The sequence below is a fragment of the Lontra canadensis genome, unplaced genomic scaffold (genome assembly GCF_010015895.1).
Source record: "Lontra canadensis isolate GAN:19392208 unplaced genomic scaffold, GSC_riverotter_1.0 scaffold1, whole genome shotgun sequence".
Lineage (NCBI taxonomy): Eukaryota > Metazoa > Chordata > Mammalia > Carnivora > Mustelidae > Lontra > Lontra canadensis.
This window is the reverse complement of record NW_022630995.1, coordinates 131715892-131860070: the sequence shown is the minus strand read 5'-3', so window position 1 is coordinate 131860070 and position 144179 is coordinate 131715892. Positions and strand designations below refer to the sequence as shown.

General features: G+C 41.5%; 4 protein-coding genes and 1 pseudogene across 5 annotated transcripts; 3 read left to right on the top strand and 2 right to left on the bottom strand.

Annotated features, from left to right (window-relative positions):
• Nucleotides 1–36837: 36837 nt before the first annotated feature.
• Nucleotides 36838–63156, top strand: TMEM192 (transmembrane protein 192). 2 transcript variants are annotated; one of them, XM_032863754.1, is made up of 6 exons: nt 36838–36976; nt 43461–43607; nt 51022–51286; nt 55507–55641; nt 62364–62466; nt 62776–63156. In XM_032863754.1, exons 1-6 carry the CDS (start codon nt 36950–36952, stop codon nt 62912–62914), a joined length of 816 nt encoding a protein of 271 aa, XP_032719645.1. In that variant the 5' UTR covers nt 36838–36949; the 3' UTR covers nt 62915–63156. The 2 variants fall into 2 exon arrangements, with proteins under 2 accessions (XP_032719645.1, XP_032719654.1); XM_032863763.1 differs by lacking the exon at nt 55507–55641.
• Nucleotides 63157–78058: 14902 nt separating this feature from the next.
• Nucleotides 78059–79507, bottom strand: LOC116871193 (putative tripartite motif-containing protein 75). The gene has a single exon (XM_032863741.1). It carries the CDS (start codon nt 79468–79470, stop codon nt 78061–78063), a length of 1410 nt encoding a protein of 469 aa, XP_032719632.1. The 5' UTR covers nt 79471–79507; the 3' UTR covers nt 78059–78060.
• Nucleotides 79508–93770: 14263 nt separating this feature from the next.
• On the bottom strand, nt 93771–95228 carry LOC116869532 (putative tripartite motif-containing protein 75). The gene has a single exon (XM_032860892.1). It carries the CDS (start codon nt 95154–95156, stop codon nt 93771–93773), a length of 1386 nt encoding a protein of 461 aa, XP_032716783.1. The 5' UTR covers nt 95157–95228.
• Nucleotides 95229–124698: 29470 nt separating this feature from the next.
• On the top strand, nt 124699–126114 carry LOC116871185 (tripartite motif-containing protein 60-like). Its single transcript, XM_032863728.1, has one exon. It carries the CDS (start codon nt 124699–124701, stop codon nt 126112–126114), a length of 1416 nt encoding a protein of 471 aa, XP_032719619.1.
• Nucleotides 126115–128898: 2784 nt separating this feature from the next.
• Nucleotides 128899–129541, top strand: LOC116869473 (annotated as a pseudogene).
• Nucleotides 129542–144179: the final 14638 nt, after the last annotated feature.

The window sequence follows — 144179 nt, the reverse complement described above, 5'->3', positions numbered from 1 at the left end:
CTCAATTTACTTACCGTTGACTCCTCTCCTACTTGACATTTTAATTTTTTTCTTCTTTTTGATCTCTGTTATTGAAACAATATCATAAGGAACATCTTTGTACATATTTTTGTGTGCTTTAAGATCGAATCCTTTAAAACAAAAACTTTAAAATAAACCCAAGCACTTGATACAGAAAGCCAATTTAGCTTTAAAAGTTTGTGTCCATTTTCACCCATCAACAGAAACTGACAGTGCCCATTTTAACACATGCTCATCAATAATGAATAATGAGGGGCACCTGGGTGGCTCAGTGGGTTAAAGCCTCTGCCTTCGGCTCAGGTCATGATCCCAGGGTCCTGGGATCGAGCCACGCATCGGGCTCTCTGCTCAGCAGGAAGCCTGCTTCCTCCTTTCTCTCTCTCTGCCTGCCTCTCTGCCTACTTGTGATCTCTGTCTGTTAAATAAATAAATAAAATCTCAAAAAAAATAATGAACAATGATTGTTTCATAAATTCATTGCAACTTGCTGTTCAAACTAATGGTTTTTGCTTTTTCTCTTTATTGTTTTATTAACAAGAGGTTGCACACATAAATTTTTATTGGTGATTTACTTTTCATAGGATATTTCTTAAAACCCCTCATAAGGCAAAATATGACAATCACAGGAGCCTATTTTTAAGTCCTATTTCTAGAACCTCAGAAATAAATTTTTTTGCACAGTTCACAAAGGTCTTTGTTCTGTTTTCTTCTATCTTACAACTGTAGACAGAAGCATTTGGCTTCAACTCCCAATAGCTCTTCATTATTTAAAGGATGGGATGGAAAACTCTAGAGGATATCTGAGACTATGTCAGTAACGGAGCCTTTGTTATCTTCTCCTGAGTGCTGTTTCCTCTTTAGACTTCGTTGTGGTACATTAAAGGGTGAGGTTGAACAGACTCCATGTTGTATATTTTTCTGCCATGTATAATTAAGCTCTACTATTCTCTTGATGGGAATCAATCGTCAAACAAAGCAGTGGATGTATTTCTTTTCTCGTGACTAGTGATGGTAAGGGTAGGCAACTGCAGGAATTTCAAACCATAACAATCTTATTTCGTCTGATGGATGAGACCACAAAGATTGCTACAGTGAAATATGATTGTCCAAAATTTCTATGATTCTGGGAACTCATTCCTCTTCTTCTCACCCCTGAAGTTTATCTAAATGATCACCAACAGGATGATTCGGCTATGGACAATTGTCAGAAACTAGGCCAGTCTCAACCCTTGGGAACTGGAAAATTTTCTCACCGGATGGTTGGACCTTAGGCTACTAAAAATCTGGTACATTCGGCAGGTAGGTTTTCTGCCATGTGGCTTGTGAAACAGGTTGGTCAGAGAGTAGAAAGTAGGTAGTGGATGAGAAATAGTACACAATACTTCCTTGGTTCATTATAAAACCACAGTTCAGTCCACGGGCATGTGTCCCTGCCTATATCTTTATAATAAATTCTCTCAAATCCATTCTAAGTCTATCTTCTTAGTGCTGTCTAGGGTTGATTTCTACTGCTTGCAGACAAGAGAATTCTAAATGATACAACTGCCCAAATCTCTTTTCCTATGACCTTACCTGTAAGTAAAGAACATGTTGATTATTTTAAACTGTTGAGGAAAGGATATACCTTCTCCCCACTGCCTTTATCTCATCTGCTTCCTTTTCCCTAACAGCAAAATACTTGCAAAACATTTATTATCATATTCTTATAAATGTAATCAACTTCATTGTAAATGTGATCAATTCAATTAGTAAATGTAATCAGTCCAATTGTAAGAAGACATTATTGTGTGATTGCCTTGGATATTCCTCTTACTCAAAAGAATTTTAAATCTTCTAAAGGGCATCCCAATTATTTCTTTTTCTAAGCACAGTCTTAGATAGTAAAGTAGGCATGTTTTGAGACATACTATTGAAAGATTTTCTTATTCAAAAATATTTCCCACTTGGGATGATGAAAACATTCTGGAATTAGATAGTGGTGATGTTGCAAAACCTGATAAACATATTTTTAAAAACCACAGAATTGTACATTTTAATGGTGAATTTTATGGCACGTAAATTAAATCAAATATAAATTAATAAAACCAAAACCAAACAGCACCAACAAAAACCTGGCCATAGTAATACATATTTAAATTTTAAAATGATGTAATAAAATTAAATTTACTGATAATATAATACAGAAAAAAGAAATCTGTCACCAACTGCCATGCCACAATATCTCTAACTCTGTTACTGGAGAAACTGGTCCCTTAGTTAAATCACTGCCACTCCTGGAAACTCCCATTAAGAAGCAAATAAAATTTTCAAGATCATATTAAGAACCACTATGGGCCATTCACCCCTTTGGTTAGCTTATCTACTGAGCAGTAATCACTTATCAAGATGTGAAGAAAGAAAATATGATGGAAAAGTATAGGTTCCTTTCGATGTGGTTCCTTTCAATGTTTTCCTTTCAGCTGACAGCATAGTGTGAGAAACTGGGCAGTAGTCGAAGAATGGACTATGTATCATGCTAGGTCCTGGACAGTGAGAAGATAGCATTAGAGTTTGGGGTCTATACAGAGTATTAGGAAGTTACATTGTGGAGTAGGGAAAAAGAAGAGGAAAGATGAGTGTCGAAAAGAACAGAAGTCCCCAAGGGTGGAAGAAAGTACTTAAGCCACACTTGACCTCCCTTACAATTGACACAGAGTGGATCCAGCCCATTATCCTCCTTCTAGAATCCTGAGCTTTCCATGGAAATTGCAAAGACAAATCTTAGACTAAAACTAAATTATTAATGGTCCTTAAACAAAATGGCCTTTTTATCTGACAACACACTTGTTCTCATTGCTTGCTAACTGCTGATCACACAGCTTACATTTTCCCTTGTTCTCCAAGTGGTACATGAACTTTATGAATTCTTGCCGTATTACAGAATGACAGGATGGGATTTCTTCAATGAGGTGTGATGGTAAATCCAAGTTACACAGGCAGCCAAGTACTAAGTTTTCACTAAGTCTGTTCCTATTCTAAACAAAGACTCTTAGGAAAGCACAATGAAAATGAATTCTTTAGAAATAATATTCACTAACCTTAAAAAAATAATAATTAGAACTCCTAGTACTATGTTGAACAATAGTGGGGAGAGTGGGCATCCCTTTCATGTTCCTGATCTCAGGAGAAAGGCTCTCCGCTTTTCTCCCATTGAGAATGATATTCGCTGTGGGTTTTTCCACAGACGGATTTTACGAAATTGAGGAATATTCCCTCTATCCCTATACTTTGAAGAGTTTTAATCAGGAAAGGATGCTGTATTTTGTCAAATACTTTTCCTGCATCAATTGAGACCACCATGCAGTTCTCTCTTCTCTTATTAGTTTGTTCTATCACATTGATTTGCAACTGTTGAACCATCCTTGCATCTCAGGGATAAATCCCATCTGGTCGTGGTGGATAATCCTTTTAAATGCACTGTTGGATCTTATTAGCTAGGATCTTGTTGAGAATTGCGGCATCCATATTCATCAGGGATATTGGTCTGAAATTCTCCTTTTTGATGGGGGTCTTTGTCTGGTTTTAGGATCAGGGTAATTTTTTAGCTTCATAGAAAGAGTCTGGAAGTTTTCCTTCTGATTCTATTTTTTGAAACAGTTTCAGGAGAATAGGTATTATTTCTTCTTTTAATGTTTGGTAAAATTCACCAGGGAACCCATCAGGTCCTGGACTCTTGTTTTTTGGGAGATTTTTGGTCGCTGCTTCAATCTTGTTACTGATTATTGGCCTATACATGTTGTCAACTTCTTCCTGTTTCAGTCTTGGAGGTTTATGCATTTCTAGGAATGCATCCATTTCTTCTAGATTGCTTAGCTTATTGGCATATAACTGTTAATAATAATTTCTAATGATTATTTCTATTTCCTTGGTATCAGTCATGATCTCTCCCCTTTCATTCATAATTTTGTTAATTTGGGACCTCTCTCTTTTCTTTTGGATTAGTTTGGCCAATGGTTTGTTGATCTTATTGATTTTTTCAAAAAACTAGCTTCTAGTTTCATTGATGTGTTCTACTGTATGTCTAGTTTCTATCTCATTGATCTCTGCTCTAATCTTAATTATTTCCCTTCTTGTGCATGGGGTAGGCATAATTTGTTGTTGATTCTCCAGTTCTTTAAGGTGTAAAGATAGCTTGTGTATTCAGGATTTTTCTTTTTTTTACTTTTTCTTTCTTTCTTTCTTTCTGTCTTTTTTTTTTTTTTTTTTTTTTTTTGAGTGAGGCGTAGATGTCAATGTATTTCCCCCTTAGGACCACCTTTGCCATATCCCATATCCCACAGGTTTTGGACTGATGTATTTTTGTTCTCATTGGTTTCCATGAATTGTTTAAGTTCTTCTTTAATTTCTTGGTTGACTCAAACTTTCTTGAGCAGGATGGTCTTTAGCTTCCAAATGTTTGAATTTCTTCCAAACTTTTCCTTGTGATTGAATTCCAGTTTCAAAGCATTGTGGTCTGAGAATATGCAGGGAATCATCTCAGTCTTTTGGTATTGGTTGAGACCTGATTTGTGACCCAGTATGTGGTCTCTTCTGGTGAAAGTTCCATGTGTGCTCAAGAAGAATGAATATTCTGTTGTTTTAGGGTGGAATGTTCTGTGTATATCTATGAGGTCCATCTGGTCCAGTGAGTTATTCAAAGCTCTTGTTTCTTTGTTGATCTTCTGCTTAGATGATCTGTCTATTGCTGACAACAATCAGACAACAAAAAGAAATAAAAGGTATTCAAATTAGCAAAGAAGAAGTCAAACTCTCTCTCTTTGCAGATGACACGATACTTTATGTGGAAAACTCAAAAGACTCCACCCCCAAATTACTAGAATTCATACAGCAATTCAGTAATGTGGCAGGATACAAAACTAATGCACAGAAACCAGTTGCTTTCTTATACCTTAACAATGAAACTGTAGGAAGAGAAATTAGAGAATTGATTCCATTCACAGTAGCACCAAAAAACATAAGATACCTTAGAATAAACCTAACCAAAGAGGTAAAGGATCTATACTCTAGGAACTACAGAACACCCATGAAAGAAATCGAAGAAGAAACAAAAAGATGGAAAAACATTCCGTGCTCATGGATTGGAAGAATAAACATTGTTTAAATGTCTATGCTGCCCAGAGCAATCTACTTCCAATCCTATCCTGATCAAAATATCATTGACATTTTTCAAAGTGCTGGAACAGACAATCCTAAATTTTGTGTGGAACCAGAAAAGATCCTGAATTGCCAAGGATATGTTGAAAGAGCAAAATGAAGCTAGGAGCATCATGTTGCCTGATTTCAAACTATATTACAAAGTTGTGATCACCAAGACAGCATGGTACTGGCACAAAAACAGACACATAGACCATTGGAACAGAGTAGAGAGCCAAGATATGGATCCTCAACTCTATAGTCAAATTATCTTTGACAAAGCAGGAAAAAATATCCAAAGAAAAAAAGGCAGTCTCTTCAATAAACCGTGCTGGAAAAATTAGACAGCTATATATAGAAGAATAAAACTTGACCACTCCCTTACACCATACACAAAGATAAACTCTAAATGGATGAAAGACCTCAATGTGAGAGAGCAACTCATCAAAATCCTAGAGGAGAACCTAACCTCTTCAACATCAGCCACAGCAACTTCTTTCAAGACATGTCTCCAAAAGCAAGGGAAACAAAAGTGAAAATGAACTTTTGGGACTTAGATCAAAAGCTTCTGCACAGCAAAGGAAACAATCAACAAAACAAAGAGGCTACAAAGAATGGTAGAAAGTATTTGCAAATGACACTACAGACAAAGGGCTGATATATAAGGTCTATAAAGAACTTCTCAAACTCAACACACACAAAACAGATAATCACGTCAAAAAATGGGCAGAAGATATGAACAGACACTTCTCCAAAGAAGACATACAAATGGCTAACAGACACATGAAAAAATGTTCATCATCATTAGTCATCAGGGAGATTCAAATCAAAACCACATTGAGATACCACCTTACACCAGTTAGAATGGCAAAAATTGACAAGATAAGAAACAAAAAATGTTGGAGAGGCTGTGGAGAAAGGGGAATTCTTGGGGCCCCTGGGTGGCTCAGTGGGCTAAGCCTCTGCCTTCAGCTCAGGTCATGATCTCAGAGTCCTGAGATTGAGCCCCACATTGGGTTCTCTGCTCGGCAGGGAGCCTGCTTCCCCCTCTCTCTCTGTCTGCCTCTCTGCCTACTTGTGATCTCTGTCAAATAAATAAATAAAATATTTTTTAAAAATTAAAAAAAAAAAAGAAAAGGGAATGCTCTTACACTGTTGGTGGGAATGCAAGTTGGTACAGCCACTTTAGAAAATAGTGTGGAAGTTCATCAAAAAATTAAAAATAGGGGTACCTCGGTGGCTCAGTGGGTTAAGGCCTCTGCCTTCGGCTCAGGTCATGATCCCAGCATCCTGGGATTGAGCCCCGCATGGGGTTCTCTGCTCAGTGGGGAGCTTGCTTCCCCCCTCTCTCTCTCTGCCTGCCTCTCTGCCTACTTGTGATCTCTGTCAAATAAATAAATAAAATCTTTTTAAAAAATTAAAAATAGAGCTACCCGGGATGCCTGGGTGGCTCAGTCGGTTGGGCCACTGCCTTTGGCTCGGGCCATGATCCCAGAGTCCTGGGATCGAGTCCTGCATCAGGCTACTTGCTCCGCAGGGAGCCTGCTTCTCTCTCCGCCTCTGCCTGCCACTGTGCCTGCTTGTGTGTGCACTCTCTCTCTCTTTCTCTCTCTGTTTGACAAATAAATAAATAAATAAATAAAATCTTTAAAAAAAAATAGAGCTACCCTATGACCCAGCAATTGCACTACTGGGTATTTACTCCAAAGATACAGATATAGTGAAAAGAAAGGCCATATATGCACCCCAATGTTCATAGCAGCAATGCCCACAATAGCCAAACTGGAAAGAGTAGAGGTATCTTCAACAGATGAATGGATAAAGAAGATGTGGTCCATATATACAATGGAGTATTATGCCTCCATCAGAAAGGATGAATACCCAGCTTTTGTATCAACATGGATGGGACTGGAGGACACTATGCTGAGTGGAATAAGTCAACCTGAGAAAGTCAACTATCATATGGTTTCAGTTATTTGTGGAACATAAGGAATAGCATGGAGGACATTAAGAGAAGGAAGGGAAAAATGAAGGGGGGAAATTGGAGGGGGAGATGAACCATGAAAGATTATGAACTCTGAGAAACAACTGAGGGTTTTAGAGGGAAGGGATATGGGGGATGGGTGAGTCTGGTGATGGGTATTAAGGAGGCCACATATTGCATGGAGTACTGGGTGTTATACACAAACAATGAATCATGGAACACTACAACAAAAACTAATGATGTACTGTATGGTGACTAACATAATGTAATAAAAAATTAAAGATTAAAAATAAATACTTACATACCTATTCGTTGCAAAGAACCCTCAAAAAAAAAATTAAAATTGTATCAATATTCCCATCCAAAATCAAAGTGAACTTATAGGTACAGGAGTAAGTAATGACTTTGTAACCCAATAAGTACCTAGAGAGTTTAGGTAATGTTACTTTCCCATCAAAATGTTTTAGGATAAATTTGACCTAAACTTTATCTTTCTTCTTCTTTTTTTTTTAATATGAGAGAGAGAGAGAGAGAGAGAGTGCACAAGCACGGGGAGCTGTAGAGGGAGAGGGAGAAAGCAAGCTCCCTGCTGAGTGGAGAGTCCAAGGTGGGGCTTGATCCCAGGACCCTGAGATCATGACGTAAGTGAGCCAAAGGCAGATGCCTAACCAACTGAGCCACCCAGGTTCCCGTGACCTAGCTTTTATCTTTGCCCATGTAAACAAATGCCTATGAGCCATGGATAAGTAAATGAAATTAGCAACTGCTTGACAGAAGACCAACGAATGCAGTCGTTATGATTAGGTACTAAGATAGAATTGTTCTAAACAGCCAAACTTTACTGAGTACTAACTATGTACCAGGATTGTTCTAAGCATTTTATACATGCTTATTTAAAGTTTGCCACAACCCTATGAGATAGGTAATGTTAGTATCTCCATTTACAAAATGAGGAAATGAGGAAAAACTGAGAGCTTTCTCCCTAAAGTCAGGAACAAGACAAGGATGTCCACTCTCACCATTTGTATTCAACATAGTACTGCAAGTCCTAGCCACAGCAATTAGACAACAACAACAACAAAAGTCAGATTGGTAAGGAAGAAGTAAAACTTTCACTATTTGCAGATGACAAGATACTCTATAAAGAAAATCCCAAAGACTTCACCAAAAGACTAGTGAAACTGATAAATGAACTTAGTAAAGTCACAGGATACAAAACTAATGTCCAGAACTCCGTTGTCTTTCTGTACACTAATAATGAAGCAGCAAATAGGGAAATTAAGAAAGCAATCTCATTTATAAACAAATTGTACCTCAAATTATAAGATACCTAGGAATAAAATCAAAGAGGTCCAAGACCTACTCTGAAAATTGTAAAACATCAATGAAAGAAATTGAAAGACACTCCATGCTCCTGGATCAGAAGAACAAATATTGTTTAAAAGTCTATACTATCCAAAGCAATCTACACATTTAATACAATCCCTACCAAAATACCTGCAGCATTTTTCACAGAGCTAGAACAAATTATGCTACAATTTATATGGAACCACGTAAGACCCAAAATAGCCAAAGCAGCTTTTAAAAAGAAAAGCATAGTTGGAGGCATCGCAATTCTAGACTTCAAGTTACATTACAAAGCTGTAGTAATCAAAACAGTATGGTACTGGCACAAAAATAGACATATAGGTCAATGGAATGGAATAGAAAACCCAGAAATGAACCCACAATTATATGGTCAATTACTCTTCAACAAAGCAAGAAATAATATCCAAAGGGAAAAAGATGGTCTCTTCAATAAACAGTGCTGGAGAAACTGGACAGCCAAATGCAAAAGAATGAAACAGGACCACTATGTTATATTTTGTATACACAAAAATAAACTCAAAATGGGTTAAAAACCTAAATGTGAGATGTGAAACCATAAAAATCCTAGAAACAGTAATGTCTGCACAGGCAGTAATGTCTCTGACATTGGCCATAGCAACTTTTTTCTAAACAGGTCTCCTCAGGCAAGGGAAACAAAAGCAAAAATAAACTATTAGGACTACAGCAAAATAAAAAACCTTCTGCACAATGAAGAAAACAATCAACAAAACTAAAAGGCAACCTACAAAATGGGAGAAGGTATTTGCAAATGACATATCCAATAAAGAGCTAGTATCCAAAAATAGATAAAGAATTTATAAAACTCAACAACAAAATAAAGCAAATAATTCAATTTTTAAAAATGGGCAGAGGACATGAAAGGACATTTCTCCAAAGAAGATACCCAGATGTCCAGAAGACACATGAGAAGATGCTCATCATCACTGATCAACAGGGACATGCAAATCAAAACTCCAATGAGAGATCACCTTCCATCTGTCTAGAATCAACAACAAAAGAAACAATAGGTGTTGGCGTGGATGTGGAGAGAAAGGAACCCTCTCAAACTCTTGGTGGGAATGCAAACTGGTGCAACCACTCTGGAAAACAGTACTGGAGGTTCCTCAAAAAATAAAAATAGAACTACCCCACAATCCAGCTATTGCACCCCTGGGTATTTATTCAGAGAATACAAAAACACTAATTGGAAAGGATATATGCACCCCTATGTCTATTGCAGCATTATTTACAATATTCAAATTACGGAAGAAGTCCAAGCATCCACTGATAGATAAATAGATAAAAAGCGGTGGTATATATACACAATGGAATGTTACTCAGCCATTAAAAGAATGAAATCTTTGCAACAACATGGATGGATCTAGAAAATATAATACTAAGTGAAATAAGTCAGTCAGAAAAAGACAAATACCAAATGACTTGATTAATATATGGAATTTAAGAAACAAAGAAAGGGACAAATGAAAAAAAAAACACTCTTAAATATAGAAAACAAACCAGTTGTCATCAGAGGGGAGATGGGTGTAGAGTTGGTTGAAATAAGGGAAGGGTGTTAAGAGTACATCTATCGTAATGAGCACTGACTAATGCATAGATGGTTGAATTATATTGTACACTTGAACTTTTAAATTCTTTTTTTTTATTTTTTAGGTTTTATTTATTTATTTGCCAGAGAGAGAGAGAGAGAGCACACAAGGATCAGCAGGAGGATCAGCAGGCAGAGGGAGAAGCAGACTCCCCACTGAGCAGGGAGCCTGACATGTGGCTTGATCCCAGGACCCTGGAATCATGACCTGAGCTAAAGGCAGACGCTTAACTGACTGAGCCACCCAGGCACCCCTTTATACTTGAATCTAATATAACACTGTATGTTACTTATATTTGAATTTAAAAACAAGAAAAAAAAAAAGAATGAAATCTTGCCATTTCCCATGACATGAACAGAGCTAGAGAGTAAAATGCTAAGTGAAATAAGTCAGTCAGAGAAAGACATTGATATGATTTCACTCATATGTGGAATTTAAGAAACAAAACAAACAAGCAAAGGGGAAAAAAGGAGAGAGAGAGAGAGAGAGAGAGGTAATCCAAGAAACAGACTCTCAGCTATAGAGAACACACTGATGGTCGCCAGAGGGGAGGTGGGGGGTTTGGGGGAAATAGGTGACGGGGATGAAGGAGGGGACTTGCTGTGATGAGCACTGGGCATTGCATGGAAGTGTCAAATCACGACATCGTACACCTGAAACTAATATAACACTGTGTGCTAACCATACTGGAATTAAAATACATTCTTTTTTAAATGGGAAACAAAGGTACCAGCCTGGTAGTGACAGGAGTAAAACAAATAGCAGGGAGATCCCAAATTTAAAGTAAAAATCAAGAAGGCAAATGGGTTTGGTTAGTTCTCCCCTCTCTTAGAAATTCTCCTTCTGATGCTAAAATTAGAAGGTTCTGGGTGTTGTCTCATTATGTCAATTCTAAGGTATGTGACCTTTAATGCCTTGCCCAAATCCCCTAGGATTGTTATGATTCTGTATGAACTCTGTGGATATAGATCTAGAACCTCCTTCATGAACTTAGATGCTTTGTGCTTGTTACCGAAGAGCCATGGTAAGGACTTCTGACTTTACTCAGGGTGAGATGGCAAGCCATTTGAGCATTCTGAACAGAGGACTGTCATGATTTTTTGTTTTTCACAGATCACTCTGGCTGGATGTGTAGAAAATAGATTGGGATGAGGACAAAGATTGAAACAGAGAAACTAATAAGAAAGCCATTGAGATAGTCCAGGTGAGAAGTAATTATGGTCTAGATTAGGAAGGGGTAAAGGAGGTAGTGGGAAATAGATTTTTAAATATATTTTGAATGTAAAGCCAGTAGGGTTTGCTTATGGCTTAATCATGGGCTATCTCTAAGTTTATTGGCCTTAACAACAGATTGAAAGGAGTCTTTCTAGTCAATAATATGGAGAAACCCATGAAGAAGGATAGAAAATTAAGAATTCACTTTTTGATGGGCGCCTGGGTGGCTCAGTAGGTTAAAGCCTCTGCCTTCGTCTCAGGTCACGATCCCGGAGTCCTGGAATCGAGGCCCGCGTCGGGCTCTCTGCTCAGCGGGGAGCCTGCTCCCCACCCCTCTCTCTCTGTCTGCCTCTCTGCCTACTTGTGATCTCTGTCAAATGAATAAGTAAAATCTTAAAAAAAAAGAATTCACTTTTTTAGATTTTAAGTGCGAGATGCCCTTTAGACATTCAACTGACAGCATTTAATAGGCTTTGAAATACGTGAGTCTGTTCTGTAGAAGAGAGGTACCTTTGTTTTTTTCCTCCTCCTCCCACCATGTTCTCAAGCAAAGATTTAACTCATATCAAGCTACAAATTAAGATGGAAATTTTACACATTCTCCTTTTAGAAATAGTTTAATTTCAATAAGGGACAAAATGTTATGCCATTTTCTGGTGGCAAAATTTCAGACATTCATATTACTGCAACTGGGGCCAATAAAAAGGGCATGCTAAGTGATGCCTGGGCCATACCACAGAAGTAGAGATGTACCATACATTACTGCCAATCCTCAGGATTATCTCAGTGTTCAAGAAGCGGACATCCTTAGAGAAATGTCAATGAGTATCTTGACACTTTACCACTTTGCGAAAGAAATTTCTTGGGTTAAGTATGTTCTTAGATTAAACAGATACTTGGTAAAATTGTGCTTAAAATAAATTCACTCCCCTTTGCTCACTGAATGGTTTTAAAATATGGATGAAGAGGGAGCGGTAGGTAATGTTTTCACAAGCTGCAATTTTATCAGGAAATACATGGAGACACTGAAATCACAGCACCCTATCAGAACGTGTGAAAAAAATACAGTATACATGAAATGGTTTGAAGTCAGACCTTTTTATATGCAAAAAAGACGCACATTTTCCTTAGAAAATACGCTTAAAGTTAACTGCATTTCTCAATACTAAATTTTATTTCTATAATTGGATGTACAGTTGAAAAAAAAGGAACATTCCCTTAAATGGTCCAACAGAAAACACTGCCAAAACCACTGTTACTTTATTTTATTTATTTATTTTAAAGATTTTATTTATTTATTTACTTGAGAGAGAGAGAGAGAAATAGAGAGCACGAGCAGGGGGAGGAGCAAAGGGTGAAAAATCTCAAGCCGAAAAAAAAAAAAATCTCAAGCCGACTGCTGTGTGCTGAGCATGGAGCCTGACACAGGGTTCCATCCCATGACCCTGAGATCATAACCTGAGCCAAAACCAAGGGCCAAACACTTAACTGACTGAGCCACCCAGGTGCCCCATATTTTATTTCTATGTTATTGTTTGTTATTCCCAAATGTTCTTCAAAATAAAAACCCTTATCTTCTTATATCTCGCACTAAATTTAGAGTGCTGTGTTTAACATATCTAACACACAATACTTTACAAAATAAACATACATTGTATTTATCTGGTTGATCTGTACAGCAATACTTTGGAACAATGTTATTAATATCCCCATTTTGCAAAGGAGAAAATCTGAGGCTCAAAAAAAGGTTAAATGATATGCCTAAATTTATATAATCAATTGATGGTTTTAAACTAGGATATAGTTTGGTTCTTCAGATTCCGTATCTTGCTGCTGCTTTGCATTTCCCCTCCTCCCAATTTCATCCATTTTCCTCTTCCTTGAGACCATAACTTTTCTATTAATAGAGTCTTTTTCGAGAAAATACACACCACCCTTGCCAAGATACTTACCCTTGCCCAGACTGAAAGAACAATCAAATGTTTTCTGTGAGCCTGACAGAGGAAGGGAAGAGCTTGTCTGACTATGCCATTTGTCCCTCTTTCTCCCTGACTTCCTTCTCTTACCTTACAAATCCCATCCAGATCTAGGTTAACAGTTGCTTTAAAGTTTTTTTAGGTGCCCCTGAATGGCTCAGTCTGTTAAGCGTCTGCTTCTGCTCAGGTCATGGTCTCAGGGTCCAAGGATCGAGCCCCGCGTTGGGCAGGGAGCCTACTTCTCCCTCTCTCTCTCTGTCTCTCATGAATAAATAAATAACATATTTTTAAAGATTTTTATCTATTTATTGACACAGAGAGAGAGAGAGATCACAAGTAGGCAGAGAGGCAGGCAGAGAGAGAGGGGGAAGCAGGCTCCCTGCTGAGCAGAGAGCCTCATGCAGGGCTCGATCCCAGAACCCTGAGATCACGTCCTGAGCCGAAGGCAGAGGCTTAACCCACTGAACCAACCAGGCACCCCAATAAATAAAATAATTTAAAACATAAATAAGGGGCACCTGGGTGGCTCAGTCATTAAGCATCTGCTTTTGGCTCAGGTCATGATCCCAGGGTCCTGGGATCAATCCCCACATCAGGCCCCCCCCCTCACTGGAAAGCCTGCCTCTCACTCTCCCACTGCCCCTGCTTGTGTTCCCTCTCTTGTTGTGTGTCTCTCTGTCAAATAACTAAATAAAATAAATAAGTAAACAAATGGAAAATGAAAAAATAAAGTCCTTTTAATTCCAACATCTGAGTCATGTCATAGTTGACCTCTATGGATTGCCTTTCCCTTGAGAGTGACTGACTGTTTTCTGGTACTTTGTATGTCACGTAATTTTAGATTGTATGCTGGAGATTGTTGTAGAATGTTGCAGAGACTCTGGATTTTATTATATTTCTCTTAACAATATTGTCAGTTTTATTGTAGCCGGTAATGAATTTGGTTAGACTCAAACTGCAAACTCTGTCTCACCTGTGGTGAGTGGCAGCTCAAGTCGTAGTTCTATTCTGTTCTTTTATCTTTAGCTGTACTGCTTGCAGTCTGATACCTTGCATACTTTGGGAGTCAGCCAGAGTCTTGGGCGAAATTTATATGCAAAAGTTGGGGCTCTGTTCTCTAGCTCTTCCTTTTCTGGGATTCCTCCCTCATGCTCTGTGTCCCCCCTATTTGCCTCACACTTATTCTTCACATCAGAAAGATGGCTAGCTTTCTATTGGTGTTTTAGCTGCTATCTGCCCTGAAATGACTGTGACCTGAACTCAGTCAGGGAGAAGCTGCAAGGAAATAGGAAACTCATGCTGACACAGTCTCTTCCTTCAAGTTTTTTTGTTTTTTTTTTTTTAAGATTTTATTTATTTGTCAGAGAGAGAGAGAGAGAGAGAGAGCACAGCAGGGGGAGCAGCAGGCAGAGGGAGAGGGAGAAGTAGACTCCCTGGTGATCAGGGAGCCCGATGCAGGACCTGATTCCAGGACCCCGTGATCATAACCTGAGCCAAAGGCAGATGCTTAATCGACTGAGCCACCCAGGCACCCCTCAAGTTTCAACTCTTATCAAAAACATACTGCTTGGGCACCTGGGTGGCTCAGTGGGTGAAAGCCTCTGCCTTCGGCTCAGGTCATGATCTTAGGGTCCTGGGATCAAGCCCCGCATGGGGCTCTCTGCTCAGCAGGGAGCCTGCCTCCCCCTCTCTCTCTGCCTGCCTCTCTGCCTACTTGTGATCTCTGTCTGTCAAATAAATAAATAAAATCTTTAAAAAAAATACTGCCTTTGTCCGCTCTTTACAGGTAGGTTTTGTTGTTTTGGGGTTTTATTTTTTTTATTTTTTTTATTTTTTTTGTATTTCTTTCCAGACTTCATAATTGTTGTCTGCAGGAGGTTTGGTGTATTAGTTTGCTATACCAGAAGCATAATCTCGCATATAGATCTCCATTTCAGTTGTCTGTTGCATCAACCTAAAATTTGGTGGCTTAAAAAAACAACTATTTGTTTATTACTGTTGTTGTTTTAAAGATTTTATGTATTTGACAGAGAGAGAGAGAGAGAGACAGCGAAAGAGGGAACACAAGCCAGGGGAGTGGGAGAGGGAGGAGCAGACCTCCTGCCAAGCAAGGAGCTTGATGTGGGGCTTGATCCCAGGACCCTGGGATCATGACCTGAGCCGGAGGCAGGTGCTTAAAGGCTGAGCCACCCAGGTGCCCCAAAATAACAACTATTTGCTCACAATTCTGCAACTTGGGCTGGACTTCACTGAGTACTTCTTCTCCATGCAGTGTTGGATGCAGCCATCTGGAGGTTTGAATGGGACTGAAAATCCAAAATAGCTCCACTCACATGCCCGACACCTCAGATGGAATGGCTAGAACAGCTTGGGGGCTGATCAGATGGCTCTCTTTCTGCTTTCTTTCTAGCAAGATAGCTGGACTTCTTTATGTTATGGCTTAATGTTTCAAATGGAAGTATTCCAAGAACAGAAGCCCCAATATACAAATATTTATAAAGCCTCCATTTGCATCGCACTTGTTAATGTACCACTGGCCAAAACAAATCACATATCTAAGCTAAGAGTCAGTGTAGGAAGGGACTACACAAGAGTGGTATGGCCCACTGAAGTCACCAATGTAACAGTCTAGCATAATCTCTTAGGCACCTTTCCTACGTTTAAGTTACAGGTTGCCTCTCCCCACTTTTTTTTAACCTCGAGGATCTTTCTCTATCATTTGTCCCTCCATTTCCTATATCCTCAGCCTCTTTCTCTCTATTGATTCTTCCCCTACCTTCCTCTTAAAATAACACAGAACTTGACTTAACCCTAGCACCCTATCTCTCTATTGTCCCTCAAAATCAGACTTCTTAAAGCAGTTGTCCCATTCGTCTGTTTCCAATTCTCCATCTTGTGATTATTTGACACCGTAAGTGATATGGCTTCACTCACACAACTAATGCTCTTGCCAATGTCACTCACACCTTTTTGTTGCTAAACAGAATAGATGTGGCATGGTTCTTTGAATTAACTCTCAGTAGCATTGAGCCATGTAGACAAATCCCTTCTTAAAACACTGTCTTACGTGGACTCAGCTTACTTTATCTTACTCTCTCGACAGCACAGTTCCTGGCTGCTCCATTTATTCCATGTCCATTTTTTTAAGTGTTGTCATTCCTAAGCTTTTATCTTGTACCTTTTTTCATTCCAAACATTCTTTCTTGTCATCTCCTCTTTTTCAATACCTTTAGTTACCCTCTGTATGCTGACAACTCCTGAATGTAAATCTTTGGCCCAGATCTCTCTCCTTTAGCTTCAGAAGTACACATCCAATTACATACTCAACACTTCTGCTTGCTTACCCCATAGGGATAATGAAGTCATCTCCCCTCTCCCCAAAACTATTTCTCTTCTTACGATCCCTCTCTTCATGATCGACACCATCAATGGCTCTAGCCAGATGCCTGATTATCCTTTTACCCACTGCCCCCCCTATCCAAAATAGTGTTCTATCCCCAAGTTGATCAACCACCAATTATCTCATTTGGATTTCTGACAGACTCTTATCTAATTTCCCTGAATACACTGTCAGGCTTGCTGCCATACCCCATTCACATCCCAGTCCCCCATGCACACATATACAAAAGCTATTTATCACAGAAAATCCAGAATGATCTTTCTATATGAAATTTTTCACTTATTTTAAATCCTCCAGTGGGTCTCCAACACCTGTAGAATAAAATCTCAACTCCTTACTTGGGTGACAAGGTCCTTACGGATCCAGCACCTACTGCTCAAAGCTCCTTTTTTAGCTCTCTTCAACTCCTCTCAAATCTCACCCTTTACTCATTTTCCCTTTGCTGCTTTTCCAGTGACACACAACCTCACCCAACCTGGCACCAGAAATTCAACATGCTATCTCTGAAGTTAGACTAATTGGCTGTTCTGTCACTCACTTAGATGTGTGACCTTGAGCAATTTACATGACCTCTCTGTGCTTCGGTTTCTTATCTATAACATCAGAATAGGAATAGTACCTAGTTCATAAAGCTGTTGAGAGAATAAACTTAGGTAATGTATGCAAACTCCTTTGCATAGTGCCTAGCATGTAACAAACACTGAATTAGCACTATGACTTTTAGGGGTGCCTGGGTGGCTCAGTCAATTAAGTGTCTGCCTTTGGCTCAGGTCATGATCCCAGAGTCCTGGGATTGAGCCCCACATTGGGCTCCCTGCTCAGTGGAGAGCCTGCTTCTCCCTCTCTCTCTGCCTGCTGCTCTAACTGTGCTCTCTCTCTGTCTCTGTCAAATAAATAAATAAGATCTTTTAAAAAAACACTGTAGCTTTTATTCTTTTTCTCCAGCCACACTACTACTTTTAGTTGTTAAAACTGTCTATTCTTTTCCTTCCTTCTGAGCCATTTGTGGGCTGTTCTCTCAGCCTAGAACATTCTCCTTCCCCACAACATTCTGCTGACAACCTCCCCCTCCACCACCGCCATCCTCTAACTACCCTTTGCCTGGCCAGCCCTTACTCATACTTCAAGTGTTAGTTTGGATATCACTTTCCACTAGAAGACTCACTTCCAAATCACTGTATTTCTTTCTGTTATAGTATTTTTCACACTGAATCATCATCTCCTGTTTATTTCTTTGCATCTCACTAGATTGGAAATTCTGTGAGTATTTTTTCTTTCTCACTTTCTTCCTGTAATGAGCTGAATCATGTGCCCCCCAAAATACATATGAAGTCCTAACTCTCAATACCTCAGAATGTAGTTGTATTTAAAGATAAGTTCTTTTTTAAAAAAGGTGATTGGGGGACACCCGGGTGGCTCAGTGGGTTAAGCCTTCAGTTCCTTGATACCAGGGTCCTGGGATCAAGCCCCACATCAGGTTCCCTGCTTCTCCAGGGAGCCTGCTTCTCCTTCTTTGTCTGCTCCTCCCCCCCACCTCCCGTTCATGCTCTCTCTCTCTCAAAATAAATAAAATATTGAAAAGAAAAGATTTTATTTATAAACTTATTTGAGAAAGAGAAAAGGCAGGGGGAAGGAATAGAGGGAGAGAATCCCCAGCAGACTCAATGCTGGAAGCAGAAACCCATGCAGGGCTTGACCTAATGACCCTGAGATCATGACTTGAGCTGAAACCAGGAGTCGGATGCCTGACCCACTGAGCCACCCAGGGGCCCCACAATGAAATAGTTTTGTATTGCATTTAGTTTAAAACCCTCAATCATCTAAGATTTCTATAAAGGCAACATTGAAAAAAATGGTTTAAAAAAATAAAGAATGGGGGCTGGGTGGCTCAGTGGGTTAAAGCCTCTGCCTTCCGCTCAGGTCACGATCCCGGGATCCTGGGATCGAGCTCTCTGCTTAGCGGGGAGCCTTCTTCCCCCTCTCTCTCTCTGCCTGCTTGTGATCTCTGTCTGTCAAATAAATAAATAAACTCTTTTAAAAATAAATAAATAAATAAATAAATAAATAAATAATGTGTAACATTGATTTCTAGACAATGCAGCAAACTTATTATTTCCTAATATTATAATTTTAAAATAACTTCAGAAAACTGAAAACATCTTCTCTTATTAGAAACATTTGCCTTCCCTTTGTTGTTATTGTATGTATTATTTTATGTGTAGTGTGTGTATTGTGAAAACCATGACTTCAGTGTCACATGTATTTTAACTTACACTTTGATGTAGCTCTGTGACTTTGGTCATGTCATCTGGCTTATCTGAGCCTTGGTTTCCTTTTCTATAAAATAAACATACTTACCTCATAAGGTTATGAGGCTTAATGAGATAACATTTATAAAATAGCAACATTGTACCTCTTATATAGTGGACATTTAATAAAAACTAATCTCCTTTCCATGCTTTCCTTCCCTTTTTTTTTTTTTCTAAAGATTTTATTTATGTATTTGACAGCAAGAGAGAGAGAGAAAGAAAGCACAAGCAGGGCAGAGGGGCAGAGGGGCAGAGGGAGAGGGAGAAGCAGGCTCCCTGCTGAGCAAGGAGCCCATTGGGGGCTCCATCCTAGGACCCTGTGATCATGACCTGAGCTGATGGGAGATACTTAGGGGATTGAGCCACCCAGGCGCCCTCCCTGCTGTCCTTCGTGAGAAAGGAAAATAAAAGACACCCAGAATGTGTCTTCCCAAACTCACAAAGAAATTTGGTTATATTATCTGGCTTCATGCTCCTGCAGCCTGTGCAAAGAAGAGAGTATCATACTGCCAGAGATTAGGGTAGAAAGAGTTTGGCCTTAGTGATGATGATGATGATCATAGTGGAGATGTGTGATAACATCTCACACGTTAAAATTCTCTCTTCAGATTTTCAGGAATGTCAATCTCTTAACACAATGCTTGGTGCACACTAAGCGCTATTCAAATCATAGTTCACTTTACTTTTTTAGTATCTACTTCAGAGCCTCTTCATATATGTCACTAAAAGGAAATCTTTTATTAAAGATTATTTATTTATTTGAGCGAGAGAGAGAGCGAGGGCATGTGCAGGCCTGAAAGACAGTGCAAGGGGAGGGGCAGGATGGAGGGAGAAGCAGGCTTCCTGCTGAGCAGGGAGCCCAATGGGGGACTGCATCCTAGGACCCTGGAATCATGACCCCAGCCCAAGTCAGACCCTTAACCGACTGAGCCACCCAGATGCCCCCAAATATCTATCTTTAAGTGTTCAGAAACCCACTAAGGGCTTAGCCAGTCCCATTTGATAAGGAAAAGTATACTTGAGTCCCCGGTCTCCATCTTACAAATAGAGGCACAGCGCTGCTCAGTGGGCTGGTTGAGAACTGCACCTCTAGATGTATGTGTGGTTTGGAAAGCTTACAACTGCATTTTTTAGCTATTAAGAACCAAGACGGTTTTTCTCAAAGTTTTGGATAGTTTGCAGTCCTAGAAGCACTGGGATGGACATATCATCCTGCCCAAACCTTACTGCTTATTCCTAGAGATCGGTCCCAGAGCACTGCAGGAGATGCGATGTGGAGCAGAAGAGGAAGGAGGAAGGGGCCATGAGATGTAGAAGATTTCATACCACAGAATATATCCCAGGGAGAGCTCTAAGTGTGTTTGGAAGAAATTCTTTGATAAGCAACTTGGAGAGGAGCCTAGGGCATCAAGGTCCTGCTCAGGCAACAAACGATGTAAGCTAAGCAGATATGCATGAAGCAAGAAAAAATATTTTTTGCTCCTGAAAAGGACGAAAATGTAGAACAGAGGAAATGGACTGAACCAGTATGACAGCAGAAAACCTTACCTTCACCAAATTCTCAGAAAATCCTATAGAATCCACAAGCACCTGGTGTCAATTGGTTTCCTGTAGTGATTCATGAAGGCAGAACGGCAAGGAGACCCCAGCTAACGTCTGGGTTCCTTTCGAGAGCCGCATCTGGTCCTGACTGTGAAGGGGTGGGTGACGGTAACACGAGATAAACCACTTCCTCGGTCTCCTGACTAGCCCCCCGCTTCTCAATCTCTTTGCCTCTGTGTTTGGTAACCACGTTATTGACCAGAAGGCAGGCCATCGATTCTAGATAGCGACTGTCCAATGGCAGAGTCGTGAGACAGGTGTGAGAATGATCATCCCGTCCCGGGGAGGAATGAAGTATCACTACACGATTTGCTAAAACAACACTTAATTTATCATTGGCGCCATCTGAATTTCTGCCAAGGAAAAACATCTAATCAGGGTGATTGCGCGAAGTGTTTCTCACCCACTATGAACTTAATCAACAAGCACTTATTAAGTACTTAATTACAAGCGGTGCTGTGCTAGATATCCGCAGAGAGAACTGTGTGCACAGGCCCCTCCTCTCCAGCAGTTCACGTATGGAGAATTGCGGGGGGTAGGGAAGGAGAAGCGAAGGAGGCGAAAACGCCTTGAGTTCCTCATATGCGCCAAGTCCATGTACAGATTCAACACGCGCTTTACTTGTAGATAAGGAAAAGGAGGTGCACAGGGGTCTGTTGTGGAGCTGAAATTCAAACGGAGTTTTCCAGCTCTGAGGCTCTCTCTCCAGACCACATTGCCCGTGGGAGGAGGGCAGGCTGACGTGGGAAAGGGTCCTCAGAACAAAAGGACTCCTTGTAACAGTAAGATGACTTCTAAGCATTTAGGGGTGGAAGGCAGAGATACGTATGTTGCATGTAATTTGTGATCAAAGAAAATGTGCCGCGTAGATACTTTGTTTCAGGCCCTAAAATTTGAGATGAAAACATTCTATTCAGGATCTCAGGCTTGAGGAGCGCCGTAGGGCAGTGGTACGAGAATTAGGGGCGCTGCTCTCTCCTAACCCTCCCCACCCCCCCCCCCCGGCTATTTAAGAGATTCTGACACCGCCTTTAGGATTTTCTTCTTATGCCTTGCCCCGCCTTCCTCCTTGAGTAAAGTCAATTCTGCCACCATTTGTTGCATACTCCGTTCTGAGCTGTGTGTGATTGATTCTGATTTAGGATGTTCGAGGCTTAGTAGGGGCTGCGGTGGGGGAAGTAAGGCATACCCAGGTAACTTTTAGTGATTACAGGGAATAATTATTATTGGGAGTCAGACAGGAGCGCCTGTCTCAGTTGGTAGATCATGTGGCTCTTGATCTTGGGGTTGTGAGTTCAAGCCCCACACTGGGCATAGAGATTACTTTAAAAAATAAATAAAATAGAGACCTCAAGATGGCTTAGTCGGTTAAGTGTCCAACTTTTGGTTTCAGCTCAGGTCATGATTTCAGGGTTAGGAGCTCAAGCCCCAGATCAGGCTCCACACTGGGCATGAATCCTGCTTAAGATTCTTTCTCTCTCCGGAGCACCTGGTTGGCTCAGTGGATTAAACCTCTGCCTTCTGCTCAGGTGGTGATCTCAGGGTCCTGGAATCCAGCCCAAATCAGGCTCTCTGCTCAGCAGGGAACCTGCTTCCCCCTCCCTCTGCCTGCCTCTCTGCCCACTTGTGATCTCTCTCTGTCAAATAAATAAATAAAATCTTTTTAAAAAATTCTCTTTCTCCCTCTGGCTGTATCCTGCATGCATGCGTGCTATAAATAAATAAATAAATAAAAAAAATATTGGGAGTCAGACAGAAAAATGGTATGTGCTTGTATCTAAAGAGATGAGAAAGTTTTTTGTCATCTTTTTAGCCCTCTAAACTGTGAATACTTGGCTTAAAATTTGTTCATTTCTCACTTGCTAAAGGATAAACATCAGTTAGAATAATGAAAATAAAGGAAATGATACTTTTTTAAAAATTCAGGGTTAATACTTTCAAGTGGCTGGAGAAAGGTTGTGTTAGGGAAGGAAGAGGGAGTGGCATGTTGCTAACTTTTGTGAGTGTGCTGAGTGGGTAGACATTATTTCTGATAAGCCAGAAATGACTCTTGGTTTCAGCTCAGGTCATGATCTCATGGGTCCTGAGACCCAGAACACCCCCTCCCCCCGCACTCCCCCACCCACCCCACTCCCCAGGCTCTGTGCTCAGCAGGGGATCTGCTTAAAGATTCTCTCTCTGCCCCTCCCCCTACTTGCATGGCCACACACACTCTCTCTCAAATAAATAAATCTTTATATACATAAATCATTTACATATAAATACATATATAAACTTCAAAAGCTGACACTGTTTCAGACATGGACTATAAGGAGGGTTTTTAACTCATTTTTCTCCCATTTTATTTCTCTTGGCTACTTTGCAATGACACAAAAAAACCACTTTAATCTTTTAGATATATATTCTATTTATATTATTGGATATTTTTGTCTAAAAGAAATTTTCCTACCTATTTACCAAAGCATGATTCTTTTCTAAACTATTTTTTCTAAGATTTTATTTATTTGTCAGAGAGAGAGAGAGAGCAAGCACAGGCAGACAGAGTGGCAGGCAGAGGCATAGGGAGAAGCAGTAGTTTATTTAACTCGTTCTCTATTGTTGGATATTTAGATTGTTGCTGTTTTTAATAGAGAATGTTCCAGAAACAATGTTGCAACAAACGTCCATAAACAAATATCTTTCTTATTTTTTCTAGCATAACTTAGGGAAAAGGTTAGCTACAGTTAAAAGATAAATGTTGGGACGCCTGGGTGGCTCAGTTGGTTGGACGACTGCTTTCGGCTCGGGTCATGGTCCCGGAGTTCCGGGATCGAGTCCCGCATCGGGCTCCCAGCTCCCTCGGGAGTCCGCTTCTCCCTCTGACCTTCTCCTCACTCATGCTCTCTCTCACTGCCTCTCTCTCAAATAAATAAATAAATAAATAAAAGATAAATGTTTATTTTATTTTTAATTTTTTTTACAATAAATATTTAAAACTTGGATAAATGTTGATTTGGTAAGTTCGACACACTTTGCAAATTGTTCTCAAAATGTTGCAGTAATTCACAAGGTTTCTAACAGGGTGCAATTCTCACCAATACTTTTCATCTTTGTCAATCTGATAAATAAAATGGCATCTTTTGTTGCTTTAATTTGCATTTTAAGAATTATGAATGAAGTTGAACATTCTTATGTTGTGTGCATTTCTATTTCTGTGAACTACTTTTTGTTTGCACATTTTTAAAAACTTTTTTGTTTGACATTAACTTAGAGTGCTTTTTGCATAATAAAAGTATTGGCTCTTTATCTCGTGAGTTAGTGTTAGGATCGAGCCATGATTCATAATTACAGAGTAAACAATTTTGTGTGTGTATTCCAGACTTTTAAAAAAACTATTATTTTTATTGTAGTAAAATATTTATAACATACCATTTGCCCTGTTAACCATTTTTAAGTGTACAATTTAGTGACATTAATTACATTTATAATAATATGTGATGATCACCACTATTTATTTCCAAAAATTTTCATCATCTTAAACAGAAATCTTTAGCCATTATGGAATAATTCCAGTTCTCTCCTTTCCCCAGCCCCTGGTAACCTCTAATCTACTTTCAGTTTCTCCTAGATATTTCACAGAAGTGGAATCATATAATATCTATCCTTTTCAATCTCACTTATTTCACTTAGCAAAATATTTTCAAGGTTCACCCACGTTGCCGCAAGTATCAGAACTTCATTCCTTTTTATGGCTAGATAATATTCCATCTTATATATACATACTTTATTTTGTTTATCAGTTCATCTGTTGATGGACACTCAGGTTGTTTCCACATTCTGGCTATTGTGACCAAAGCTGTAATGGACATCTATGTACAAGAACCTATGTGAGTGCCTGCTTTCAAATTCTTTGGTTATACACCTAGAAGTGAAATTCTTTTATGGTAACTTTACATTTACCATTTTGAAGAACTGCCAAACTCTTTTGGCTTCATCACCTAATTCCCAACAGCGATGTACAAGAGTTCCAATTTTTCTACATCATCAACATGTGTTATCTTCCATTTTTCTAAGTATAGTCATTTTTGTAGCTGTGAAGTACCATCTCATTGTATTTTGACTTGTATTTCTTTAACTGAGGAAAAGAACATCTTTTTATATGCTTCTAGGGCATTTAGAGATCTTCTTTGGAAAAAAATGCCCGTTCAAGTTCTTTGCTCTTTATTTTAATTGGGTGGTTTGGTTTTGTTATTATTATTGTCAGTGTTGGTGCTGTTCCTATTTTTGAGCTATAAGAGTTCTTTCTATATCCTCGATATTAAAAACCTCTCAGATATAGGTAGGATTCACAAATATTTTCTCATTCTGTGGGTTGTCTTTTCACTTTCTTGATAGTATCTTTTGATACACAAAAGTTTTTAAATACAATGGTGTCCAATTTATTTTTACTTTTGGTGTCATATTTTTAAAACCATTGCTTAATTCAACCAAGGTCACACAAATTTGCCTTATATTTTAACAGTTTTATAGCATTAGCTATTAAATTTATCTTTATTTATTTATTTATTTATTTGAGAGCAAGAGAGAGAAAGAGCATAAGCAGGGTAAGAGGCTGAGCAGGGAGCCCTATGTGGGACTCAGTCCCAGCACTCTAGGATCATGACTTGAGCTGAAGGCAGGTGCGTGCGGATTGAGTCACACAGATGACCCTGAAGTTTTTATCTTTAATCCCTTTTGTGTAATTTTTGTATATGGTGTGGATATTCAGCTTTTCCAGCACAATGTGTTGAAGAGATCATCCTTTCCCTCATGAATGATCTTGGCATCCATGTTGAAAATCAACTGAACATAGATGCATGGGTTTATTTCTCAGATATCAGTTCTATTCCACTGGCCAATATGTCTAACTTTATGCTAGTAGCACACTCTTTTGATCACTATAGCTCTGTAGAATGTTTTGAAATCAAGAAGTGTAAGTCTTCCCAATTAGCTCTTTTTTTTCCCAAGAATATTTTGGCGATGCTGGATTCCTTGAAATTCCATGTGATTTTTATAATGGGTTCCATTTCTGAAAAAAAAAAATATTGTTACAATTTTCCTAGTGATTACCTTGAATCTATATTATCACTTTGGATAGTATTGTGATCTTAACAATATTAATTCTTGCAATCCATGAACATAGGATGTCTTTTCATTTATTTAGGCCTTTAATTTTTTTCAGTGATATTTCTTAGTTTTCAGTGTACAAACTTGAACCTCCTTTGTTAAATTTATTCCTAAGTGTTTTCTCTTGGTTTTGGCCCTGATCATGATCTCAGGGTTATGAGATTGAGCCCCACATCAGGTTCTGTGCTCAGTGTGGAGTCTACTTAAGACTCTCCCTCTCCTTCTGCCCCTCCCCCATGTTCACTCTCTCTCTCATAAATAAATAAATGAATAAATAAATAAATATTCCTAAGTGTTTTATCTTTTCTGTTGCTATTGTAAATGGAATTATTTTTCTTAACTCCTTTTTTGTAGTGTTCATTGATTGTATATAAAAATGCAACTCATTTTTTGAATTGACTTTGTATCCTGAATCTTCCATGAATTTGCTTATTAATTCTAACAGTATTTTTGTGGATTCCTTAAAGTTTTTTAGATATAACATTATGTCTGCTTTTTTAAAAATGATTTTATTTATTTATTTGACAGAGAGAGACATAGCGAGAGAGGGAACACAAGCAGGGGAGTAGGAGAGGAAGAATTAGGCTTCCCACGGAGCAGGGAGCCCAATGTGGAGCTCGATCCCAGGATCTTGGGATCATGATCTTAGCAGAAGGCAGACTTTTAATGACTGAGTCACCCAGGCACCCCAACATCATGTCTTCTAAGAATAGAGGTAGTTTTAGTTTTTTCTTCCCAGTTTATTTTTTTTTAAAGATTTTATTTATTTATTTGACAGACAGAGATCACAAGTAGGCAGAGAGCAGGCAGTGAGAGGAAGGGAAGCAGGCTCCCTACTGAGCAGAGAGCCTGACTCGGGGCTCGATCCCAGGACTCTGGGATCATGACCTGAGCCGAAGGCAGAGGCCTTAACCCACTGAGCCATCCAGGCGCCAGTTTAAATGCCTTTTATTTCTTTTTCTTGCCTAATTTCTCTAGCTCTGTATACATTCATAGCATATATTTGCATATCAAAATATCTGTTTTTTTAATATGTGTATTCTTTTTTCATTAAAAAATATAGCATAGGGTGGCTGGGTGATGGACATCAGGGAGGGTATGTGTTGTGGTGAGCATTGTGTATTGTATAAGACTGATGAATCACACAACTACACCCCTGAAACAAAGAATACATTATATGTTGATAATAATTAAAAAATTGTTAAATATAGCATGACTATTATTTGGCAACTTACTTTTATATCACACTATATTATAGAGCCTCTTTTTGCCAACATATATAGACCTATCTTATTTTTTAAATTGTTGAATGATACCAAAGGGAACCTGCACCTCAATGTTTATAGCAGCAATGTTCACAATAGCCAAACAATGGAAAGGGGCTAGATATTCATCAATAGATAAAAAGATAAAGAAGATGTGGTAAATATACCGAATGGAATATTATTTAGCTATCAAAAAAAGTGAAATCTTGCCATTTGCAATGACTTAAATGGGACTAGAGGGCATTATGCTAAGTGAAATAAGTCAATTAGAGAAAGACAATAATCATACGATCTCACTCATATGTGGAATTTAAGAAACAAAACAGAGGATCATAGGGGAAGGGAAGGAAAAATAAAACAAGATGAAATCAGAGAGGGAGACAAACCATAAGAGACTCTTAATCATAGGAAACAAACTGAGGGTTGCTGGAGGGGTAAGGGGTAGGGGAATGTGGTGGCTGGGTGATAGATATTAATGAGGGCACATGATGTAATGAGCACTGGGTATTATATAAGACTGATGGGGACACCTGGGTGGCTCAGTGGGTTAAAGCCTCTGCCTTCGGCTCAGGTCATGATCTCAGGGTCCTGGGGTCAAGCCCCGTATCAGGTGCTCTGCTCAGCAGAGAGCCTGCTTCCCCCCTCTCTCTGCCTGCCTCTCTGCCTACTTGTGATCTCTCTCTATATCACATAAATAAATAAAATCTTAAAAAAAAAAGACTGATGAAATTACTGAACTCTACCTCTGAAATTAATAGTACACTATATGTTAATTAATTGAATTTAAATTTAAAAAAAGATTTGTATACAAAATCTATAAAAAACTTATAAAAGTCAACACCCAAAAAACTAATAATCCAGGTAAAAAATGGGCAGAAGACATGAATAGACACTTTCCCAAAGAAGACACATGGGTGGCCAACAGACCCATGAAAAGATGCTCAACATCACTGATTATCAGGGAAATGCAAATCAATACAATGAGCTATCACCTCACACCTTTCAGAATGGCTATAATCAACAACACAAGAAAAGACAGGTGTTGGCAGGGATGTGGAGAAGAAGGAACCAACTGCACTGTTGGTGGGAATGCAAACTGGTGCAGCCACTCTAGAAAACAGAATAGAGGTTCCTCCAAAAGTTAAAAAATAGAACTACCATACAATTGCCCTACTAGGTATTTCCCCAAGGAATACAAAAATATCAATTTGGGGGGGATATCTGCTCCCCAATGTTCATAGCAGCATTATCTACAATAGCCAAACTATGAAAACAGCCAAAGTGTCCATCCACTGATGAATGGATAAAGAAGATGGAATATTACTCCTCCATAAAAAAGAATGAAATCTTGCTATTTACAGCAATGCGGATGGAGTTAGAGAGCATTATGCTATGCAAAATAAGTCAGTCAGAGAAATACAAATACCATATGATTTCACTCATAGTGGAATTTAAGAAACAAAACAAATAAGCAAAGGGGGGAAAAAAGAGAGAGAGGAAAACCAAGAAACAGACTCTTAATTATAGAGAATAAACTGATGGTTGAAAGAGGGGAGGTGGGTGGGGGGATGGGTGAAACAGGTGACCCCCGTTAAGGAGTGCATTTGTGATGAGCATGAGTCGTACGGAAGTGTCGAATCACTCTATTATACACCTGAAACTGATATTACACTGTTTGTTAACTAATTGGAACTTAAATAAAAACTTTAAAAAAATAAAAATTGTTGGATAATATTTAAGTATGGATACATAATTCACTTAACTATTCTACAAACAATAGATATTTGGGTTGTTTCCATTTACTTGGCATTTGGCATTTATATTTTAATTTTAAGCTGTCTTCTTCTTTCCCATACAGAAGTTTGAAACTTTATGTAGTCAAATTTATTGCACTTTTTATCTTTAGTGCTTCTGCCTTTGGGGTCATGCATGGAAATTCCTCCTTTTCTTGTAGACTATGTTACAGTATGTTTTCCCCTAGAACTTTTGTTAATTTATTTTTAAGCTTGAATCTTTGATATTAGGAATTTATTTTAGCTTAAGAACTATGGCAGTGATCCAGCTTTATTTTCTTCCAAATGGCTAGCTGCTTTCCCCAACATCATACACTAAATAATCCATCAACTGGGGAGTACTTATAAAAGAAACATAAAGTTTAAGTTGAAAAAGGAGTAGGGTAGGGGTACCTGAATGGCTCACTTGGTTAAATATTTGCCTTCAGCTCAGGTCATGATCCTCCGGGTCCTGAGATAGAGCCCTTCATTGGGCTCCCTGCTTAGTGGGGAGCCTCCTTCTCCCTCTGCCCCTCCCTCTCCACTCATGCTCTCCCTCTCTTTCTCTCAAATAAATAAAATCTTTTAAAAAAAGAAGAAGAAGGAGTAGGACCTTTCTTCCCCCACAAGAGTTATATAGGCAAAGGCAGACTGTGAGAGTAAGTTTCCTAAAAGAAAGTGAAGATTACTTATCTTTCAGAATTGAATCAGAGCTAAATTAGGGAGCTCCTGCTCAGCTCAGTGTGGAAGACTATAGATTCTAATTTGGGTTCTTTACTCATTCATACCCTTCGGTCCAAGTCTCCCTCTCTTTCTAGTTTTCTCTGTGAAACCCATAAAGAAATTATTTCTTTAGAAATAATAGAATAAACTATTCTCCAAAAGTTTATTTTTGGGGGTGCCTGGGTGGCTCAGTGGGTTAAAGCCTCTGCCTTCGGCTCAGGTCATGATCCCGGAGTCCCGGGATCGAGCCCCACATCAGGTTCTCTGCTCAGCGGGGAGCCTGCTTCCTCCTCTCTCTCTGCCTGCCTCTCTGCCTACTTGTGATCTGTCAAATAAATAAATAAAATCTTTAAAAAAAAAAAAAGAAAGTTTATTTTTGTTCCTGGTCTACTTTAAACACACATCAGAATGTCCAGGAATCCCTTTCAACACTCAGGTCCAAGACTAGAAAGAGGAAATTGGAAGGGTTGACAGAAGATACCAGAGAATTGGGCTGAGGCTGGAGACCAGAACATAGTAAGAGGGCATAGTTAGGGGCTGCCTGCGTGGCTCAGTGGGCTAAGCCTCTACCTTTGGCTTAGGTCATGATCTCAGGGTCCTGGGATTGAGCCCCGCATTGGGCTCTCTGCTCAGCAGAGAGCCTGCTTCCCCTTCTCTCTCTGCCTGCCTCTCTGCCTACTTATGATCTCTCTCTGTCAAATAAATAAATAATTTAGAAAGAGAGAGAGAGCATAGTTAGGAGAAAGCTGAGGCCCAATGGGAACTCATGAATATAATTTACTCAGTTCCTGTGGAGGTTCATTTTAAAGACAAGAGGATAGGCAAAATCTGAGATCGGCATTTACAAAGACTAGCCAGAAAACAAGGAATAGAAAAAAAGAAACATTGAACCTACTGATTGTTTTAGTTTCCTACAGGGCCTACCAGTGTCCCATATTGGAGAACTTTAATAAGTACTTATTGATGAATGAAAAAATGAATAAGAGAGTACCAAACATAAAATCAAACTCCAATTCTGTCTATTATTAACAAGTGACCTTGGGCAAGTCATTTAAATTCTCATACCAATTTTCTCAACTGTAAAATGCAAGTAATAATATTACACAATCCCAGCTCTGAGGATCATCATAAGGACCAAAATAGTATGTTGTTTTCAAATGTAAACTTGAAAATTTATGTAAAATTTTGTAAGTTGTCATGCCCACATAAACACTGCACCTAGGATCCTTCTTAAGGAAAGATAGGACATAGGGACACCTGGGTGGCTCAGTCGATTAAGCCGCTGCCTTCAGCTCAGGTCATGATCCCAGGGCCCTGGGATTGAGTCCCGCATCAGGCTCCTTGCTCAGGGGGGAGCCTGCTTCTCTCTCTGCTTCTACCTGCCACTTTGCCTGCTTGTCCTCTTTCTCTCTGACAAATAAATAAATAAAATCTTAAAAAAAAAAAAAAGGAAAGACAGGACATATACAACCCATGTACAAATTTACATATTATTTGCTTTTGTCTTTTGTTGTCTCTCTTTTTAACACTCTAAGTAACTTAATTTTTATTTATTCTAAAGAATAAGTCCATGTCTTATATTAACTAAGGTGTTGTAAACAACAGATCCCTGTGTATCCTAGCTTATTTCACCTTGGTTCAGACAACTTCAGAGGCTTAGAAGTTATGAGGTTTTCTAAATATTGGAAAAATCAATGTAATTATTTTATAAGTTATTGGAGGGACATTTACAAATGTGCTTCAAACTTCAGCACACAGAATTATGAACTGTATTTTAAAACAAAATTTTTAGGGGCGCCTGGATGGCTCAGGTAGTTAAGCATCTGCCTTTGGCTCAGGTCATGATCCCAGGGTCCTGGGGTCTAGCCCTGCATCAGGCTCCTTGCTCAGCAGGGAGCCTGCTTCTCCCTCACCCTCTGCCTGCTGCTCCCCCTGCTTGTGCTATCTCTCTGACAAATAAATAAATAAAATCTAAAAAAACCACAAAATTTTACTTCTTACAACTTCATTAAGCAGGATATCACTGCAAAAAGCTTAAAGCCCCATCTTCTAGTTATTCGGAAATAATGAAATCCTTCATGAAAATGCAGAAAACTAATCTGGCTGGATTACAGAATCTGGCATTTAGCATTAGAGTAGAATCAGAAGGGAGCAGAGATCAGATGAGGTTAGCTCTAGAATTACTAAGTAGTGGCCTTGATTTTCATGAAGGTTATAAATGCAGGTTACACTTTCAGGAAGGTTACATTTTCATCCTGAGTTTCTGTAAATGTTTCTCTAAAACTTTATTTTTTATAAGTTTATATTTATTTATTCGAGAGAGAGAGTGAGAGAGCACAGTGGGGGTGAGGGGCAAAGGGAGAGGGAGAAGCAGACTTCACGCTGAGCAGCAAGCTCAACTCAGGGCTCAATCCCAGGACCCCAAGACCATGACCTCAACTGAAGGCAGATGCTTAAGCAGCTGAGCCACCCAGGTGTCCCTGTTTTTCTAAAACTTTAAATGAAAACAATTTTTTTTGGTCTAAAACTTCACATATTTGGTATCTATCCAAAAATAAATAATTTTTGGAAGTTTTAGCAAATTTGTTCTCCCACTCCCTTATTAGTCAGTGAAACCAAAATAAACTTTTCTGCCTTCAGAAACAAGTGTGTTTTTAAATGTCAGTACAAGAACTTTAGGAGAATACAAACCAATAATGTGGGAAGAGGTGATGGGTAACAAATCTGAAATTTCATAGGTTCTGAGGACCTCTAATATACCTTTTTCATCCAAATTGAAATGTTTGGTTACAATTGGATCTATTTGTGGTACCTGGTGTTCTCAAAGGTCCACATATTTATGGAACAAATAAATAGAAACTGCAGAATATTTCTGAGTGCTCACAATATCCTTAAATTCCTTTCTAGAAAAAAACAATTCCAGGAAAAGTATATAAGCAAAAATAATTGATTACACTCAAATAACTGTTGACTTACTTTTCTGTCTGTTCATTGAAAGGGAAATTGTCAGCAGCATCTCTCTGGGTATCTAAGAGAGACTTAGCTAGAAAGCATGATCCAAAGCCAGAGCTTGGGATAAGTGTATTCCTGACAGAAGAACGGGGAAGCTTAAGAGAATCATAGAAAAGTCTAGCTAGGATTGGCTCAATCTAAAATTTGATTAAAAAGCCAAATTAGGGGTGCCTGGGTGGCTTGGTGGGTTAAGCCTGTGCCTTTGGCTCAGGTCATGATCTCAGGGTCGTGGGATAGAGACCTGCATCAGACTCTCTGCTCAGCGGGGAGCTTGCTTCCAAACCCCCCCCACCCCTGGCTCTCTGCTTGCCTCTCTGCCTACTTGTGATCTCTCTCTCTCTCTGTCAAATAAATAAATAAATAATCTTTTAAAAAAATAAAAAAATAAAAAGCCAAATTAAAATCAGTATTAGTAGCTAATGAGATCTCACTTTAAAATCAATAACAAATATTAATTGAGCACCTATTGTTTATATGCTACATTCTACTATGGTCAGATGAATAAGGGAAGTTGTATTAGCAACACTATAAAGTGAATTAAGGACACATTTTACACTGATGTTAAAAAAAAGGAGATATTATTAACACTTCAATATCTGTGATTGGGCTAAGCACTGCTCAAAATAATGTTGACGGTGATAACACTTATAGGAAAGATAAAGCTTCAGGCCTGAATCAAAAGGTCACCTGTTTGGCAGAAAAACAGTTTCTTCCTATCTTCTTATTCCTCAAGGTGAACAAACACAAGAACTTTCACTAAAAATATTACAGTCATGCAACAATGAAATGTCACATCCCTTTATAAATACCATTTCTTTACAGGGCTTTGCTTATTTAAATTACTTTGATCAACACTAGAACATTATATGGACATTTTAATAATCTTTCCTGATAATGACTAAATTTTCATTCCCCATACATGTCGTCTGTGCCTGAGTGCTATAATGAATCCTTTTCAAATTTTTGGAGAGAGTTCCACAGAACTGTATTCCTGCACCTAACCTATTGTTTCTGTTTATATCCCCTGAATATGAATATCAATATCAATGTCTTTTAGTGGCAATCATATGATTTTCTTTATCTCTAACTTTTGACCTGGGCATAGTAAACATAACTATGCTTGCATGGCTAGGCCTAAAGAAAATGATGAGGCAAAGACAAATCTTCTACTTTCTAAGGACGCCAGGGTGGATCAGTCGGTTGAGCATCTGCCTTCAGCTCAGATGGTGCTAGGATTGAGTCCAGCATTGGGCTCCTTGCTCAGCAGGGAGCCTGTTTCTCCCTCTCTCTCCGCCAGCCGTTTCCCTTGCTTGTGCTCTCTCTCTCTCTGACAAATAAATAAATAAAATCTTTAAAAAATAAATAGTCACCCTTGTCATTCCATAAGGCAACCTTTTCTCCTGCTCTTTCTAATCCTTGGGGGGTCATAGCCTCCTACTGAAGCATAGCTCCTGGCCTGACAACCTCTCTCCTCTACCAACCCACTCCTATAAAGTCTTGCAACATTCAGAATTCTATTTCCTGGCACCATTGCTCCCTTCTGGTTTACACAGGGTAATCACAGATTATTCCTACCCTAAAGCCTTTTAGCCGACCAAGTGCACCATCATCTTCCCCCCCACAACACTACTATTTTTATTTTGAAAAATTTCAATCTCCAGAAAAAAAAAGACTTACTGAACTATTTGAATAATGTAATATTTTAGTATACTATTAAAACAATGACTGTATATGTTAATAATGTTTCAATAAACCTGACTTACACAAAAAAGTGCTAACATTTTGAGTGCTTAGAGATAGCACTGTACCAAGAGCATCACATGCATTATTTCATTTAATCAAAAATCCCTCCAAAATTGGATCTAGTAATATTTCCATTTTTACAGATAAGGAAACCGACTCCTAGAGAATTTAAGTAAGGTGCTCAAGATCATACCCCTAGTAAGACAGAATTCGAATCTTCATGACTAATTCCAGAGCCTTGGTGTTAACCAGTATAATGTACTTATTAAAGTATACTGGGGTGCCTAGGTGATTCAGGCTATTAGGCAACTGCCTTTGGCTTGGATTGTGATCCCAGAGTCCTGGGATTGAGCCCGGAATTGGGCTCCTTGCTCGGTGGAGAGCCTGTTTCTCCCTCTCCTGCTCCGCTTGCTTGTGTGCACTCTTGCACGCTCTCTCTCTCTCTCTGTCAAATAAATAAATAAAATCTTTTTAAAAATAATAAAATAGGGTGCCTGGGTGGCTCAGTGGGTTAATCCTCTGCCTTCGGCTCAGGTCATGATCCCAGATTCCTGGGATCGAGTTCCGAATCGGGCTCTCTGCTCAGCGGGGAGCCTGCTTCCTCCTCTCTCTCTGCCTGCCTCTCTGCCTACTTGTGATTTCTCTCTCTGTGTGTCAAATAAATAAAAATCTTTAAAAAATAATAATAAAAAAATAAAAGCAATGTGTGAATCTTGACTGAATTTTGGATGATGAAAAAGAACTAAAAAAGGTATCTTAAAGAGCCCCTCGGTGGATCAGTTGGTTGAGCTTCTGAGTCTTGGCTCAGATCATCATCTCCACCTCCTAAGATGAAGGCACAGGAGGAGAAGTGAGGGCAATCGCCTTGAGATTCTGTCTCTCTCTCCCCCTGCCCCTCCCCCTGCTTGTGCTCACTCTCTCTTTCACTCTCTAAAATAAATAAGTCTTTTATTTTTTTTAAAGATTTTATTTATTTATTTGACACACACAGAGAGAGAGATCACAAGTAGGCAGAGAAGCAGGCAGAGAGAGAAAGGAAGCAGGCTCCCCGCTGAGCAGAGAGCCCCATGCGGTGCTCGATACCAGGACCCCAGATCATGACCCGAGCCGAAGGCAGAGGTTTAACCCACTGAGCCACCCAGGTGCCCCATAAATAAGTCTTTTAAAAAGATTTTTAAAAATTAAAAAAACATTTTGGGGAAATTTTGGAAAATTTTTGCCATGGATTGTTTATTAGCAAACATGGAGCTACTATTGGTTTCTTAGTTGTGATAATGATATTGTGGTGAAATAGGAAAGTGCCCTTATTTTCAGTCAATGAAGTATTTGGAATGAATTTTCATAATGTCCTCTAAGTATTTTCAAATGATTCCCTTAACATGTGCGTGAACACTAGAGCACACATGCACAAACACTCACAGCGGCTGTGGCATAATATGAACTGATGAATGGATGTGAGGGTCACATGGAAGTTCACCGCACTAGTTTTAAAACACTTCCCTAGGTTTGAAAATTTTCAAGATCAAATGTTGAAGGAATATGAATGCCTGGAAACGGCTCTTGGAAAACAATTTATAGGGGGCGCCTGGGTGGCTCAGTTGGTTAAGGGACTTCCTTCCACTCAGGTTATGATCCTGAAGTCCAGGGATGGAGTCCCACGTGGGGCTCCCTGCTCAGCGGGGAGTCTGATTCTCCCTCTGACCCTCCCCCTTCTCATGCTCTCTCTCTCAAAATAATAATAATAATAATTTATAGAACCTCAGGAAATTTTAAAAATTTCCTGAGATTGTAAAGATGAAGTGGAGTCTTGTATCATCTTTTCCTTGGCTGATACTTGAGTAATTTTATTTCCAATGTCATAAACAGGATTACACCATACGCAATGCACAAATAAGCATTAGAAAGTATGAAAGTGTGCATATTCCCACTAGTAGCTGAGTCAGATCAGGGAACTGATGTTTAACACAATTTTTTTAACTTTCTTTACATTTTTACAACGATCATGGATTTCCAGAAAAGTTTTATTTATTTATTCCATTAAAAAGAAACAAAAGCCCTAAAAATCCTGAGCTGCTTCATTTCCCATTAGTGAAATGTGTAAATACGTCATGTAAATTAGAATCTTTAATCTGTTCCTGTCACTCTGCGGGTGGTTTCCAGCTGTAAATGGATTCTATAGCTATAGGATTCTATAGCTGGCTCTACTCATGCATGGAGCTGTGCCTCCAAACACAAACTAAGGAAAACCGAGAAAAGTTAATGTTTTTAAAAAGAAACAAGTGGCGGCAAAAATAGTTAAATTCTTGGATTCGGAATGCAACCTTTAACACCCAAGCTCTGGCCACCACCCGACCTGAGCGGAGATTGCCGGAAACCCCCGGAAGCCAGGCGGTCAGTGCAGCTGCGGGAGGCACACAGGCCTCTATCTTAGAGCGAGACACGCCCCCGCGTCTTGGCCAATCGGGAGTGAGGAGGCGGGGCTCGGGGGAAGACAGAGGCGGAGCGGAAGCAGGAGGGGGTGTGTCTGAAGTGGGGGAGGCTAAGTCCTAGAAGGTGGCAATTTTGCTAGGCCGGCGGCGCGGGGATCAGGTGGAGAGACCCGGCTGGCCGGGGCTTCGGCCTCAGGCTTCGGGAAATGGCTACGAGGGGCAGGATGGAGGACGTGAGTGCGCGGAAGTGGAGGGAGGCTAGTCCCGGAACCCCTTTCTTCCCTTGCTGGGCGCGCGGGGCGGAGACTGCCAGGGGAAGCCACCCTTAACCGCTGCGGCCGTGGCTGGAGGCGGCGCTTCTTGTGCAGGGCTGGCCCGGGGCGCGGGGTCCTGGGACGAGACCCCAGGAGGCAGTGGGGTCCGCGACGCGCCGACTCTGGGCCTCTGTTCCCGAGTGGAGGCCGGGTGGGCTGCTGGGCGGTGGGTGCGCGGATGCGGTGTCCCTGACGGGCGCCCAGCTCACGTGCGGAGCGCGTCTTTGATCCCGGAACTGGGAACTTCACGTGATGTGCGTCTGGCCTGACCGCCCTCCCTCCGTCGCTTCTCTGAGCGGGGCGGCTGGGCTGCGCTCACATGTCCTGGGGCGCGTGGGGGAGGGGGTGTCGGTCTCCCTCGTCGTGGGTTTCCTGCTTTGGCTTTAGAGCTCTGTGGACCTGGAGCGGCTGTGACACGCAGTCAGGCCGCCGGCGTCCCACGGGCCGACTTGTCGCTGTCATTGCTCAGAAACCCTCACTGGAGAAAAACAGCGTTGTGATGTTTTGAATGCAAGCGTGATAGGCATGGGAGGATTTTTTAAATTGCCTTACTTCTGGTCCAAACCAAAAAAACTAAAAAAAAAAAAAAAAACAAAAACAAAAAAAAAAAACCCACATAGGCCTAGTTTACAATCTGTATCGTACAAAGTGAAATCTTGACTTAAATATATTGAAATTTTCTTAGGGGAAACATGTAATTGTGCCCAGAATTAACTGGTTTGCCTCATTGACAGGTAATAAAATCTATCCTTGAGAAATGCAAAGTTGACAGTTACATTAAAGCATTAATTTGGATTAATACATAAATAGGAATATTACTGTGATCTTGTCATTGAATTAGAGGCATTAGGCAAGACACATAACAGTCCCAGGCCTACAAGAGCTTAGATTCTTATGTAAGTAACAACCACACTTAAAGTATCTTAACTAAGATCCAAACAATTTCTAATGATAAAGCTAAAACCTACCATTTTTTTTTTCAGTTGAAAAAATGTAAAACTAACTGTAAGACATTGAAGGTAGATTTGACATTCACATACATTTGAAGAAATAAATCATTGTTTCTGAATTTTTAAGGGTGACATTTGTAAGCTGACAGTATATGGGGAAAAATCAGGAAAATGTGTCCTGTAAATGCTTCTTGGTTGATGCTAAGTTGCCCCCAGATTTTTGAATCTGTAGCCTTTAGTTTTAGGATGAGTACAATTCTAGAAATCTGTTCCACCAAACAAATGGAGATTAATGTTTCGCCAACAGTTACATATCTAAATCACTTTAGATCTGAGCAAGTTGCCTGTTTGGGGTAATTTGTGGCTATGATTTCTACCATTCAGTAAAAAACTAAAAATATGGTATATGCTATAGGCCTAGACACTTACAAGAGTTAACAGAGGCAAAGGCTCTTTATTTAGGGTTCACTGTTTGCAAGCTATGAAACCAACTCTGGCTGATTTAAGGAATAAAGGAACTTCTTTGAAATGATCAGAGTGAGTGAACACCTACGCCTCTGAAAGGACTCCAATCAAGGGCGGCACAAGGGATCTAAGGGACCGGGGTCCTTTCAGAGTCTGTCCTGGACTGAATGTGCCCGCTGTAGTCTCCCTTTGGTTTGTCGCTCATAGAAAGAATTGAATTGTCCAGCCCCCTTAGGTTCTACCAGAGGCCAGAGGTTCCACCTTCCCAGAGGAGGGTGAAAAGTACTGAAGGATGTTCCCATTGGGACTTAATGGAGAGGTAGACAGTGAGTCCCCAGAGGAGATCCAGTTATTATCACAAAAGAAGAGGAAAGAGATCCATGTGGGCAAAACAGCAGATATCTTGTCCAGGTCATGATGTGTAGTTCTTAATAGTGTAAGTGAAAGAAATTACATGGATTCCAGGAGTTGTCTTCATTTTACCTTTCACACGGAGATGGTGAATTGCCATCTGAGAGGGATGAGGCATTGTTACACAGTTCCTGTAGAATCCACTAGACAGTGGATTTGATATAGCCTTCAAATACGTTTTATTTACTGAGTCTAATAAGTGACGTAGAGAAGAAACCATATTATCGTCTCCAACCTGTTCAGTGTAATCAGGAGAAACAGAATGTATATACATTAAAAAGGAAAAAATACAAGATAGCACTCATAAGGAAAAAATACAATACAGCCTTGGTGGCTGGGTGGGTTAAGCGGCTGCCTTCGGCTCAGGTCATGATCCTGGGGTCCTGGGATTGAGTCCCACATGGGGCTCCCTGCTCAGCAGAAAGTCTGCTTCTCCCTCTCCCTCTGCCCCTCCACCCCTGCACATGCTCGCTCTTGCTCACTCCTGCTTGCTCTCTCAAGTAAATAAATAAAATCTTAAAGAAAAAAGAACTATTCCAAATTAATATTATGAGCAGTACATTTTATAGCAGTTGTAAAGTAGAAAGAAAACAGTTGGCAGGACAAGTTGTTTCTTTGTTTTTGTTTTTGTCTTTTAGAGGGGGTGGGGGAGAGATTGAATCTTAAGCAGGCTCCACACCCAACTCAGAGCCTGACTGGGGCTCCATCTCAACCCTGAGATCATGACCTGAGGCGAAATCAATAGTCTGACACTCAACTGACTGAATCACCCAGGAGCCCCTGCATAACAAATTTTATAGAGAACTTAAGGCTTGTATGGATTCTGAAAAAAATAAGGATATTTGTGGGTCCATCTAGAAAGGTCATTTAGGCTAGGGGAGGAGGGGCATGCAAGGGAGGTAAATGGGAGATAAATGGACAGTAGTCTTACAGTTAAGGTCTCAAGGCCTGCTTTGTTTAAACTCTCAGGTCCCAAGTGTTCAAGAAGTTGGGCAATGTTTCGTTCACTCCACACACATACTGAGCCTGTACTCTATGTTAGATGCTAAAGGTATAATGAAAGTACAAAACAGAGTCTCTGCCCATGTGAAGCACACTTTTCCAACAACTTTGCTATCCTGTGGTTAGCATTGGAAGTTGTAATAGACATGTGTGAGAGTGAAGTAGGGACTTCTGTTCCTAGCCAGCACGGTATAACAGGGACTGGATTCATTCTTCTGCCTGAAGTAACCAAAAAACTACATGCAATATTGGAAACAACACTTTTTTGAGCTATTGAATGTTGGGCAGTGAAAGCCAGTGCTTTCCAAGAGGAGGGGGATGGAGTGAGTCATATAACTGCCCCAGCTGACCCCCTTGAGAGAGGCTGAGGGCTGTGACAGGAAAGGGTGCCCCGGCAGAGGTCAGCAGGCTCCCTGAGTTGAGGAGATGGAGCTGAGAGTCTGGGGAGACTGAGGCAATGAGAGTTCACGTGGCAGTACCTGGAGAGGAGAACTGAAAACGTGCAGAATGCCCCTCAGGGAGTCAGCAGAGTCCTGCTCAGTATGGGCCTGTGAGGACATTGCCCACAGCCTGGAAAAGAACCACCTGAAATGACTAGAGGAGGCGGAACTTAGCTCTCACACAGAGCCAGGCATAGTGGCTAGTCCACCAGTCCAACTGGAAACTCAATAATTCACAGGGTACTAGGTCTCACAGAGGTCTTACCTTCATAGTGGGGAAAAACTAGCCTTAGACTAAATGTGGCTGTGGTCCCACCTAACAATAAATAAATAAAAGCAAGGCCAAAAAGATCAAACTGTTTCCAAGTAATTTAACTGCGTTCCAGAAAAAAACAAAAACTCAAGACTATAGGAACACAAAACTGTCCCACACCCAAAGCAATAAATTGGGAAGTCTTTCATCCAATCCAAAATTACCAGGCACTGATGATTATGTGATGTGGTGAAGGTGTTAGGTAATGCTTCAGTGGGAATCATTTTGCAATATATATATAAGTTGTCATATTAACTCCTGGTGCACTTTAAACTTACACAAAGCCATATGTCAACTGGATCTTAATAAGTTGAAAAAAATTATCAAGCATGCAAAAGGCAGGAAAACATGACATATCAGTCAGTTGAAATGAATCAGAAATTACATGCTAAAAATAGCAAACAGGAACATTGAAAAATTATTATACCCATTTTCTCTGTGTTCAAAGGGGTAAAAAGACATACGGAAGATATAAAAGAGATCCAAGTCAGACTTGGGGACATGAGAAGTACAATGTTGGCTGACAGGGCAGTAGGAACAATGTTGAGGATCAGCGAAGCCAGTGTTCTTGCTAAGACAAGCCCTTGACATGTGGGCCAAAATAAGTAAAGGCACAGGACTGAAAGAGATTTGTGAGAGAAAGGCGCATGAGCAGTAAGCATCAGGAAGGAGAGAGAAGTAACGAGAGGCAAGACCCAAAAAGTAGCTTGGGAAGGGATTCTAACACAGAGAGCCAGAGTAAGAATTTGGATTTTGTCCAGAGGAGAATGGGGAGGGACTCAAGTTTTGGGGGAGAGAAACGTAAATGTTCATGTTAGAAGACATCAACTGCAGCAAGACGTTGCTAAGATCTGGAGACTGGAAGGCAAAGGCCATGAGAAATGATGGGACCTGGCCTGAATAGTGAGAATGGAGAGCAAGATGAGATTGAGGGGCCAGAGTGGTAAGGCGTGCTCCACGGGGAGCAAGGGAAGAGCAAGTGGTAGAGACAGCAGAGGCTGATACTGACTATCACGTCTGTGCCAGCCAGTGTTCCAGCCATTTTATGAATAGTAATTCGTCTGATCTCCCCCCTCTAAGCTATGAAACAGTTGCTATTAGCACTCTGTTTCCTGAGATGAGAAACAGGCACAGAGATGAAGTAACTCCCTCACTGCTAAGGAAGCAGGAGAACTGGTATCTGAATGGGGCAGTTTCCTTAGGAGCTTACCTGTAAGCACAATACTTACTGCCTTTGCATCTGGTCAGAGCTGATTCTCCCCACAGCTCCCAATAACCTCTCCTGCTTAGCCCAGGTCTTTGACAACACCCTGACTGACTTAGGAACACTGCTGAGATAGGATCGGAACAGTCATTCATTCATCATCTGTTCTGCGGGTGCTAACCCCCAGTCCCTGTTGGGCATTAAGATTACAAAGACAAATACGTGGTGGGGAGTTTGTGGGTCTCATGTAATCTACTTGGGAGGATAGGTAAGAGGTAGGACTGTCACAGGATAGTATGATAGAGGAGGCAAGCACCAAACTATGTGGGAGGGCGTGGAGGTGTGGCGTGATCTAGATGCTTGGCAGCCCAGGAAGGCTACGTGTAGGAATTGACCCAGCAGGACCTGGAAGGATGTGCAGATGGTAGCCAGAGGAAGCTCTGTGAAGACTGGGACATCTGTCTGCTGCCTGAGAGAGAGCTAGAGGTAGAGGAGTCTGGAAAAGAACAGAAATAATCAGAATCATACCGTAAGTTACAGCAAACTAAACAGGAAGCTGTATGTAGTCACTGAATGAAAAAAAAAAAAGAAATTTGCAGAGCAGCATTGAATGCCTGAGTTTGGAAACTGAGAAGCCCGCCCCAGATCTGAATTAGGCTCCAGATTATTATTTTTATCTTTGTAATCTGGTGCCCAGAAACCATCCCTATACCATTTGTCTCACTCTACCCCTTCCAAAGAGCCCTTATCTGTTTCCAAATGCTATTCTCAGGCTTCCCTTTTTCCAATGAAATCTTTATTTCCATCCTATTTTTGTCCAGTTAGCTCACTTATAATATTATTTCATCCTGTATACCTTTATCCCCAGCTTCCCCAATGAAAATGTAATCTTTTGGACAGGGACTGTGTTTTATAATTTTTTCATCTTATAGTATCTTATATATAATAGTTTTCAGCAAGGGTCTTAGATTAAGAGGTGGTTATAGGAGCCAGAGATCTGGTAGTACTATTCCTGCCAAGACAGCACCTTTAAATAAGTCAGACTGAATTTTTAGGTTGCAGTTTAACGCCATCAGCTACTTCCGGAACTTTGCAAGTTGTTTTCATTGAGACTCTGGTATCTGTCAACTAAAGTCTCCTTGAAGCTCTATCATGGTGATCTGTTTCCTTCTCTAAAACATTTCTATCATAACTGAAAGTTTAATAAAGCCTCCACCAACTTTCCAAAATTTTGTGGAACATCAGGATATAGTTTAAGAATTGCAACCATATGTAATTATTTCATCAATAATCTAAGTAATGTTAGATAAATCAATATCTAAGTTTGAGGACTCAAAGAAAACATTGTTTGCTTTAATCTCATTATGTAATACCTCACTTGAAGATAATTGAAGTAAGATTTCCTCAACCCATTTTAACACTTGTTTTCACCAACTTGTATACAGTAGTTACCTAGAAGTTTATGGTATTTTTAAACTCGCTTTATTTTGGGAGGGTATTTTTCTTGCCTCTAACTTGTGTAATGGTTTTTAATGCTTTAGAATTTAGTAGATTTGTCTTAGAAACATAATCGGGAAAATGGGGATTAAAAGATTGCTTCTGTTTTTCTGTACCTCAGGGTTCCTTGGATCTCACCCAAAGTATTGAAGATGACCCTCTTCTGGACACCCAGCATCTTCCACACCATTCATTACATGCTCAGTTTAGACCCAGATTCCATCCTCTTCCTACCGTCATCATAGCGAATCTTCTCTTATTAATACATGTAAGTTGACTGGGACAATAATCCGTACAGAGGCGATGTTCTTAAAATATATATATAAGCTCAGGATGCCTGGGTGGCTCAGTTAGTTAAGCATTTGCCTTCAGCTCAGGTCATGATCCCAGGGTCCTGGGATCCAGCCCCATGTCAGGCTCCCTGCTCAGCAGGGAGCCTGCTTCTCCTTTTCCCTCTGCTGCTGCCCCTGCTATGCTCTCTGTCTGTCAGATGAATAAATATTTATATATATATATATATATATATATGTGTGTGTGTGTATGTGTGTGTGTGTGTGTACACACATATATATATACAAGCTCTTATGTATATATAAAATGTAATAATAATAATATATATGTGTGTTTGTGTATGATCTTCAGAGGGCAGTTTGGCTACATCTACCAACTTTTTTTTTTTTTTAAAGATTTTATTTATTTATTTGACAGAGAGAGATCACAAGCAGGCAGAGGGGCAGGCAGAGAGAGGAAGCAGGCTCCCTGCCAGGCAGAGAGCCTGATGTGGGGCTCGATCCCAGGACCCTGGGATCACAACCTGAGCTGAAGGCAGAGGCTTTAATCCACTGAGCCACCCAGGTGCCCCTACATCTACCAACATTTAAAATGTACATACTTTTTTATTATCGCTCTACTTCAAAGAATTTATTGCAAATACATTTGCACACGTGTAAGGATATTGTTAATAGTAGTAATGTTGTCTGTAATGTCAAGATATTGCAACTACCACCATTCAGAGGATACTTTGTATTTCCCATCCATATGAAGGAATGCTCTGCAACTGTTGGAAAAAAAAAACAGGGTGGATGTGTATATATTAATTAGACTAGCCTTCATGCTTACATTGTTGAGTATTCACAAACACAGGTTTACATTTGGGTTTGCATGGAATGTTCCCATTTGCACATTTTAAAAGATAATTGAGAGGGCTGGTGTGCATGTGTATTCCCCTATATAAACAAAATTTCTAGAAGCATTCACAAGATCCTTTAACACTAGGTATCACTGTGGTAGAGGTCTGAGGTCCTCAGTAGAAGGCACACCTGATACATTTTACTGTTTGCCTTTTGTACTCTTCGAAACTTCTTTTTACCATATGCATGTGTTTTCAGTTACTAAAACAAAAAAAATGTAGATAAATCTATATATGTTGACACGTAAATTTATCAATTTATCTACACTTAGAAAATAATGTTAAGGAGAGAAGTCGAGTTGCAGCAAAACAATAAGTGTGTTGCCCCATGTTTTAAACAATGATAAAATTACAAATGTCTGGGGATTTCTTTTTTTTTTTTTTTTAATCGAGAGAGTGTGAGTTGGGGGTTGGGGACGCAGAGGGAGAGGGAGAGAAAGAATCCTAAGCAGGTTCCATCTTCCGTGTGTAGCCAGACACGGGGCTTGATCCCATGACCCTGAGACTATGACCTGAGCTGAAATCAAGAGTTTGATGCCCATTGAAAAGGGTGTGTGTTGTGGTGAGCACTGTGAATTCTGTAAGGCTGATGAACCATAGACCTGTACCCCTGAAACAAATAATACATTTTATGTTAGTCAATAAATAAATAAATAAATAAATAGGTAATGGTGGAGAAAGTTAAAAAAAAAAAAAAAAAAAAAAGAGTTGGATGTCCAACTGACTGAGCCACCCAGGCTCCCCAAATGTCTGGGGATTTCTAAAGACATATGTGTTGCAACTAGTAGATAAATAAGTTCTGGAGAGGGCAACCCTGTCAGGACCCCTCTCACTCCTGAGAGCTTTTTCTGCATCCTTGCTTTAAAAAATTCTATCACTTTAAAAAAAGAAAAAAGTCCTGGTGATCAAATGCATAGCCTAGTTTCTACAGTCAGCCATATTTTATGTATTACGAACTTCAGAGTTGCCAAGAGATTAGATAGCTTAATTGTTGTCACCACAAAAAGGAAGTGGTAATGATGTGAAGTGATAGAGGTGTTAGCTAACACTGGGAAGGTAATTATATTGCAATACATAAATGTATCAAATCAACCAGTTGTAGGGGCACCTGGCTGTCTCAGTTGGAGGAGGGTGTGACTCTTAACCTTGGGGTCATGGGTTTGAGCCCCACATTGGCTGTTGAGATTACTAAAACTAAAATAAAAAGTTTAAAAAAAAAGAAAGAAAAAACAAACCAAAAGCCAGGTTGTCCTCTTTAAACTGACACAATGGTATATCAATGGTATATGCCAGTTATTCAATAAGAATAAAGAAGTAAATAAATTCAACATCACATGCACACAAAAAGAAACCCCTAAATGGAAAAACAAGCAAAACACCTGTACGTGTGAGTGGTCTTGGTGTAACTTATCGATGGCTCTGCATCCAGTCTGTTAATCATCTCCATTTTGGTCACGGAAATCTGAAGCTCGAAAGGATGTAGTTTATTCTTTGCTACAGTGTGAAAAGTCAGGGGGGCAAGTTCTTAGCGATCCCAAATGTTTATGAGAAGAATGAATGTGGTTCATTGACTCGTTCAGCTGCTGCTCCAGTGACACACACCATGTAGACTTGAATTCAGAACTGAGTACCCTGAGGAGAGAGGAGCATCCTTTTTCCTTGTGTAGATGTAGTTAAGTGTGGCCTGGTTCTATCAGGGCTTCCCAATCCCCAGATTATCAACTGAAGAGGTGGCCTCTTGGTCCCTGGATTATGGCCTGTTTTCTTCTTCTTCTTTTTTTTAATAACATATCTTTAATTTATGTAACATACTCTCTATGTAGGTATACCCCCACATACACACAAACATACACACATAAGACTTTGAAAAACCCTTTTATATTAAAATGCCTGCCTACAGGGGCATCTGGGTGGCTCAATGGGTTAAGCTCAGCTCTGCCTTCAGCTCAGGTCATGATTTCAGGGTCCTGGGGTCGAGCCCCACATCAGGCTCTCTGCTCAGCAGGGAGCCTGGTTCCCCCTCTCTTTTTGCCTGCCTCTCTGCCTACATGTGATCTCTCTCTCTCTATCAAATAAATTAAAAAAAAAAAAATCTTTAAAATACCTGCCTATGATACTATGGGATCAATTGTCCTAATTTTAGGACTAAGAAAATCTTGTGTTAAAAAGCAAGAAAAACACCAGCATTACCCTGATACCCAAACCGGATAAAGACACCACAAAAAAGAACCATAGGCAAACATCTCTGATGAACATAGATACAAAAATCCTCAACAAAATACTAGCAAACCAAATCCAACAATACATTTCAAAAAATCATTTACCGCAATCAAGTGGGATTTATTCCTGGGTTGCAACGGTGGCTCAATACTTGTAAATCAATCAACATGATTCATCCCATTAATTATTTTAAAAAGGATAAGAACCATGCAGTCATTTCAATGGATCAGAAAAAAAAAAAATTGACAGAGTACAACATTCATTCATGGTAAGAAACCCTCAACAAAATATGTTTAGAAGAAACATACCTCAACATAATAAAGGCCATCTGTGAAAAACCCACCGCTAGCATCATCCTAAATGGGAAAAAAAACTGAGCTTTCTCTTAAAGATTTTATTTATTTATTTGTCAGAGAGAGAGAGAGAGAGCACAGGCAGGGGGAGCAGCAGAGGCAGAGGGAGAAGCAGACTGAGCAAGAAGCCTGACGTGGGGCTCTATCCCAGGATCCTGAGATCATGACCTGAGCCAAAGGCAGATGCTTAACCAGCTGAACTACCCAGGCATCCTGTGCTTTTTCTTTACAGCCAAGAACAACAAGGGCTGTCCACTCTCACCACTTTTATTCAACATAGTACTAGAAGTCCCTGCCTCAGCAATCCGACAACATAAAGAAAAGGCATCCGAATCAGCAAGGAAGAAGTAAAACTTTCACTGTTTGTACATGACATGAGACTACACATAGAAAGCCTGAAAGATCCACCAAAAAACTGCTAGAACTAATAACAAATTCAGTAAAGTCACAGGATACAAAATCAACGTGCAGAAATCTTTTGCATATCTATACACCCAATTACGAAGCAGTGGAAAGAGAAATCAAGGAATCAGTCCTATTTACAATTGCACCAAAACCCAAAAGCTACCAAGGAATAAACCATAGAGGTAAAAGACCTATACTCTGAAAACTCTAAAACACTGATAAAAAATTGGAAGATGACATAAAGAAATGGAAAATCATTCCACACTCATGGATTCAAAGAAAAAATACTGTTAAAATGCCTGTACTACCCAGAGCAATCTACACATTTAATTCAATCCCTATCAAATATCAAAATACCAACAGCATTTTTCAGAGAACTAGAACAAACAATCCTAAAATTTGTATGGAGCCACAGAAGACCCCAAATAGCCAGAGCAACCTTGAAAAAGCAAAGCAAAGCTGGAGGCATCACAATTCCTGACTTCAAGTTCTAGGACAAAGCTGTAGTGATCAAGACAGTATGGTACTGGCACAAAAATAGACACATAGGTCAATGGAACAGACTAGAAAACCCAGAAATGAGCCCACAATTACTTGGTCAGTTAATTTTCAACAAAGCAGGAAAGAATATCCAGTGGGAAAAAGACAAGTCTCTTCAATAAACAGTGCAGGGAAACTGGACAGCAACATGCGAAAAATGAAACTACACCATTCTCTTTTACCATACACAAAAATACACTCAAATTGGATGAAAGACCTAAATATGAGACCTGAAGCCACAAAACTTGAGGAAAATACAGGCAGTAATTTCTCTGCCATTAGCCATAGCAACTTTTTTCTAGAAAAGTCTCCTGAGGCAAGAGAAGCAAGTTAAACTATTGGGACTACGTCAAAATAAAACACTTCTGCACAGCAAAGGAAACAAACAAGAAAACTAAAAGGCAACCTACAGAATGGGAGAAGATATTTGCCAATGACAAATCTAATAAAGGGTTAGTATCCAAAACATACAAAGAACTTACAAAACTCAACACCCAAAAAACAATCCAATTAAAAAATGGGCAGAAGACATGAACACATATTTCTCCAAAGAAGACATCCACATGGCCAACAGACACATGAAAGTATGCCTAACATCACTTATCATCAGGGACATGCAAATCAAAACTACATGAGATATCTCCTCACACCTGTCAGAATGGGTAAAATCAACAACACAAGAAACAACAGATGTTGGCAAGGATGTGGAGAAAAAGAAACCCATCAGCATTATTGGTGGGAATGCAAACTGGTGCAGCCAATCTGGAAAACAGTACAAAGGTTCCACCAAAAGTTAAAAATAGAGCTACCAGTAGTCGCACTACTAGGTATTTACCCAAAGAATGCAAAAACACAAATTCAAAGGGATACATGCTCCCTGTTGTTTATAGCAGTATTATTTACAATAACCAAATTATGAAAACAGTCCCAAGTGTCCATCAGCTGATGAATGGATAAAGAAGAGGTGGTATATATACACAACAGAATATTACCCAGCCATAAAAAAGAATGAAATCTTATCATTTGCAATGATAAATGGATGGAGCGGGAGAGTATTATGCTAAGCAAAATAGTCAGAGAAAGACAAATGCCATGTGATTTCACTCATGTGGAATTTAACAAAGCAAATGAGCAAAGGGGAAAAAAAAAAAGAAGCAAACCAAAAAATAGACTCTTAATTATAGAGAACAGACTGATGGTTCCCAGAGGGGAGGTGGGTGGGGGAATGGAGAAATAGGTGATGGGGATGAAGGAGGGCGCTTGTCATGAGCACCGGGTTGTGTACAGAGTTGTTGAAATACTATATTGTACACCTGAAACTAACATTAAATTTCCAGTCCATATACATTAATTAACCGAAATTTAAGTAAAAATTTAAACAAGCAAAATGTCTATATGCTACTTTATAAAAAATGGATCAGCTTGCTTCAATGTACAGTGTTTTCCTGTATAGGGAATTTGTCGACCTTTCAGTTTTTTCCTTTATGGTAATAGGCATCTTGAGTTGCCCTAGCAAATGTGACTGCTCTTGACAAATCACATAGACAAATCACATATATTTTAAGTAGATTTATTATATGCTAGGATTGCCTACATTGGTGTTTGGTGATGAATACCAAGGATACATTTTTCTTTATTTGATTTTTAAAATTACAAAATAACTTCCTTATCGTAACAAGTAAAACATTACCAAAGTGTACAAAGATAAAATCCTATCTTCCCTTTTCTCTGCTTCAGCCCTTTTCTCTGAGTTAATAAATGGGTATATCTCAGTGCCTTTCGTTCAATTCGTACAAAAAGAGGGGTGCCTGGGTGGCTCCGTTGGTTAAGTGACCAACTGTTGATCTCAGCTCAGGTCTTGATCTCAGGGTCCTAGTTCAGCCCTGTGTTGGGCTCCACCCTGGGCATGGAGCCTGCTTAACACACACACGCACACACAGATTCATACATACTTTAAAGGATTTCCCCTATTTCTTCCCCCCATCCCCCAGTTGGATAATACTGTATTTATCACTCCGCCCAAGTGTTTCTCACACTTGAGCCTGTGTCAGACTCCCCAGCAGGCTTGTTAAACTAGATAGCTTGGTGACATCCCCAGATTCTCCTGGTTTGGAGTGGGGCCTGAGAATTTGCATTTCTGACTAGCTCCCTTGTGATGCTGATTGTGCTGGTCTGTAAACCACACTTTGAACTACTACTCTATCTTACTTCTTTTAATCCTAACATACAGACATCCATCCAAATTAATGCAGGGAGATTTAGTTAATTCTTTAATAGCTCAATACTACTCTGTTTTACGAGTAGATGTATTTTAATTTACTCAAGCATTCTGCTATGGATGAACACATATCCTTGGGCAATTTTCAGCATTATAATAGAGAATACTGTAATAAATATTGGTAATGATAGAGCCGTCTGAACTGGGGCTGTTACTTCTGATGAGTAGAGTTCTTAAGACATGATCAAGATGCTTCCAAATTCTTTTTCCACATCTGTTCCTAGACCAGCAATATATGAGAATATATGAGAATTTCTGTTTGCCTGTATTTTGGCACCCATCTTTTAATTTTTTGTTGATCTAATTACATACTTGTTTTTGTTCTCTTAAAACTGAAACTAGAAATAAAGTTTTTTAAGCCATGATTTTTATTACTTACCTCTGAAGCACTAAATTAACTGCTTTTACTCTTTTCAATAAAAGAGAAGTGGGCAAGAAATTGTTTAAGTACTCGTCTCTATTAGACAGGATTTGGGGTGACTTCTCTTATTTGTGATTTGTTTCCAAATTTTTTGCAAATTTTTCTCCAAATTTTCTGTTTAAAACATTTGTAAAATGGAAAAAAAAAGTTGTTTGTAAATTCATTTATAAAAATAGGATCACAAAAGTCATAGGTATGACTATGTGCTTGGGTGGTAAATATCATTTCTTAATTCTAAATATTGAATATTAATCCTACTGCTTTCATTTCCACCAGGTTGTATTTGTCATTTTAGCATTTTTAACAGGTGTGCTTTGTTCTTACCCTAATCCAATTGAGGACAAGTGCCCAGGAAACTATACCAATCCACTGAAGGTTCAGACAGTCATAATCCTTGGAAAAGTTATTTTGTGGATTCTGCATTTCCTTCTTGAACGCTATATCCAGTATCACCACAACAAAGTCAGAAACCGAGGCTATAACATGATCTACCTAGCTACGAGGCATCTTAAAGGACTTGCACTGATGATACACTCAACCGGTGAGTCTGGCTCAGCTTGTCTGTGGCTTGCTTGTGTGGTAGAAATGCCAGCAGAAGGAAAATGGGAGGTTTGACTTTAAAATCAAATATAGTCTCTCATGTTTGTGAGAGTGATGTGTGTTGTGGCCACTAAAATAAGATCAGCTTATTGTCTTGAAGCTTTTTTAATAATATGGTCTTAATTTTCTTTCTTTTCTTTTTTTTTTTTTTTAAAGATTTTACTTATTTAGGGGCACCTGGGTGGCTCAGTGGGTTAAGCCTCTGCCTTCAGCTCAGGTCATGATCTCAGGGTCCTGGGATCGAGCCCCACATGGGGCTCTCTGCTCAGCAGAGAGCCTGCTTCCCCCTCTCTGCCTGCTGCTCTGCCAACTTGTGATCTCTCTTTCTCTCTGTCAAATAAATTTTAAAAAATCTTAAAAAAAAAAAGATTTTACGTATTTATTTGACAGAGAGAGAGAGAAACATAAGCAGGAGGAGTGGCAGGCAGATGAAGAGTAAAAAGCAGGCTCCCCCCTGAGCAGAGAGCCCAAGGTAGGGCTCAATTCCAGGACCCTAGGATCATGACCTGAGCTGAAGGTAGACCCTTAACTGACTGAGCCACCCAGGCGCCCCACTATAGTCTTAATTTTCCTTTCACATCTGTGTTTGTTATCATTGGGGGGGGTCAAAAAATTTCCCTCTTCTAGGAAGATTTTTGGTTGAGACCCCACTATAATAAAAGGTTAAGAAAAAATAAACAAATTTATTAACATGCATACCTCCTGGGGCGCCTGGGTGGCTCAGTGGGTTAAAGCCTCTTTCTCGGCTCAGGTCATGATCCCAGGGTTCTGGGATCGAGCACCACATCGGGCTCTCTGCTTAGCAGGGAGCCTGCTTCCTCCTCTCTCTCTCTCTCTGCCTGCCTCTCTGCCTACTTGTGATCTCTGTCAAATAAATAAATAAAATATTAAAAAAAAAAATACATATCTCCTGTGTTTCATGGGAGAGACCCAAGAAAACTGAGTAACTCTCCAGAAGGGGCCATGCCACCACCTTTAATACCATCTCTAGCCAAAGAGACCATAGACATTGTGGTGAGGCAGTGGGAGGAATAATGGGAGGGTGAGCAGGAAAAGCTCTGGAAATAACGGTAACATTATTATGCAGATTTAAATCTGTGCCTTCTTTGTGGATAATAGTTTCTAAGCCTTCGTTCTCTTCCTGGTACAGAAAGGACACGCTAACAAACTAGTTTTCCTTTGTAACTGTCTCTTACAAAAGGGTATCTTCCAGGGCACCTGGGTGGCTCAGTCAGGTAAGTGTTAGCTTTCAGCTCAGGTCATGATCCCGGGGTCCTGAGATAGAGCCACACATCGGCCTCCCTGCTTGACGCAGAGACTGCTTCTCCCTCTCCCTCTGCTGCTCCCTCTCTGCAGCTCCCCTGAGAGAATAGTGCTCTCTCATTCTCTCTCAAATAAGTAAATAAAATTTTTTTAAAAAGGTAACTTCCATCAGCTTTCTGGGATTCGCCTGTGTCTGTTGTTTCTTAAAACTAATCAGCTTAAAATAATCCTTATGTCGGGGTGGCTGAGTCGGTTAACCGTCTGCCCTTAGCTCAGGTCATGATCTTGAGATCCTGGGATCAAGCCCCAAGTCGGGCTCCCTGCTCAGTGGGGAGTCTGCCTCTCCCTCTGCCGCCCCCCCTTACTTTTCTCTCTCAAATAAATAAAATCTTAAGAAAAAAATAATCCTTATGCCCAAAAGCATATTTTGGGGTGACATTTTCTTGCCCCCATTGTGAACATTGTGTCCACGTATCTGCCTGTGCATGATGTAGACTTTTCCCCCCTTCTGGTATGAGCCGTCTTAATCATCTCAAGAAGATAAGCTGCTGCTGCTATTTGATACTTGTAGGGTGAGAGGAAGAAATTGGCTTTACTTTAAATGAAGTTCAGTGTTTCTTTTAGTGAGAGACTGTGATATAATAAAATGCATTATCCAAAATGGAAAACAAAAGGTTGGAAAGTCTGCATAGGACTTAGCTGCATTAGTACCCACTTTGTTGATTTTGCAAACATCTTAAAAAGGCTGAATGGAATTAAATTGAGCTTCTTTAGGCATTTTTGCCTTGGTGTTCAAAGTTCCTACCTTTTTAAGAGAACCTCGTTTTCGGATTGAGTCCGGAATAAATACGTACACATTTTGAAACCAGATTTGAAGATAATTTTTTCCCCCAGAAAAACAGCTCTACAGAATTTAATTTTTTTTTCTTCTGTGTTCTATTAATACATTTTCTTAAAGGGCAAGTGCGAGTTCATCTACTCTGCAATGTTCTCAGTGGCAGCTGCAGGGCCATGTGATAACAGAGAAGCATTTTATAGAGATGGCTGGTTTTGACTCACTGTGGGGTCGGGGGACATTTTTACCTCTTCCTTGAGGAAGAGCTTGGCTTGTATGTTCTGCTGCTGATGTGTAATACTGTTTTTGGCCAGAAGATGTCACTATAACCTTTCCTCCCACCCACTGAAGATAAAAGCAAAAAGCCATTTTTAACTTAAGGACCATATATGCATTATAACCAAAGTAATGTTCAGTCTCTCAAGTGAGCGGTCTGGTAATAGTATTTTTGAGGCCCACCAAGGGTTGTCTGATCTTTACCTTTCTGCTCACTTTCAAATTCTTGCTAACATATGACCGTTAATATTTCTAAGCAATTAGACCCTTACTTTTAATTGCAGATGGCATGACTTTTATGTTGCTCATATAAGGACCCAGAAGATCAAAGAGATTGGGGCAGGTATTGACCTTGTTTCTACTTTAAGTATTTTATCTTATATGTAGAATAAAAAGGTAAGTCCATGAGGGTGTAGAACATCCAGCTAATCAGATGAGTGTGACCATTGTTTCTATGGCATGTGATAGTATTGTGGGCTAGTGATTAGCTTCATCCTGATACCTTTTCTCTATAAAATCGGAGAAATAATATTTCTCACACAAACTCTGTTGCAGGAGGAAATGAACTAACAGTACCTAGTGGGTATAAGCTTCTGCCTTCAGCTCGGGTCATGATCCCAGGGTTTTGGGATCAAGTCCCGCTGCAGCTCCCCGCCGGCAGAGCGTGTTTCTCTCTCTGCCTGCTACTCCCCCTGCTTGTGTGTGCTCTCTCCTTCTGAAAAATAAAGAAACTCTTTAAAAACAAAACTACAACTACTAATTTTGGTTTTGTGTAATCTTTAAAAATCCCAGGCATAATGCCCTACAACCCTTCCTCCAAGCAAGTCCCTGTGGCAAACTCACAGTAATACCCTACACGATGGCAAGACCCAGCCTCTTTGCTCCAGAATTTTACTTTTCTTCTGTGCTGTATTCTTCAAAATGAAAGTACAAAACAAGGCTAATGATCTTCAAAACCAAATAATAGATATGCTAAGTGTGTGGGGGGGAGAGTTCATATTGATCATATAGTGTCCAAGCACCATTCTAAGTGTTTTTCACGTATTAACTTCATCCATTCCTCACAAGAACACTGTGAGGAAGGTACTGTTGTTCCCATTTTTCAGACAAGGAAATTTAGGAGCAGATGTGTCAGGTCATTTGTCCATAGTCAGCAGCATGTCCCAGATGTCCAGCCAGGTGGTCCACATAACTGCAACATTCTTAACTTCTGTGCAGTTCTCTGTTGGTACTTATGTGACCAGGATGGGCCACCATGGTCCTCAAGTGCCTCTGGATTCGGAAGAACTGGGATAATGCAAATTTCCAGAAACTTCATCCTTATGTATTTATTTATTTGAGAAAGAGAGAGCAAGGGGAGGAGCAGAGGGAGAGGGACAAGCAGACTCCCTACTGAGCACGAAGCCCACCAAGAGGCTGGATCCCATGACCCTGAGACCATGACCCGATCCAAAATCAAGAGTCAAACGCTCAACCAGCATAGCCACCCAGGCACCCCTGCATCCCTTTTTAAATGCACATGGGACTTCGTGCAGTGCCATTGTTAATAATTGTATAGCGCAAAAAATCATAACTTGGTTTTTAAGAAAATCCAGATTCTTATGTAATTGTATTTTGGGGGCATCATTAACTCTTAGTTGCGTTGGGGGTTTTCCCTCTAGAGAGCAGCAGTTCGGGGTTTTTACCAAAGCCTCCTTCACTGCTCCGTATAACAGGGCCTGGGTGTGCGCCTGCCTTGTGGACCCCATCTGGGCTCTGCTAACCCTGCACTTCTCTGTCCTCTGCAGGCAGCACAGCTCTCCTCCTCGTGCTGTGCATGCAGCACTCCTTCCCGGAGCCCAGCAGGCTGTATCTTGACCTCATCCTGGCCATCCTGGGCCTGGAACTGATCTGTTCCCTGACCTGTCTGCTCATTTACACAGGTGAGAATTACAGCGAGGCTGTTGGATCAAAGACCATGAACTAACTGGTTGTTTCATCCCTGATCATGGGAAGCGTGGCCATTATCTATTATGGCAAGGTTTTCCTAGCAGCTGGGAGCCTGTTGAGCACCTGTACTTTTCAATGCTGACCACATGCAAACTTGCGCAATTTCAAACCAACAGCAACATACCAGTGATGCTTCTAAATTTGTGTCATAAACTAATTTTTAAAAGATTTTTAAAGATAAGATACTTATCTTTAAAAAAGACCAAAAACAAAAAAATTGAAAAGACCCACGGACATTTGCTTCTTCAAAGGCAACTGAGATATAAGTCTGGCATTTAAATTCAAAATGACAAAATACAAAATAAGTAAATAAATAAATCATGTGTGCAAAATGCATTTAGCCCAGACTTACTTTAGGATAAACCATTTAGGAACTCATTTTCTAAATTTAGAGCTATCTGAGATTTGGTCTATTTGTCTGTCTCTCTGTGTGTATCTCTCTCTCTCAGAACTCTCAGGGATTAAAATTAAAGGAAGCTTTACTTTAGAGGGGTGCATACATGGGTCAGTTGGTTAAGTGGCTGATTCTTGATTTTGGCTCAGGTTATGATCTCAGAATCCTGGGATCAATCCCCACATCAGGCTCTGTGCTCAGTGGGGAATCTGCTAGAGGATTCTCTCTCTCTCCCCCGTGCATACTCTCCCTCTAAAATAAACAATCTTAAAAAAAAAAAATACGCTTTAGATATATTAACATGAAAAACAGATGGAAGAATACTTTTAACAGAAAAAAATTCAAGCCCTGGAAAAATCTAGGTTTCATTCCTGCTGCAATATTGACATGCCATAGAATCTGTCCAAAATAGTAGCCAATTTTCTGGCACTGCGTAACAGTTATTTTGTGATAATAAAATATCTTATGTATCCATTTTGAAAAAGGTCATTTCTTTTTGCCAAGAAGGGCAAAGTCACACAGGTCTCAGCTTATGTTTCATTTTACTGATTTTTTTTTTTTTCCTGTGCATCTCCTTAGGCCAACAGAAGAGTATTTAGAATATGAATGGTATTACTAGTTTGTAAATGTGAATGTCACATTATTGATTGATCTTTATAAATTTTTCTATAATTATCAGCTAACAATGAGCCAAATTATGGATAGGAATACATTTTGTACCTCACTTAAAATAAAGTGATCCATATGACAAATGAATACTGAATTACCTTCTTGATTGAGATCAGTTCCAGTCTACAACACGTCTGGAAGATGCTATAAATGAGATCATAGTTTAGATCTGAGTAGAGAATTCACTTACCCTGTTACTTTAGTACTCTACAACTTTTATTTACCACAAGGGGTGCAGGCCTTCTTGTAGTAAAGATCTATAGAATGCTCTGTGACATAGAAGGAGGTAACAACAATATTCCAAAGATCATGTGAATGTCAATCATGTAAATAAGGGAAAATTAATACTGTTAAAAGATAGTCCAAGATTTATTTCTCTAGGACTTACTATACTATTTTTAAAGGATTTGCTGTAGCATCTATAATTAATTATAAATAAGAGATAAAAAACAAAATCCTGAGAGTGTTTAAGAGGCAAAGGAAACAGATATTCCAAGAATCCTGACAGGAACTCATTTTTACAGTTGGACACAAATAGTTACATGACACCTGAACTTAAACAAAAAGAGTTTTATTTTATTCTTTTCCATTTATTTTAATATATTGCCTTATAATTAAAAAGAATTGCTTTATTCTATACTCAAAGACTTTGTAGCATATTTCTTCTTTACTTACATTAATTTTTTAATTTTTATCTGAATAAAAACACCATTAAAAAACTATCTTGTTGGGCGCCCTCGTGGCTCAGTGGGTTAAAGCCTCTGCCTTCGGCTCAGGTCATGATCCCAGGGTCCTGGGATGGAGCCCTACATCCGGCTCTCTGCTCAGCAGGAAGCCTGCTTCCTCCTCTCTCTCTGCCTGCCTCTCTGCCTACTTGTGATCTCTCTCTCTGTCAAATAAATAAATAAAATCTTTAAAAAAAAAAAAAAACTATCTTGTTGGGGCGCCTGGGTGGCTCAGAGGGTTAAGCCTGTGCCTTCAGCTCGGGTCATGATCTCAGGGTCCTGGGTTCAAGTTCCCCATGGGGCTCTGCTCAGTGGGGAGCCTCTCTTTCTGCCTGCATCTCTGCCTGCCTCTCTGTCTACTTGTGATCTCTCTTTCTCTCTCAAATAAATAAATGAAATCTTAAAAAAAAAAAAAACTATCTTGTTAAATCTCAAATGAATATGCTTCCTACTGTAAGAAAACCTGATAATTGGTAATTCACACTCTCAAAATAAATAGATGGTTTAGATAAGAAAGGTTTATGATAATTGTAATTATAAACTTGGGTTTCTGCAAATATTTAATTTCTTTAGAAGATTCAAGTAGGACTATTTTACCTCCACATCCTCAAGAGTAAGCTTAACTTACTAAATTACAATGTTCCTTTAAATATACTGTAGGGTGTTTTTTTTTAAGGTTTTATTTATTTATTTGACACAGAGAGAGAACACAGCAGGGGGAGCAGCAGCAGAGAGAAGGAGAAGCAGGCTTACCGAGCCCAGTGCAGGGCTTGATGCAGGGCTCAGTGTGGGGCTCCATCCTAGGACCCTGGGATCATGACCTGAATGGAAGGCAGACACTTAAGGGACTGAGCCACCCAGGTGCCCGAGACCTTTTTATTTTGTCAGACTGTGGTGTGTCTTCTATTTCTGTCCCCTTTTACTTTAATACTACCTAACTGTTATTTCCTGTCCCCCAGTTCAAGAAACTTACATTTTTTTCTAAGCTTCTTCCTTTATTCAGGGATTATTTGGGGAAGATAACATTTTAGAAAACTAAGATGTAAACACTGAACAGATTCACTGGTAGCCATCACATAACAGGTTCGATTCTCAGCCTTCATCTTTACTGGATCACCTTGGACACAGTTTACCTCCTGGGAGCTTACCCCTTACTAGCTTCAGGCCTCTGGTTTTTCTGGTTTCCTGCCTGCCTCAATGGGGCTCCCTAGTCTGCTCTGTCAAGTGCTCTCCCTGACCTGTTGGAGGGAGCCCCGCAGCTCAGTCTGTCTCCTCTAACCTGCAAGCTAGAGCACATCAGGTTTTGTGCCAGTGCCATTCAAAGCCAGAAGGTGCTTCTCATTTCCAACTTCCTCGCTGTATCTGAAAGTCAAGGGCATCTAGGTATTAGGCACGCTTGGTTCTTCTGGTAGCATACTGTGTGCTTCCTCCTGGTCCTTCCTGGTGGACCCTTTGCACATCTCCCAACTTTCTCACTTTTTAAATTTTATTTCATCTATTTATTTGAGATAGAATAAGAGTGAGAGAGAGAGCACAAGCACGGGGAGCAGCAGGCAGAGGGAGAGGTAGACTCCCTTCGGCAGGGAGCCGGATGTGGGACTTGATCCAAGGACCCTGGGATCATGACCTGAGCCGAAGACAGCTGCTTAACTGACTGAGCCACTCAGCCCCCCTCCCCCCACAACTTTCTCACTTTTAACCTCTTCACTCCAACTTCTTGAGCCTAATTCTCAGCTGAAAGTGCACATTCGAATCACATGAGGAGCCTGGCAGCTCCACAAAAGGAGAAACAGAGTGTCTCAGGACTCTGCGTATATATCCAAGACATGTCCACAAAAACACATACACAGTTGTTCAAAGAAGTGCTGTTTATAATAGCCCAAAGGGGAAAACATCTAATTGATGTTAGGATAAACTGATGAATAGATAAACAAAATGTGTTCAATCTATACAAAAGAATATTACTCAGTCCTAAAATGGAATGACTACATGGACTGATGTTCAAGTATGTGCTGCAATGTGGATGAACCTTGAAAACATTATGTTAAGTAGAACCAGTCATTGTGAAGACGGTCTATGTACGATCCCATGGATATGCAATGCCCAGAACAGGCACATGTACAGAGAGAGGAAATAGATGAGCAGTAACCTAGAGCCAGAGGGCAGGGGGCAAATGGAGAATGACCACTAATGGATACTGGGTTTCTCTTTGGGGGTATAAATGTGTTCTAAAATTGACTGTGGAGGTGATTGCCCAGTGCTCTGAAATACTGAACCATTGACTTGTATACTTCCAATGGATGAACGCATGATATGTGAATTATATCTGAAAACTTGTTATGAAAAAGGAAAGAATGGCATGTGGAGCTTTTACAAAATGTAATGCCGGGGTCTGACCTGTCCCCTCTCCCCCCATTCCCATGGCAAATACTCTCATCTATTTGGTGTAATTCTCATGTTCAGTCGGGTTGACGATCACTGCCTCCTTCTCCCCTGGCTTTCTCCCCCCTGGTAGCCATCTCTGGGGGAGACAACTCATGTCAGCCCGGTCCCAGAGTTATTGTTCAGGCAGGGGAGAGCCCCAGCCCAGTTAACTGCTGTCCAGGATGCAAACTGTCCCAGTTGTTGTCACCTCTGAGAGGTGGAAAACAATGGCCTTCACCATGTCTGCTTCTCCGCCTCTTTGCCACTGACTTCCCCCACTTGCAGTACCTGGACTAGGTGGCTGAAGCCACACAGATTCATTTTCTCACAGTTCTGGAAGCTGCCAGTCCAAGGTCAGGGTATGGACAGGCTTGGTTGCTCTTGAGCCTCCCTTCCTGAGCTGCCTTCTGTGGGTGTCTTCACATGGCCTTGTGCTCTGTGCAAGCACATCCTGGTATTTCTCCTGTCCGATCAGGGCCCCGCCCTTATTACCTCATTTAATGTTAATTACCTCACTGGAGGCCCTATCTCTAAAGACCATTACTTCGGGGTGAGGGCTTCAACATGTCAATTTTCGGGGAACGCGCTTCAGTCCATAACATCACTTACCCTCACAAGCAGCCAAGTTCATCGGTGGCCTCCAAACTGCAGCGTCCCCTCGGTCCTCTCCGTGTCTTCACCTTCCTGGCAGTGACCGCTCTTTCCCGGTTCTCCTCCCTCTCTGGAGATTCATTTTCATTCCTTTTAACAGATTCTTCCGCATCTCTTTACTATTAGTGGGTGTCAGCTTTCCCGCATCCTTTTTCTCTACCTACTGAAAGTTACTGTCCTCACACTAGGAGGCAGCCCTCAGGTGAAGAGAGTCACCCAGACCTTTATATTCACCTGCTCAGTGATCATTTCCATCCTGGTGTTCCAGTGTACCAAGACAGAAGTGACCTAAACATCTGTCTCTTCTTCCAAACCTTCCCCCATCCTGTCCCTCCTCCCCTCCCTCAGCTAAGAGCACCAGCCTGTAGTTTCTGCTCAATTCAAAACCTTTTTGTCATCCTGGATTCTTCCTTGGCCCTTAACTCTCTCCCCTCCCTCAGTCATCAGTCCTGTTCAGTCGGCCTGTCTCCCATACCTGTCTCCTCCCCTCTGTCACTGCCACTGCCTCAGTTAGACACTCATCATATCCTGTGTGGATAATTCCCATAGGCATGCTACTGCTCTCCCTTCCTCTGTTCTCTCTTTGTATTCCTTCCTCCCGCCAACGTAATTGTATTCAGAAGTAACTCTTATCATTAACAATTTCCCTGTTCAGAGTTTTCTGAAGTCTTGGTGTGGCATAAAAGACCCTCCATGAGGGGTGCCTGGGTGGCTCAGTGGGTTAGGCCTCTGCCTTCAGCTCAGGTTATGGTATCAGGGTCATGGGATCGAGCCCACCATCCGTCTCTCTCTGCCTGCCTCTCTGCCTACTTGTGATCTCTCTCTGTCAAATAAATAAAAAATCTTAAAAAAAAAAAAAAGAAAAGAAAAGGCCTGCCATGAGCTGGCCCTACTCATCCCTGCCCTTCAGGGGTGATGGTGAGCTCCTTTCAGTGACTCCCATTTACTCTCAGGACAAAATCTCAACGCCTTGGCAGTCACTCATGTCTTGCCTGCTTACCTTTCCACCCCCTCATACACACACACACGTGAGTGCATACACACACCCCTTCTCAAGGTCTAAGTATTTGTTCAGGCTCTTCCCATACCTAAAACACCCTTCTTCTCTCCTCCCCTAGTCCGTGCAGTTAGTTTTCCTGTTTCCCCCAAGACTGGACTCAAGCCCTTCCATCCTCCTCCATGATTGTCCCTCCCATCCCACTCCTGCTGAGTTAAGGGGCTGCTTTCCAGGGCTGCCACAAGCTCCTCATGCAAGCTTTGATTTTGGTTCTTTTCATACTGTCTTGGAATGTAGACTGTTCATCTGTATTTTTCCCTGAACTAGTAGCTCTTTCTATAGGGTAGTATCAACAGTGGAGGTTGTTGGAAAAAAGTCATGGTTCCTGGACTGGAAACCTGGCTACTTATTTAACTTCTCTGGGCTTCACTTTATTGTACAAGGTAGGAGACAGGGCATCTGCTTCAGGGGGTGGTTCTGAGAACTGGATGAGGCTGTCCATGCACAATAGTTCACCTGTGCCTTCTGTCTTTTAAATTTACCAAAAAATCATAGCTGTTATTATTATCAGTAATAATGACACTCTCTGTAGTCCGGTGTTTAGTTCGGGCCTGCTCACAGATTTTCAAATGCTTGAGTACATCAATAAACAAACCTGTTTATTCACTTTATGAAGCATTTTCGTCCATATTAACTTACTTGAAAAGCATAGCCAATTATTATAATTTGAATAAATGGAAGTAAAAGTTTTTTTCATAATTAGGTAACCTGACAATAATGACTTTATTATTTTAGTGAAAATTCGAAAATTTAATAAAGCCAAACCACAACCTGATGTACTTGAAGAAGAAAAAATATATGCTTACCCCAGCAATATTACCTCGGAGACTGGATTCAGGTAAGCTTTGGGTGGGGAATGAAAGACTAGAGAAAGAGAATTATGAGGTTGCCCCACCTTGAAAATCTAGAAAACATTCTTATGCTTGGGATTTGTGATTATGCATATGTGCCTTAGATTTAAGTTTGATTTGCTTACTCCCATTCAGCTGGATAAAACCAAGTCTGATGAAAGAACCTCAATTTGGAATATTACCTTGGCTTACAGCATCTTAAGAAAAAGTCCCAAATACAATATGCTGTACTGGAAACTGGGAGGGGACCCATTTGCAAAGAGATGAGTATTGGTGAATCTGTTGATTCTTCGCAGGCCTATTTCAAGCCTAGAAGAGATCGTCGAAAAGCAAGGAGACATAATTGCCTACCTGAAGCGACACAATGCCCTGTTGAGTAAGCGCTTGTTTACTTTCACTTCCTCTGACCTTGACTCTCCGCCTGGTCACGTGTGATCTGCTCAAGGTCAGGAAAGCAGTTGCAGAGGAATGCAGAGGAATCTAAGACTGATCGATGACCTGGCCAGCTATCCTCAGGAATGCCAGTTTTTGCCAGATAACATTTGACAATTTTGGTTGGAAACTTTAATTTTGCTCTCACCTGCATGGCTCTTTAGTAGGTGAAACTTTTGGGTCACTTGAAAAGTATTTCGTAGAGCCTGCATATCTCGAGGAGAACGTCTGTTTTTGCACATTTTGAAGTTAACTGTCTGGTTTATCCTAAAATCAAAGGTGTAGTTTAAACAATTCTTCCCGCCCAAGATTAGAACCCGGTAATAATTTGGCTATGTATATGGAGGAAATCTGATGCGATGATCTAGTTGAAAAAAGGGTTTGATCAAGTAAGTTTTCTCCACTCTTAAACTGATGAGAGAAATCATTATTTTTTGTGGTTAATGTTGTTTTCCCCTGCAGAGCCTTATCATGTACTCAAAGTGCTTGTATGGTCTGGGATGACAGCTTGGCCTCTGTAGCTCTTACAGAGAATATCCTCTTTGTAAGACCAGTCTCACTAGGTGGTTGACTATGCAAACTCCTATAGTTTTCCATTCTCCAGAAATAAGATAATCAGATCACTTGGACCAGTGTCAGACTGACCAGTGTTGCTTGTTATGTCAGCAGCACCTTCCACTAGCAACAGCTGAAAAACTTCAGAGAAAACTTGAGAACGTTCCCCTTATTTTAATCCTTCTTTAAGAAGTTGTCATGTGTTTCAGTATTGACTATACCTTGATTAGATCAAGAAAGGTATGTTTTTTGGCTTTAAGTTGGTCCAAAAACCATCTTTTTAGCCTTGACTTATGCTTTCTTAAGTCTTATTTATTTGAATAATCTCTATACCCAGTGTGAGGCTCGAACTCACAACCCAGAGATCAAGAGGCACATGCTCTTCCAACTGATCCAGCTGGGCCCACCTTGGATTATACTTTAAAATTATGAGACTAAGATGTCATATAAACTTATATATAGATATTAATCATATCTAATTCTCCAGGTGAAATGAAGCATTTTTATGAGTAAAGGGCATTATTTCCCCAGTTTTCCTAGTTTGCCCCTTTAATTCATCCATTTGCATTAGCATCTTTATGTGCTACCCTAGAAAGCTTAACTGAGGGGAGGGGGCATTTGCGATCAAATGTGTGTTGGTCCATTAGCTGAATAATCAAGATCTCATTTGAAAACCCATACAATATACACAACTATTTGGCAGAGGTTGTATTGATTAGGTCACATCAGGTACTTAGGAGGACGAACACCAGTTTCCTTTAGATCTACTCACTGCTGGGACATTCTAAAAGTTCTCTATCAAGGGAAAAGTGATGGTCTGTCACCTATAGTCAGTCCCCTTGAGGCCCCAAAATGGCAACATTCACAAACTAAAGCCAAATAGCATTTTTAAAAATTAAGATCATATCTAAGTTTCCTAACTTATTTTCTCCCTTCTTCTTTTTTTTTCTCTTTCCTTCCTTTTTAATAAGTATATCACAAAGCCATTGCCTTCTCCGGAAATCTGTCTCTGTGTTCTGGAAGAATCTGTAAACTGCTTTTGTTGGTCTGCAAACTCCTCGAGAGTTTTCCTGGGTATAATCTGAAACTGGCCCTTGTACATGGAGGGCTGGGAGAGACCAAAGAAAGGGGCAGACCCCTCCAGACTGCTTAATAAACAAAGAAACTGACTTATTTGTTATAGGGCTTGTCTGGGGTGCCCACAAGGTGAGCAGATCCCTGCATCCGCCCACCAGAATCTTCAAAGTGTATAAGGAGGCCTTAACTGGGTTCAGTCACGTAGACCATCCAGAGCTGTCAACAGCATACTGCTGTCTCAAATCTGTGTCCTTAGGCCAGCTCCCATTGTGCCAACGGTGGGCAGAACATACATTCCAAGGACAGGGGAGGGGGTAAGCAGCCTCTGATGGCCCAAGTCCAGCTTGTGGGTGAACTGGCAGTCATGTCCTCTCAATGACCTCCCACAACAGCCTTCAGCTATTTTCCTTTTAAAAAGGAAAATACCAGGGCACCTAGGTGGCTCAGTGTTAGGTTAAGCCTCTGCTTTTGGCTCAGGTCCTAGGATTGAGCCCTGCATTGGGCTCTCTGCTCAGCGGGGAGCCTGCTTCCCCCGCCCCCCCACCGCCTGCCTCTCTGCCTACTTGTGATCTCTGTCAAATAAATCTTTTTTAAAATAATAAATAAAATAATAAATAAATAAGGAAAACACCAGTAGGAGATGATTCTTGGTTTTAAGTTCACTTGGGGTCTGTAGTCAGTTTCTAGTGTTTATAGGATGAACTTTGGCTTACAAAGAAAGATATAGTTAAAAAGTTGGCATACTCAGATTCTGCTTGCTGTCTGTAGAACCACAAAGACTTTTCTAAACTCAATAATGAACATATCAAACAATAAGAAAAATGAAACAAGGTATCAAAACCAGGAAAACAGGGTAATGAACAAAGCATTTTAAATGTTAAGCATTCTATTCACCAGGCAGGTGGTGTGCTAGTACAGCAGATAAAAAATTAAGATGACCCTGGTTTGTAAGGAGGAAGGAGGGGACTAGGATTTCTAGGCTCTGTGCTAAGTGAAATAATGGCTGTCAGCCCAAGGAACTGGAACTTCGGGTCAGAGTACCAGTACCATAGTAGGGAAGGGGCTGTAGGAACTCCAGGCAAATCAATGAGTCAAGCAAGGCAGCTACAAAGGTTACAAGCACTGTGTCAAGTTTGAACCAAAAGAATGAGGGAGTGGGGCACCTGGGTGGCTCCGTGGGTTAAAGCATCTGCCTTCAGCTCAGGTCATGATCCCAGCGTCCTGGGAACCAGCCCCACATCAGGCTCTCTGCTCAGCAGGGAGCCTGCTTCCCTTCCTAGCTCTCTGCCTGCCTCTCTGCCTACTTGTGATCTCTGTCAAATAAGTAAATAAAATCTTAAAAAAAAAAAAAAAAGTATGAGGGAGGACACGGGAGGAAACCTGGATAGTCTCAGATCTAGGAGGGTGCCCTGATGCTATTGAGGGGTCCCCTGAAATGGGATCCACTGAAGAGTTTCAAGCAAGGAAGTTACAGAGTGGGTTTTATTTTCAGGAGGATCCAATTACAGTACAAGGAGGAGGAAAGCTAGGTGGCAGAAAGAGTTGGCTCTGAACTAGGGCAGGCACAGTGACATTGAAAGTCTATGTATATATGTATAATATGTATTTCTATAATTTGGGGATTTTATTTCAGATGACAATAGCATCATGACTTAGAAGCTAAAAGCTCGTTTTTTAGAAGAACACTGTTGAAAAATATAAGGAAAAAGATAATTTGAAATCCCACTGCCAAGGAATTGTACCAATACTGCTTGCAGTCCTGTGTTCTCACCCATTGTGGGTATTATCAGTCTGTATCATTCTAGCCCATCTGATGGATTAAAATACATCATTGTTTCTCATTGCATTTCCTTGAATTTCCTTGAATACTAATGACGTTGAGCATTTTCCTCCATATTTCTCTGGCCTTTTATCAGGCCTTTGTGATATGTATGGATCAGGTCTTTTGCTTATTTTTCTTCTGGGATAGTCTTTTTCTTAACAAGCATAATATTCCTTTATTTACCAGGATAGTCCTCAGTTTCTGTTTGTTGGAGATATTTCATTGTTTTGTGTTCTTCTGCCATGTTCTCTTCCTACACTGCAGCCTAGATTTTATCTGCTGCAGCTCGGGTGACAAAGTGCATACCAGTGAATCCCTACAAGCCACATCAGATGTTTTCTTGTGTGAGAGCCAGCTGTATCTGGAGTGAATGCTGCTGCTGGAGGCCCTTTTCTTCTTCCAGGGATTCAAACCCAAGTCTTACAGGAATCAAGCTAATTCTTTTTCCTCTTTCCTCTAAGGTAGCATTCCCCAACCTTGGCACTACTGACATTTCAGGTTGGACAATCTTTGTTGTGAGGGGCTGTCCTGTGAATTGTAGGAGGTTTATTGGTATTTCTGTCTCCAGGATGCCTCTGTGTACCCTCCAGTAGTTACAGCAAAAAATGTCTCCATAACATGCATTTTATTTTATTTAACACTTAGCATTTAATTACCCACCATGTGCTAGGTGCTGGGAATTCAGGTGTCAAAGACCGAGAAAGTTCCTGTTCTCCTGGAGTCTACATTCTAAGGATGGTGTTGGGGTAAGGGGAGGGGTAGAGGGAAGGTGGAAGTGAACACAATAGACAAATAAACTGACCATTGGGTTTGATGAGTTTGATTATTCTTCTGTAAATTAGGCCTCCTGGAGCACCCTTATGTTAATGTGACATATAGAGGGGGCACCTGGGTGGCTCAGTTCCTTAAGCATCTGCCTTCATCGGCTCAAGTGGGATGGAGACCTGCATCAGGCTCCCTGCTCAGTGGAGAGCCTGCTTCTCCCTCTCTCTTCGCACTCTCTTTGCTTGTGCTTTCTCTCTCTCAAATAAATAAAATCTTTAAAAAAAGAAAAAAAAGTGACTTACAGAGAAACTTTAACTTATGTGTACTGTAACCATTCAGAAAATCAAATGGCAAATGAAATGAACTTTATGTTCTTCTTTCCCATTTTATAGAAAAGACTTATTTTAGTGACTTCACAACTTGATCAGAGATGGTTTTGTAGGTCTTATAAATATTTAAGGAAATAAACCTTCAATATATGACAATCACAAATCACAAAAATCTCAAAACCTGCCCTGGGTTTCCTAAGGAAAACTGTTTCATTTATAAACCAAGGAAACCTGTGTCTAATTCTTCTCGCCACATTTTTAAATCAGTCTCACTTTTCACCCTAGTATTCTACTGAAACTGTTCTTGAATGCCCTTCTGTGTTGCTGGAGCTTGGGATGAAGGCATAGTTCTCCTCCTCTTCCTTCACCCGTCAGCACTAGTAGACTCAGCTGAGCACTCCCTTTATGATTAATCTTCTTCATTTTGGCTCTCAAGACAACTGCAAACTCCTTGTTGTCTTCTGACCCCACTGGCTTCTTGTTCTGTGTCCTTTGCAGGTTCCTTTTCTTCTCCTTGTACTCCAGAGCTCAGTCTCTAGGCCGCTTTCTTCTCTATCAGTACCCACTCTCTTGGTTATCTTGTGGCTTTAATACAGTCTACAATCTCACAGTTCCCAAATGTGTACCTCCAGCCGGGTCTTGAACTCCAGGCTTATGTACCCAGCTGCCTTATCTAGAACTCTAATGTCCAAGACACCTCAAACATAACATGTCCAGAGCAGGACTGTCTGCCAGAGCTGTTCCCTGTCTCCATGGTGATGATTCCTCTACCCCTCACATCCCATACACAGTCTCTCAGCAAATCCTGCTGAATTTTCCTTTAAAACCGATCTAGAAGCTATCGTCTTCACATGGATTGTTTTAATAGTCTCTTAAGTGGTCTTCTAGCTTCTAACTGCCACAGTCCACCCCCCCCAACCCCTCACACACCCTCCTAAAACATCAGTATTTAATAAAATATCAAAGAAATTCTTCTAAAACATCCATCAGATTGGGGTACTCTAGTGGCTCCCTTTATCTCAGTAAAACCAAAGCTGGACAGGGACCTCCAGGGCTCTAGAAAATCCACCCCATCTCCTACCTTTAACTCATCTATCTCATCCTACTCTCCCACTGCTGACTGTTTTACCTACATTGTGGTTTTTCCATTGTGAGCCCCACCTCAGACCTTTGTAGCTGCTGTTCCATCTATTTGGATTGATCAATTCCCATATACCCTTCATTCTTCAAGTCTTTGTAAAATGTTACTTTCTCAGTGAGGCCTGCTCTGGACCACTATTTAAAACTACAGCTTTCCCCACACTCAGTACTTTCTATCTCCCTTACCCTTGTAGGGGTTTATACTCTATCACCCCAAAATATGCCACTTTGACTTATTATTTTGAATTAAAGATACTTGAGAAACAGCAAATGCAGGGACACCCTTGCCCGCCTCTGTCCCCCTGACAGGAGATTAGAAATCTCCCCAGTGAAAAGTGTCCTCCCTGTAGCAGGAGGGTAGAAGACACACATATGACCAGGGATAGGATTTTGGACTGGAGACTATAGAGATTTTCTTTCTTTCTTTTTTTCTTTTCTTTTTTTTTTTTTTTTTTTTTAACAGAGATCACAAGTAGGCAGAGAGGCAGAGAGAGAGGAGGAAGCAGGATCCCTGTCGAGCAGAGCCCGATGCGGGGCCGATCCCAGAACCCTGGGACCATGACCTGAGCCCAAGGCAGAAGCCTAACCCATTGAACCACCCAGGCACTCCGGGCTAGAGACTATATAAATGAACCTTGTTACTTCTCCTTTTTTTTTTTTTTTTTAAAGATTTTATTTATTTATTTGAGAGAGAGAGATCACAAGTAGGCAGAGAGTCAGAGAGAGAGAGAGAAGCAGGCTCCCCGCTGAGCAAAGATCCCAGGACACTGAGATCATGATCCGAGCCGAAGGCAGCGGCTTAATCCACTGAGCCACCCAGGTGCCCCTGAACCTTGTTACTTCTTTACCAGTTCACTACCCCCAAGCCCAAACCCCTTTGTCTTGTCCATTTTTCATAAATGTATTGTTTCTTTGTCTTAAAGGTTTGAAAGCTTCCTGCGTTGATCGTTTGAGCCTCATTTTTTTAATGGGGCTTTTTTGATGGAACGTCAAACCACCACCAAAGGGCACCTGGGTGGCTCAGTCCTTAAGCATCTGCCTTCAGCTCTGGTCATGATCCGAGGTTCTGGGATCCAGCCCCACGGAGGGCTTCCTGCTCAGCAGGAAGCCTGCTTCTCCCTCTTCCCCCTCCCCCTGCTTGTGTTCCCTCCCTCACTGTGTGTCTCTCTCTGTCAAATAAATTTTTAAAAATTTGAAACAAAACAAAACATTAAAAAGTTCATCCAGTAAATGGTGTTGAGACAACGAGGTAAACCATCGGGGAAAAAATGGGCTTGTGAAAGGCTTTCCATCTGAAATGCAACTGGAGGATATGAAATGGAGAACCTCAGAACCTTTTGAAGCATGGAATTTAAGAACTGAGACTGATTTCCCATAAATGCCTGTTTTTCAGAAGATAGACTTATCTCCTAACCAATGAACATCCACCAAGAATCTCTCCCCATCCTTAAGCCAATGAATTTATTGTTTGAACTCTAGCTGGACCCCCCCCCCCAACCTCCTTGCCCATAAATACAGTATGTCCCAAATCCTTAACAAACTCACCTGTAGCTTGCTAGAACTTGCATTCCCTGAACTGAAGTTCCTCTGCTATTCCCAGATAAACTCAATTTCTGGTAATTTGAGCTTGCTTCAGTTTACCCCTTTATTTAGGTTAACAGATTATTATATCTCTACCTTAGAATTCATATCTAATAAATCCTAGCTGACTCAAAGACTTCACTATTTAAAATGAAACTGTGAAAGTACTATAAATTATGGGAGAGGTTTTTAAAATTCAGAGTAAGGTAACTTTTTTGAAGTTTGGCATAGAAGCCATAAATGAACCACCTGACATATTTAACTACATAAAAATTTGAATTTCCCCTTGCAAAACAAACCTCTTATGAGATGAATAAACCAAAAGAAGACAAAAAACTGGATAAAAAAATATATTTACAGGGATGGCTGGGTGGCTCAGTTGGTTAAGCCTCCGCCTTTGGCTCAGGTCATGATCTCAGGGTCCTGGGATGGAGCCCTGTGTCGGGCTCCCAGATCATCAGGGAATCTGCTTCTCCCTCTGTCTGCCACTTGCTCTGTCTGTATGCCTTCTTTCTCTCTCTCTCTGACAAATAAGTAAATAAAATATTTAAAAAGATACATTTACAATTAATGTCAGACTGTGATTTATGATTTATAAAAGGGAAATATGGGGGTGCCTGGGTGGCTCAGTGAGTTAAAGCCTCTGCCTTTGGTTCGGGTCACAATCCCAGGGTCCTGGGATGGAGTCCCATATCGGGCTCTCTGCTCAGCGGGGAGCCTGCTTCCCCTTCTCTCTGTCTCTCTACCTGCTTGTGATCTCTCTCTCTAAATAAATAAATAAATAAATATTTTTTTAAAAAAGAAAAAGGGAAATTTGTAGTTGGCATAGAGCTCCCAAAACCCTTGATATTTCCTAAAAGCTCTAGAACCATCTTTTGTTATAACAGTTAGTCTTTAAGCGGGTTTCTGAATAGTCCCAGAGCCACAAAAATGAAAGGAGTGTCTTATTATTCATAACAAGCCCCTTTCAACCACACCTGAGTTTAATGTCGTGGAGGTGACTTCTGGAAATCCCCTAAGGAAAGGGGCTGGTTGCCTGGAAGACCAATCACAGGACAGAGTCGGAACTTTTTGTTTGTTTGTTTGTTTGATGGAGAGCTAGAGAGAGAGCACAAGTAAGCAGAGCGGCAGGGAGAGGGGGAGAGAGAGGAAACAGGCTCTCTGCTAAGCAAGGAGCATCAGGCTCGATCTCAGGACCCTGGAATCATGATGACCCGAGCTGAAGGCTGAGGCTTTAACTCACTGAGCCACCCGGCCTCCCGGAACTTTTTTTTTTTTTTTTAAGATTATTTATTTGACAGAGGAGAGAGCAGAAGAGCACAAGCAGGGAGAGGAGCAAAGGGAGAGGGAGCAGCAGTCCCCAGCCAAGCCGGGAGCCCAATGTGGAGCTTGATCCCAGGACGCTGGGATCATGACCTGAGCCGAAGGCAGTCACTTAACCAACGCAGCCACCCAGGCACCCTGAGTTGGAACTTACAGTCCTCCTATGCCAACCCGTGGTGGGGGAAAGAAACTAGGTAGCTAGGAGATGAGTGGGAGTGAGACTAAACTGTATAATCCTTTTCTACCTCTTGAATTTTGAAACTTGATTTTTATACCTATTCAAATATTACATTAAGTTTTTTTTAAGATTATTTATTTATCTATCTATTTATTAAAGAGAGAGGGGTAAGGAGCTGAGGGAGAGGGACAAGCCGACTCCACACTCAGCATGGGAGGGAACCTTGATCCTACTGAGCCAAAACTAAGACTGTCATTTACCCAAACTGAGGCACCAGATGCCCCCTATATTTAAGATTTTAGAAAGGAAAGCAAAAAACACGCAGCCCACAGGTCAAACATAGTGGCCAAAAATCATGTGAAAAAATGTTCCACCTTATTTTTTTTTTAAGATTTCATTTATTTATTTGACAGAGATCACAAGTAGGCAGAGAGGGCAGGCAGTGGGGAGGGGGAGAAGCAGGCTCCCCGCTGAAGCAGAAGGCCTGATGAGGACTCAATCCTAGGACCCTGGGATCATGACCCGAGCCGAAAGCAGAGGCCCCAACCCACTGAGGCACCCAGGCGCCCCAATGTTCGACCTTATTACCTATCTGGGAATAGAAGTTAAACTGGGTATACTGCCAGAGAGGGAGACAAACTAAGACTCAACTAGAGGTTCATATATGGTGATGGTGTTGGATTCAGCTGCCTCCCCTTTCATAACTCCCCTAAATGTTCTCCAACTGACCAATACTGACCCATAGCTAGGGACATTTCTATACCCCATTTTCGTCAGGAAGACATTACAGAAGATGAAACCTTCCACCTACAACAACCTTAAAGATTCAAGGTCAAATTTGTTCAGGAGGGAAATGATGAGGGAGCAGAAGGCAAGCTAAGGACAAAGCATAGGCTGACACCCTGCAACCTCCCCCTCTCCCGCCACACTCCTGGGTGGGGCAAGTGTGACATTCTTCCAGAATCTCCCAACTATCTTAATGTTAATGCCTTGCTAGAGGGGAAAACAATCTTAACTTGACAATAGCGGGGCCTCTGGTATCTTGTAGGTCCTCTAGAATATGAAAGTTCTTTTGAAAACCTCCCTTTTCCTTACTTCCCCCAACCCCGGAAGTGTATAATTAGCCACCCCTCGCAACCCCAGTGCAACAGCTCTTTCTGCCCATGGGTCCTGCCTCCATGCTTTAACAAACCACCACTTTGCACCAAAAAAAGGGTGGGGGGGCTCTTAACTATAGGAAACAAGCTGAGGGGTGCTGGAGGGGAGAAAGGGGGGCTGGGGTAACTGGGTGACGGACAATAAGGAGGGCATGTGATGTAATGAGCACTGGGTATTATATACAATAAATAAATCACTGAACTCTACCTCTGAAACTAATAACACATTATATATTAGTTAACTGAATTTAAAAAGAGTAGCAAGAGTGGGATTAGCAATACCAATTTTAGCTGGAGTATGCACAAATGGATATATCAATAATGGTCAAATAGGTGGAAAACATTCTAAATGGTAACTTGACCTAGTAATTTTGACTCCACCTTTCCTACAAAATTATTCATGTGTGAAAAGTTGTATGAGTGCAGGTTTACTTCATTATTTTCTCTTTTTTTTACAGATTTTACTTGAGAAAGAGAGCATGAATGGGGGGGGAGAGGGAGAAAGAGAAGCAGATGCGCCCCTCAGCACAGCAGGGAGCCTTATGCAGTACTCAATCCCAGGACCCCGAGATCATGACCTGACCCGCAGGCAGATGCTTAACTGAGTCTCCCAGGTGCCCCTACTTCATTATTTTCATATTGAGTATGTGAAATGAAATGGATTCAGTAGGTGAATCCTTAAAGAAGTTATGATAGATTCATGGCATGAAACACTCAGCAACATTAAAAAAAAAATTTATGTATATACACATAGCAGCATGAAATAATGCCTCTAATATATTGTTAAGTGAAAGAAGCATGTTGTTCAACATAATTGTATAATGTTGTGGCATTCCACTTAGGTTAAAAATTGTGTGTGCATGTGAGAGAGAGAATCAAGACAGAAGGATATAGGGGTGCCTGGGTGGCTCAGTGGGTTAAAACCTCTGCCTTCAGCTCAGGTCATGATCCCAGGGTCCTGGGATCGAGCCCTGCATCGGGCTCTTTGCTCGGCGGGGAGCCTGCTTCCTCCTCTCTCCTCTCTCTCTGCCTGCCTCTCTGCCTACGTGTGATCTCTGTCTGTCAAATAAATAAATAAAATCTTAAAAAAAAAAAAAAAGACAGAAAGATATAAAACAAACTTAATAGTTCATACTGTAAAGATTGTGTAACGGTGGAATGGGAGAATGAAAGGTAGAAGGGTTGAAGGAGGAGGTGACCTGAAGCCAGAATCCACAAAATTTTAAGTGTCTTTCAGTAATTTATACCAAGAAAGATTTTTATCTATTTTTACTTTTATTTTTTTTAAGATTTTATTTATTATTTGACAGAGAGATCGATCACAAGTAGGAGAGAGATAGGCAGAGAGAGAGGGGAAAGCAGGCTCCCCACCGAGCAGAGAGCCCGATTTGGGGCTCGTTCCCAGGATCCTGAGATCATGACCTGAGCCAAAGGCAGAGGTTTAACTGTCGTAGCCACCCAGGTGCCCCACCAAGAAAGATTTTTACGTAAATATTATTAAAATGAAAATATGTAGATTAAAAACAGAACCTATCAGATGGGAACTTCCTCAACTTCTATAATGTACTTAATAGACCCAATCTCATCTGTAGAGGCTGCTTTTAAGCAAACAGGCTTGGGCGATGGAATGTAGAAAGTGTCCACAGCAACCCTCCCCCCGCTCCCCTAATAAACAGGCCCATTGGGCAACCCACCTCAAAATAGCCACAGGCTCTTACTGACCCATGAGCTACTTACAACTAGGCAGTAACCAAAAAAGGGATGATCCTCTTTGTCCCCACCTTTTCACCAGCCCTTACTTCCTCCTGGCAAACAGCAATCCTGCCTGCCATTCTCTAGCACTGCATTCAATCAACTTCTTTGTTCCACCTCAGGTGAATTCTTTCACCTCCCACCACCACTTTCACCCCACATTTAGGGGCCCCCATCTGATCGAGACACCCCATTTAGACACCACACCACACATCCTCTTTACGTTCCTTTTAAGTCAAGGTATTAACTGTCAAGGTCAAAGACTAAATATTCCTGTGTTCTGTATTCCATTCTTTCCCTCTAAATTTTAAGGTAGTCTTCTCATCTTTTACTCAGGACCCCTCTACACATGTAGGGGAGGAAAAATAAACTTCCATCTATCTTCCTAGTTCTTGCTCCTCAGTCTTCTGATGGCTTCTCGGCAAGTCCTATGAACTATCATTTTCAAACTATATCCTTTCTCCCAAGTTTTCTTACCTACTCCCAGTGCTTCAGTTTCTAAGCACTTACTGAGGACTCCTCAATTTCGATCTCCAACTCACACCACTAATCTGAATGTCAGAGTGATATAGCCAGTGAGAAATCTGACTGCACCCAGTTGCCTGATTCAAGTCCCTCAGTGGCTTCCCATTGTACTTAAATCCTAATATACTTGGGTGGCTCCTTACAGTCTGCTTTCTTCCAATCTTTCTGCCCCTAATATTGGCCTTATTACAAATTAGTTCACATAAAAAGGATTTTATATATACTGTTTATGTATTTAGTCATCACTATAATTATACACAAAAATGTTACACACTGTGTGTGTGTGTACATGGAAGGTTACACCAATAATTTCTATATGCCTATCATTTTTTTTATTGGAGTAACCATGTTATATTACCAGGGAATTTGCCAAAGAAGTTGTCCAGGGGTGCCTGGGTCACTAGTAGGTTAAGAGTTGGTTTAAGAGTCCTACTCTTGACGTCAGGTCATAATCTCTGGGTTCTGAGATCAAGCTCCACACTGGGGGCATGAAGCCCGTTTAAGAGTCTCTCCCCTCTTTGCCTCCTCACCCCCGCAATCTCCCTCTCTAAAAAAAAAGTTGTTCTATTGAAAACAAAAGGACAGCAAAATGTAATCTTGAGAAGTTCATCATAATTCATATATATAAAATTAGGCAACAGACAACAGAAGATGAAAAGCATCTTTTGTCATACTACTGCAGTAAAAAAAAAAATACATAAAGCCAACAGAGAGTGCCCACTTGAACAGACAGGCCCATCAGGCCACGCACCTCAAAGGTAACTGCTCAAAAGATATCCAGTCTGGGGCGCCTGGTTGGCTCAGTGGGTTAAGGCCTCTGCTTTCAGCTCGGGTCATGATCCCAGAGTCATGGGATTGATCCCAGAGTCATGGGATCGAGCCCCATGTCGGGCTCTCTGCTCAGCGAGGAGCCTGCTTCCTCCTCTCTCTCTCTCTCTGCCTACTTGTGATCTGTCTGTCAAATGAATAAAATCTTAAAAAAAAAAAAAAAGATATCCAATCTACATTCTTTCTAAGGAAATGGGCAGTTAATATTTGTAGTTCAGTAACAGCACGTTTTTCATGAAACTTGGAACTAGCCAAAATCCACGTAACTACTTTAGACAAGATGCAGGAATAAACAGGTTCATTGAACTGCAAACGCACCCTTTCAAACTTCAGGTGGGACCAGAGACCTTACCCCAGAACACAAACCGAAATCACCTTTGCTTGTTCTTTTTATTTTAAAGTAAGTTATAGAAAAAGCACATGAAGTGAAATGTCCATACACCATCACCTAGATTCCACAGTTAATCAGCATTTTGTCACATATGGCTTCATTTATTGCACTCTGTCCTCCCTTTTTTTTTCTTTTTCTGGTGTTCTTCATAAATTATAAAAACAAAACTGCACTGATTATATTTCACCAGAATCTCTAATAAGAACATTTCCTGAATCATGTATTAATATTGAGCATATCTTTAACATGCCACCGTATTCCCACTTCCCTGAGTCAGAAATGTCTTTTTCAATTGTTCAAATCAAGCTCTAAAATATGACTCACACATTCATTATGTCTATTTTCTTAAAAAATATAAAGATTTTGGGTAGAAGAAAAAAAAAAGAGGAAATGATGTACAATTCAAAACAGGGAAAGATATGAAACTTTGGAGCATACACACATACATATAAAATTTCATCGTCATGCAAAGTAAGTATTATCTTGTAATTAATTTAAGTCCATCATAGAAAATGAGCAGAAGCTAGGTCCTTCTGGTGAATTTAGTAGTGTCCGAGAGTTAAACAGGAGCAGGCATCCTTAACAGCATAGCCTTCCACTCAGCATTTGCTTTGAAAAAACGGTTTCCTGAGACACAGTCAGGGCTCAGTACAAGTTAGATACACTTGTAAGAAAATGCTGAATAAAAATAAATATGCCATCATTCCTGAGTAGTTTTTACTACCTGGTGATCCATTTTATTCCCTGGCATGGTGTCTAACTATATCTGTTATTATTAAGACTTACCAGTTCTCCACAATGTCAAAGTCACCATGTTATAAAACACAATGCCTAAGAACAAAGAATCTAGGGGCACCTGTGTGGCCCAATCGTTAAGGGTCTGCCTTTGGCTCAGGTCATGATCCCAGAGTCCCAGCATCGAGCCACCCATCAGGCTCCCTGCTCAATGGGGAGCCTACTTGTGCTCTCTCTCAATAAATAAAATCTTTAAAAAAGGGGGAGCACAATTTAGAATGAAATGAAAACTATGTAAAGGGTTTCTAAAAAAGCAGATGTAGCGAGTGCCACCAGCAGCTGGCCCCTTGGGGTAAGGGGAAAAGCTGTCAAACCCTGGTATGTTAAAGGCTCTCTCTGATGCCCACCCCCCAACCCCTTCAAATTGAGCACTTAGAGAAAACCAAGGTTACAATCAGCTCCTGTCTAGTACGCAACTTGTACATGGCAGGAAGAGCAGTTTGTCTTTTAAGACTTTTTTGACAGATCACGCAAATAGGCAGAACAGCAGGCAAAGGGAGAGGGAGAAGCAGGCTCCCTCCTGAGTAGGGAGGCCGAGGCAGGGCCTGATCCTAGGACTGTGGTATCATAACCTGAGCGGAAAGCAACCGCTTGACTAAGCCACCCACACGCCCTGAGCACAATGTTTTAATAGCACAAATTCAGAGCTGAGGCGAAGATGACCAGTTGTTTTGGTTATTAGTCCCTTGCAAACTCCGTCTACATTTTGACAAATTTAATCACCTACAGACCCAGCAAACCCCTGTGACATTCCTGGAGAGAGGCATTACTGTTTTCTAGAGAATTGTTGAAACAAACTTTCTTCTCGGATTAAACGGAGAAAGAAAAAAAACTGGGGAAGTGGAAAGATTAGCTTTACTGGCATATTAATACAATAGCCCATCCACCTTCCATTCTTTAAAACTAACTACGAAGATGATCCAGGCAGTTTTCATTCACAATCTGTCCCCATATAGATCCTGAGAGGTTTTGAATCAGGTCCTACATAAAAATAAGGCCTAAGAGGTCTAGTAAAAGTGTCAGTGAAAGTATAGATGTGAGATTTTTCAGCCCTGTTATAAAATGAGATCTCACCCAGCTCATAGTCCAAGAAAATGCCAATGCCTCTGGGGTTCACAGCCAAAAGCAGCACGGTTGCCGTGGCTCCCACCGCCTCATACCGATCTTCCTGCCGCTGAATCACCCAACAGCCCTGCCAGGCCTGCGGAGATCTCCTGGCCTTTGGGGGAAGGGAGTCTTTGCAAATCCCCACAGCCCATTCAGATTTGTCTCCCACTTCTACCTCCCAGTAATGCCTGCCAGAATAAAAATATGGAAAACCCAAGACAACTGTGTTGGCTGTAAACCTTTTTGGGAAATGAGGAACACTCTGTTTTCTCTTTGAAAACGTCACGTATTTCTTATCCTCTGAGACAATCAAGTTAGGGTGTGCAGTCTCGTGGTCTAGGATAATGTCTACTCTAAATTTGTTTATAATTTTCTGCAAAGCAGAATACTGGGGAGGAAAGCTGCAGCCTTCCCTTCTTAACTGGATTGAGAAAATTGATGGACTTATCTCATCCTCAGACCTTCTGTAGAAATTTTTAATTTGTGACAGCAATTCCACTTCAGACAGCGCACTGTTCTCAACTACTTTACTAAGCAGACCTCTGAGTATGGAGATGTAGTTTGAAAATGCGGTGATGTTCGCACTGAGTTTCTGCTGAATGTCCTTCTCTTCATCAGCTAGCCTCAAAAGAACGGCTTCTTGATCACGGTCTAAAAATTGCTTCAAGCACTCAAATTCAGAGAGTAATTCCTGCCTTTGATTTTCCACCTTCTCTTTCAGCTCTAAGGGTTTTTTGCTTTGAATGTTTATTAATTTCTGAACATTTTCCATCTGCTTCTTCAAGGGCTCAATGTAACGGCTGAGCCTGTCTCTGTGATGAGAGGCGGACTCCTCCACAGGCCTCACCAAGTGGCCCTGGTGGTCAGGGGGCTGTGTGCACTTAGGACACAACACCTCGAGGTCCTCCTCACAGAAGAGGGTCAGGACCTGGTTGTGCTTCTCACACAAATGTTTCTCTTCTGGCCTCCTCTTCTTGGTCCTGGTGATGTGGAGGAGCTTGGCAATGTCAATCATCCTTCCCAGCTGGGTGTTGCTCCTCAAGTGCCTCTCCTGGCATGCGTGACGGCACACGGGGCACGGGAACCTGTCCTTGAGATCAGCCCAGGACCGCTGGATGCAGCAGCGACAGAAGTTGTGCCCACATTCGGTGGTGACGGGGTCTCTGAGGTAATCCAGACAGACGGGACAGTTGGCTTCTGCCTGGAGTCCTGCCAGGGCTGCTGGGACTGCCATTGGGCTGTGAATGAAGACCTGGACTGAGGTGGGTTTTCTTCAGGAGCGTGGGCCCCACAGTGAGACCTGGAATCCTAAAATCTCTAGCCTTGCTCTACTGGAATCTCCTAAGTATGATCTTCAGGCCTTTTAATTCCAGCTGCCACCAGGAGCTCCTCCGAGTCTGTAGCCAGTCACAACTCAGCTAGACAACTACTCTTCAGCCTCTGGAAATAGAAAATAAAGCCAAGCTAATAAGCAGCTCTCCCAGGAGAACTGTTTCCTCACATCATTAATTACTACAGAGAAGATACTACTTCCTTAAAGCAAAATAAAAATCTCTGGATTTGTTTCAGGGGGTCCTACCCACTTACCAGTGTCTAGTCTGATTATCCTTTACTAACCCCAGTCTTTTGTTCCCATGCCTTTATTTTTATGCCCCATCTATTCCTACCCACCCGGTACCACAATCTCTGCATCCCATCAACCTCCCATTAACCCCAAGTTGGGTTGTGGAAAGCTCATGAGCTCTGGAAGAGGAAGATGTGTAACACCCAAATTAAGGCACAGCCTTGGTCACCTATTGGTGTACCTTGGAGGAATTCATTTTACATGCCATCAGTATGTGAATTATTTAGAGATAAAAGCAATCAAAACTCAATCAGGAATGGCCTTTTACCTCCATCTTGACTGGCTTCAAAAAATAATTTCCCCATTCGTGGGGGAAATCTGAATTATAAATAGGGAATTTACATTATATGAGGTCCTTAGTAAAAAGAGAGCTATTACTAGAGAGAACTTTTTCATGTAAGAAACTTATGTGTGTAACGTAACAACCTTTGTTTACCAACAGATTTTTTCCTCACTCGTCTTCCTAGGAGTTATCTCCCCAATGCCAGAAGTCCCAAGGCCCTAGCTCTTTTCCTGATCTCTGGATGGTATGAAGTCTCAATCTCATGGTGGTCTTTTGAGTCTATCTTTGTGACATTCCCATGCACAAATACATAATTAAATTTTTTCCTGTTAATCTATTCTACCTCAATTCTTAGACTAGGCATAGAATCTAAATGGACAGAGAATTTGTTCTCCCCTATAATCCCAAACTCTCAGAATCAGGTAAGTAGGACTCTAACAACACTATAAATTTTTGTCTTATGAGATTACAGAATTTAAGGAAACCTCAATTTTGAAGCTTGAAACAGTTTCTCTGATGGCTCAGAATTCACATATACCAAATTTGATTTGCTTTTTTCATCTTTGGTCCTAGAGGGGAGGAAATACAATTCTCCCTCTATCCTCCTAGGTTCTTGGCCAAGACTCCACACTAATCATAAAGATGTATTAACACAAAAAAACAAACATAATTTTTATAATATACATACATCCTGTACACAAGGGAGATACAGAGCAAAACTCCCCAAAATGGCCCAAGCCACCACCTTAGAAACCATCCCCAGCTAGACGAAAGATGTTGGGGGTGGGGGCCAGTTTGAAGTTATCAGGCAAAGAAAGTAAACAAGGTCAAGGTTAGGCAGATTTGACTCCTCCTACTCTGTGAAGATAAGGGTTTCCAGAGATTTAGTCCTGCCCCTCTTCCTGATAGAGATCAAGAAACCCTTACAAATGGGTATTTCTCTGAGGAATTTAAATTTCCCTCACAAAAGGGCAAAATCTATTCTATTTTTAAGGATTCTCCAGCATTTGCTGTCTTTCGAAAGTAATTAGCTTGAAAAAAATTCTTACGCTGTGAAAGAGCATATTTTGGGATGGGAAACCCAAACCAAGTAAAATAATTAAAACCATCCTTTATAGGTTATAAAAAGTTTCATGTCAGACAAGTTTTGCCAAATACATTTTGCACCTAATTTATCAAAGACTTATTTTATAGCTTTTTGAGTTTCAGACTTGTAAACACTTCAGGATGGCCATGTGACCTGGAGCGTGGGGGAACCATGCTCCCGGCATTTCTGCCTCTGCTTACACAGGTGCAGGATTTAGAGTGCTCAGTTACCCAAATCCTTTACTGGGCCCGCAAGACCCCCCTCCATGGTCTGACCCTTTATCTGTCACCCTCCCCTCGCCCCAAGCTAGCTCCAGCCTCAGTTCTTCACTTTCTCCAAGTTGACCAACCTCTGGCCCCACGACACTGGCATACTGCTGACTAAGGTCCAGCAAAGCTCTGGCCCATTTCCTCCTCTTCCCTCAGATCTCACACATCCCGTCTGTCCTCAATACCCTGGGTTCAAGGTTCCTATCAGACACATCCCTCTGGAAATCTTAGTGTTGTGGTTTTCTTTGAGGTCCTGCTGTCTTCCACACTAACCACCAGAAACAGTAAGGCTGTATCCTTATTTATGCTAAATGACCTTTAAACATCCAGCTCAGGAACTCATTAAATGTTTATTGAATTAGATTCCTGGTGCTCCCTTTACAAGCTGTGACTTGGGGTAAACTACTTAACCTGAGACTTAAGTCTGCTCTGTTAAGAAAGCAGAATGATTAAAGACCAAGGCCATGCAGGGCTTCAGAATCAGGCGTACAGAGGCCCATGGCTCTTAGCCCTCCACTTTCCCCACCACAAACCACTTTTCACCAAGACACCTGTATAGAGTTCCACATTCAATGTCAGACCCACCCCTCTCTGGGCTTTGTCACACACAGATATTAATTCCCCTTTAGGACAAGGTGGGACCTCGGTACTGTGTGTGTAGCAAGCATTTCAGGTGATTCCGTGCAAGGTTGTTTGAGAGAGAGGGAACACTTAACACAGATTTGAAATAAGCCAAGCCCGAGTGTCATTCCTGACCAGGTGCGCTCTCCAGGCGCAGTCTCTTCCAGGTACTAACTCAGGGGCCCACAGACTTCCCGCTCCAGCCTCCTACGCCCACATCCTCCCATCTCCAGGCCTACCTGCAGCAGCAGCCTCCACTAACGCCCCTTCATTTGAGCAGAGAACCATTCTAGGAGGGAAACCCGCATTAGCTCTGGGAAGGGGCAGTGGAGAGGGCTCTACCTCGCAAAGGCGGTTCTTCCTGTAAGTGGGAGGGGCATGGACAAGGGATGGAATGGATGGATGGAGGTGTGGAGGGAGGTTCCTGTGATTATAAGCACTTAAAAGTGTCTTTGGCCTAAGAACTTGAGTCTTCCTCATAGTAACCACGTAGGGTATTTTCATTTCATTTATTTACTAATTTACTTATGTATTTTCAGAGAGAGAAGTAGGGAGAGGCAGAGGGAGAGAGAATCTCTCATGTAGACTCCCTGCTCCTACTGAGGCCAGAGCACCTTAGGGCTCCATCCCAGGACCCTGAGACCATGACCTGAGCCAAGGAGTCTGAGGCTTAACCAGCTGAACCACCCAGGATTCCCATTCATTCATTTTTATTTGTTTAAAAGATTTATTATTTCTGTTATTTGAGAGTGAGTGAGCCCACAAGAGAGAGAAGCAGAGGGAGAAGGAGACCTCCCGCTGAGCAGGGAGGTGGAGTGGGACTCCATCTCAGGACCCTGAGATCATGACCTGAGCCAAAGGCAGATGCCCAACCAACTGAGCCACCAGACACCCCTAGACAAGTTTCTTATTAACTTCCTTGAATCTTGTTTCTCTCATCTGTATTACAAAAACACACATACATAAATAAGAATACATCAATGGGCAGATCTTGTTTGGACCCTATACCGAACAAATCAACTGTAAAAAATAAAAACTCTGAGACAGCTTGGAAAATCTGAAAACAGAGGGATTATTTGCTGATCTTGGTATTAGGTTGGATTTTTTATGGTTGGGGGCACCTATCAGCCTCAGCCACAGAACTTGATCTCGGGGTCATGGTTCAAGTTCTATTTTGAGTGGAAAGATTACTTTAAGAGAGATAGCTATTGAAGTTCATTCAGATGAAGTGATAAGTCTTCAAATAATATATTATTTAAACATTAAGAGGGGAGAGGCATGACCAGAGTTGGAAGATAAAACAAGACTGGCCACATGTGGATGACTACTGAGAATTACTGATTATGAGCATTTGTTATCCTATTCTCTTTACTTATGTATATATTTTAAATTTCTTATAATTAAAAAAATAAGTATGGGAAAATATGGATGTATGTAAGGAGCTTCATAAAAGAAATTATTTGAAATACAAATATTATTGCTACAATGTCATAGTTTAAAAATACCTACACAAAATGAAATAATTCTATTATCAAGAAATAATCATATTCTGAAATATGAATATCCAGACTTTTTTTTCTGTATGGTGAGAACTACAGACACTATCTACGTGGACTCTCCGTTCCAGAAACTGCACTCAGAGGTTTGACCAAACTTCAACTTGACTTCTAGCAGCTTATGGCCCTGTACTAGGCATGACCCAGCCCCTTTTTTGAGTGCCTATGTGAAAAAGCTCAAGGCTGTCAAAATCCTCCCCAACCCCAAGATTCTTTTAGAACATTTCATTGTATTTTCTTGGTCTTGATATATAGATGCATTTTAAAAACAGATCTTTCTACATTCTTCCTTTGGTTTCCTGACAAGGCAGGAAGGAGATGAGAGATTTACTCAGTGTCCCTGAATCCTTCCCTATCAGGAAGATTAAATTATTCACCCCAACAAGCTTACACAGCCTGAAGGAAGGAGTAAGAATGCAGTCCAACAAGTTAACATCTGAATCCAAACTGTTGCTTTTCCTACAAACCACCCCTCCTCCCCCCAACCCTCCCCACCCCCAGCCACCACAGTCAGCCCCAAACCAGTGATTTCAGGCACCCAGGGTGTGGGCAGGAAAGAGAGAATGGAGACGGGAGGGATATGTGGCCATAGTGTGGGAAGGATAAACCTATGGCTATATGTGATGAGGGAGGCAGGAAGCTGGACAGAATGTCTTCTCACCCACAGAAATAAAAGCATGGGCTGGGCAGCCTGTCAGGGTTAAGGTCAATAGTAATTGCCTGAAGGCATCTTCAGATTCCCTCTACCTGTGGAGTCCACACCTCTTTCCCCCAGGGGTCAAAGATTTTTCCCTCTGGGCTCTTGTGGCACCATTTTGACCCTATAAGATGCTGTGCTGAGGCTCCGGTCACCAAGTTCGAACAACTCAGTCTCTGCTTTCCCTGACTTTCCAGTCCATGAGGAAATTTGTCACTGAGTCCCAGAATGGGCACGACCTAAGCCAATTCACTAGACATGCTGTTTGTCTGATGCCAGAACAGGAGAGTAGGCAGTGGGGGACAGTCTCACCCCTCCAGCATACGGGGGGCCACTGAGGGGCCCCTGGGGAGGTAATTAAGGTCAAGCGAAGTCCAGTCTCCACAGCAGTGATCTGGGCAAAGGAGAAAGGACAGTCCACTCCCGGCAAAGTGAGCGACTTAAGGAAGTTCTGGGACAGAAGGGGACAGGGGGTGGCTGGAAGGGCAAAAATGCTAGTAGGTGTGCAGCCCTGGTAAGAGGATCTGGCAAGGGCAGTGTGGCTTCAGTGGGGCAGGGGCCCAGGAGAAGGTCAGATGGTCCGAGTCTTTCTTTTAGGCCAGGGAGGTCAGGCTAGAGCCAGGCAAGCCAGAAAGGGGGTCCACCGGTGTCTCCAGGAGGGTAGATCATAATCCAAGGACAGAGTGTAGCACACAGGCCACAGAACACGCTGACAGTGGCTGTGGGAAGTTAAAGGAGACAAAGCAGAGATACCACTAGGCTTTTGATCTAGCTCTGAAGAGACAGGAGCTGCCACTGACTGAAAGGGAGAAGACTGGGGGGAGCAGGGTCCTGAGAAAGGTAGATCCCAGAAGGATGGGGAGACCAGTTCTTCAGCAGATGCCTGTTCTAGTGCACCTGGTTCACAGCTGAGGAAAGGACCTTCCAAACTGCCCATCCCCACATCCATTTGTTTCCTGAGGAGCAGGCTGAGGCTCAAGGCGGTGGAGGAGCTTTCCCCAAAGCACCAGATGCTAAAGGGGAGCTGGGTTTTACTTATTGGCAAAGATTTACTGAGAGTCTATGAAGAGCCAGTCACTAAGCCAAGAGCCCGCTAGTACAATGATTCAGTTCCTCTTCCAAACTTCTTTTGTTCTGTTTTGTTGTTTGTTTTTATAGTTAGACTTTACGTTTTAGAGCAGCTTTAGGTTCACAGCAAAACTGCAAGGAAGGTACAGAGATTTCCCAAATACCCACTGCCCCCACATGTACACAACCTCCCCTATTATCAACATCCCCTACCACTGTGGTACATTTGTTCTAACTCATAAACCTATGGTGATTTACCATAATCACCCAAGGTCCACAGTTTAGAGCTCATTCTTGATGTTGTACATTTCATGTATTTGGGCAAATGTATAATATGTATCCATCCAACAGAAGAGCATACAGTGCATTTTCACTGCCCTAAAAATCCTCTGTGCTCTCTTCTTCCCACCCTCACCCCAACCCCTGGCAATTGTTCCTGTCTCCACAGTTCTGCCTTTTCTACAGTGTTATATGGTCGGAATTATACAATATGTAGCCTTTCCAGATTGGTTCCATTCACTTAGTGCTGTGTATTTAAGGTTCCTCCATGTCTTTGCATGGCTTTATTGAAGGATAACTGTAAGAGAGGTAGGCAGGGACAACGGCCCCCCACCCTAACAGGAAACCAACCTTAAAAGGATCTTACACCATTCTGGAAGGAGCCCACCACTCTTCCCCACGTGATAGGTAGAATGCAAAAACCTGAATGGGTGACAGATGCCTGGAGGGTTAATCAGATTAAAGCAGCCCCCAACCAGCTCCTAAAAACTCCTAGATCTAATCTCCAAACTGGCAACCCTTTTGGGTCCCTTCCCACTTTAGGAGCTTTGTATTATGGCTGGATAAACTTTGCTTTGCCGCCCACCACTCTTTGTCTGGTCTACCTCTTCCTTCTCTGAAGAGGTGTGCCAAGTACCTCAGACACAAAAGAACAAGAAAAGTTAACAGCTAAGCACTTTACTTCTTTTTGACACAGCACAGGAGTCCCTTTTCCGGATGTGTCCCGGTTTATTTATGCACTCACCTACTGAAGAATATCTTAGTTGTTTGCAAGCTTTGTTACTGATTTGAGAGACAAAAAAGAGTGCCTAGCTGCAGATGGAGGGGCAAAGAGAATCCACAAGCAGACTGCCGGCTGAGGGTGGACCTTGCGGAGGCTCATCCCAGATCCCATGACCTATGAGATCACGACCTGAGCCAAAACCAGGAGTTGGAAGATTTTTTTTTTTTTTTAAGATTTTATTTATTTATTTGCCAGAGAGAGAGAGAGAGAGCGCGCACAGGCAGGCCGAGTGGCAGCAGAGGCAGAGGAGAGGGAGAAGCAGGCTCCCTGCCGAGCAAGGAGCCCCATGTGAGACTCGATCCCAGCGGGGATCATGACCTGAGCGGAAGGCAGCTGCTTAACCAACTGAGCCACCCAGGCGTCCCGAGTTGGAAGATTTTAACCAACTGAACCACTCAGGCACCACCAATTATTTTGCTTTTAAAAGAGTGTATTGGGGCGCCTGGGTGGCTCAGTGGGTTAAGCCGCTGCCTTCGGCTCAGGTCATGATCTCAGGGTCCTGGGATCGAGTCCCACATCGGGCTCTCTGCTCATCAGGGAGCCTGTTTCCCTCTCTCTCTCTGCCTGCCTCTCCATCTACTTGTGATCTCTGTCAAATAAATAAATAAAATCTTTAAAAAAAAATAAAAAATAAAAAAAATAAAAAATAAAATTAAAAAAAGAGTGTATCATTTAAAATAAAGAGGTGGGTGACTGTTTCCAAACCCTAGTTCCTAGTGGATCCTCCCCACCCACGTAACTAACTGTCTTACCTAACTCATCTTCCAGACTGAGGCCAAAACCAAGTTTTCATTTTCCTATTTGAAGCTACAAACATAAGCCTCTAACTATTACCCCCCTTACTCCATTCCCTTTACCAATCCCCTAATTCTATGCTTTCTGAACTCAAATAGAATACTATTGTTGTCCCATTTCAAGCACCGGAATAGCTTTTCATTAGTCTCACAATAACGCTCAGAGGACACCAACATCTCAGAGAACTCCTGTTTTCTGGCTCCACGTATCTTTCCTACCACACAACTCAGATGAGATTTTACATTTATTTTTGTTAACGTTTGGTTAATGACACGACATTGGAGTGTATAGTTCATGATCTGAATTCTCCCATGTTTTCCCTCAAAATTGTACTACCTATTCTTATTCTTATGGCTATTCGTAGTGTAGGCTGAATAAATAGGAAGCTAAAAGAGAGTCTTGCGGTAGGTTCGAACAGCCAAGATACGACTTGCTGTGACCTTACTTGATACTTAACCTACCTGAGCAAAATTTCACATCTGTAAAATGTGAATGATAGTTCCTTACCTGCAAAACTCCTGTGAGGGCCAGAGGATGGGCCAGTCGGCCGGGGAGATGCTGGCGCTGTGGGAGGTGGATCTTCCCCTAACAGTCCCAACAATAATGCCGTCAGGATCTCCTTAGCACTTCTCCAACAGGCCACAGACAGAAGCTCTTTAGAAGTCCAGTCAACGCAGTCCTAACACCTCCATTAATGGGTCTGAGGAAGGGCCTGGGAGTCAGTATTTCTTAAAAAGGCTTTCCACGAGCCTGAGGAAACTCAAGTGTGGGCAAGCCGCAACCCCGAGTTCTAGAGCCCAGGGGACACTCAGGAAGCCTCTGCTCACCCAAACCTCAGAAAAAGACTTGCTTGGCCCCTCCTCTTGCCCTTTTGTCTGACCTGGAGCACGCAGCTCAGACCTCCGAGAAACGGACGACACACGAGGCGGGCACCAGCCTGAGAGAGAGACAGAGACGCCGACACACCCTCAAGCGGCCAGCTCCCGGGCCAGCGGCGCCGATGTATCCTGCTTGGTGGTTGGCTGTTCCCCTGGAAGGGGGTTGGTTGTCGGCTTGCGCATGCTCAATGACCCTGCTCGGAAGACGACCTGGGGAGGAGGTCCTGAGGCTGTGCCCTCCCTCAGCCATGATGGCATTGTTGGCTTAGGTTGGGCATCTAATGTCCAATGGCAGGCTTTTCAGATTCTTAGTATTTTTACTCCTTTGAGCAAGTTGAGGGTCAAACTAAGGTGTACTCCCTGGAGATTAGTTTTAAAAGCCTCACCAGCACTTCCTCTTCCAAAAGGCGGGGGAGTGAAGAGTTCTGCACTGTTAACAGCTTCACCTACCTTGGGATCACTGAATGGAGAAGGTGGTAAGGGTTGTAAGGTGGAATAGCCAACCTTGAAATGAAAGGAACGGTCACTTCTTTAATCAGTTCACATCTCATTAGGTGAGTGGGTAGGTCTTTCCCACCCTATAGGTTTATGCCCCACTGTGGTTTTATTACTTTTTTTTCCAGCTGCCAAAAGACATTCTTGTCATTCTATTTCTAGAAAATTACCTGTATTGTGGTATTTGCTATTCCTATTTTATAAGGGAGGTATGAAAATCAATACAAACCCTTTCACAATTCTAAAATAATTACTCAGACTTAAAAAAAAAAAAAGAACCTACCGTAAATCTAAATCTCATTCAGGCTTTTCATGGAAGAAGCTATAAAAGCTTAAAAAATAGATGACATCAATCTACATAGATGGTTATGAAAAAAACTCTAGATATATTCTAGTGAAAAAAGCAACATGTAGAATACTGCACAAACTTGCTCCTATTGGTATGAATACAAACTAAAGAGTGTTTCTTTATATATTTATATACGTATAAGATATTGGTGTAGGAATATTGAAGGAACTTAGTTATAATGCTGGAGAAAGCCAGAGCAAGTAGTGTATTTCACATCTCCTTAGTCGCTTTTGATCTGGAAGGGTTTTGAGTCCATCTGTCTGTTTCATAACATTGATCTCTTTGAAGAGTAGAGGGTAGTTATTTTGTAGATTGTCCTTCAGATAGGTTTGTCTGATGTTCCCTCATGATTTGGTTCAGGTCTGCCTCTTAGCAGGATTAGCAGAGAAGTGATGCTAAATACTTGGTGAACCACATCAAAAGACACGTGCTATTGGTGACCATCACTACTGGAAACAGAAACTGGGGTCACTTAGTGAAGGCGATGCCTGCCAGAGGACTCTCCACTGTAAAAAATGCTGTTATTCTTCTAAATTAATCTCCACAAATTTTTCATTAAACATAGGGATAGACTGAAGACTTGCATTCACACAAGAACTCCAAACTTTTCTGTCCCACACTTCATTCCCCTGGAAGCTGCTGAAAAATATAATCCACCAGGGCAAGGGACTGACCTCTGAAGGAAAAGCACCTGGCAAGCTGGGAAAGGGAAAGCACCTCAAGGGAGACACCAAAGGACTCCTCGAGATGACGTCTGGGCAACAGCCTAGGGAGCAGCTCCTCTGGATCAGAGCGGGTCAGAGGCTCCCCACGGGGCTCCTACAAGACCCAAGTGCTGGAAGGCCAGGTGTATGTGACTGAATTAAGGGAGTGTCCAGACAATTTTGGATATAGTTTAGGAATAAAATAAACACAAGGAGGTGGAGAAAAAAGAAAATACATGAGACAATAAATAAAATCTTAAAAAAAAATACTTGAGACAATGATAAACAGTGGAAGAATACTATGTGCACAGAACAGGAAAGTAATCAGTATATCTTGCATAGTTCAGATTTGAATAGTCTTCAGATATGTTATGGACTGAAGTATGTGTTCATCCCCAATGCATATATTAAAGCTCTAACGACTAGTACCTTAGAATGTGACTATATATTAGAAAGAGGGCCTTGAAAGAGGTAATTCAGGTAAAATGGGGTCATAAAAATGCAACCTTCATCAAGTATGTCTTGTGTCCTTATAAGAGGAGGAGACCCTAGGGATGACGGTACACATAGAAATAAAGACCAAATGTGGAGAAGATGAGAGTTTGCATCTATAAACAAGGGGAGAGTTCTCAGGAGAAACCAAATCTGTTGTATAGCTTGATCTTGGAATTTTAGTCTTGAGAGAAATGAGAAAATAAATTTGTTTTACAGCCACCCATGCTGTGGTTTTTGTTATGTCAGCCCTAGAAAACTAATACAAAATTTAAAAAGTAATATAAAGATAGAAAATTAATTTTTTTAAGGAAATAGCTAATATAGGAGGGGTCAGAGACTGATAAGGGATTGCCCTAAATCCTCATTTTTCAAGTAAGATGTTAGAAGATAATGCATCAGGGGCACCTGGGTGGCTCAGTGGGTTAAAGCCTCTACTTTCGGTTCAGGTCTTGATTCCAGGGTCCTGGGATCGAGCCCCGCGTTGGGCTCTCTGCTCAGCAGGGAGCCTGCTTCCTCCTCTCTCTCTCTGCCTACTTGTGATCTCTGCCTGTCAGATACATAAATAAAATATTTAAAAAAAAAAAAGAAGATAATGCATCGAACTCAATTATGCGTAGGTATCACTATTAGTATATTTGGATTCTAAACAGGAAAGAAGGAAATGGGGACGGAAAGAAGGAGGAGGGAAGAGGAAGGGAAGAGAAGAGAATAAAAAAGATGGAAGAAAATAAAAAAAAGAACAGGAGCAGGAGAGTGGTAAGTCGTTGCTTCTTAGAAACTAGCAATGATTACAGCATTCATAGGTAGGGCCTGTTTTTTGTAGTAAGCCTAGTAAAAAAATGGAAGGTTTATCTTCATGTGTATCTTTACTAGAAATGAAGGTTAGACAAAGGACAAATACTGTTTCTCTGCTCATTGTCACTGCTTAGGAGAAATCCAGTGAGCCACAGTTGCTGGTTTGATGGCACTGAAATTCAGAGGGAAGGCTATCCCTGGAGCCTAACGACAGGGGATGTGGATGGAAGTGTCCAACACTGAAATAGGTTCTACCTGAAGTATAGTTTTTTTGTTGTTGTTGTTTTTAAGATTTTATTTTACTTATTTCACACACAGAGAGAGATCACAAGTTGGCAGAGAGGCAAGCAGAGAGAGAGGGGGAAGCAGGCTCCCAGCTGAGCAGAGAGCCAGGACCCTGAGATCATGGCCTGAGCTGAAGGTAGAGGCTTAACCCACTGAGCCACCCAGGCACCCCTGAAGTTTAGTTTTTTTGATATCTCAAGAACTTGATCTTGCTGACTGGCCTCAGAATGCACCTTCTCAATCTAACAGGTTACTCAGAAGTGGGGTGATTCCCAGCATCTCATTTAATAGCTCATGCATCAGACTTTTTATGAGCTCTCACCACATGTGAGGCACTAAACCAGAAGCCTGGGATGCAAAGATCCCATTAGGAGTCCCCACCATGAGAGAACTGACAGTGCAGAGAGTGGAGAAACAGAAACTGTATATGGTTTATGGACTTCCTCAGTGTATATCACTGTCCATCTATTCAAGGACAGAATGGAAGAGAAATTGCTTTCTCAGCCAAGGTCATCAGGCTGCTAAGCATTATGATTCTTAAGTTTTTTCTGGATCTTTCTGGGAACATACCATTAATATATAAATATATAAGCATAGGAATTTTTTGTTTCTTCATTTATGTTACAGTAAAACATGCTGTGTCTTTGCTTTTCTTACACTTATGCACATCTAGAGATATTTCTGATATATGCATTTCTTGAGTAGATCTATTTCTTCTATCATTTTAAAATATTCACTGCCTCAATGTAAAGACAAAGGGAATATATTTGTGGTAGTTTTTTTTTTTTTTTTGAAGAACTGGTAGTGTAAAACTTTTTTTTTTAAAGGTTTTATTTATTTGACAGATCACAAGTAGGCATAGAGGCAGGTGGGGGGTGGGGGGGAAGCAGGGTCCCCCACTGAGCAGAGAGCCCGAAGCGGGGGGCTCGATCCCAGGACCCTAAGACCATGACCCGAGCCGAAGGCAGAGACTCAATTCTCTGAGCCACCCAGGTGCCCTGGTAGTGTAAAACTTTTATTTGTAAATATTGGAAATGCAAAACCAATTGCAATATATTCCCGTACCTTTCCCAGAAAAATTAAGGAATCACAAATACATTATTACAATTTTAGAAAAAAGGGATGTCTTATGGTAGTTGGAAAACAAAAGCAAATATACCATGCTTCTTAGGATCAGAGTCTCCTAAGAATTAACCTGGGATTATATAATATTCTAAATACTGTTACAGTCACTGCATATAGACAGAACCCCACCCCATCCCTCAAAATCTGGCTTTGGGATCAAGATTGCTGATGCTACTAAAGGGAAGGAAAAATTCTTCTCTATCATCAGGGTCTTCCTTAGTCCACTAATTCTTAGCCCACTAAGAATTAAACTGACATGAGACAGATGAACAGGAGGAAAAAACACAAAATTTTATTATGTGTGCATGGAGGCCCTATATTAAAATTAAATCCCAAAGACATGACCAAAGCAGGCATTTTTAAAAATACATTTTACATAAGGAGACATTAAGTGTGTGAGGAGTTGACAGGACAAAAAAAGTTATGCTGGGGAGTTTCAATTAGTAAGTAATTCTAAACAGAATTTGGGCTACAGTAGTAAAACTGGTGAAAATTAACAAGGGTTACCTTATATAGCCTTCTTGGCTTGAACTTTCCCATCTCTGGTGATAAGGATGTCTCCTTATCTCCTGGTATAGTGTGGGTATCTTTCACAAGAGATTCATTTCCTGCTTTCAGGGGAACGGGAAAGTCTGAGTGTCGTCCTTGCATAAGCTGTGTTTTAAGTAGCTTTAATTTGAAATAATCAATATGCAATTTGGTATATTTTGGGGCGGCTTGCCTTCACTCCCAGGCCACAAACACAGCAGGAGAGTATCAGATGGTTTATTACTCACTTACTGACTTTATGTGGACACCAGGATGGCTACCAATCCAAAAATGGCCTGAGAGAAGGGAGAAAAACGACTAGCTAGGGGTCTTTTGGTGGTTTAGGGGAGGTATGGAGCGGGTGGTAAAAGTTTCTCTGCAGTGGGACCTTGCTTGGTTAGAATCATCCCACCAAGCCCATGAAGGGACACCTAGTCTGTCCTTACAGCTTATCCAGGTGTGGGGCAGAGGGTGAAGCCAGAGAGGCTTTAAGAGGCTTAAAAGACATTAGCTTCAGGGGCACCTGGGTGGCTCAGCCAGTTGAGCCTGACTCTTGGTTTTGGCTCAGGTCAGTCTCAGGGTCATGGAATCAAGCCCCCACTGCCCTCCACCCACCCTTGGGCTCTGAGCTCCTCGGGGAGTCTGCTTAGGGATTCTCTCTGTCCCTCCCCCCTACTTAGTTTCTCTCTCTCTAAAATAAATATTTTTAAAAAGACATCAGCTTCAAACATCAAAAATGAACTCAGACTCTTTATTACAAGTATTTTCTATAAACATAGGAAGAAAATGGACCACATAGGATGCTTTACAAGGTGGTTCAGGATTCATCTTTGACTATACTTATTGAGAGTGATTCTGAAGAAGGTCTAATAGAGAAATAAGGCATAAGTTTTTCTGTAAAAACTTCACTGAATGTATATAAATGTGATCTATTACTCATATTGTAAAATGAAACTTCTCCTAACTCATAGTCCAGAAAAATGCCAATCTGTCGTAGGTTTCCTGAATCCTCTGTGCCAAATGTACTAGTCCAGAACTGAATTTGCCAGCAGCCGTTGTTTGGGGTTGGGGAAAGAAGACCATTTCTGGGGAAAGCTTCCTTACACATACCTAAGGACCATTCCCCTGTGCCTCTTACTTCTACCTGCCAAAAACGCCTGCCCCCATCAAATCCCTCACAACTCAGGACAGCTGGGTAAGAAGTAAATGTTCGGGGATTGCTAGCATGACTTGGTTTCATCATTTGAAATGTTGCAGTTTTCCTGTCTTGTGAGATAAGAAGAGTGTGGTGAGCAGTTTCGGGATCTAGGGTCAAATCTACCTGAAATGCGCTGATCATTTTCTGCAGGCCAAAATACTGTGGGGGGAGACTGCATACCTCCTTCTTTAATTTATATGAAAAGGCCACTGGGGGTTGTAGGCGTTCATAGGTGTTGTGGATACTTTCAATACCCGTCAGTAAATCTAGGTCTGTCTGCAAACACTTGTCTGTTATTTCACTAAGCAGACTCCTTAGTGTGGAGTGGTGGTCTGACATTTGGTTTTTGCTTTCAATTATTTTTTCTTCAACACGATTCTCTTCAATTAGTAACCGAATATGGACTGCACCCTGCTCCTTTCCCAAGAAATGCTTAAATTGTTCAAAATCAGCATGCAGTTTATGTTTTCGATTTTCCACCCTCTGTCTCAACTCAAATAAATTTGAGACTTGCATTTCTAACCCCTTTTCAGTGTCTTCAAGCTGCTTCTTCAAGGGCTCCATGTAGCTTTTGAGCTTCTTCCTGTGGTCAGCCGCAGCTCCCTCGATGGGTGTCAGGGGGTGGCCCCGGTGGCCGGAGGAGACCTTGCACCGGGGACACAGCAGCTCCAGGTCCTTCTCACAGAACAGGGTCAGAGGCTGACCGTGCTGCTCACACAGGGCTTTCCCTTCCTGCAGTCTCCTCTTGCTCCTCCTGGCGGGAAGCTGCTGGACCAAATCGGTCACATGACCTAACTGCACGTTCCTCTTGAAGTTCCTGTCAGGACAGTGGTGGAAGCAGACGGGACAGGGGAGGATGTCCTGTAGGTCTTCCCAGCGCTGGTGGATGCAGGAGCTACAGAAGTTGTGCCCACAGTCAGTGGTCACTGGGTCTCTCAGGTAATCCAGGCAGATGGGGCAGCTGGCCTCGGCTTGGAGCTCAGCCAGGGAGGCTGCAAAGGGCATTGTGCAGGGAGGGTTCTGTCTGAGGAAACTCCTTCAGAAAGGCCTGGATCTGGGGCACCTGGATGGCTCAGAGGGTTAAACCTCTGCCTTCGGCTCTGTTTATGATCTCAGGTCCTGGGATTGAGCCCCGTATTAGCCTCTCTGCTCAGCAGGGAGCCTGCTTCCCCCTCTCTCTGCCTGCCTCTCTGCCTACTTGTGATCTCGGTCTGTCAATTAAATAAAATCTTAAAAAAAAAAAAAGAAAGAAAGAAAAGAAAAGAAAGGCCTGGATCTCTGGGAGCTGGAAAAATTAAGCAGCTGATGACTCTTCAGTCTTCTCTCTGTTCCTTCCAAATCTGCCAGTAGAGGTAGGTTTCCTGGATCTGCAGGAAACTGTGGCCACTCAAGCCTGTCTCTGCTCCCTTCCCTTCAGCTCTGAGGCAGCTGCCAGGAGTTACAGCCTCCAATCAGTCTCTACTCTCTGGCAATTTTGTAACCTTTCCTCAATGGCCGGAAATTGAAGCTTCCTTTGTAATCCTCTTCTTAGGAAAGAGCCACAACTCCAGGCAGGAACAGAAATCAATGATGTAGAGGCACAGTTAGCAAAATCCAGATGTGAGCAACTGAGACAATTCACCCGTTTCTTCTAGAAAATAACAGGAAGGAAAAAAGAATACATATGAAAGACATAAAGAGCATATATTTCATTGACAACATTTTACCAGGTTCATTTACTGTATTCAAATACATTTTTAAAAAGATAATTGTTGTTATTTGGGTCAGTGGATATTTGATGATTTCTTAAAAAGGGTAATGTGATTTGGTTAATGAAGAGACTCTATACTTGGAAACAGTATAATATTTACATAAAAACCCTATGATATCTAGGATTTGCTTCACAATCATGAGGGGTAGGAAGAGTGGGGGTATAATTTGCTGCGTGTGTACATTAGATATTGTTGGCCAAATTGCGTCCCCCCCACAATCATGTTTAAACCTTAACTCCCAGTACGTCAGACTGTGACCCTATTTTTCAAAAAAAGTTTTTTTTTTAAGTTTATTTATTTTTAACTAATCTCTACAACCAGTGTGGGTCTCAAACTAATGACTCTCAGATCAAGAGTCACACGTTCTTCTCACTGAGCCAGCCAGGCACCCTTGTAACCCTCTTTTGTGGTAAGGCCTATAAAGTGATGATTAAGTTAACATGAAGCTGTTCAGGTGAGGCCTAATGCAGTATGACTGTTGTCCTTGTAAGAGAAGGAGATACAGGCATGGACAGGCATATAGGAAAGGCCATGTGAGAACACAGAGGTAGGAAGCCATCTGTAAACCCAGAAGGCCTCAGGACACACCAAACCTACTGACACCTTGATCTTCAACTTCCAGCCTTTAGAATCGTGACAGAACACATTTTTGTTGTTTAAGTCAGGTGGTGTGTGGTATTTGATTATGACAGCCCCGGGAAACTAATACATGGGGTTTATTAAACTATTTTTCTATTTTATAAGCTTAGCATGTTCTATATAAAAACATTTTTAAAAGGGCTAATCATTGTTTTCAGGGTGTTACTGCCCTCTGACAGCCAAGCCAGCTTCTGTCTTCCTTCTTTGAGCCATAACCCTTCTCTCCCTCTGTCTCAAAGTTTCAGATCCCCTTGGTCTCTGTGTCCTAGGGAAACTTAAGAGATTAAAGCAGACTTAAAATATGGGATAAAAATATAGTTAAATTTGGCAAGGTGGATATCTAATTTAAAAAAAAAAAGAACCCTACTGCTGATTATTTTAGGTGGCAATAATGGTATTAGACATCTTCATTTAAAAAAAACAAACCTGGGCCACCTGGGTGGCTCAGTGGGTTAAATCTCTGCCTTCGGCTCAGGTCATGATCTCAGGGTCCTGGGATCGAGTCCCGCATTGGGCTCTCTGCTCAACAGGGAGCCTACTTCCCTTCCTTCTCTCTGCCTGCCTCTCTGCCTACTTGTGATCTCTGTCAAATAAGTAAATAAAATCTTAAAAAACAACAACAACAACAACAAACCTTTCAGGGGTGACTGTTTGGCTCAGTCAGTAGAGTATAAGACTCGGGGTCATGAGTTCAAGTCCCACGTTGAGCATGGAGCCTATTTAAAAAACAATAATAAATTTTAAAAGATTATATGTATCTTCTAGGTAGACATACAAATAGTCACCAGACACATGAAAAAATGTTCTGTATCACTCAGCATCAGGAAAGTACAAATCAAAACCACAATGAGATACCACCTCACTCACTTTGCCACAGAATGGCAAAAATTGAACAAGTCAGGAAATGAGAGATGTTGGCGAGGATGCAGAGAAGGGGGAACCCTCCTACACTGTTGGTGGGAATGCAAGCTGGTACAGCCACTCTGGAAGATAGTATGGAAGTTCCTCAAAAAGTTGAAAATAGAGCTCCCCTATGACCTAGTAGTTTCACAACTGGGTATTTACACCAAAGATACAAATGTAGTGATCCAAAGGGGCACCTGCATGCCAGTGTTTATAGCAGCAATGTCCACAATAGCCAAACTATGGAAAGAGCCCAGATGTCCATCGACAGATGAATGGATAAAGAAGATGTGTACAGGGACGCCTGGGTGGCTCAATTGGTTAAGTGGCTGCCTTCGGCTCAGGTCATGATCCCAGCGTCCTGGGATCGAGTCCCACATAGGGCTCCTTGCTCGGCAGGGAACCTGCTTCTCTCTCTGCCTCTGCCTGCCTCTCGGCCTACTTGTGATCTCTCTCTCTCTCTGACAAATAAATAAATAAAATCTTAAAAAAAAAAAAAAAGATGTGTACATACAACAGAATATACAACAGAATACTACTCAGAATACAACAACAGAATATATACAGAATGTGTGTTTGTGTGTGTGTGTGTGTACACACAACAGAATACTACTCAGCCATCAAAGAAAAAAAATGAAATCTAGCCATTTGCAGCACCGTGGATGGAACTAGAGGATATTATGCTAAGTGAAATAAGTCAGTAAGAGAAAGACAACTATCATATGATCTCACTCATATGTGGAATTGAAGAAACAAAACAGAATATCATAAAGGAAGAGAGGGAAAAATGTAATAATATAAAGTCAGAGAGGGACAAACCATAAGAGACTGTTAAGCATAGGAAACAAACTGGAGGGGAGTGGGTGGAGGGATGGGGTAACTGGGTCATGGACATTAAAGAGAGCACATGATGTAATGAGCACTAGGTGTTATATAAGACTGATGAATCACACTGACCTTTATATCTGAAACCAACAATACATGATATGTTAATTGAATTTAAATAAAAATAAATATATATTTAGGGCACCTGGGTGGCTCAGTTGGTTAAGCAGCTGTCTTCAGCTCAGGTTGTGATCCCAGGGTCCCGGGATTGAGTCCCGCATCCGGCTCCCTGCCCAGGAAGGAGCCTGCTTCCTCCTCTCTCTCTCTGCCTCTCTACTTGTGATCTCTGTCAAATAAATAAAATCTTTTAAAAAAGGTAACTTCTACTACCTACTTCCCTTGAGCTTTCCTTCCATCTCAAAGTCTTCTGCAGGCCTATTCTCTGTGATCCACATTTGCCCACAGTCTCTTTCCATAGCAAATCCCCCACCTTCCCTGTCCCCACTCCTCTACTGGTTTTAATTTTTTTTTTTTTCTACTGGTTTTAAATAACAAGAATTTGGTGTGACACTGAATTCCAGTGTCTGTATGTCTCTTCCTTACTTGGATTGCTTCATTATAGATTTCCTAATTATTCTCAACACTGTTCTCAAAATTAGATCAACATTGGATAAAATCACGTTAAAGTCCCTGGGACACCTAAAGTCTTGCGTTATCACCGAAACAAATTCCATGGCTGATCACAACATAAAAAGAAATTGTGTTTGTGTCCTATGAAAATATCAACAAATATCTAACTGGTCTTCAGTTAAGTAATCACACATCTATAAAACTGTGACCAAAGCTCATTGAGACAGAAGGTGGAACGACAATGAGCATGGGGTCTGGCACCAAGCAGGTCCTCACACAGAAGCCCCTGGGACGTTCCCACACCTCCCTCAGGTGTGGTCCAGGAAAGCAGCAGATGTTGGGTCCCGCACAAACCCACAGCTGCGCCCTTCCCTACCCCTACTGCCTCCTTCTCTGAGCTCACTACATCATCCACCCTGCTGCCTAGAAAAATCTTTTGTGAATGAATGCAACGGAGACTGCCGACCTGTCTGAAACCTCCCAGACCAGACCAAATGGGTCAGGTCAGCTCCCGATTTACTGCCCTCAACCACCGCGGAGAAGTGCCCGCACGGGTCACCCCAGCCCCGCATCCGACGCGTGCTCGACCCTCGCCTTTGCTCCTGCTCTGCTGTGCCCTTCATTCTGGTCCCTTCCCTGAGTCCCCACTCACCTGTGGCCGAAGACACGCTCAGCAGCTCACATTCGGCTCAGGTCTTGGCTCTGTGCTGGATAGGGAGCTGCGCTGAGTTCTTAAGGCCTCAGGGGCACTTGACTCCACCCACCCGGAACCGCAGGCCCCTCCCTTCCTCGCATACACCCTGGTCTTCTCTGTTCCAGGTGGGAATACACAACCCGGCCCACGTTCTCTGTTTACTATTACATTCAGAATCCGACCCGGTTTGGTTTTATACTCTTGTAAGGAGTTTCCTTTCCTTTGTCCCATTGGACAGACTCTGGATGCAATCATCCTCAGGATGCAGGCTCCTGACACTTCCCATCGTCCTCTCTGATTGCATCTTCTGGGCACAGGCTAGATTTGATCATCCTTTGTTCCCACCTCCTTCCACTCTGCACTTAACCTCCTCTCTAATTCCATCAGTGAACTGGTTTTCCGGCTCCAGTGAATGCTTTGGAAAGTCCTCCTCTTGTTTTTCTCAATTAGTGAGAGGCATGACTTGTTGAGCAGTCTTGGCCTATTCTTTCTCAGCCTATTTTAGTATCTCCCGCCCTTTGTTTATTCATTTTTAAAGATTTATTTGTTTGTTTGTTTATTTATTTATTTATTTATTTATTTGACACAGAGAGAGAGTGAGCACAAGGAGGGGGGATGGCAGAGGGAGAGGGAGAAGCAGGCTCCCCGCTGAGCAGGGAGCCAGATGTGGGACTTGATCCCAGATCCTCCAGATCATGACCTGAGCCAAAGGCTGACTTAATGGAATGAGCCACCCAGGTTCCCCATGTTCAGTCCTTTAAAGGAGGTGTTTCCAGAAACTGTCCTTGTGTCTGCTTTCTAATTCATAAACTCATTCTGTAATTCTCAACTTCCACAGGCTCACAAGTTTCACAGGCAGACAAGCTCTCAGTGGCATCTTCTTTCTTTTTGCTCATTCAGGAGGTGGGGGCCTTTTAGGGGATTTGAGGAATCTTCCCAAATAGTCTATACATAATAATAGCTAATGTATATATGCTTTCTATGTGTTTTTGTACAGAACATTTTTCTTTGTGTATCTCCAAGTGGGAGCAACCTGTATATTCAATAGCTGTTTTTCTTTTGTTTTTACCCTGTATGAGCACATATACTTTTTTTTTTTTTTTTTTTTTTTTTTAAGATTTTATTTGACTGAGACACAGGGAAAGAGGGAACACAAGCAGGGGGTTGTGGAAGAGGGAGAAGCAGGCTTCCTGCCAAGCAGGGAGCCTGACGTGGGCCTCTATGCCAGGACTCTGGGATCATGACCTGAGCCGAAGGCAGACACTTAACGACTGAGCCACCCAGGCGCCCCACATATACTTCATTTTTATTTTTTTAATATTTACTTAAGAAATCTCTACACCCAACTTGGGGCTCGAACTTGTGACCCTGAGATCAAGAGTTGCATGCTCTTCCGACTGAGCTACCCAGATGCCCCTCACATGTACTTCATTTTAAAATGTGTTGGCATCTTTAAGAAAAAGCCTCAGTGGGAAATATAAACATGATGAGTATCTTCTGAAGACTATCCTCCCTCCCTCTCTTCCTAACATGAAAGAAGCTTGAATTTCATTCTGAGGGGCTGAGGGAGATGGTTCTTTGGAACAGTAGTCTGCCATTGGCTTGGTTTGCTTTGCTTTTCCTGCTTCTCTACAAGCTTGGACTCCGTTACAAATTTACCAAGCCAGCTTACGGCTGGCAGACCTGCCACAGGGATTTGTCAGGGAAGTCCCTGCAACTATCAGGACAATTTGTTCCAGGGGCTTCTTCTTTGATTTGACTTCTTTGAGCAGCTACCCCTGCACCAGGCTTTTAAGGCAAGAATTCAACAAACGTCTCTGAGTCTACAGACCCAAAAGTAGGGTAAGTCATTCCTGCATGCACGACTAGGAACTCCCTTCCACTGTGTTAGGGCTTTTCCTTGAAGCCATTTTGCTTGCTTTTGTCCCCCATACCCTGTTGGAGAGGAGAATTCTTGTTAGAATTTTACCTGATTTCGTTATGAACCAGTTCATTTGCATTTGGTTTGTTTGTTGCTGCAGCTTTTGGTATATTGGTATATTGGTATATTGGTATATTTTGGTATATTGGACAAGACTTGCCCTATTAGATGTGTTTTGTAAAAGGGAGATATTTGGAACTTGGGCTTTTGGTTATCTGCACAAACATGAGTGACTCTTAGCTTTCTTCCTCCTATTTGTTTGCCTCCAAATAGGGGGTTTAGGTTTGGCTCTCTTAGCTTGTCTAGAAAGCCATTGAGACCTGTTGGTGAGGAATGAATATTCACAGAGGTACTCTGGCCTTCATTTTGTTTGTTGCTGCAGGTTTGATATCTTTGGACAAAACCAGCCATGTGCTAATTGGAAAATGGGAAATGACTAATTGTTGGATCCATAAATTATAATGGTATCTTGCAATTAGATTTGTTTTTGAAAAACAGATATTTGGAAATTGGGCCTTTAATGTCCTATCCACTAATATTAATGAAACAAAGGCTAGTTTTGTTTACATCTTGTTTGTGTGTATGTGTTCATATGTGCTGTAAATGTGAGATACTTCCTCTACCGCCAGATGGTATCACTCAACATTAATTTAGAAAGGAGCTCTATTTAATTGGTTTAAAGTCAAGCACTTATAAAAACTGGGCATTTTAGTGGTGCCTGGGTGGCTCAGTGGGTTAAAGCCTCTGCCTTCAGCTAAGGTCATGATCTCAGGGTCCAGAGATGGAGCCCCACAACAGGCTCTCTGCTCAGCAGGGAGCCTGCTTCCTCCTCTCTCTCTCTCCCTGCCTCTCTGCCTGCTTGTGATCTCTCTCTGTGTCAAATAAATAAATAAAATCTTAAAAAAAAAAAACAACAACAAACTGGGCATTTTAAAACTCAGAAAGACAGGGCTCCTGGGTGGCTCAGTTGGTTGAGCAACTGCCTTCGGCTCAGGTCATGATCCCAGACTTCCAGGATCGAGTCCCGCATCGGGCTCCCAGCTTGGGAGTCTTGGGGAGTCTGCTTCTCCCTCTGACCTTCTCCTCTCTCATGTTCTCTTTCACTCATTCTCCCTCAAATAAATAAATAAAATCTTAAAAAAAAAAACAAACTCAGAAAGACAAGAAACTGACCAAATGTTTTCCTTTTTTTAAGGTTTTATTTATAACCAAATGTTTTTCAAATTCACATAATTTGGGATGATGTTTGGTAAAATAAATTCAAAGGTGTTGGTTTAATTAAAATAGATGTGTCTTTAGGTTATCAGCATTAAATATAAAACTTTTATTCTACCAGGGTTTACTAAATGTCAAACAGGCTCATGTTGTCTTTGTTGCAATTTGTCAGCAAAAATGACTTAAAATGGTGGTTAATTTTTTCTGTCTACAAAGTTTTCATGGATAATTGTTAAGAGCAAAAATGTTAAATAAATTTAAAAGGTTTACAGGTAAAATTTTAAATAGCTTCAAATTTCAATTTAAAACTTTAAATAGTTTTGGTAACCTGAAACTTTGATGTTTTGCTAGGTTAAATGGTAAATTGAACTGAATTCATTGGATATTTAAGTCTTTTTTTAACAAGATAAAATACTGAAACATGCACCACTGAACGTAGGTTTATCTGCTTTTGGCTTCTTATTACAGAGAAACTAAAGATAAGTCTGGGTCTGCTAGTAAACATGTTTTATGCTTTATTGAAAGTTATACTATGAAAACACACGTTTCTAGAAATTATGAAATATATCCATAAATTTGTCAATTCTAAATTTACCAGAATTCTAAAGAATTCTGGTGTAGTAGTTCACAGTAGGTTACTACTTAGCTTTCACTGGAGACTAGGATTTTAAAAGTTAAAATTCTAGTAAATGTAGACTCCAACTCCCTCCCCTTCCCACTCTTCCTAACACAAAAGAAGCTCAAATTTCATGCTGGGGGAGATGGTTATTTGGGACAATAGTCTGCCATCTCCTAGAATTGCTGGTTTTTCAAATAAAGTCACTTTTCCCTGCCCTAGCATCATGCTTCTCGACTTATTGGACTGTCATGTGATGTGAGCACAGGGAGCTTGGAGTCGGTGACATGATTACATTTTACTGAATTAGTAACCATGTTATATGCACTGTTACAAGTGTTTTATTTTTTAAAAGGCAGAAAGGCAGGCAGAGAGAGAGGGGGAAGCAGGTACCCAGCAGAGAGGCAGGCCTCAATGCGGTGATGACCTGAGCTGAAGGCAGAGGCTTAACCCACTGAGCCACCCAGGTGTCCTATGAATGTTTTATTTAAATATCTAATTGAATCTCTGTAGCCAGTTCATGAAACAGTGATTGCCATTATCTTCAATATGTAGAATTGGGAAATGAGCTTACAATGGGTAACTTATGCAAAGTCCAATATGATTGAGATCTTATAAGAACAGGAAGAGACATTGGATGCAGACATACAGAGATAAAAGCCATGTGGGGACAAACGGAAAAGCAGGCCATTTGCAAGCCAAAGAGAGAAACCTCAGAAAGAACCAAATCTGCAATACCTTGATTTGGATTTCTAGCCTCTAGAACTGCAAAAATAAATGTCTGCTGTTTAAATAGCTCAGTTATGGTATTTTGTTTGGCCACCCTTGATCAATACAGATATTGTCACTTTTGAATACTGCTTAGCTGGTGTGATATGGTATCACAGTTGTAGTGTGTGCAATTTAAAATGACAATTTCCTGATTACTGATAAACTTCCTCATCTTTTTATGTATCTATGGGCTGTTTATGATTTCTCTGCTGTGATGCACCTTCAGTAATACACCCATTTTTAGGTTGGGCTTTGCTTAGCTATGGCTGCTATAGCAAAATACCATGTACCAGTGGCTTGAACATTTATTTCTTACAGTTCTGGAGGCTATAAATCTGAGATTGGGGGCCAACATGTTCTGCTTTTTTTTTTTTTTTTAAGATTTTATTTATTTATTTGAGAGAGAGATCACAAGTAGGCAGAGAGGCAGGCAGAAAGAGGGAGGAAGCAGACTCCCTGCTGAGCAGAGAGCCCGATGGGGCACGATCTAGGGACCCTGAGATCATGCATGTTCTGGTTTTAATGAGGGCTCTCTTCCTGGCTTGAGGATAGCTGCTTTCTCACTCTCAGCTTGGATGGCCTTTCCAGATGCCAGATCCTGAGGAAACAGATTTCTCTTTTCTTATGGGAGCACTAATCCCATTTTAAGGTCTTCACCATCATGACCTCATCCTAATTAACTCAACCTAATTAACTTCCAAAGGCCCCACCTCCAAATGCCATTATATTCCAAGTAAGGGCTCAACATACGAATTTTGGGGAGAAACAAATATTCGATCTACAATAGGTTTTCTTTTTCTTATAGACTAATAATAAGTTTTTGTATGTCCTAGAAATGAATCTTTAATTATATACAATGCTGATATCATCTGATTTTTATAGCTTCCCTTTTTACTTTTTATGTATCTATGAAAAAAAATTTAACTTAATAGAATGTGTCAATTCCTTCCCTTAGAAATTACGTTTCTTCCTTTTATTGATTCTATTTTTCCCAGTCAGATTTAAAGAGATATTCTCCTTCCTCAGTGAGATGACTCTGCCCTCACCCCACCTCAGTCTATGCGGGGTACATCTGACCTGGGCCCAGTGCTGTTACATTGAGAAAACTGGAACATTTTGGCTTTATGTACATTTGGTGAGACCAAACACATCGGGAAACAATTACCATTGAAAAGATAGTTTATTATTTACAGTGCTCAAGAATGGAGGTCATGCCACATCATGCAGAGTCATGCGGGAATTACCAGTCAACGGGCAATAGAAAAGCATGCATAAGCCTTTACTGGGGTTTTCAAAGGAATGAATGGTTGAGGCACCTGAACAAATTTAGGCTTGGTACATTCTGATGGGGGTGATTATTTGTCTGGTGACTGGGGGTGACTTAGGGGAGAGAGTTCTGAACTTCAAAAGCCCGGAATAGTAGCGGGCTGTTGGCTGTGGTTGGTTTACATATCAAAGCTGTAGCCACAGACAATTTATTTGCTCATTCTAGGGATTAGCTAACCAAAGCAGAGGCAGTCCCTTCCTGGATTTACATACACACACACAATGAAAAATTATTAAGTCACTTAAAAAAAAAATAAAGAATGAAATCTTATCATTTGTGACAACATGGATGAAACTTGAGGGCATGTCTGAAATAAATCAGACAGAGAAAGACAAATACTGTATGATCTCATTTGTATGTGAAATCTTAAAAAAAAAACCAAACTCATAGAAAAAGAGATCAGATTTCTAGTTGGGGGCAGTGAGGGAGGAAGACGATCAAACGGTACAAACTTTCAAATGTAAGATACCTGAGTACTAGAGATGAAATGTACATCATAAGGACTGTGTAGTCAACACTGCTGTATGAAATATTTGTAGTTCAGAGAGTTGATTCTGAGAGTTCTCATCACAAGAAAAACATTCTTTAAATTCTTTTTTGTTGTGTTTAAGTTGCAGGATTGCAGGGTTCTTATCTCCCAGAGTCGAAGACTGAATCTCATGGGCACTAAAGGGTGAAGTGAAGTGAAAGTTTATAAAGGGAAAGTGAGAACAGAAAGGAAAGAAAAGGCTCTCTAGAGTGAAAGGGGTCCCGAATGGGTTGCCACTGAAGGTTTTTAGGCTGGTCTTTTATTGAAAACTTGACCAGGCAATTTGTGGCCTTGAGATTCTTGTACCTTCTTGGTTTAAGGAAGAACTATTGATGACGCCCTTAATGACTGACTTCTTTGAGGTTTGGTCATTTTCTGTGATTGAACTGTAGCTGCCAAAGACAAACACTCCCTAACCGGGGCCTGCCAGGTGGTCTGGTCTATTCCCTTATCTCTTTTTCACTCTGGCTTAGTGCTTTCACCTGCCTGGAAGAGTTTCCGAGCCTCCTAAGTGGCCCCCTACCTCTCCTGCCTATACCTTAACCCTTTCCTTTCTCATTTATGATGAGGGAACAGAAGGCAAGCTGAGGACAAAGCAGAAGCTGACACCCCACAAACCACCCCCACCATGGGTATATATGACATTCCTCAGGCGCTTCTGGCTGTCCTAGAGCTAAGGAGAGGAAAAACAAAGAGTTAACGTCTAGAGATCACAATCCTGCAAGACCTGAGTCTCCCTCAGTTTACAAATGTTTTAGCAATCTATAAGAACAAAGCATTTCTATCAATAACCTAGCTTCCAGAAAGAAATGTAGTTACAATTAAATGTCCTTATAACCTGTAGCCTATTGACAGATACTGGAAGCAGGCAGAATGTCAGGTTCCTCCAGGAAGCTCCCAACTATCTTAATGTTAAAGTCTTGCTAGAGGGGGGAAAAACAACCTTAACTTGATAATGCCAAGGCCTCTGATATCTTGAAGGTCCTCTTTAACATATGAAAATCCTTTTGAAACCTCCCTTTTCCTAATCTTCCACCGACCCCCTCTCCAGCCCCTCTTTCTGGCCATGGTCCCTCCCTCTGTTTTAATAAACCACCATTTTGCACCAAAGACATCGGAAGAATTCCTTTTTGGTCGTCGGCTCCGGACGTCACCCCACTGGACCCCACCTATTTTCCAAAACCACATCAATTTATAGGAGATGGTAGATATTAACTAAACTGACTGTGGTAATCAGTTCACAGTATATGTAAGTCAAGTCATTATGCTGTATGCCTTAAACTTACGCAGACTGTGAGTCAACTAAATGTCAAAAACTGGGGAAAAACATGATTAATAAAATTACTAGAGAAATTGACTACATTTTAATAAAACGAGCTCTCAACAAAATAAGATGAATTCTCAAAACTGTTTTACCCTATGCTTACCTAAAATAACAGTTATGAATAGCAAAACAATACACATATCTATTCTGTAGTTTAAGACATGATTAAAATGATAGGTTAATACAATGTATACAATACAAGTTGGCCATTTTGCGAGTTAATCACTGGATATTATGTATGAAATATGATACAAGTAGACCAAATACTAAAATGTATGCCATTTTTATTTTTCAAAAGAATTTATTTTTTAAAATATTTATTTATTTGAGAGAGAGAGAGAGAGAAAGCAGGAGCAGGGGGAGAGGCAGAAGCAGACTCCCCTCTGAGCAAGGAGCCCACCAAGGGGCTGGATCCCAGGACTCTCGGATCATGACCTGAGCTGGAAGAAATTGCTTAACTGACTGAACCACCCAGGCGCCTCAAAATGTATGCCATTAAAGAAAAAAAAAAAAAAAAAAAAAAAAGAGTACATTTCAGGAGAAAAACAGTATTATAATTTTTATTTTACTCCAATTTTATAAATTTTGCTGGGACATAAGCCTCACACCTGTGAGTTGGTTGGGAAGATTAGTCACCCAAACTCTGTAAATGTCCTAATTATTAAGCTTAGCTGCCCAGTTCCAGCTTGGTTAATTGTGTGAAAAGAGAATTTTGTCAGCCTTTTTTGGAGGATCCCAGCCAGCACTACCATAATACTGACTGAACTTCCACTCCACAAACACCCTCCTTCCTCATCTTCTTCTGGGTGAGGTGAGTTTTTTTGGTTGTTTGTTTTGTTTTGTTTTAAGGTTTTATTTATTTATTTGACAGAGAGAGACACAGCGAGAGAGGGAACACAAGAAGGGGAAGTGGGAGAGGGAGAAGCAGGCTTCCCGCTGGTCAGGGAGCCCAATGTGGGGCTCGATTCCAGGACTTTGGGATCATGATCTGAGCTGAAGGCAGATACTTAATGACTGAGCTACCCAGGTGCCCCAATGAGGTGAGTTTTGAAATAATGGTCCAAACACTTCCACGAATTCAGTTCCTCCTGATTCCCATTTCTGCAACAACACAGAAGGTTGAAGGTTGAAGACTTCTGTCTAAATAAAGCTCTTCCATTGTCAAACATGGACTTTCAAGACACTTATGAAACTGGTGTATTTACAGGACACATGTAGATATATAGCATTAGGTAAGGTCATAAAACATATTTTTTGGTGTTGATAAAACAGGAATGGTAAATAAAACATGCTCAATTTGAAGTCTTTACTTTTAGAACTGCAAAACTGTGGGATGTCTGTGTGGCTCAGCTGGTTAAGTGTCTGCCTTTGGCTCAGGTCATGATCCCAGGGTGCTGGGATAGAGTCCTACATCCAGTTCCCTGCTCAGTTAGGGAGTCTGCAGCTCCCCCTGCTTGTGCTCACTCTCTCTGGCAAATAAATAAATTAAATCTTAAAAAAAAAAAAAAGATCCAAAAAATTGCAATTTCTAGTTGACTCCCATTCATTTCCATGAAACAACACAAATTCTGTATTATCATTAGTTACTGATATAGAAGGACAAAAGGTAACTCTCTTGCTATTGAAAATACAAACACTGTAACTCTTACCCAAAACTTAACAGAGATTATGCACTATCTTAAGGACATTTCATATTATAGAAAAAAATATATAATAATACACAGGGTTCCAAGGATTTCACTCCTTGTCTGTGATTTTACAGGTAGTAAGAGAGTTTGAAGTGAGTCCAACAGAGAAGTAAGACCAAAGTGTTTCTATGAAAGTATCAGTGAAGATTTAATTATAAGATCTATTACTCATATTATAAAATTAAATCTCTCCCAACTCATAATTCAGAAAATGCCAGTTCATACACTTTGGACTGCACTCCATGACCCACTTGAATGGCTGAGTTTGCTAGCAGTAGCCTTTTGGTGTTTGGTAGGGGGAAAAGCATTTCTGGGGGAAGAGTCTGCACAAACCTATGGAAAATCCACAAAGCTATGGAAAATGCCTCTTTCTAACTACTGGCATCAATCCTTCCAAAACTCAGTACAGGGGAGTAAAAAAGTAAATGTCCTGGGATTATATGGGAAGTTTGCATCTTTCCATATCTTACACTTGTTTTGTTTTCGGGTGAAATAAGTTTGGGGTGGGCAGTTTTCGGATCTAGAGTTAAATCCACCTTAATATGCTGATAATATTTTGCAGGACAAAAATCTTTCTTTAATTAATAAAAAAGACTCTTGGGGCTTTTTAGGTTTTTATATCTGTTATGCATATATTCAATACTTATCAGTAAATCTAAGTCTGCCTGTATACACTTCTTCGCTATCTCACATAGCAATTTTTTTTAGGATAGAAATATGATCTGAAATATGCCCTTGGTTTTCAAATTTTTTTTTTTTTAAGATTTTATTTATTTATTTGACAGACAGAGATCACAAGTAGGCAGAGAAGCAGGGAGAGAGAGAGGAGGAAGCAGGCTCCCAGCTGAGCAGAGAGCTAGATGTGGGGCTCGATCCCAGGACCCCGGGATCATGACCTGAGCTGAAGGCAGAGGCTTTAACCCACTGAGCCACCCAGGCGCCCCTTCAATTTGTTTTTGTTCAACATCCTTCTCTTCCATCAAAAATAAATTTTATAAAAGAGGATCCTGTTCCTCTTCCAGTAAATGCTGAAGTTCTCCATATTCAGAGTGCAATTCCCCCCTCTGCTTTTTCCCCTTCCACCTAATTCAAGTAATTTTGAGTCTTTGATCTAACACCCCTCACCATTTCCCACCTACTTCTTGAGAGACTTGCTGTATCCTCTGAACTGCCTCTTGGGACCAGATGCAATGTGCTCAATGGGCCTCAGGGGGTGATCCTAGAGGTTAGAGGAGACCCCGCCCTGGGGAAACGATAGTTCCAGGTCCTTCTTACAGAATGGGCCAGAATCTGTGCTTCTCACACAGGGGTTTTGTTAGTGGAAACTGGGTTTGCCTCTTGGTGGGTGTTGGGCCCAAAGACACTAAGAAGCCAAAGAATAGGAAAAGAAAAGGTTTTCCTTGCGCCAAGTGAAAGAGAGCACCAGGGACATTTCCAGAAGCAGTGTCTCCCTCAACAACAAGATTAAGGAAGTTTTAAACTAGGGGTGCATGTGTATTCATGAAGGGGCTTGGCAAAGGAGAGTTCAGTATAAAATTGGGGCAAAAGTCATCCTAAACTGACAGAGGCCAGGTCCTTGTACAAGGGCCAGCAAGGGTCATCGTCATCAAGTCTCCACTCCAGTTAGTCTGGAATTTGAGTGTTCAAAGGGATTTAAATCCTGCAGAAATGACTCAAGAAAGTGTGTTAGGTAAATCTTTGCTTTTGAAACTGCACTGGAAATTTTATCATCGCTTTATTGTTTCTGATATGGTTAGGCTATTTCCTGACCTGGTAGAGACTGGTCGTTTTTTCATTTTCTCTGTTCCCTTCAAATTCTTAACTACCGAGGTTTTTGCATTTTTTTGTAATCCCAGTGTCTCCTAAGAAGTTCTGCAAAAAGGGTGCTAGAGTCAGTCAGGCCTAGATCATAAAATGGCTGGAGGGCTAAAATGTCTTCTTATGTCAGGAGAGCTATGTCTCCTCTTTATTTCTTTGTCCAGGGACCCCTAACTTTCTGCTTACACGTTTCTCTTCCTGTCTTCCTTATGTTCCTGTCTTCCTTATGTTCCTCATGGTGGGAAGAGGCTTACAGTATCATTCAGGAGACAAAACCAGGTGTTCTTCTTTAAGTCCCTGTCAGGGCAGTTGGTGGAGGCAGCTGGAACAGGGGAAAATGTCATCTAGATCTTCCCAGCCCTGGAGAAAGCAGGAGCCACAGAAATTGTACCTGTAGTGGAGGGTCACTGGGTCTCTCTGGTAATTCAGGCAGATGGGGCAGCTGGCCTCAGCTTGGAGCCATTATACAGGAAGGATTTCTTTCTGAGGTTTCTGTATTAAGAAAGGACTGATTTCACAATCTGTATGAATCACAATCTGTATGAATGAACTGCCTTCAGTTCATTCAAGCATCCATTATGCTGTATGCCTTAAACTTACACAGTGATGTGTGTCAATTATTTCTCAATAACACTGGAAAACATTTCCAAAAGGTGGGGGGAGGGAGTGCTGATTCCCTAGGGGCTAAGGAAAAATGAGAAGCTGGTGAATCCTCAGTTTTCTCCTTTTAGAAATCAGTACATAGGAGGCTATAGTCCCTGAAGTTTGGCTCAGTCTCTTTTCCTTTATTTCAGAGGAATCTTCCAAGAAGAGCCACAGATGTCCACATAATTACTGAACTTCCTATATTCACTAGCCCAAATGAATTGAAGGTCACTATGGAGTCTTCTCAGTCAGGAAAGAACCCAAATTACCAGTGCTATGTTGTTCCTAGGGACAAGATATCCCCCTCCCACTTTTTAAGAAAGATTTACTTATTCGAAAGAGAGAGAGAGAAAGAGAACGCTGAGGTTGGGGGTGTTGGGTCAGAGACGAGGAAGAGAGAAATTTCAACAGACTCTGGGCTGAGTGCAGAGCCCTACTCAGGGCTTGATCTTACAACCCTGAGACGGAGACCTGAGCTGAAACGAAGAGTCAATCACTCAACTGACTGTGCCACCCAAGTGCGCCAACCCAAGATATTCTCCTTTTATTTTATTTTTTAATGATTTTATTTATTTAATTGACACACAGAGAGGGAGAGCGAGAGAGAGCAAGAGCACAGGCAGGAGGAGTGGCAGAGGGAGAGGGAGAAGCAGGCTCCCTGCTAAGCAGGGAACCCCATGCAGGGTTGGATCTCAGGACCCAGGGATCATGACCCAAGCCGAAGGCAGATGCTTAACTGACTGAGCCACCCAAGTGCACCAATATTCCCCTTTTAAAAAGATGTCCAGTGTGGCACCTGGGTGGCTCAGTGGGTTAAGCTTCTGCCTTCAGTTCATGATCTCGGGGTCTGGGATTGAGACCCACATTGGGCTCCCCGCTTGGTGGGGAGTCTGCGTCCCCCTCTCCCTCTGCCTGCTGTTCTGCCTACTTGTGTCATCCATCTCTCTATCAAATAAATAAATAAAATCTTAAAAATAAAATAAAAAGATGCCCAGTGAAGAATTTATTCTTCCTTTTTGACATGAATAGCACTTCATGTTGGTCAAATAATAAGACAAGTTGCTACCAAAGATATATTCCACTAACATTTAAATTAAGATAGAAGGGGGACACATGGGTAGCCCAGATGGTTGAGCATCCCACTCTTGGTTTTGGCTTGGGTTGTATGATCTCAGGGTCATGAGATCCAACCTTGAGTCGGGCTCAACTCAGTGCAGAGTCTGCTTAAGATTCTCTTTCTCCCTCTCCTGCTTTGCCCCTCCCCTGCTCGTGCTCTCTCTCTCTAAAATAAATACATGTTTAAAAATATTTTATTTAGGGGTGCCTGGGTGGCTCAGTGGATTAAGCCGCTGCCTTCGGCTCAGGTCATGATCTCAGTGTCCTGGGATGGAGCCCCGCATCAGGCTCTTTGCTCAGCGGGGAGCCTGCTTCTCTCTCTCTCTCTACCTGACACTCTGCCTACTTATTATCTCTCTCTTTGTCAAATAAATAAATAAAATCTTTTAAAAAATATTTTATTTATTTGTATGAGATAGAGAAAGCATGAGGCTGAGAGCATGAGCAGGGGGAGAGAGGGAGAGGGGAAAGGAGACTCCCTTGCTGAGGAGAGAGCCTTAATGTGGGACTCCATCCCATGAGCCAGAGATCATGACCTGAGCCAAAATCAAGAGTCAGACACTTAACTGACTAAACCACCCAGGTGCCCCAATAAATACATCTTAAAATACAAATAAAATAAAGGTAGAAGACGATTACCATTTTGCAACCCCAAATTTATTAATTGGTCTGGGCAATGACCAGCATACTATTAGCATCACAAAGAGTGAGGGAAAAAAACAAACAAGCATATTAGACCTCCTGAAGAGAGCAGGCAATAGAGTGAAAGATTTTCCTTTAATTAGGAACAAAAATGCCTGCACCCAAAAATACCACTTTGGAACTTCTTTAAAAATAAAATCGTGGGGTGGAGGCACCTGGGGGGTACAGTTGGTTTATCATCCCACTGTTGGCTTTGGCTCATGTTGTAATCTCAGGGTTGTGACATTGAGCCCCAGGGCAGCTCTGTGCTCAGCAGGGAATCTGCTTCAGATTCTTTCTCTCCCTCTAAAGCCTCTCATGCTCGCTCTTTCTCTCCTATAAATACATCTTAAAAAAAAAATTAAAATAGTCTTCTGAGGGGTGCCTGGGTGGCTCAGTCATTAAGCGTCTGCCTTGGGTTCAGGTTGAGCCCTGCCTCGGGCTCCCTGCTCCGCGGGAAGCCTGCTTCTCCCTCTCCCACTCCCCCTGCCCACTGTGTCTCTCTCTGTCAAGTAAATTAAATCTTGAAATTTAAAAAAAAGGTCTTCTGAATGTCATGAAAACAATTCATGAGTGAAAAGTTTTCCATAGTGACTTTGTGTGTACTAGTCACTTCCCTAGAATCTGGACAGTACTGGGAGCAGCTTCTTGTGCACACCTTCCAAATAACCTATGCATATGAGAGTATGTATTGAACGAATGTGTGTATGTATTTAAGAAATGGGAGTATCCTGTATGTTCTGTAAATTTTTCTTTGAATATTTTATCTGAGAGATTGTCCATGTCCTCACATATAGTTCATTCTATTTTAAAATGTGTTGCAAACTTGGGTAAATGTCTACATTGGAAATATAAATGTAATGAATGTTTTTTGGAAAGCCTGTAGACTGTCCTTTCCTCTCCATTATTATTTTCCCATTATGTTTCCTTCAATTTGTTAGCTAAAAATACCTTCCATTTACTCAATGGATTATATTTAAAGGATACTGAAAGATATGAATCAATAGCCAAATGAAGCAGAACATAGGACGAGACTCCAAAGAGTTCCTGTCCTTATGGAGTCTGGGGCCCAGCATGGTGGCACAAAGGAACCCTACTTCACCAATCTGGAAGCTCTCCAACCCCCCTCCTTTTTTGTTCCTCCCACTCCCTCTCCCTCTCCCCCATCTCCTCCTTCTTTTTAAAATATATATATTTTTATTTATTTGAAAGAGAAAGACAGAGAGAGCATACACACGAGAGACAACACAAACGAGAAAGCACAGATGAGGGAATGGGGAGAAAGAGAAGCAGGCTCCTCGCTGCGCAGGGAGCCTGACACAGGGCTTGATCCCAGGACTCTGGGATCATGACCTGAGATAAAGGCAGATGCTTAGCTGACTGAGCCAGCCAGGAGTCCCCCCCACCCTTTTTTTTTTTTTAATGGAGGTTTCATTACTTAAACATGGCTGATTAAATCATTGGTCATTGGAGACTCATTTCGCCCTCCAGTCTCTCTTCCCTCTCTAGAAATCAGGGTGGGACCAGAAGTTCCAACCTTACATTCTTGATTATTTCTTTTGGCAGCCATGTCCCCCAAATCCTCTAAAGGGGACTGTGGTGGTTGAAAGGGGCTTGTTATGAATAACAAAATACCTATTTCACCTTCATACAGTGAAGGAACTGAGCACAGGAAGTTAAGTATTACAAAAAGATGCTTCCATTACTCTTAGCAGCCATGAAATTACAAGGGTTTTGGGGGGCTGTGAGCCAGAAACCATGGGCAAAGACCAAATATGTATGAGAAATATATTTGGGTCGTCTGAATGATGACCACATAACAGTAGATTATTCTCCTGAGAATCCAGCCCTATGATGTCAATTAAAAAATGATACATTAATTTTTTTATTTCTTCTGCAAATATTAGCCTCTTAGTTATAAGAGTTAAGAGGCATCTTAATTACTGATTCTTCACCCTTGAAGATTTTATCCTCAAGTTGGCCAACTGACTCACCTTAAAAGACACTTCAAAGAGAGACCTGGGTGAGCCTCAGTTGGTGGGGCGTAATCTCTAGAGTGGGACACACCCACCCAAGCATTCACTGAGATGCAAATTGATCCAAACAGGATTGTTCTCTCAAGGCTAACCACCCCCTCACCTTCAACAACCTGTAATCCTACACCAGGTGAGATGGTTGCACGCACTCCTTTACTGTCTGCAAGGAGGATGGGGTGTTGAAGATTTAAAAAACTAGCCTGCAGTATGGTTGGCCTTACTTTGGCTCTCGAGTTTCTCACAGGAATAAAAATATTAATAACCCAAATTACATCGGGACTAAATGACCTTAATCACTGAGCCTTACAACCCCCAGCTAGCCTCAGGATCTCTACTCATGCTCCCCACTACGGGGTCATTGAGCATGCGCAGATCCCACACCCGCCCACTTCCGGGAGGGGGGCACGGCCAATCACAGCACGGAACAAATGTGCGCCTCTGACCGAGGAACTCACGCACTCAGTAGCGGCTTGGGGTCGGTAGCAGGCCACTGCCTGTCAACTCAGTGCACAGTCTTTCGCTTGAGCAACTGAGCAGCGTACTCCAGGTAAGCTGGGAGGGCCTGAGAAAGGGCTAGGCAGCTGAGCAGAGGTTTCCTGAGCATCTTCTGGCCTTTTGATTTCAGGGTCCAGGTTTGTGTGCGACTGGGTCTCCTCAGACTCTCTCTCTGAGAGAATCACAGGATTCCCTCTCCGACTGCCCTCCGCCTAAAAGCCTTTTATTTATCTTTAAAGATTTTGTTTATTTATTTCTTAGCACAAGGAAGGGGGGGCCGGCAGGCAGAGGCAGAAGCAGGCTCCCGGCTGAGCAGGGAACCTGATGTCGAACTCCATCCTAGGACGCTGGGATCATGACCTGGGCCAAAGGCAGACGCTTAACGGACTGAGTCACGCAGGAGTCCCAGCTAAAAATTCTTTGTTTTATTTTTAAAATATTTTATTTATTTGACAGAGATCACAAGTAGGCAGAGAGGCAGGCAGAGAGAGGGGGGGGAAGCAGGCTCCCCGCCTAGCAGAGAGCCCGATGCAGGGCTCCATCCCAGGAGCCTGGGATCATGACCTGAGCCGAAGGCAGAGGCCTCAACCTACTGAGCCACCCAGGCGCCCCTATTTTTTTTTTTTTTTTTTAAAGAAGTAGAGGGATGCCTGGGTGGCTCAGCCAGTTAAGCGTCTGCCTTTGGCTCAGGTCAAGATCCCAGGGTCTTGGGATCGAGTACCGCATCAGGCTCCCTGCTCAGTGGGCAGTCGGGTTCTCCCTCTACCCCACCTCTCCCGCTTATGCTTGCTTGCTCTCTGTCTCGGGAGCGCACTTGCATGTGCACCCTTTCTCAAACTCAATCTTTTTTTAAAAAAAGTATAGGGTCCCTGGCCTGAGCACTGATGGATGTAGTCATAATGGAGGTGGTGTGACTGCCTGAAGTGGAGAGATTTTTACTGGAATGCTAGATTGCACAGTGGCCACGTGACCTCCAAAGAAGGGTTGTTGGTGTGTTAAGGTAGGTCTTCCAATTTCCAGTACTGGCACCTGCCTGGTGAAGTCAGTCATCCTGTATTTATTTGTAGGCCTTGTAGGTAGGCAATTATCCCCCCACCTCCATGATGAGGTGAGGCTTTAGTATGTTAATATCATGAAGTCAGGTCCCTGGAGTCCAGTCTTGAGACCTGGAAGCCTACAAGTTTGTTTATGAGCCTGATACTTACGAGTTCATACTAGCCAATATTTTTCAGCAGCCACAAGAATAAAATAGGTAACACAACTTTGAGGAAAAATAAAGAAAAATGACCATGAGTCATACATTCCCATGTTATTAACCAAAAGTTAACAAAAAATAAAGGTAAAACCACAAGTATGATCTGTACTACGATGGAAAAATATGTGGAGTCAGGAAATAAGAGTAGGAACCAGATGTTGGTGGCCTCAAAGTCTTTATTCTTTTTTTTTTTTTTAAAGATTTTATTTATTTATTTGCCAGAGAGAGAGAGAGAGAGAGAGCGAGCACAGGCAGGCAGAGTGGCAGCAGAGGCAGAGGGAGAAGCAGGCTCCCCGCCAAGCAAGGATCCTGATGTGGGACTCGATCCCAGGATGCTGGGATCATGACCTGAGCCGAAGGCAGCGGCCCAACCAACTGAGCCACCCAGGCGTCCCTCAAAGTCTTATTCTTAACAGTAACGAAAAAGTTTTGCTGTGGAGTTAGGAAACTAATTGAAGGACTAGAGAAGAGATAGTCAAAATAGTAGGCTGTTCGTAAGTTGGACTCGGAAAATGGCCCCGAAAGTTGCTTATTTCATTTCATGGCTTGAGTCTGGGTGGTGAGTTAGAGGACATAAGTATGCGGGAAAGGAGGGACCCACTAGGAACCTGGATATGGGTAGGAACACCACCCACCTCCTTTTTATTTTAAATACTCTTCTTTAGGGGCACATGGGTAGCTCAGTCAGTTGAGTGGCGGACTCTTGGTTTCAGCTCAGGTTGTGATTCTGGGGTCCTAGGATTCAGTCCCCAGTTGGGCACTGAGCTTAGTGAGGAATGTGCTTGAGGAGTCTGTCTCTGCCCCCTCTCATGTATACTCTCTTGAATGAATGAATCTTTTATTTATTTATTTTTTTAAAAGATTTTATCAATTTATTTGACAGAGATGACAAGTAGGCAGAGAGGCAGACAGAGACAGAGGGGGGGAAGCAGGCCCCCTGCTGAGCAGAGAGCCCGATGCGGGACTCGATCCCAGGACCCTGAGATCATGACCTGAGCCTAAGGCAGACACTTAACCTAACACCGAGCCACCCAGGTGCCCCTGAATGAATCTTTTTTTTTTTTTTTAAAGATTTTATTTATCTATTTGACAGACCGAGATCACAAGGAGGCAGAGAGGCAGGCAGAGAGAGAGGAAGGGAAACAGGCTCCCTGCAGAGCAGAGAGCCTGATGTGGGGCTCTATCCCAGGACCCTGAGATCATGACCCAAGCCGAAGGCAGAGGCTTTAACCCACTGAGCCACCCAGGCGCCCCTGAATGAATCTTTTAAAAAATAAATGACATACTCTATTTAAAGCCATATAGCTAGCTGTTTTTTCTGATTTCAAGAAATTCCATTCCTATTTGTTTAGCTATAAACCTTAGGCAATACTCTTAAAACTTCCTCCTCATATTTACCCAACCCAAAAGTATCCATAAAATACAGAATTTAATTTTTTTTAAGTTTATGTATGTAATCTTTATATCCAACATGGGCCTTGAACTCAACAACCCTGAGATCAGGCATCCCTCACTCTTCAAACTGAGCCAGCCAGGTTCCCCAAAATATGGAATTGTAAACAAAGGTTAGGGACCCTTGTGACAGTATTACTCATAAAAAGTTAGATTCGAAAATCAGAAGAATTAGAAGACACATTATCATTATTTGTATTTCTTTTTATTGTGTGGGAGAGGAAAAATATCCCTCTATCCTCTAGGTTCTTGGCTGAAACCCTCATCTGTAATAAAAGAGGAACAGGAGAAAAAAAATTATGTATTCAAATCTGTATATAAGGGAGACTCACAAAGATGAAACTCAAAGGCAGTGAGGTAGTTCATCCTGAACTAAGGAAAGAGATACAGAATAGGGGAGGAAGGTGGTTCACAGGACAGTGAAAAGAGAAAACACAGTGAACAAAGTTTGCTCTGACAAGGATTTAGTCTCCCAGATGAAAAAGTTGTCTATAGTAGTTCTCTGCCTGGCACGGGCCCCTTGCACTGTAAATTGCACTTACAAAAGCATAGCTTCTATTCTGTTTTCAGAGCTTCTGTGTTTGCTGTTTCTCAAATAAGCTGAAAATCATCTTTATGCCAGAGAGACATATATTGGGATAGCATATCATGCTACTCTCCAATCGCAGTGTAATAAAAATGTTTAATGTAGGGGCTCCTGGGTGGCTCAGCTGGTTACATGTCTGCCTTCAGCTCAGGTCATGATCATGGGGGTCCTGGGATCGAGCCCCATATTGGGATCCCTGCTCAGCGGGAAGCCTGCTTCTCCCTTTCAATCCTTTTACTTGTGTTCTCTCTCTCTGTCAAATAAATAAATTAAAAAAAAAACTTAAAAAAAATTCTTTAAGAAATTTATTTTGAAAATGCTCACTAACCAGGGGAGGGGCAGAGAAGCAGCCTCCCACTGAGCAGGGAGCCTGACGTGGGACTCCTCTGATCCGAGGACCCTGGGATCATGACCTGAGCCGAAGGCAGACATTCAATCTATTGAGCCATCCAGGTGTCCTTTAAAAAAAAAAAAAAGTTTACTGTAATAATACCATATTCTTTCTTCAAAATTAGAATCTATGCAGGTGCCTGGGTGGCTCAATTGGTTGGGCAACTGTCTTTGGCTCCGGTCAGGGTCCTGGAGTGCCGGGATCGGGTCCCACATCGGGCTCCCAGCTCCATGGGGAGTCTGCTTCTCCCTCTGACCTCCTCTCCTCTCATGCTCTCTCTCATTGTCTCTCTCCCGAATAAATAAATAAAATATTTAATTAGAATCTATGCACTTTCTCTGCCAAACTACCATGAGTAATACCTTTTTTTTACTCAAGAGAGGGGTAAGACATAGATAGATAGTGGCTTTTAGACTAAAATAGTGCTATAATGTAATATATTACATGATACAATATTTAGGTAGTTGGGCTGGATTTCTAGAAGCTTTACAAGATTTTTAATAATACTGTGTCTTTGGGTTCCCAAGACTACCTTACATTCAGATACTGCTATAAGGACTCAACTGTTGAGCATAAATTGTACTCATAGCTGTGATTGATTATAGTGAATGGATTCAAAACAAAATCAGAAGGAAAAGGTGCATGAGATTCAAGTCTGGAGGAAACCATGGCAAACATTCAACAGTTCTTTCCAGTTAAGTCACGTAGGACCCATTTAATTCTTTTAGCAAGACATTATGATAATACATGGTGAAATGTCCACCAGGGAAGCTCTTTAGAAGCTTTTATTGTCCAACGTGCTTTTCTTTTCTTTCTTCTTCTTTTTTTTTTAATTTAAAAGATTTTTATTTATTTATTTGACAGACAGAGATCACAAGTAGGCAGAGAGGCAGGCAGAGAGAGACTGAGAAGCAGGCTCCATGCGGAGCAGAGAGCCCGATGTGGGACTCGACTCCCAGGACCCTGCGATCATGACCTGAGCTGAAGGCAGAGGCTTTAACCCACTGAGCCACCCAGGCGCCCAAGGTACTTTTCTTTGGGAACAGATCATGAGGTCACTCTCTGCTTAGGCTATATCAAATTTCTAGATTATCAGAAAGAATGCTGGTAGCTAGCATAAACCACATTAGTTGTACCAGTGTTTTATGCTTGGTGAGCCATTGTTACCAGGGAATTGTGGGACCCCTCATACAATCCAAGCTCTGAGACTGGAGTCAGGGGCCAACCTTGGAAGCAGGACTTTCTAAGGATGGCAGTCTTAGGCCTCTTACAGTCACTCTTCTCTGCACAATACCACTTACTGAGCTTCTGTTCTGGGCAGGTACTGCATGCCATCCCCAGTGCACTTGGATATGTTCACCAAGCCAGGAGTTCTCTAAACCTCAACATTAGGGGTTTTTACCCAACTCTCACTGCATTTGCAGGGTTGATTAAATCACTGGCCATGGTGATAGCCTCCATCTCCAGGGCCTCTCCCTAGGAAGATACAGATTAGGGCTGATAGTCAGCAACCCTCCAATCTTGCCTGGGTCCTTCTGGTGACCCACCTCCATTCTAAAACTATCTAGGAGTGCTCAGCCGTCACTCATCTCATTAGCATGTAAAATGCTCTCTTACCATTAGAGGGTGAGTTTAAGGGTGTTAAGAGGCCTATGTCAGGAACCTAGGCCAAAGACCGAATAGGATTTCTTAATGTCTCCTGAGTACCAAGAAAAGCATAGCGTGCTTAATGGTTTAGTATGCTAGTAGTTAATAGCAGTTAGTTTTATGACTTTGGGTAAGCATATTCTCAATTCTCATAAATTTAAGTTCCTTTCATAGCTGTAATTAAAAATCTTAAGCCCCCACAGTCAAGGCTAAAGATTTCACCCTACTTGAAGCTTAGCCTGTTGATATTTCATGGTTGCTGCCAGATGACACTCCTGGCTCAGAGATAGGACTCCGTGACTACTGGCACAGTCCATGACATAAGCATCAGGTTGGCATCAGTTCCACATATCTCCCAAGTCTCTCATACTGGATGCTGTGTACACCATGGACTTGCCATGCCAAAGAACTCTTTTGGGTTAGTTTTTAAAAATTTTATTTATTTAACAGATTGAGAGTGCACAGGCAAGGAGTGTGGCAGGGAGAGGGAGAAGCAGACTCCCACTGAGCAGGGAACCCAGTATAGGGCTCCCACGCCAAAGACAACTGCTTAACTAACTGAGCCACCCAGGCGCCCCATTGGTGGACCCACTTTTAAAGCCTGTTCTTGGTCCACCAAGAAGACTTTACCTCCTCTTTCAGGGAAAGAGAAATGGCCTCAGTGAAGAGTGGTGAGGGCCCTGCATTCTTGGCATACCCAAGAGACCATGCAGTGACATTCAGGGCCTGTGTGAGAGTGCCTCTCCCAGCATTAATTGACAAACTTTGGAGGGTTTAATTGAGGAGAGTCAGTGACTGTGGAAGGCACTTAGCACAGTGTTTGACACACCAGAGACTTCTGGGCTCTCTCCAAAAAGCTTTAGAATTCAACCTAGTGAAGATGTGAGGAAAGGGTCACTAGTCAGGGAATACTATTTATACAGATGGGGAGACATAAAGGGTCTAAAAAAGACTGAGCCCTGCTAAATGAGAGGAAGTGGAGAAAGGAGCTGTGTGGGTCAGGGTGTGTTAGAAAACCCACCTTTTACCAGCCCATTCCTGCCATCCACACACACAGGACATGAACCCTGCAATCCCCACGCATGTGTGGATGACAGTGACCCGAAGATCTGGCAACTTACTTGGATTCAAGGTATGTGTTAGACGAGGTGAGTAGAAACCATTTCCCTGAGGAGATAATATTTGAGAAGATCAGAAGGAAAAAGGCAGAGGTATACAAAGATTTCTGGGTAGAATGCTTATGCAGTTACCTCAGCATGTTCAACCAAAACAGTTGTCAACTGCAGTGAAACAAGAAGAATGATAGAAGTCAAGCTCAGAGTGACAAGTATGGTCAGTTTTGAATGTGTTAAGAAACGTGGGAATCTGGGTAACATAACAAGGGACCTCTCTATACTATCGAAATTCCCGTGAATTCTGTTATTTCAAAGTATTAAAGTTTTAGAGAAATCACCTTAAGGCTCATCCAGATGTTTAACTCAAATGGAAGTGGCACAGGGGTTTGTACACAATGTTGAGGATTTAAAGTACCTTTAGAAACCGGAGGATTTGGGGGCGCCTGGATGGCATAGTCTGTTAAGCATCTGCCTTTGGCTCAGGTCATGATCCCAGGGTCCTGGGATTGAGTCCTAGGTCAAGTTCCCTGCTCTGGGGGCAGGCGTCTCCCTCTCCCTCTGCCGCTCCCCCCACTCAGGTTTCCTTGCTCTCTCAAATCTCAGAAAGAAAGAAATTATAGGATTTTAAGCTCTAGAAAGAGATGTTATGAGTTGTGTATTTGAAGAAAGTTTTTATAACTTGGGATGGCAAATGGATGCAAGGGAGCAAGAACAACAGAAGTCGCCTGACTGGGTAGAAGGGTGGTACCGTTACTCTCTTTGAGACCTGATTGCAGCTTGGATGAGGTTAAACTGCTATATTAGGTCCGTATGTCTTAAAGGGTGGCAGCCTGCCCAAATGATAAAGACAGTGGAAAGAGCAAGGGACATAAGTAATAAATTGTGTATCCCAGTGCTCTACAAAATGAACTACACCTCTTCCCTTTGATCTAAACATTTACATGAGTCTGAAGGTGATTTTTCTAAAACAAAATACTTTGGAATAATAGATTCACAGGAGTTCAGAAAGATTACCGAGAGGTCTCATGTATCTGTCATTCAGATTCCCATGTTTCTTAATGATACTGTATCAAAACCAGACAAGTGTGTATGGTTTGTTTTTTTTTTAAAGTTAATACTTCAGAGTAATATTCAAAGATCATGACCCCTTCCTCTGTAAATACTTAGCATATATTTCCTAAATGTAAGATATTTTCTGTAGCTGTGCTGCAATTACCAAATCTGGGAAGTGTAATTTTGGTGTTACTATTTAATAGTGCATATTCAAATTTTTGCCATTCTGTACTATCTAGTTTATTTTTTAATTAAAAAAAAAAAGATTTATGGGGCGCCTGGGTGGCTCAGTGGATTAAGCCGCTGCCTTCGGTTTGGGTCATGATCTCAGAGTCCTGGCATCAAGCCTCACATCAGGCTCTCTGCTCAGCCGGGAGTCTGCTTCCTCCTCTCTCTCTCTGCCTGCCTCTCTGCCTACTTGTGGTCTCTCTCTCTGTCAAATAAATAAATAAAATCTTAAAAAAAAAAAAAGGTTTGTTTCATTGGATAGAGTGAGTTCACATGCAGGGGAGGGGCAGAAGGAGAGGCAGAAGCAGACTCCCCGCTGAGCAAGGAGCTCATGTGGGACTGGATCCCAGGACCTTGAGATCATGACCTGAGCAGAGGCTTTAATAACTGAGCCACCGAGGCACCCCGTGCTATCCACTTTAGAGCAATTCATTTGCTCTAAATAGACTAGACTCTAGATACCTAAGATTACAAATTCTCTTAGTAATTTTCTTTAGTCTCTTAATATAGAAATTGTCCCATTTTTTTTTTTCAGTGCCATCGCATAGAGTTAAAGACCATCAATGTGCCCGTGGTTTAGATTTTAGTGATTGTTTCCTTGTGATTAAATACAGGTAAATTTCTTTGTTTTTGGTGGGGGCGCAGAAATACTCTGATGTTTCCTCATTGCAGGCCATCAGTTTGTCCTTTCTTGGTCATGAGGAATTCTTCAGATCTCTGCATTGTAGAGGCACATATTTTTCCTCTCTGTAAATAAAATAACAATCATTAGACTGATACTTTGAGATTTTGTGAACATACTACTATCCAGGAAACGTCACTGAACAGTTTTTACAGTTATTGATGATTCTTGCCTCAATTAATTACTGTGATAGCAAGTCTAGGAGATTTTGAAAATTAAAAACTTTTCTCATCCACAGGGATGATTGCTTCCTTGGACCTGTGGCTACTTGCCTGAAGAAGGAAGTCATTAATCTTAAATTTAGGCGGTTTCCTCTGTGAGAGAGCTGCAAGCAGGAATCTTTGCCCTCAAGCTAAGGGGCAAGACTGAAGTGGCTGCCCTCTGGGCAGCGTGCTGGGCCAGTGAAACCTAAATCTGTGAGGCCTGGGGGAGGATATCTGCTCACTGGGTCTTGAGCTTAAAGCAGGCCTTTCCAAGGGGAGCATTCTTATCCCCCACTTTTGTTGTCGGCCCCATGGAATTTGTGACAGGCCTGGTGCACCTCCAAGAGGAGTCTAGCTGCCCCATCTGTTTGGATTACTTGAAAGACCCAGTGACTATAAACTGCGGGCACAACTTCTGTCGCTCCTGCATCAACATGATGTGGAAGGATCTAGATGATACCTTCCCCTGTCCTGTCTGTCGTTCTTGCTTTCATAACAAAAGCTTCAGGAGCAATCGCCAGCTCAGTAATCTGACTGAAATTGCTAAACGACTGCAGGTCCGAAGGAGCAAGAGGAAAAGGCAGGAGGAGTATTCTATGTGTGAGAAGCACAATCAGTTTCTGACGCTTTTTTGTGGGAAGGACCTAGAGGTTTTATGTACACAGTGCAGTTTCTCTGTTCAACACCAGAAACACTATATTTACCCCATTAAGAAAGCTGCCACTTTTCACAGGAAAATTCTAGAATATAGCATCGAGCCCTTGAGGGACAATGTGGAACGAGTTGAAAAAGTGTTAAGTCTTCAAACCAGCAAAATAGTGGACCTGAAAAAGAAGGTAGAGGACAGGAGAGAAGAAATCATTTCTGAATTTGAGCAAATCAGACAATTTCTACAGAATCAGCAAGAGGCTCTTCTTAGGCAGATGGACGATGAAGAGAGGGACATTTTAACAAAACTAAACGAGAACCAGAGAACATTTTCAGGTCACGTTTCCACATTAAAACATCTGCTCAAGGAGGTAGAGTGCAGGTGTGTGCAGTCAGAACTGGAATTGCTGACCCATGTTAAGGGTATCTACAACAGGTATCAAAATCTAACATACCCTGAGCTCTTCATATTCCAATTAAAGAAATACGGATTTAGTCTTCCTCCACAGTATTCTGGCTTGGACAGAATTATCAAGCCATTTCGAGCAGATGTGATGCTAGATCTTGAAACAGCACACCCTCAGCTTATTGTGTCTGAGGATAGAAAAAGTGTGCGATATGGAAACAAAAAAAAACACCTTTGTTACAACCCGAGGAGATTTTATCTCTGCCCTGCTGTCCTGGGTTCGAGGAGCTTTAATTCTGGCCGACATTACTGGGAGGTAGAAGTGGGAAACAAGCCTAAATGGACCCTGGGGGTGTGTCGAGATCGTTTTCCCAGGAATTGGAGGACTTGGCCAGTAGTTGAGGGTGGATTCTGGGCAATTGGGCGATATATTGAAAGCATTTATGTTATACTGGGTGGTAAGAGAACCCAACTTCTGCCTGTAGTAAGACCCAGTAAGATCGGCATTTTTCTGGACTGTGAGTTGGGTGAAGTTTCCTTTTATAATATGAATGATAGATCTCTTCTCTATAATTTTAATGATTCTCTTATAGAAGCTGTGTGTCCTTATTTCTATATTGGAGTAGATTCTGAACCTCTTAAAATCTCTTCAGTAACAGATGATGAACAATGAAGTACCTGGGAAACAGTGTCGTTTCAGTGTCTAGGTAAATTTAGCCAGTAAATTTAGTCTCAGTAATTCTGACTCTTAGCGGTTTACTGCTGAAAACCAGAATAGATTTTTCTCCCATTTTCAACAACTATAAAAACATGGTAGTAATGACAATTTTATAGATGTTTTGGATGTCAGTGGCCAAGTGCTTTGAAGTTCTTAGAGTATTTGAGAATTAAATTACACCAAATCTAAGAAAATATTTTCTGTTGAAATTGCATTAATGATAGTCATTCCTTTCCAGTTGAGTAAGTTGTCTTAACAGATATCCGTAATACATACACCTACCTTCAGTGGATTCGTTGGTTTCTTTCCGTAATTCTTGATACCATATTTCCTCTTCTTTACTGTATATGTCTATTAGTTGACACAATTGACTGAATAGGTACTTAACGATTTTGGCCTTTTAAAGGCCCTTTCCCTATACACTTTTTTACACTTTAAAAAAAAAATTATTTCACAGAGATCACAAATAGGCAGAGGGGCAGGCAGCAAGAGGGGGAAGCAGGCTGCCTGCTGAGCAGAGAGCCCTGACCTGAGCGGAAAGCAGAGGCTTAATCCATTGAGCCACCCAGACGCCCCTCCCTACACACATTTATACATATAAATGTATGTGTATAATCTGAACAGTTTTTTTCCTGGTGAACGTGGTTCTGGGTCTCACATTCCAATCTGAATGAGCTACCTATGTATATAGTTGTCTGTATACTATCCACTATCTTGGGAATTGTCCTCTGTTCAATTCCTTACTGGTTTAATCCCACATCTTCCTGCTTGTTTTATCTTTTCATTTGGAGTGTCATCCTAACCCGGATACTTTAAAATTGGGGGGATTTTGCATGTTTCAAAATGATTTTACTCTACCTCTACTGAGGTGACAGTTAAGCCAAATACGCATGGCTACATTGGAAGTCATACTACGTAATCTTCAAAACATACTATTCTAAGTCTGATACTAGTCTACTGTTGATACTTGGGTACCATTTTTTTAGGATGTTTTACTAATTTTTTAATTTTTAAGATTTTATATATTTGACAGAGACAGCACAAGTAGTGGGAGAGGGAGAAGCATACTTCCTGCTGAGCAGGGAGCCCCGATGTGGGGCTCAATTCCAGGACCCTGGGATCATGACCTAAGCGGAAGGCAGGCACTTAACTGAGCCACCTAGGCACCCCACTTAGCATGTTTTAAAGACCTTTTTTATTCTTAGTGTTCTGAGTTTTTATCCATTTATTTTGCTGAGTGGTGAGATACTCTGTCAGGATTCTTAAGAGAAACAATAAGATGTACATTTTTAAAGAAAGGTTTATCTTAAGCGATTGGCTCAAATGGTAGTGGAGACTGGGAAATCTGTGAAGACAGGCATGGCAGGTTTTAAAAACCAGCTACCTAGGGATCCAGGGAAGACTGCATGCTGCAGTTCAAGTGTGAAGGTCCCCTCCCAGTAGAACTCCCTCTTGGCTCATGATAGGTCAGACTTCTGTTTTGTTCGTGCTTTCAGTAGATTGAATGAGTCTCTCCCACATTAGAGGACAATCTCCTTAAAGTCCACCAGTTTAAGTGTCAGTCTTTGCCCAAAACCTCCCTCAGAGGAACAATCAAATAATAAGCATAAGTAATTGATTCAGCAACTTAGAAGCTAAGAAAGCGCTATGGGTACAGGGAAGAGTAAATCAGTGACCAGGGAATAAAAGTACTTTGTGTGTGTATGTGTATGTGCACGCGCGCATGTGCATGCGGGGGTAGGGGGTGGTTAGCTGCCTGAACTGGGTGGTCAAGGTAGGCATTTTAGAGATCACGGGGCAGAACTTCAGATGAGGAAATAGCAGTGGTAGCAGGGAAAAGGGCTCAACAAATGTTACAGGGAAGGGATTGGCACACCAGGGACAGCACAGAAGCCTGGGAGTGGAGTGAGTGCAGGGGGAGTTTTGTGAGGTCAGAGAGGTGAGTTGTGGAGAGGGGAGAACCACCAGCCTTTGTAGGGCCAAATAGGCCACGTTAGATTTTAGTCTGTGAAATAAATGGGTCCTTAGAGACTTTTGAGGGAGAGAGTAACTTCGTCAGATTTTCTGGTTAAAGAATCTCTCCCTTCTATATACACTGGCCTACTTGCTCTTACTGGAACGTAGTCGGTGTAGTAACCTTTCTTAGTATTGTTGTTTAAGAATTTTATATCTAGTATTTTTGAAGTTGTACTTTGTTTCCTATGTTTACTCCTCCAGACTCTTTCCTCCTGGTTATTTGGTCTGTCCTTCATGTCAGACATTCCACGTTAAACTGATAAATGTTTCTTCATAACTATGGGTGAAATACTAGAAATCTTAGTGGAAACTGTACCTACTTGCATTTTTATGAATCCGAGTAGCATACCTTTCTTAAAAGAATAATTGTTTGGTTTACAGCTGTATACATTGAACCTTTTTGATAACATATTTCTAGTTGCCAACCCCTGACCCTCAGAAGAATTACCATGGTATTCTGGCACACTTGGGTCGCTCAGTTGGTTGAGACTCTGTCTTCGGGTCAGGTTGTGATCCCAGAGTTTTGGGATTGAGCCCAGAATCTGGCTCCCTGCTCTATGGGGAGTCTGCTTCTCCCCCCTGCGTGTGACTTCTCTCTCTGATTGATAAATAAAATCTTTAAAAAAAATTAACAATGGTATTCCAGTAATGGTATGTGAGGGTTATCTTTGCCCATCTGATATGGTATAGTTCATTGTAGTACATTGCATTTTTTAAAGTTACATGTGTGGCACCCTGGAGCTTTTCTGTGATGTGTGGTCCCTGTACTCCTGCCTGGGCTTCGAGGTCCTGATACTAGAGCTGATACGACAGCATCTGAAACGTAAGTGTCATTGCATCGGTTATGAAAGACAGATACAGGCAACCAACTCTGCCTCCCTACAACACCCAGTACCTGAGAAATGACATTAGGCTCCTGGGACAGCATGTCCCAAGTTCCCATCTGGTTCCCCAAGGATGATTTCTCTGTCCTTGAGAGGAACATTTATTGGCCCTGCGATTCCTCACCAGTGTCACCTTGGAGCACCGAGAAATGCTGGGAAAGTGTCTGGGGAACTATGGATGAGCATCTGGGCTCAGGGTGAAAAGATCTCCAAGCCTCAGAATGTCCTAGTTGTTGCGGAGAAGGCTGACATGTGTACAGAACAAGTCCAAGGACTTCCTGAAAAGACCTCAATACCAAAGGTGAAGAATGACTTAAAGGAGACCTCCAAGGCAGCCTGCAGATTGGGGGGGCCCATCTGGGTGGCCAAACCCATGTGTTACTTGGCTCAGACCAGGTGCAGTTGCTGGTACCGGCTGGGAGAGAAGTGGATGGGCTCTGCCTCCAGCCATGAATGCCAGACTTGAAGGATGGCCGGGGTGAGTGAATCGCAGACCGTTAATTGACTTAACGTCGTCTTCTGTGCCACACCAGGACTCTGGTTTCTCTGATAAAGGTTCCTCTTCGGCCCGTGGGGGGTGGGGAGGGTGTGTGTGACTTGTTACTATCTCTCGTCTCAAAGGCTGCTTCTACTGCCATGCCTCAAAAGTATATTCCAGGAGCCGCCAATAAACTTGATACCATCAAGTAAATACACATAGGAGTAGCTTCAAGTTTACTTTTGTTTCAGTTATTCCCTTCAGTGATACCTTTCATATTTATGTCAGATCTGTTTATCTACTATTGTACATATGTAATCTGTATGCTCACCTAACCTGTATGTACACAATACATAAATACATAAACACAAACGTACTTCCATAATGTTTGTATACATCATACATACCTATGGGAGTGAACTTTGTTGCTAGTATTTTCCATTGTTGAAATTGCTTTTAACCTTTTTCCCATGATTTGCTTTTGCTATAAAGAAGTCTCATTTATATTGACTTGCCAAACATTTTTAGTTGCTTTTGATCGTTAATCTCCAATCTATTTAAAATATTCCCAACATTTTATCAAACTTCTCTGATGTCTAACATTTCAGTAACCTTTCTACTAAAAGATTGTATATTTAACAACATAAACATCGCTCCTTTGTTTTCTTTTGAGCCATGGTTGATAGTTTGTGAATAATCGTCTAATTTTTTCATGTTAAATACAAATGATTTATTTAAACTGTGTGTTGTGTGTATAGCAGTTTTAAGATCTCTGTCTTTTCCTTTGTTTTATGAGACTTGGAGCCTTTATGAGTCATTTTCACAGGTGGATACTAGAGTCTCTCCTGTGTGGCTTTGAAATGTTTTATAATTTAGGTTTCTGTATTTAAATTAAATGAATTGACTTTTATATATAGCAGTAAATGGAGTCCAGTGTCCATCTGGATAACCAGTTGTCTCCAAACCATTTATTGAATATCCTCACTGATCTGCATGGGAGATTTATCCCACAGCCAGTTTCCATGTGTTTGACTCTGTGTCTGGATTCTCTCTTCAGTTTTGTGAGTCTGTTAGCCTATCCCTGCACCAGTACAACAGTTTCATAATTACTAAGACATTATTTAATAATTACTATGTTCATGTCTGGTAAAATATTTGTTTTGCTCCTTCTCTCTGGAATGTCTTGATTCTTCTTGTTTTGTTCTTCAGCTTATCTTAATGCTATTAAAATAATGTCTGGGGATTTTATTGGGATCACCCTGAAGTCATAATTTTAATTGGCACCTTTGCTATATTGTGTGTTGTCATGTATGCCTATGGTGTCCTGCATTTATAAAGGTATTCCTTAATACCTTCCCCTGAATATTTGATTTTCTTCACAATATGTACTTACTTTAATTTCTAGCTATTTAATATTTTTTTCTATCTAATATTTGATGCAGTTATAAAACTTTACTCAATACACAGTGTTGCTAATGAATACACAATGATGAATATACAGTGTTGATAATCAACAATGTTAACATTAGTTTAAGGGACACAGCATAGTGATTCGATAAGTCTGTTACGCTGTGTTATCACCAGTGTAGCTATCCTCTGTCACCATACAGCACTATTCCAATATCATATTCTCTGTGCTGTACCTTTATTCCTGTGACTTACTCATTCCATAACTGGAAGCCTATATCTCCCTCTCCCTTCACCCATTTTGTCCATCTCCTTGCCCCTTCTGCTCAGTCCTCTGCGTTGTCTTTTTCTGCCCTTTTTTCCCCCCCCGTTGTTCATGTGTGTGTTTTTTAGATTCCACATAAAAGTGGAATAATACTCTAGGTCCGTCTGTGTTGTTGCAAATGGCAAGATCTCATATTCTTTTATAGCAGAATAATTCCATTGTGTGTAGTATATATGCCACACCTTTATTGATGGACAACTAGGTTGTTTCCCTATCTTGGCTAGTGTAAATAATACTGCAATAAACGTAGGTAAAATTTTCACTTCTTAAACATTGTTAACTTTTTTTTTTTTGTTGTTGCCCACATACTGATACACATTATATACACATTTCACAATAATGCTGCTATAAATAACCCCCAGGCGGCTGGGTGGCCCAGTAGGTTAAGTGTCTGCCTTAGGCTCAGGTCCTGATCTCAGGGTCCTGGGATTTACAATACCTTCTACTACTCTTAATCGCTCTCAAATAAGCTTTAAAACAAAGATATCCTCAATATTTTACCTGGGTTCCTGTGAGTTTTCTAAAAGACAATTATGTTTTTTGGGGCGTTTTTTTTGAAGATTTAATTTTTTTGATAGAGGGAATATAAGCAGGGAGAGGGGGAAGCAGGCTCACTGCTCAGCAGGGACCCCCCCCCCCCCATGAGGGACTTGATCCCAGGACGCTGGGACCATGACCTGAGGCCAAGGCAGATGCTTAACCGTCTGAAGCACCCAGGCGCAGCAAGATAGTTAGGTTTTTGCAGATAATACCTTAGTTCTCAATCTCCCTAATTTACATAATCTTTTAAAATAAACAACCCTCAAGATTTTATCTGGATTCTTGAGTCTTCTAAAAGACAATACATTCTTGCAGGTAATACCTTTGTTTCCTTTCCATGCTTAAGATGTTTTGGGGGTCACCTTATGGAGCTGGTTCCAGCCTGTATAATTGGGCTGCTGGACTGTCATCACCCTAACCCACTGACCAGTCATAGCATCACTAGAGCAGAACAGCTAGACATTATGTATACACTTACTTGATTTAAAAAAAATATATATGTATTTTATGTATTTGGCAGAGAGGCAGGCAGAGAGGTGGGGGGAAGCAGGCTCCCTGCTGAGCAGAGAGCGCAATGCGGGTCTCGATCCTGGAACCCTGAGATCATGATCCCAGGACCCTGAGATCATGACCTGAGCTGAAGGCCGAGGCTAAACCCACTGAGCCACCCAGGTGCCCCTATTTGATGTTTTTTGAAAAACACTGCATCACTTACAAATTGTTCTTGCTGAAAAATTTGGATCTGAATTCAGCAAACCTTTGCAGCTACCTTGTAGTTGATCACAAACACGGGAATAAGCTAAATGATACTATGAGGAAACAATACAATTACGTGGAAATTATCCGGGAGAATGACCTAGTCACTTCAATAAATAGTATCCAGAAACAAATGCGCAAAAAAAAAAAAAGGCCAGTTGGAACTGAAAATTCCTGTACTTGTTCTTAGAAAAGGCCAAGAAGCAATGGAACGGAAAATTTCTAAATGTGAAACCTGGAACTTTGGATTGTGATTTGAACAAACCAAATTCAAGAAGGCATTTATTAGCCACTAGAGGAAATTTGAATATGGATTAAATATTTAAAGCATTGGTTATTTTCTTAGGTATTCTATAGGTAGGATAATGTCCATATTTTTATTTATTTATTTATTTTAGAGATTTTATTTGAGAGCATACGTGGGGGGAGGTGCAGAGGGAGAGGGTGAAGCAGACTCCCTGATGAGTGGGAATCCTGTCACAGGGCTCAGTCCCAGTACCCTGAGGTCATGTCCCAAGCTGAAATTAGACACTCAACTGACTGAGCCACCCAAGCACCCCAGTGTCCATATTTTAGTAGTAGGTGCTTATGTGTGTGTGTGTATGAAATGACAGCAACTGTAAGGGCCTATTTAGCCAGAGCGACTCCATCTTGGCTAAAAGCCATTTCGTTGTTTGTGCAGTAAAACTTAAACTGACCCTGCCACTGCCCGCTCCCCCCCGCCCCCGAGAAACTTACTTAAAAGCAAGTCTGGGAAACCAGCAGAATGTGGTCAGCCAGTTCCTAATAACAGAGCCCAGAATACAAGGCCAGGTTGGCCAGTTCCTGATAACAGAGCCCAGAATACAAGGACGAGTCAGGCCAGGTGGAGACATCCAATCAGTAAAACACACATACTGTCTCCTTAACCACCAAAGAATGTAAACTCCGCCTTTTGGGAGCCAATTCTGACCAGAGTGCTAGGCAAGTTCAAACAGCTGCTATAGGACCATTATAATTCAATTGGCCACCTGCATGTGGACTAACATGACTATGCAACTTTCTGTGTATGTTACAGTCTCATTGGTCAACCTATGTGTGACCAGGCTTTTGCTCTATAAAAGTTAGTCTGTGAGGCTGGGAGGGGTCGCTCCCCTCATAGGCGGCCCTGACCAGTCAGTCAGTCAATTCTTGAGCCTGTAAGCTGGGGGTGGTCTCTCTCTTCGGAGACGGCCCTGGGTGGTCAGTCTGACTTCGAATGCTTAGCACAGAATAGAGCTTTGCGTAACAGTCTCGTTCCCCCGATGGATCAGTCTAACTTTTAATACTTGTCATAAAATAAAACTTTAAATAACTTTCACTTTGTGTCAGTCTCGTTTCGTTTAATAACGGACCTAACACAACCAAAAGGGGAAAATTGAACAGGAATTAACAAACTCAATAAATGTTGAATGAGGGTTAATGGAAATACGCGGTTTTAAGAATTTTGTTCTTCCTGCTCCTGTATATCTTTTAAACGGTTTCATATTAATTTTTTTTTAAAGATTTTATTTATTTGACAGAGGGAATACAAGCAGGGGGAGTGGGAGAGGGAGAAGCAGGCTTCCATTGAGCAGGGATCCTCCTGACAGGGCTCCATCCCAGGACCCTAGGATCTTGATCTGAGTTGAAGGCAGACACTTCACGACTGAGCCACCAGGGGGCCTTCATAGTAATTATTTTTAATAGTAGATTGATAGGTACCACATTCCGGTGCATAAAGGAATGAGATAGATGAACGGTTTGGGGGTAGTTTAAAATGATCTGTAATATTTAATTTTTTTAATATTAAATTATTGGATCAAATACAATTTTAAAAAAAATTTTTAAAGATTTTATTTGACAGAGTGAGACACAGAGAGGGAACACAAGCAGGGGGAGGCACTGAGGGAGAAGCAGGCTTCCTGCTGAGCAGGGAGCCCCAATAGGGGCTCGATCCCAGGACCCTGAGATCATGACCTGAGCCGAAGGCAGATACTTAACAACGGAGTCCCTCTGGCATCCTATTTTATTCTACATGAATTAGTTACACCTCAGTTTGGAAGAAAGCATTATGAAGGATCTTTTGTTTATTTTTTTAAGACATTTTATTTACTGAGATGCCTAGGTGACTCAGTTGGTTAAGCATTTGCCTAGCTCCCATCCTGATCTCAGGGTCCTGGGATGGGATAGAACCCCAAGTTGGGTTCTCAGAGGGAAGTCTGCTGCTTCCTCTCCCTCTGCTCCCCACCCCAGCTTGTGCTAAGTCTAGTGTGCCGCTAGTGTACTGTAAGAGTGCCTTGGGTGTTTTGCCTTGTAACCTTGATTTGAATCTTTGTTTTGACAAAGACATAGGCAGCAGTAGCAGAAGCACTGTAGATGTTTTATAGAGTCTTCGTGAGCTATCTGCTTGAGGACCATGGAGCTCAGTAATTCAAATCTTCATATAATGATGGTTACTTACACAGCGACTGCCCTTGCCCCACACATGGGACTATGCAGGATATCACAGAGAGAGAGTCTTTACCCTGAGTGCTCTACAGAGCAGGAGCCAATGTCTAGTGAGACGTTCAGTCAGTCATGGGTTAGAGACTTTCCCCTGAAACTATACAGGTCACAGCTGATGCCAGAATCTAGACACACAACTCATTCTAAGACCTGCAGTTAGGTCTAGACTGAGACACATGACCCACAACCACATTAGAAAAGAGCTCAACCCTTTCTTCTATCCCTAAATGCCAATAATTATGAAACCATCTGACACAGGACAGTTAAATCTAGTCAGTTAAGCATCTGCCTTCCCCTCAGGTCATGATCTTAAGGTCCTGGGAATGAACTTCACATCTGGCTCACAACACAGCCCTGAGAGCTCCCCCTCTTCCTGCCAATCAGTCTCATCTTGTCCATCCTTGGAGCGCCACACAGCACAGTCTCTCTGTTTACCGAGAGCTCTGAATCTGGCTCCCTTTATACTCATAATCCTGTATGGAGTTTCCTTTCCTTTTGTCCTATTGGACAGACTCCAGATGCAATCAACATCAGGGAATGACGGGCCCCTGATAATGTTTCCCATCTTCCTCTCTGCATCTTCTGCACAGGGGTGGGGGTGGGGCGTGAGGGGTGGGGAAGATTTGACTCACTGTCCCATGTTCCCACTTCCTATTACTTCTCCAGTGAAACTGCTCTAATTTAATCAGAGGTCTGATTGCTGGGTCTCTGGAATACTTTGAAGAGAGTGCATCTTGTCTTTCTCAAGCGTGCAGATGCCGGGCTGGGTGACTAGCTACAGCTTGTTCTTTCTCAGGCAGTTTTAATTTCTTTCTCAGGCAGCTTTTAATTGCTTCTGCCCTTTAAAGAAGGTGTTCCAGAATGAGTCCTTGCCTGTCTTCTGGATTCACAAGCTCATTTTATCCTCCCACCTAGGAGATAAGCTTCCAGGAGCAACATCTCTCCTTCCCCTGCTCCTTCTGGAGCTGGGGACTTTGGAGGAGGTGTTGGGAAGGTGGGGGAGGGGCTGATGCCTGGGTGGTGCCATAGCAGCTGTAGGAGCAGACTTCCCTAGGTGGACTGTATCAGGATTTTGCTTTGAAAGGCTTGGGCATTGAGTTTCAATAAGTCTCAGCGACTCTGGCATTTTTGTAATATCCTTGGTAATCTCATTCACACCACATTTTTCCAGCCACTGCCCTAGTGATAACCTATACCTTCAGACTGGATATATCGGTCAATGTGTTGTCATTTATACGTACAACATCTACCTGACATCCTATTCACTGACAGCTCATTCAGTCATTCAACAAACTTGTTGAGTGCTCACTGTGCGTGGACCCTGCCCAGCAGTCTGGAACACAAGGGTAACAGAACATTTCCCACCAGCAAGGAGCCACAGTGCAGATGGGAGAGAGATGAGCCACAGAATGAAGGTTCTGGCCTCTTTTTCATGAGGATGGCCAGCTCCTGAGGAGACAGCATAAGGATTTTCCTTTGTCAAGGGAACAAATGCCTGTACTCCAGAATGAGCTGCTGTTATGGTTTTCAAGAAGTAAAGTGACGGGGCGCCTGGGTGGCTCAGTGGGTTAAGCCTCTGCTTTAGGCTCAGGTCATGATCTCAGAGTCCTGGTATTGAGCCCCGTGTCGGGCTCTCTGCTCTGTGGGAAGCCTGCTTCTCCCTCTCTCTCTGCCTGCCTCTCTGCCTGCTTGTGATCTCTATCAAGTAAATAGATGGAATCTTTAAAAAAAAAAAAAAAAAAAAAAAGAAGTAAAGTGACATCCTGTGTACGATAGGAAAGTCTCACATGGCAGTTACGCCATGGAGTTACACAGTGATTTCTCATCTCCATTTGCCTTTCAAGAGTTAATTACTACTAATGACTTCTGGTTGAAACTTCCCATTGATCTCTGCTTACACAAGAAAACAGTTCTATGAGTAGGAGTATATATGTATAGAACAATGCCCTTTGTTTACCTCCAAACAAGAGTAACCTATGTGTTCTAGTCTACAATTGCCCATTTGTCATTTATTTTTGTCCTCTATCACCATATGTACTGATGCTACTTTAAAACATGTTGCCAAGGGGCACTTGGGTGGCTCAGTTGGTTAAGTGTCTGCCTTTAGTTCGGGTCATGATCCCAGGGTCCTGGGATCAAGCCCTGCATTGGGCTCCTTGCTCAGAGGGGAGCCTGCTTACCCCCTTCCCCTTTTTGTGCTCTTTCTCTCTGTCGAATAAATTTTAGAAATCTTAAAAAATTAAAAAAAATGTTCTCAAATTTAAGGAAGTCTGAATGGGAAATACTAAAAATAAAGTGGGTATTTTTTGAAGAACCTGTAAGCTCTCCATTCTTTTTTTTTTAAAGATTTTTTAAAAATTCATTTATTTGACAGACAGATCACAAGTAGGCAGAGAGGCAGGCAGAGAGAGAGAAAGTAGGCTCCCCGGCTCGATCCCAGGACCCTGAGATCATGACCTGAGCCAAAGACAGAGGCTTAACTCACTGAACCACCCAGGCGCCAGTAAGCTCTCCATTCTTAAAGATTAGTATTTCCCACAGTATATTTGGCCCTCTGGTTTGTTCCTCAAGAATAGCTCTTGGAGTGCCTGGGTGGCTCAGTTGTTAAATGTCTGCTTTCAGCTCAGGTCATTATCTCAGGGTCCTGGGATCGAGCCTCGCATTGGACTCTTTGCTCAGTGGAGAGACTGCTTCCCCCTCTCTCTCTGCCTGTCTCCCTGCCTGCTTGTGATCTCTCTCTCTCTGTCAAATAAATAAATAAAATCTTAAAAAAAAAAAAAGAATAGCTCTCATTTGTGTAATTATTAACCATGTGATATGCACTGTGTGAAGTTCATCTAAATGTCTAATAGAATTTCCTCTTCACATCTGAGAGATCGTGATGATTACTTCCCATTTAAAGATCACATCACTGTGTAATGGGAAAATGAGCGCTAGTATGAGTAATTCATCCAAAGGCACAGAATCCCTCCTCTGCATTCCCACAGCACCTTTTATATTATTCATACAGGGGTTGGGATTTTTCATTTTGGAATTTTTTATGGTATTGGCAACTAAATTGGCAATTTTATATTTAAGATTATACCCCAGATTAATATTGTAATTCTGTTAGATTTTTTCAAACAGTACATGACTTTTGTATTTAAGAAACGACTTCAGGCTGTATTTAAATTTAATTTTTAAAATTTATTTTTATTATGGTAAAAAACACATAACATTTAATTTATCATTGTAAACATTTTAAAATGTACAGTTCAGTAGTATTAAATATATTCACATAGCTGTGCAACAAGTCTCTAGTAATTTTTTTCATTTTGCAATATTGAAATTCTACATCTGTTAAACAATAATTCCCCAACCCTCCTTCCCTTAGCCCTTGGTAACCACCTTTCTACTTTCTGTTTCTATGATTCTGTGATTTTGACTCTATATTCCATTTAAGTGGAACCATAAAATATTTGTTGTCTGTAACTGACTTCCTTTGTTTTGGCCTGACATCCTCGAGATTCATCCATCCTGTAGCATGTGCTGGGATTTCTGTTTTGGACCTGTGCATCTGGAGACTCATTCGAAATCCAGGTGGATGGTTCCATTAGATGTTGCATACAGAATGATGGTCCAGAAACGGGATAAGCTACAGAAAAATTTTGAGCCATCAGCACAAAGATGTCTTAAATAGTGCTAAGAAGGGATGATACCTAGGGAAAGAAGTTAAAGATATAAAAAGAGTACTCTCTGCACAATGCCCAAGGTAGTACAAAGTAATGAGTGGACAGATACTGACACTTAGTGGCAAACATGGAAAACAGCTAATTCAAATGCACATTTCTTCCAGCAGATTAACAAAAATTAAACAGATCTTAAAAATCCAATTGGCGAGAACTGTGAGAAAAATCATACAGTCAGTAGAAATGCTATGGGTTCAGACTTTCTTCTTTATGCTTTTTAAAAACAGAGGTAAAATGTACATGCCCTTAACGGTTTACTGTGGTTACGTGCAACATGACGGATTTAATACAGAGATTGTCAATATTACTCAGCGGAAATTCTCAGGACGTTTGACTCACTAATTCAATTTCTAAGATTTATAGAAATACTACAGAGAGGATTGCAGAAGTTGCCATTAATAACAGACTAGTTAGAGGCTCCTGGCTGGGTCTGTCTGTGGAGCATGGAACTCTTAATCCGAGGGTTATGAGTTTGAGTCCCATGTTGGGTATAGAGATTACTTAAAAATAAAGTCTTTAAAAAAATAACAGACTGTTTAAATTGTGGCACATGACATCCCACAGCAGTGTTTAAAATGAAAGAGCTACACATAATGCACTTAACAATGGTAACTTGATTGGAAACCTGGAGGCAGCTAATTTAATCTTACTCTTTAGTTCTGACTACATTGTCATCATTTCATGCAAGGCCACACACTTGTTGGTTTGGGGGGCTTTTATTTTTAGATTTTATTTATTTATTTGAGAGAGAGGGGTGAGGAGCAGAGGGAGAAGCAGAATCCCCATGAGCAGGGAGTCCGATGAGATGTGGGGCTCGATCCTGGGACTTGGGGATTATGACCTGAGCCAAAGGCAGGAATTTGACTGAGCCACCCAGGCGCCCCTCTTGGTTTTTTGTTTGTTTGCTTTTTAATTTCTCTCCTCTTTCTCTATCCTCACTCTTATTCTCCACACCCCCACTGAGGATCCACTTGATGCGTGTCATTTTTCTTTAAGTATGGATGTATTCTTGTAAAATATTAAGTACTGCTTTGTGTGTGTGTCTGTTTAATTTACTGATGCATACATCTTATCTGCATACAGTTGACCCTTGAAAAATATATGGATAGGGGCACTGACCCCTGAGCAGTTGAAAATCAATGTATAACTTTTGCCTCCCCTAAAACTTAACTACTAATAGACTACTATTGACCAGAAGCCTTTCTGATAACATAAACAGTAGATTAATGCAGATTTTGTAAATTATATGTATTATATACCATATTTTTACAATAAAGTAAACTAGAGAAAATATTAAGAAAATCATAAGAGAAAATACATTTAGAGTACCTTACTGTATTTACTGAAAAAAAAATTCATATGTGAGCATAGCATAACGTTTAGACTTGTCAAATCGCTATGCTGTACACCTGAAATTAATGTGTCAACTATACTTAAATCCAAAAAAAGAAACAAAATCCATGTATAAGTGGATGCATGAGTTCAAATTCATGCTGTTCAAGAGTCAACTGTATACTGCATAGAAATTGATTTAAATTTATTTTATATTGGTTCCTGATTTTTACTTACTGGTCTTCACTTATTTATTTAAAAATTTTTTTTTCAAAGATTCCATTTATTTATTTGACAGACAGAGATCACAAGTAGGGAGAGAGGCAGGCAGAGAGAGAGAGGAAGGGAAGCAGGCTCCCTGCTGAGCAGAGAGCCCGACTCGACTCCGGGCTCGATCCCAGGACCCTGGGATCCTGACCTGAGCCAAAGGCAGAGGCTTTAACCCACTGAGCCACCCAGGTGCCCCTTATTTTAGATTTTTAAAAAGATTTACTTATTCACTTCAGAGACAGAGAGAGAGAGAGCAGAGGGAGGGGCATAGGGAGAGGAAAAGGGAAAGAATCTTGAGCAGATGCTTGGCTGAGCTTGGAACCCTATGCAGGGCTTGATCTCGTAACCCTGAGATCACAGCCTGAGTTGAAATCAAGAGTCAGATGCTTAACTGACTGAGCCACCCGGGCGCCCCACTGGTCTTACTTATATACAGTATTGGTATTTTATACACACACACGTGTGTGTGTGTGTGTGTGTGTGTGTGTGTGTGTGTGTATGTTGCATTTTCTAGAATGTCCCATACTTGGAATCATACAGTATGTGGCCTTCTCAGAATGACTGCCTTCACTTAGTAATATGCATTTAAGTTTCTTCCCTGTCTTTTCTTTTTTTTTTTTTTTCAAGATTTTATTTATTTATTTGACAGACAGAGATCACAAGTAGGCAGAGATGCAGGCAGAGAGAGAGAGGAGGAAGCACAGCAGAGAGCCCGATGTGGGGCTCGATCCCAGGACCCTGAGATCATGACCTGAGCTGAAGGCAGAGGCTTAACCCACTGAGCGACCCAGGCGCCCCTTCCCTGTCTTTTCATAGCTCAATAGCTCACTTCTTCTCAGCACTGAATAATATTCCATTTTCCAGATATTTCATAGTTTATTTATCCATGCACCCACTGAAGGATATCTTGGTTACTTCCAAGTATTAGCAACTGTGAATAAAGCTGCTGTAAACATGTGTGTAAAGGTTTTTGTGTGGACATCAGTTTTCAACTCCTTTGGGTAAAATACCAAAGAGCATGCTTGCTGGACTGTATGCTAAGAGTAAGTTTAATTTTGTAAAAAGGCAGAAGTCATAAAATTTGAGATCAGAACAAATGACAGTTTTACTTTAATGTACTAACACTAGATATGAGGTCTACCTCCTTAACCAATTGTCGGGTGCACAATACTGTTTTGATAGCTATGACGTTGTACAGCAGATCTCTAGGACTTACTCATTTTGCGTAGCTGAAGCTTTATACCCATTGAGGAGCAACTGCACATTTCTCCTGCCTCCCAGCCCCAGCAACCACCATTCCACTCTCTGCCTTTAGGAGTTTGCCTATTTTATTTTTATTTTTTAAATATTTTTAAATATTTTATTTATTTATTTGACAGAGGGAGAGATCACAAGTAGGCAGAGAGGCAGGCGTCGGGGGGGGGGTGGGGGGGATGTGGGGCTTGATCCCAGGACTCTGAGATCATGACCTGAGCCTAAGGCAGAGGCTTAACCCACTGAGCCACCCAGATGCCCCGAGTTTGCCTATTTTAGACACTTCTTATATAGGAAATCACGTAGGACTTGTCCTTTTGCGACTGGCTTATTTCACTTAGCCTGACGTCCTCAAGGTTCATCCTGTTGTCAAATATGGCAGAATTTCCTCCCCCCCTTTTTTTAAAGGTCCAATAATATTCCACTGTGTGTACACATGTTTTCTGTACCCATCCATCCACTGATGGTTATTTCCACATCTTGGGTACTACTATGAACAATGCTGTAATGAACATAGGAATGCTACTATCTCCTTGAGATCCTGATGTAAATGTTTATTTATTTTTATTTTATTTTTTTTAAAGATTTTATTTATTTATTTGTCAGAGAGAGAGAGGGAGAGAGAGCGAGCACAGGCAGACAGAATGGCAGGCAGAGGCAGAGGGAGAAGCAGGCTCCCTGATGAGCAAGGAGCCGGATGTGGGACTCGATCCCAGGATGCTGGGATCATGACCTGAGCCGAAGGCAGCTGCTTAACCAACCGAGCCACCCAGGCGTCCCCTGATGTAAATGTTTAAAAATAAATACCCAGAAGTGGGGTTGTCAGGCCATGCAATAGTTTTGGTTTTAGTTTTTGAGGAATGTCTGTACTGTTTTCCATAATGGCTGCAACAAACTGATTTTTAAGGTGATTCTCTGAGTAGACTAAAAGCACAATTCCAAGGATAAATTTGAGTTAAGCCAACACGACTTTGGGGATTGAGGGGTGTTGGAGAAGGTTACCTGAAGAGAGTGATATGAAACAGATCAAGCTGTGGTACCAAAAGCACATTTCGGAAGCACTTTCTTTCTTTCTTTTTTTTTTTTTAAAGATTTTATTTATTTATTTGACAGAGATTATAAGTAGGCAGAGAGGCAGGCAGAGAGAGAAGGGGAAGCAGGCTCCCTGCTGAGCAGAGAGCCGATGTGGGGCTCGATCCCAGGACTCTGAGATCATGACCTGAGCCGAAGGCAGAGGCTTTAACCCACTGAGCCACCCAGGTGCCCCTGGAAGCACTTTCTAATAGGTGATACGGCTCAGAGGTTTAGGATCTGGATTCGGGCACCAGACTGTCTCTACCACTTATTGGCAATATAACTCTGGAAACTTTCCCATTCTTTACTTCAGTTTCCTAAGCTCTAAGGTGGGAAGCAAACTAGCATTTAACTCACAGGAGTTGACATGAGCATTACGTTAAGTGAGAGAGCACAGACGCAACAGTATTTTTTTACCCAGGGATAAGACCCTGAATATCTGCATTGACACTTCCCAGTGGGTTGTTTGGCATCTCCAGGGACCCTGTGGATATTGTTGGGGTGTTATGTATCATTTAAGTGCACTGTCCTTTACATCCAGAAATCCCGAGAGAGATGGATATAGATACATGTTTGGTGAGGTACAGGTGTTGGTAATGGTACAGACGTAGGTATAGGTAGAGATATGGATGTACATGTACTTGAAGGAACTCCAAGAGTATGTTGAAAGAGCTTGCCAGAGGAGGCAAGCTCTTTCAGATGAGGATTGATCAGATGAGGAGGCCCATGAGGCAGCTGCTTAGGTTTCAAGCCAGTCTGATCTTTTTTTTCTTTTCTAGAGAGTCTTTTTTTTTTTTTAATTTAAAGATTTTGTTTATTTGTCAGGGAAAGAGAGAGAAAGAGAGAGAGCAAAAGCAGTGGGGAGTGGCAGGCAGAGGGAGAAGCAGGCTCCCCGCTGAGCAGGGAGCCCAATGCAAGACTCGATCCCAGGATCCTGAGATCATGACCTGAGCTGAAGACAGACACTTCATGGACTGAACCACCCAGGCGTCCCCAAGCCAGCCTGATCTTCAGAAGCCACGGTGGCCATTGGGACCATCGTGCGGTGGAATTTGAGTTGAATGGTGGCTGCACCGAAGTGCCAAAAGGTCCTTGTCCTAAAGGAGAAACAAAGAATGAGTTCGTTCTTAGCCATGGTCACCACAAATGGCAGTCTTGAGCTCGAGAGGGTCAGAAGTCCCAAGTGAATATTTAAATTTGATGTGCTTCTAATCAAAAGTTTCCAAGAACACCAATGAACTGATACTACAGTCTCTGTGGGAGAGTAATTGTCCAAGAAGCATCAAGAGAATTCTAAGCAAAAAAGACCAGGGACAGATGGTAGACTTCCTGTAGTTCATATCAACTTATAAAGTCTTATTATTGACCTAAGAATAGATACACCATTGAAACAAATTAAAAAGCTCAGAGAACACATCTATTATTATTCAGGACACAAACACACCATTTCC

Coding starts and splice junctions, on each gene's coding strand:
- TMEM192 (XM_032863754.1), top strand. CDS start 36,950: ATGGCTACGAGGGGCAGGATGGAGGAC. Junction 43,608..51,021: donor ATCTTCTCTTATTAATACAT/GTAAGTTGACTG, acceptor CATTTCCACCAG/GTTGTATTTGTCATTTTAGC. Junction 51,287..55,506: donor ACTGATGATACACTCAACCG/GTGAGTCTGGCT, acceptor TGTCCTCTGCAG/GCAGCACAGCTCTCCTCCTC.
- LOC116871193 (XM_032863741.1), bottom strand. CDS start 79,470: ATGGCAGTCCCAGCAGCCCTGGCAGGACTCCAGGCAGAAGCCAACTGT.
- LOC116869532 (XM_032860892.1), bottom strand. CDS start 95,156: ATGCCCTTTGCAGCCTCCCTGGCTGAGCTCCAAGCCGAGGCCAGCTGC.
- LOC116871185 (XM_032863728.1), top strand. CDS start 124,699: ATGGAATTTGTGACAGGCCTGGTGCACCTCCAAGAGGAGTCTAGCTGC.